This window comes from Bacillus rossius, chromosome 10, assembly GCF_032445375.1.
Source record: "Bacillus rossius redtenbacheri isolate Brsri chromosome 10, Brsri_v3, whole genome shotgun sequence".
NCBI classification, from domain to species: domain Eukaryota; kingdom Metazoa; phylum Arthropoda; class Insecta; order Phasmatodea; family Bacillidae; genus Bacillus; species Bacillus rossius.
This window is the reverse complement of record NC_086337.1, coordinates 27,992,723-28,114,618: the sequence shown is the minus strand read 5'-3', so window position 1 is coordinate 28,114,618 and position 121,896 is coordinate 27,992,723. Positions and strand designations below refer to the sequence as shown.

General features: G+C 39.3%; 1 protein-coding gene across 3 annotated transcripts; it reads right to left on the bottom strand.

Moving 5' to 3' along the window:
- Window positions 1–9,470: 9,470 nt before the first annotated feature.
- Window positions 9,471–86,841, bottom strand: LOC134535894 (INO80 complex subunit D-like). Of its 3 annotated transcripts, XM_063375247.1 has the most exons (12): window positions 86,625–86,841; window positions 79,773–79,913; window positions 76,054–76,206; window positions 75,347–75,954; window positions 69,631–69,928; window positions 63,741–63,978; window positions 63,224–63,398; window positions 54,511–54,612; window positions 52,693–52,851; window positions 46,859–46,996; window positions 30,609–30,846; window positions 9,471–21,779 (listed from the first exon to the last, which is right to left on the bottom strand). In XM_063375247.1, exons 3-12 carry the CDS (start codon window positions 76,104–76,106, stop codon window positions 21,698–21,700), a joined length of 2,091 nt encoding a protein of 696 aa, XP_063231317.1. In that variant the 5' UTR covers window positions 76,107–76,206; window positions 79,773–79,913; window positions 86,625–86,841; the 3' UTR covers window positions 9,471–21,697. The 3 variants fall into 3 exon arrangements, with proteins under 3 accessions (XP_063231317.1, XP_063231314.1, XP_063231316.1); XM_063375244.1 differs by lacking the exon at window positions 9,471–21,779 and having other exon boundaries at window positions 22,363–30,846; XM_063375246.1 differs by lacking the exon at window positions 9,471–21,779 and having other exon boundaries at window positions 22,363–30,846; window positions 52,702–52,851.
- Between the last annotated feature and the right edge of the window lie 35,055 nt (window positions 86,842–121,896).

The following is a 121,896-nucleotide window of genomic DNA, read 5'->3' as shown; positions in this document are numbered from 1 at the left end:
ATGATGTTTTTAGCTCCTCTGTTGGATTAGAGTGCTTTTTGTAGATACAGTGAAACCCTGATTATCTGTTTTCCAATGGACCATGAGTAAAAAAACGGATAATCCAGGAAATCCTACAATGTGGGAACACACTCTAAAATTACCAAATGCACAATATATGTACTATTGCAAAAACTTTCAGTGAATCAGTTAGGTACAGTAAGTTCTCTATTTACGTCGTACCAATTTACGTCGTTTCAGATTAACGTCGCTAATGTTCGAGTACTCATGTTTCAATTTAAGTTGTCGCCGATTCACAATAACGTCGTTTACAATGACCGTAAATCTTTATTTTAACCAAAAAACCGTATATAATTCGTTTATAATTCTTTGTTTCCTTCGGTAGTTAATTTATGCTACATAGCGTAAGCTACACGTTCACCGCCTTATCATACATCATGAGGGACGCTTCCTGCTCTCCGCGCGGTGATGCAGTACTACCAGCCCGCTCGCTCGGCCACCCACGTATCTCGCACGTAGAAGTGTTATCTACTTCCCGCAACGACACAGCATTTTCTCCTACCCCTTTTCGTTCAACTCCTTGGCACTTCAGTTGAGGTGTAAAAGTAACTAAAAAAAGTGTACCTGTATGTATTCGTTACTATAACAATTAGTACTCGTTACTTTCGTATCGTTACTCGTGATACCGCATAACATGCTATGTTATGTAACAGCAACGAATCGAGTCGTATTTTGTACGCGTACAGTATGACGTCGCGTAAATAATAATAAATAGAATATAAACAATTAAAAGTAATTGATAATTAACAGCTTTTGTTAACCAAGAAACAATAAAATCTCATTAGAGCAGCTTTATTATAATATCTCTTTTAAGATAAGAACAAAAAACGTGAAAATACGCGATAATAAAAAAACAAAAACATACATATTTATAATTTGTAAAAAATACTTTCTTACATTGTTTCTGTTCCAATCTCAAACTTTGTCTACACACACAATACCTTTAATAAACAGTAAAAAACTTGGACGACGAATTTCCAAATTACACTTTTCTTAATAAACAAACATCGTTCTTTGTAACGAATAAGCTCGCGCATGCGTAAAACATACGAAAAATGCGAGTAACGAAATGCATTCGTGTGTAACGTTTCGTTACTCGTTACTAGATGCCGCACCCGTTACTCAGTAACGAATACATACGGTTTGCTACAGCTCTACACTTCAGTCGCTATGATATCATTGAGTTGGCCGGAGTTTTAAACGTGCCGTTGTTAACTTTATCGTGATTAAATGCGTTTATAGTAGGCCTACAGTATCAGCTCACTGCAATTTATGATTTTTTCTTCAAAAGATGTCTTCCAAACGACTATATATCTGTTTTTATATTTCAATCAATAACGGTAATAAAGCAGCTGGTTAAATAACCATTCTATAAAGCTGAGAAGTACTAGTTGGACTTGTTTCCCACGCTGTCAGTTGTAATTTGCTGATAAAATTGCCCGTTGTCACGTCTGTATGCCAGCGCTTCCGGCCGACCTTGGGCCGTGGCCAGCCGGTGGCATGAAACATGGCTCATTTTGCGTCGTTTCTATTTACGTCGCGGTTTTCAGGAACGTAACCCCGACGTAAACCAAGGACTTACTGTATTTCCATAAACTGACACCAGCAGCACACTGTATATACACTATCAATATTGGAAAATTATACGCAAAACCCCTTATTTGCACTTTTCATGGGGACAAAGTAAAAAAGTGTAAAAAGCGGGAAAGTGTAAATAAAGGGAAAAGTAAGAAATACGTTAAAGTTAATTAAAATACAGTCACATCCTGCAGCGTTCATAACAAATGCGGGCTACATTACACATACACATTGCACCACAGTAAAAAAATTTTTAAATAAAAGGGCCGCAAATTGGACATTTACCGTCAATAGCGCGCCGTGCGCGGAGAAAGGTCATCGTACTCAATCAGCTGTTATGGCGCTACGTACCCGCCGGCTGGCTCTCTCTGTTGTCTGAGCTGCGCATGCGCAGTATAACTCACTCAACGCTCCGCCCAGACTCGTGACGTTCCATCAGCAGCCAGCCAATAGATGCGAGCTTAGCGGAAAAAAATATAAGCTCCACCTTCCGTGTACCAGTTTTGTCCAGTTATAATACCAGTTTATTGGTATACGCACCAGTTTTCTCGCTGCCGTGACGTGTTCAAGTTTACGTTCACCTTGATTTCTTGATACCAATAATTAATTATTTACGATCCCCAGATATAAATGGTTAGTTTAAAAAATATGCGTTAACTGTACAATACTTCCGAAATTATAAAAATACGTTTAAAACAGTTACCAAGACTCTGCTCATTTTATCTAGTGAGGTTTATGTCTCGTACCAGTATTTCGGCTAAGTTGTGACATAAATATAGTAACAGAACGTGTATACATTCGTGAGTTTACGTTTTTCCCGAGTACATTTTAGATTGCCTCCTGCTATAATTACTCGGACTTTTACACGCCTAGGCTTAAATTATTATATGTTTAGAAATAAAAGCAACTTTTCATGTTATAAAATATGTTTATTTTGCGATTTAAAATGTTCACTGCCGACTATAAAAGTTACGTTTTTTACAATGTTTTTAGGCCTACTATCGTTGTTACGTGATGTAAATAGCGGGATGGATTAGATTTTTGAGACGTAATTCACGTGAAAGTATTGTATTGGATTAAATGGGAACCAAACGGGACCTGAAGAATATAGTGCAAATAACGGGAAAATGTAAATAACGGTAACGTAAATAACGGTAACGTAAATAAGGGGTTTCACTACTTCCTTAATTTTTTTAAATGAACAAAATGTGCCATCCACTGGGATGTTTGATGCCCGAACTTGCTGGAACCAAGAAAACAAAACTTTCTCAAGCTCACTGTATTTCGACTGTCTTGCCATTTTCCGTTTTTTTGAAGACTGGCCGAACTGACTTGCTTGTTTCCGAATCTCATTTCTTCTAGCGAAGATAGAATTAAGAGTCGATGGAGGAATACCATAGCGCTTTGCCAAATCAACCCGTTTTTCGCCTGGATTTTTTTCAACAGCATTTATAATTTCTAAACGCTCTTTAATGGTTTTAACCTCTTTTGTAGGCCGATACATATCAATGAACCTTTACAAATTTCACACGTGCATTAGAGTTAAATGCGTAAAGCTAATTTACCGTAAACAAAGAAAATCTCGCGCATATACGGCCGGCCACGGAAACGCTAGGATGAACAATTTCGTCTATGTTTCTCGCAGGATTTCACTGCCGCTAAATAGAAACGTGTTTACGTTGGGCTAGTATGTACAGTATATCGACCACGGTTATATTGTTGTGTCGATTATCACACAAAGCAAGAACTATCGTGCGAGCGTTAGCTTTCGTCTGTTGTTTTATCGAAGTTGGTGAACCTGTTAGCAGCAGCGTCATGCTCACTTTATTCGTTTTCTTTTAGTAATGGCCGCCATATGTAAATATTGGTATTGCGTGTCGTGTAGACACGCGTAAACTGGAATATTTCTCGGGAATTTGAATGTGAAATCGGTAAAAAGCCTGTAAAGTTCAACCCGTTAAACCAGGTTAAAAAATATTTGTAAACGATGGAAACGGGATTTTTTTAACATTGTTCTTGCGGGATTTTTTCGGGACCACGGACATTGAACAATAAAACCGGGAAATTCTACAATGCGGGAATGAATAAACGAGGTTTCACTGTAGTAAACATGATCTTGACAAGTACCATGCTAAAGCAATTTGTTTTCAAGTTTTCAGGCAGTGTGGTAGTTACAGTGAAACCTGATTCATTAACACATACCTGAGGGGACAGATATTTACCCCCTTTGTAATAACCATAATTCCCCACATTGCACATACATAATATGTACATAATGTCAAAACAAAATAAAAATATGTGCATTCTTATAGTACTATGTACTACAAACTTTCATAAGAGCATTTTCTTATGTAAAAAACATGGTTGCCTACATACCGTATTTACTCGCGTAAAGGCCCCCCTTTTTTTCCCAAATTTTGACTCCAAAAAAGGGGAGGGGGCCTATACGCGAATTTGGAGGAAAAAATATATTTTTCTTTTCAAGTTGTGCGTCTTTGTTCGAATTAGGTAGGCGGGGGAGGCAGCGACGCGGCAGGAGGGAGAGAGAGAGGCAACGACTCCGCAGGGGGGAGTGGCAGCGCTAAGACAGGGGGGAGAGAGGCAGAGGCGTGGCTTAACCTCCCTCCTGCCAGCTAGCCACCCAACCAGACAAAGGAGTGTTAGAATCCTTGACCCACTTCCCTTCCTCCTTCACTTCCCCTCTTCTTCTACGACAACACTCCACATCAACACAGCGGCAGCGCGCGAGTCCAGCTTTCTTTATCTTTATGTCGTTTGAGATAGGACTAACTGCTTACGTCTGGCATGCCTCACGACGGTCCTACTGAGAACGGACACTTACAAAATCACCTCCCGCCGCTCACAATACATGGCTTGTTGTTTGATGCATACCAAGCTGCCCTGCCCTCAGATAAACCCAGAAAAATACGTTTTTAAATTTTTTCTCAAAAATGTTTACAAAACAAGGAGGGGGGCTTATACGCGGGCGGGGCCTTTACGCGAGTAAATACGGTAAGTACCTCATTTCCTGTATGTATTTTTTCTGCAGAAGGGTTTCCCCTGCGTATGGTTCGCACTAGTGATGCACCGATATGACTTTACCGATTACCGATTATGAGAGCAATAATCGGCAGATACCGATTCAGTTACCGATTATAATGAACAAATTTTTTTAAGTTTAATAATGCACACAAATTTTTTTTTCCCCATGTGAATTTAATAACAAGATTAGGTAATATTGAGAATACAGTTATAATAACAGTATAAAAATATATAAAATACGCTCTAAAGTCATTCCAAAGTGTAAATTAAATTAACTTCTATTTATGTTTGTTATTGTAAACAACTTGAACTACAGTCTAATAATTGTAATTTACAATGGGTAAGTTTTTGTTGCGGAAAACTGGCATTATTACGTATTGACTATCGCATAAGGTTACATCGAGAAATTACCGTTTAACAATGTAAACATGTTGCTATATTTTGTTCACTTGAGTTTATAGAAAAATGTTTCCACAATTCACTTTTTTTTCTCCCTACTCGCCATCTCACTATAATTATATAAAAATGACTCAAAACCAATTCTAGCACATGTGATTTTATTTATGTTGACTGAATATATAAAATTATAAATACTTTTTCACTTTTCACGTCACATACAAATAACACAACAACGGATAATGTTACCAAAGACACCCATAACGAGTTTGTAAAACCCAGTGATAAACTCTAGAAGGTGTCGGGACCACGATTTTGAACCGCAACTACAATTCGAAAAGATCGATTGTCATAGAGTCCACTGCAACTGCTTGTAGTGTTTTGATTGTGTGCCATCTATTTTACGTCTCTGGCTATAGGTAATGTACAAGGCCACTAAACAAAAGATGAAACCTAAATAAACGTGTAGGAAAAATGTATTTGTTATTTTTCGAGGCAATGAGATTTATTAAACTTAACGAAATATCTGTAATCATGATATTACTGAGTTTGATGGAATTTGTAATATATACAAATATTACCGTATTTCGTCCTAAAATGTGTAACAAAATATTACACCACAAAAACCTACAAAATTACGCCGGGACTTAGATAATCGGCAAAGTAATCGTTAAGATAATAGCCTATTACGATTAATCGGAAAGTAACCATAATCGCCGATTACGATTCATCGGTATCCGCATCGGTGGACCACTAGTTCGCACCCTTCATTTTGGGCCAAAAAATCTGATAACTTTTCCACAGTAAGAATCGCTCTCAAATAAAGATTGCACCATGTATCTGTCTTCACTAGATTTACAAGTGAAGAAAGGCTGTGTTACTCTTCTGTTCTTCATAACATAATTGTTGCACCCGCATAATCATTGCACCGTTATTTTAAGGCGTCAAATTTTGAGAAAAAGAATTCTTGCATAAACGTTGCATGATGTTTTTGGCCCTGCCGTTAGAATCCAAGTGCTTTGTGTAGGTAATTTTCCAATATTAAACTATGTATTTTATAGTTGAAATCTAATACTCATTCGTACAACAATGTATTTTAAAGTTGAAATCTAATATTCATTCGTATACCAATTTATTTTACAGTTTAAATCTAATATTCATTTGTATATTACCACCTACTTATTTAATTACTGTATCAGAAATACAAAGTTGTCTGATGTGTAAGAACTTGGCTGCGTAGATGCAAAACACCAGCATAAAATCTAAGGGTGAGAGGGCGTTTAATATCATATCTTAAAAATCTTTAGTTCTTGTGGTAACATTTGCTTTATATTATCAGGTTTTAAGAAATAAAATAAAGTTACGATTTTTATTTGTACTGGCCCAACATTTAAATATTCAAGACATTTTTAAAAAAGTTATAATTACAACAAAAATATAGAATAAATTAATTTCAATTTAATTTACGCATTTTGTATAGTTTATTCATGATATTCAAGTCTGATCTAAGCTTTCATTGCTCACTATGATGGAACATGTTGTAGACAGCATGGCAGCTTATTTGGGGCCTCGATAGAAGTTAATGAAGGTAGAACACCATCCAGAAAGGTACATTGGAAATTACAGATGATATTCCGAACTGATTTATGCACCGTTACTCACGAGCTCACTGCATTACAAGAGTAATACAATGGTTAGACACAACACACAAATAATCCAAAATGTTTGTGAACTTAAGGGGATAGAATGTAAATAAAAAATTTATGGATCCCACTTACTAATTATGTGGGTTTGGATTACATATTTACTAAAGACATAAATTGTACATGAGAGACAGAACACAACGTTGCCATGTTGATTGTGTAGCAAACACACATTAGGCGAAGAAAATAAAACTGGCCGACCAGTATAAAACTGTTGATGAAGAAAGGTGTCTGATGGGAATAGAAACCCTCTTGAATCGATTATATTTAATTTGAACAAATTTTACTCTGGATCGTCTGCTGGCTGTTCCTCTTGGCGTGAGCTAGAGGATGCGGACCAGACGAGTCCTTCCACTGGAAGGCAAAAATAGCCCAGGAAGAAGTGCAGTTCAAAATCTGCAGTTTTGGATGAGAGGGAGGGTGGGGGACGATTTTTGGTAGAAAGAAAAAAATTGAAAAAATCGGGTGGAGCAATACTTGTCTCAGCAATTGGATGCTGCAAAATTGGAGACACTTGGGGGGGAAATAGGTAACTGGAGCAGAGTACAAACTGTGTTGACGATACCTACTAGTTTGGGAAGCTGATGTGATGCCGGCCGGGAGAACAGCAGGAAGTGTGAATTTACAGACAAAGAAGAAACAAAGCTACCGATGCCTAGCGAGGGTTACAGCACCACAAAAATACCTAAAGTGGACCAGAACTCGAATTAAGTGCGTTCAGAAATATTTTCCGAAAGGGTTTAAAAAAAAATTAAATTTGTGTATTTTAAAAAACCTGAATTCATTTAGGGGTTTGGACAGTTATTTAACACTAAACACGCATCACTTCATGTGTGGTTTGTATTTCCAGTTGCTGAAACAGATCACCTCGCATCACCCAAACTAACATATTGTCTTTGAGAACTTGGAATATTTTTACAGCCCCCCTCCTCTTCATCCTTGTATTCATCACTGGGCACTGGCCGGCACGAGCAGTCTACGTGATGTTTTGCCATTGGGATTTAGCGCAATGCACGACAAGTGCGACTGCATTTCTGGATGTGTAAATTAATGTGCTCCAATGCTTCTTCTGGTGTGTGTGTCGTGTTTACCATAAAAGTATAAAGACTAGCATCCGCAAAAAACACTAAATCAGTGTATGATCTCCCTTGAGAGTGTGGTTTTAACTACAACCTCAAACTATTTAAATATTACTTGTTTCACTATAAAGCAATGTGTCAATTTTCCTTTAAAATTATTTTTAAAATTTGCCCTCATTTAGAACCATTATCAGACCAAGTCACTATTTTTTTTTTTGTTCATATACATGTAGTTAGTCATAATACTAATTCAGAACATGTTAACCAATACAATAAAATAGTATTTCTTTAACTGAATGCCTTATTCCATTATATTCGAGAATTTTGAAAATTACTTTCTTGGAAATGTATAGATAAAAATGAGCACGCAATAGTTTATTTTGGAGGCCACATGCTTGGAAAAAAAAAAGTGTGTGTGTACTTTTATGTACGTGCGTGAGAAGTTATACTTCTTTGGCATCATTAAAAAATAGTTTTTAATTGCATGCAAATAATTAATTACAATAAAAGGGCTGGAAAAAGATAGTCAACACAGTCAATAAAGTTCAGTTTAAACTTGAAAAATTAAATAAATAAAATTTAGAGAATAATAAATATGACAATTTGTACTAAATATTATAAGATTCTTAATTTTAAATATTTATTATTGATTATTTAATATTTTAAAAGAAAATAAATAAATTTAATAAATTCAAAAGTGTAATTTAAGTTTATTCATTTTTTAAATATTTATTATTTTCTTTATTTAATATTCACTTTTCAATTTTATCAAAAAGTTTTCATTAAATTTGTTCACTTATTTCTATAAATATTTATTATTTATTTAATTTAATTATAAATATTAATATTTTAATTTCTATCAATAAATAATACATACATATGGATAGTTAACCTCAATTATATTGGTGCACTTGAAAAAGTATACATATAAGCACAATTTTTTTTTTACTAATATTTACGAATAGTAAATAATATTAATCAAATAAATAATATTAATCAAAATATTCAATTTAAATCACTACTGAATATAATTTGTTAGCACATATATAATTCGCACTTGTATGAAACTAAAACACGTGTTGTGTATGTAGATACTAGAAACACGTGGATAAATATTATAAATATAAAAACCGTGATCAGAGGCGACGAGCGTGCCAACATGCGCGACTAATAGAGGTTCTATTTCTATTTTTTTCGAGACTTAAGCGGTTTAGCGGGCAGCTTCAACCTGTTAATTCTGTGTTACAGTGATGCGCAAGATCTTAAAATTTCACTCTCATCATTTTTTCATAATGCACCTAAAGAAGTATAACTTCAAAAACATTTCTTTCATAAGTGCGTGGCTTACAGTTTGAAACCATTAATAATATCAGGGCCTTTCGCAAGCAACATTGTGAGAGCAACTTCCAGTATTTCAGAATGTTCACACACACATCACATCAGTGACCATACTGGACATTCATACATTTCTTTTCAGTCGCTACTTTCACGGATTTGTTCTTGATAATACGTGTTCATCTATGGAATTCTATGTATAAATGAGATATAAACATGATACACCTCAATCGACATTTGAAGTCATTTCAAACATGCTACTACACACATTAAAACATTTTGACAGACTAAAATTTATTAGAGTTATTTATGTGCACACATATTCAAAATAATAATAATAATACACCTTCAGGAGAAAATGTGTCAAGTATAAAATTATTTACAAATACAAATTGGACATTTTAAGAATCAAGTTCTTTACGTGCTAATAAGGATTTCCCCTTTCAATATTTTTGTTAACTATATAATACATCCACACAAATCCAAAACATTAAATTGTAATAGTGCAATAAGAAACTATTTCTTGTAAGTACCACTAGAGGTCATGCATGGTTCAGTCACAAAATACACCCACATGTAACCAGAGCCTGAAGTAAAGCTTAACTCTCTGTGATTTGTCCATCACATGACCTCTGGCCAATCAGAAGGCCCGGAAAGTTCTGTCCGTCTGCTCGTCCATCCATTGAAAGCTTCCCAAGCTGCAACTTTTGACAGACAAACAAATTAAATATAACCTCCTACAAGTTTGCATATTGCCAGCAACTTCTATTATCTTTTAAAGGTTTTTGAACTTAATTTGATGGATGCTTCCATTACATGTTTTTAGCTTGCGTTTTAATCAGGGATAGGCCAAACAAATCCTCAATTTCAATAAAATCCTTGGCCTTCAAAGGATTTCATATCCGAGGAAAAAGTTTTGAAGGAAAATATTAAAAATAACATATATTAAAAAATTCCTTTCGTCACAGCCTACAGACGTAGGTAGATTTCAAAGTACCCATTTCTTCTGGAAATGTTTTGGAAACTGATAAAAACTAATGGAACATTTTAAGAACTTAATGTAAATAACATCCTATATGTTTGCTATTATTAAAAAAAATATTGATTAAACATTTTCTTATATTCCATGCAGCGAAAATATTTTGAATTTTTTTAACTCGATGCATCAAGCATATATAATTTAATTAGCTACATGTTAATTCATGGTACTTATCTTTCTTACAAATTTACTTGTGAAAATGAATATTCATTTCCCCACAAAGGGAACATTAAAACAAATTTTAGAACCTGTTGGCATATTTCTGCACAAAAAAAAATTTGGAAGTAACCATTATGCTGTTAAAATTCTGAATGATCAAAAGAGCATCTTAAAATTTTCAGCAATAATTAAGTAATAAACAAACAAATCATCAAAGTTCAAAAGGCTACAAGTTTTACTTAAAGTTTAAACTGATGGGTCTCTTCGATCTAAGGATGTCTTGGGTGCCACCATATCTATTTATGTACTTGCACCGCGGTTTGGGAAGCAAACTAATAATTGGTAGAGACAACGTACAGGGTTCTTATAAACTCTGTGTGTTCTGAAGCTGTTGAAAAAAAAAAAAGTATACTTCTAGACAATGAGCTTCCTTGATGATAGATCAACCGTAAGTATTGTATGGATTTGGCACTGCACAAACGGTCGCTAAGTTCCCGATATCACTGAGTGTATGTCATATTTTCTTTAAGTGTTTATGTAACACCTCCCCTTACAAAAAAAACTCTCAACTCCAATTGCAGAAGACCCTGGTTCGAACCCCGGTCTAGCCATTTTGATTTCAGTTTGTGATTTGTTGAAATCACGCCACACAAAAGGTGAGATGGCTCCTTAGTACAAACCAAGGCAGATTCTTTCCTCAATACCCCTGAATTATGTTGTTAAGTTAATGACCTCGCTGTACAAGACAAAGCCAGAGTAGAACTAAAACGGCAGCGACCACACCAACACCAGACATGCTGACTTAAGGAAGGAGTTGTCTATTGTGCAGATGTCAGCTGTGCCAAAGGACGGCGTATGGAACACCAGTGGAAACTGTAAGCAAAACTTAATATTCCTATGTGCATGGTAAACCTCTAAACCGTTCTGGAAAATTTTCCTTTTTTCGATTACCAACATTTAAGATATGTTGATAAACGTTATACAATAATTTATCTTCTGCAAATTGGTAGGTACTGTTAAACAATGTTCTTTTGATCCTATCAGTTGGTAGGGTGTAGCATGGATAATAACCAATTCTCAAATATTAAGTGGTCCATTACGTTGTAAAGAAAAACCAAATGTATCTTTAATTAAGTTGTTTGATTTTAAACAAATGTTGATAACATTTAATTGTTGGTTCTTGTGAAGTATAACTTGTCGGAAAATTTTCCCAGAATATTTTCCTTGAAAACTTAACATTTATAGTTAGTCTTTTGAAATTAGATGATTCTTTTTCATAGATCCTGTTTTAAGAGACACTGGAACAAGAAATATTTTTCTTGAACCTGAAATTTTCCAATACTAATGAATATTTTTAAAACTAACCTGTTTTTCTGTGTTGTACATGTCTTCAAGTAAGGTGATATCTTGAATATTAACATTAAAATAATTTTCTGGGCCTTACAGCAAGAAGACTTTTCAACATACTGGTATTTAAAAAGTAAGCAGTACCAAATATTACTTCTTCATTTTCATGAAAGCTCTAAGTTTTGTGTACACCATCACATTTTTTGCATTCAAATTTATACTAAATTAGTTTAGTCCAGAATTTATTGAAGAATCACTATTTTAGTCTAATATGAAGTAAAAATTTAACCAGTCCCATTAAAAATTTAACCAGTCCCATTACTGTAAGATGTACTGAAACTTTGAAATAACCAGAAAAAAAAACATTATGGTGCTTGACAATGCAAATTGCAAAATTAGTAAACAAGTTATAGTGAAAACAAATTTTTATTATTTACTGCAAGAACATCAGGCAAGACTGAAAATAAACCTTTGTGGTTGTAAAAAGACACACTAGACTGACACACAGCTAAGATGAAAAATCATAGTTTTAAGACTGAATTAGCATACATGACACATGACTTGACAATTTCAATAGCTAGAAGCTATCCTATCCACATCCAATTACCCTTACAGCTATTTCTGACATTCACTACCAAGTTTGAACTTCTTCTATTTGACAGACAACTATCTTGTTTCTTTACGTAAATAAGACAAACATATGCACAAAATATAACAGCTCATATTCACCTATATCACATAAGGAAAATATTACATTATAACAACACACACTGTAAAGCTATTGAACGATGATAAAGCTTCTTGTGAACTGGCGACAGTCGCAAAGTTTGTAGATCGCAAGGCTGTGTTGCCTTGGTTCAAGTTACCCAAATAACCTGCTTCGCATAATGCAACTAACCACCGACTTTGTACTGTCCACTCGTACAGGAATGGTGCATTCATGCATCTTGCACAGGATTTTCCATGTTCTCCGTACATACTTATAATAAACAGTCTTAAAAAAAAATGGAAAAAAAAAAAACAGAATAGAGCTCAAATATCACAGGTGACAGTTCAGAACACTAATCAAAGCTATGCATATCCTAAATACAATACCAGTCTTTTACTGCGACAACCCAAACAAAGCACAGATACAAAGCTGGGATGTAATTACAGGAAGGGGGGATATATCCTCCTCCCCCAAAATCCTTAATATCTATAAAAATCTAACATTCCTACCAAAAAAAAAAGGAAAGAAATTGAAAGCCAAACAAGTGGGCAAAGTGGTTTTATCCCCCCCCCCCCCCCCAGGCAAATGAAATTCTACACACTACTGGTTACTGGAAAGAAAGCTGTTTATTCCAGGGTTAAATGTTGCAATTCACTCCCATTCTATTAATGAATTTCAATTTTTTTTTACTTCAAAAGAATTAATAATTTAACAGGATTAAAATTTTCAAATTCATGGCACCAACCAAAAATATTTTACCTTGTGAGCTAGTCACTGCCAAAAGCCAATGAAGTTACTAAAAAATAACAATAAAAATAGCACTTAATTACTTATTATAATTAGCTAAAACCACATCAAACTGACACTGCAAGTAATGGCTCAAACATAAACAGATGCATGAGAGCGACAACTCCACGGAATAGCGATGCCAAACTGAGAACGTGCGCAAGTGTGTGAGCGTGTATGTAGTGCAGTAACGCTGTACATACAGACACACAAGATGACAAATCTTCGAATGAACACACATTTGATTAGTTTAATTCAAACTTGTGTGCATGAAAAATTTACTACGTAGTTCATTATTGATTATTATAGGGGACGTGAGGAAATTGTAACAAAATGCAAGAAACTGCAAAATTATAGACTGTACAAAAAAGGGTATTACTGATTAACATCTTCAGTCGATGTATGCATCAAATCCACTAACTATAATCATAACCATTATGTAGTACTGGATTTTTATTGATTAAAAAAAATGTATCACCTATAGATAATTATACATGAAAACTTTAAGGGCAGTATTCCAAGATGTTCAGGTAAGGCAGCGAATAAGCACTGCCTTGTTGGGAAACAACCGTAACCTAATTCATGGGCCGTATTCCAAAACATGTTTAATTCATAGTAAAAATCGCAGGCTTTTGCACCCTTTGTATGGAGTTGCCTGGCTTCTGGGTTGTAGCCGCACTAAGGGCAAAGATATCGATGTTTTGGTCGACATTGCAGTTGCCATCATCAGGGAGCAGTTACCTAACGGTATATTAACACGCACAAGTTCTTTCACAATGAAACTTGTAGACAGAAACACATGCACGCACGCATGCTTAAAATCTCCACAATGTTCAATCGAGGATTATAACTTGGGCCTTTCAAGTATCTGACCTGAAGTTTACAAGTGTTCCATGCTGTGCTGTGGTACTCCGAGTGAGGGTATGCGATTCTTCTTCTCCCCTTGCCATCACTTCCTCCTCTTCATCTTCTCTTGCTACTTGAATGAGGTCTTCTGGCCTGGCATTCTTGATGGTGGAATTAGATACACGAATACCAAATTTCAGATGTTTAAGATAACACTTCAAATTAAAATGACTTGGCAACAGAACAAACCTACAAACTCTAGGTGCTATACTAGGTGAAGTGCTAGTAAAAAAAGGAAGGGGAAAAAATAATTAAAGACTGACAAAAATAATTGGGTACAAATATGAACCTAGTGACATCAACTAAAAAGTTAAGAAAAATTTGTCAAATATAGAAAGCAATGTATTTATTGCAGGGTGTTAACCAATTTAAAAACTTTTACAAAATTTAAACCTAATACAAAATAGTTCCACGATTTACAGATACGTGCCAATTTTTGTGTTAGAAAACATGAACATTTGCAGAGATAATTTCCACATGATTTATGAGGACAGTCTCCAACTATTTATTTTTAATCTACAACTATAAACAGAAGTTAGGCATTAAAACTAAATGCCAGTTAGCCAAATGTTAATGGAAATTAAAGTTTTGTGAATTCCAGCAACATTACTGTTTTTTATCCCAGGATTTTTTCTTGACTCTTGTTACCAGCCCTTCAGTTTCTTTACTCTTTCGTGACCTGTGACCGTAGACACCCTGGTATTGTAAACTATGTTGAATACATTCAATTTTACTAATAATTAAATGTCTCATGAAAATTTGAGAGCAAATTGATCACACATGAATGATCATACATGGTATATTTCACAGTTCTCAAATTATAATTTCACACAGCTACCACATAGACATGGACTGCAACGATTTCTTACAATTTGAAGCCACAAATATAAGTTGTGGGTTGATTTCCAACTTTTATAGACACTGATGCAGATTTTTAAACGTATTTATTTTTTTCTCAATTCTTCAAACACGAAACCATAGTGTTGTCACTATTCTGCCCGTCATAAGTGTGATGGATGGGAATTTCACAGATTTTATATTGCTTTGACCTAAAAATTCAATAGAATGTTGGAGAACCTTATTTTCAAAGAAAAAATAAAATATTTTTCTACCTAAATATGCAAGATACCATAAATATGAATGTATTAAAAAAAATAATTAAAAGATAAAATAATGGAAAATAATAGTTCAAAACATGACAATGTCCACTACAGGACATATTCTACATTAAACTGTAAACTAAAACAGTTTGCAATTTTAAGCATTAACCTTTAAGTATGGCATGGGAAACTGTAATTGTGAATGTAGCCTGCACTTGCCTGATTATATTAGGGAAATTCCTACAGATGTTTGTTTATTAATTTATTCATTCCCTGCCAAATTCAGCCTTTGGACTGTTTGACAATTACAGAGATAGAAATGACCTAGGTCCAAAACAAAATAGATCCCTGAGCGAATAATTTAATTGTCTCACATTTAAGTTTATCACATGTTTAAGGTAAGCATATTTTATAGTATTTTTGAGGTTTGTTACATTAGAGGTAGCTTTACCTATATTTGAGGTACTCTTACTGTACACGTGCGGCCTAGTTAAGGGAGTCAAGTGGACTTGGCAGTTATGTATGTACTTATATCACAATCGGAATAGGGAAAATTCCTTTCTTCTCTCTAAATCCATTGAAATTTCTGGTAATTTTTAAGAATCAGGCCGCAATATTTTCTGGTGTTTGCAGAAAACAGAATCTGAGAAAAATGCATCTCAAGAGAGAGTAATGCTAAGAGCAGTAATAACCAGACACCCTACACAATTTGTAGCAGTAATGTCAGAGTACCTCTATGTTTGAGGCCTGCTGTAGTGGCAAGTTGTTTGCCTGCTGAAGTTGTTCGGTTCTGTGATTTCGTAGGCCCACTGGCCTAGACGTGTGTGCACACATGGTATGAATGTTGTAACATTCTGTAAAATTGTTAAAACAATTTCGTTTAAAAAGATATGCACTGTTATAAAACTTAGTAGGTATTTAACATCAATGAATGCTAAAAGATGGCTTGCAACGGATTGAAATTAGTGATGGAAATAACAGACAAAAATGGTAGCATAACGTGCATAGTATCATCATATAAGACATTTAAATATTAGGTAAAGTTCTGTATTAAGATGGAAAGATGCCAAAAATTATCGGACACAGTGTGAATAAATCCCAACTTTCCATAAAGACAAGTACCGTATTTACTCGCATATAGGTCGCGGCAATTTTACCACATTTGATGGGGAAAAAATGAAGTGCGACCTATATGTGAAGAAAATTTTTTTTTTTTAATTTTTGAGGTTTTTTTTTTTTGCAATATTTTGCTTTAAAATTCGAAAAAGAAGTTTATATAGATATAGGCAAATTTATTTACAACGTACACATACAGCGAAACCCCTTATTTACTTTACCGTTATTTACGTTTTCCCGTTATTTGCACTATATTCTTCAGGTCCCGTTTAGTTCCCACTTAGTCCAATACAATACTTTCACGCAAATTACGACTCAAAAATCGAATCCATCCCGCTATTTACGTCACGTAACAACCATAAACAACCAGAAAATACCGTGGGTACTTTAAGAGTAGATAAGATTAGCTAGTAGGCCTAAAAACATCTTGAAAAACGTAACGTTATTAGTCGGCAATGAACATTTTAAATCGCAAAATATACATATTTTATAACATGAACAGTTGCTTTTATTTCTAAACATGTAATAATTTCAGCCTAGGCGTGTAAAAGTCCGAGTAATAATAGCAGGAGACAATCTAAAATGCACGAGGTAAAAACGTAAACTCACGAATGTATAAATGTGACTGCTTATAAGTTCTGATACTGTATTTATGTCACAACTTAGCCGAAATACTGGTACGAGATATAAACTTCACAAGATAAAATGAGCGGAGTCTTGGTATATGTTTTATACGTATTTTATAATTTCGGAAGTATTGTACAGTTGACAAATATTTTTTAAAATAATTTATTTCTGGGGATCTTAATTAATTAATTATTGGTATCAAGACATCAAGATGGACGTAAACTTGAACATGTCACGGCAGCGAGAAAACTGGTGCGTATACCAATAAACTGGTATTAGAACTGGACAAAATTGGTACACGGGAGGTGGAGCTTATATTTTTTTCCGCTAAGCTCGCATCTATTGGCTGGTTGCTGATGCAAGGTCACGAGTCTGGGCAGAGCGTTGAGTGAGTTATACTGCGCATGCGCAGCTTAGTGAACAAAGAGAGCCAGCAGGCGCGTCGTAACAGCAGCTGGCCAGCTGATCGAGTACAATGACCTTTCTCAGCGCACAGCGCACGGCGCGGTAATGAATTACCGGTGCGACCTATATGGGGGGAATCTTAAATACCAAATTCAAGACCTCAAATTATGGGTGCGACCTATCTGCGATGGCGACTTATATGCGAGTAAATACGGTATTCAAATAAGCTGTATAATGCAGTTTTTAAAACTCCAAGGTATTAAATTATACAAGCAAAATACTAAAACTGAATTTCAAAATAAAATTTACACATACCTATATACCTATATATAATTGCTGACAGTTTATATTAGTGACCATCTTATATTCTTTACAGAAGAATATAATTGACACGTAACTAGTACAGTAGTTTCATATAAACTAAATGAACATTAGTTAGGCTCAAAAATAATAATTTGTATTACTTGACAAATTTCATTTCACTCATTACAATAACTAATTAAAATTGCCAATGCATTTTTTTAACATTTGCAAAACTCTACACAAACGTTTTTAACACATAACACATAAGCAATAACACCAAGTACCTTTTTCGTACTGTTTGTAATGTAGAAATGTTTTTCTATTTGCAATGCCCAATGCAATTTTTGTTTAAAGTGATATTGTGAAAGGTGGCAAAGTCATGTGAAAGTAAAACAGCAGAAGGCTGAATCTATTAGGTCTGTGCAAATTAAATATCAGTTTTTATTTAGTTAAAATTGAATTACAAGACAAATATCAAAATATTCTTGAATACAAATATCAAATTTAAAAACTTTATTCGTTATCCCCACACTTATTAAAATTTTAAAAAAATTAAACACAAAATTATTTCCTCCATATAAGTATGTAACATACTTGTGATACTTCTGTGAAGTATTTTTTGTTTCTTCAGTACCTATAACAATTTTTAATTTTGTCAAGTTAAATGGGTTAAAATAATATGGATTCAAAAACAATTCTACTAACTAAAGCAACCATTCTGAAACTAATCTACAGCAAAAATTAAAATACCTTATAGTATAGATAGTAGATACATGTGATGTAGCTATTATTATTTTCATACAAAAAATTACACAGGTAAATAAGTATGTTCATTTGGCTCTTGGCAGTAAGTTCATCGCAGACATCTGTAGACAGACTCCTAGACTCAAAAACTTCATGAAAGTTTATTGCACATGTAAAAAAATCACATTTATTGTCCCATTCTTACAGTGAAAGATAACATAAAGACAAAAGGCTCACAATAGCAATATCCTAACAGTGTAAAATTACTGCATTTTAGTTAGATCTGGCTGGGAAATATAATTTGTTATTATAAGACAATCACTAAAGAATTTTCACAATTACGTATATTCATTTCTGACCATTTCCTCAAGTGACAATGATTGGAGTAGTAGACCCAGAGGTATCTGTGACGGTTACAGGTTATTTGAAACAGTTTAATGCAAAGAAAACTATGTTGGAGTACTACACATCTTAAGCCCAAACTACAGCACACTGCCATTATCATTTTATTGAACTCACGCCACTGACTGGGAGAATGGGTGAAAAGTGACTTATAAGTTTTGCTAGATGAGCTAACGGTGTGTCTGTTCAAAAAGATTTACATCGCAGTATCTAATCTTCAGCCGAATGCTCATTTTTTACCTTACAGATTAAAGTGTTGTCAGTCATAAAATATGAATGATCGCCTGCATTCATAGTTCAATGGTGGTGAAAAAACTATTGGACAAAGAAAATAAAAGTATACGAGACATGAAAATTAGCAACAGTTGAAGGTGGGCAGTAAATAGTTTTTAAAACTACATATTGAAATATTATTACAACTAAACTGTTGGTAAGACAAAAATTTGGGGTAAAAACAATTCAGCGGTAAGAAAAACAAAATTTCTGAAGCCTTAATCAGAACACTCTACTCAAGGACAAAAACAATAAAAAATACCTGTATTTGAAAATTAATAAGTATCAAGTGCAAAATATAATAAAACACGTAGACAAAAAAATTACAAATTAACAGTTTTTTGACATGACATAATGCCTTTCGTCCAATTTAAAAAAACAAAACTCTCCCTCTTAAACGGATACACTTGCAGAAAATTTTTCACAAATATTATGGTGACTAATGCATTCACTACACTTAATACCTATCCACACAAAGCACTAGTACCGATGTATAGTGTCAATGTGGCTAAAAGTAACATTAAAGCTAGTTAACACAGTGAAGACTACAAATAATTAGCTAAACTAAAACAAAAAAATTATAATAATAAACATACAAACTTGTGTAAACCAACTTTCCCCCGAAAAAATAAAAAAAAAGTTTACGATACTAAAGGAATAGGAAATTTTCACTCTTTCCTCTCAGTTGCATTCTTCATGCATGCACATCAGAATTAACCAATTTATGGGGAAAAAAAATTAAGACAGTTTCCTGACTAGAAAGGGTCGATGCCGATTCAGATTACGGATTATTATGAGTCAGCACATGACTTTTGTCTACGGCCAATATCAGCAACATTCTGCCTACCATTAGATCTGATAACTTTCATTGGTTTGCTCTGCTGAATGTCACTTTAAAAAAAATTAAAATTAAAAAAAAAAAAAAAACCTAGGTTGTTACAATATTTATTAGTATCAGTGACAGTAGAACAGTGAGTATCATATTAATCTGCCTTACAATATGAATCAGCACCTTATTTTCCATAATGCCCTATAATATGTACTGCTATTGATGTTTTTGATGCAAGATGAACAGAGAGGGTTGTCTGCTGTGCAGTTGATGCTGTAGATGTTACCTTAAAGAGACTATTTTCTACTGTGACAAGTGGATTCTCAGGGTATGTATTAGGTTCTTCACTTATCTCCTCCTTCCCCCCACCATCCTTAACTGTTTTTTTAAGGATGAGCCAATTAAATCCTCAAATGACATAAAATCTTTAGTATCTGTAAGATTTGAGATTCGAGGAAAAATATTTGAAGTAAAACAATGAAGGAAATGTATAAATTCAAAAAATTCAACACTGATAACTCTGAAGTTTACTTGTTTATTGGTTTTTTTAGTACCCATCTTATAACTGTTCTCCAAGATATTATACTACAGTATTAATATGCACTTATATAAATAAAATTATGATATCTAATGATTCAGGAGACTTAAGATTCTAAAACAAAAATTTAAAGGCATCAATGTTCCAAGACACTAGTTAAAATTTTAATTTCTTGTTTATTTGTTACCCTTTAGTCATAGATTCTGATCTGAACGATAGAGTCATTACTCTTCGTAAGTCAAATTCAAGATTTGGATTCAATTAAATTGGGGCATCCACCCATCACGATTATTGGTAATTTGTATTGTGTCCGCAATACATCAAAATGCTACCAAAAGTTCAGATAAATGAACATTCAAACTTCCGGATAAGGAAAAGCACTAATCGGCTTAGAAAAATTGACCAACAGCAAGCAACAATATGCATCTGCACATTTGTCAAAATAGATGAGATTGGTACAGCCCTAATTCTGACTATGAGGCTACACAGTTTCTTCATCTAATGAATGCAAGCAGCACAAAACTTGTCATGATTGTTCTTAGGTAAGACAAACATGATCAAAAGATTTCACTCTCCATGAATCAGTGTTAATATAATATGAATATGTTTTCAGAGGGTTAAGCTCCTAAAATTATCTTACCTGGTTTTTGTTTTCTTAAGCTTATCTATGACAAACAAATCCAAACCATATCTTGGTTACAGTTAATAAGAACCCCAAACAGAGAATTAGCTGATACACAATCTCAGTTCGTATTTCAGTGACAAACATTTATTCATTTCAGATACTAACTCATCTTAGAACAAACAGGACACATTACATCGAGTTCTAACCAATGTATTCAGCTCCCCACTAACTACAATGTGCTTAGATGCATAAAAAATCAACATCAAACTTCACTAATAATTCTGGTGTACAGTTTCCTCTGCTAGACATAGTTGGTGTGAAAACCTAATTTCAAAAACAAGCACAAAAAAAAACAGAGTAAATATGAATAACATTAATTGAAAAAAAGAAATTGGAAAACAATTAAACGTATCTTTGTTGCTGTTGACGATAAACCAAATTATTTTAAATTCTTTGAAAAACTGTGTACGTATTTTCAGAAAAACCTTGGCATTCAATTCACTAACATTTGAGTATGTAAATCAGCAAGAACCACACAGCGGTTAAACGTTGAACTCACTTTCCAGATGATCTGGGTTTGAATCCTGGCCTCACCATCACGATTCTGTTTCGCCACGGTTCCTCCAAAACACTCCCTTTTCCCTGGCTGGCACGGTGTGTCCGTCTCCAACCACCTCGCTGTCCACAAGGCACGGAATAAAAAAAAACGGTAAATCATTATTTAACTTAACATACCAGTACTGAAGTTGAATGTTTTAGAACACTTCCCTTCCCTTCCCTTCCCTTCCCGTAAAGTAAATAGCAAATTGCATGATTATATTCTTGGCCTGCGAGAGAAAAATTCTTTAGACATTATTTGTATGAAGTTCATGAAATGTAAAGCAAATTAGTGCAAAAAATAAACACACCTCAGGGCTGGAAAAAAAATTAACTGGCAGTTAAGAACTTAAAGAGCAGAAGCCTGTTAAAGGTTTTAAGTGTATGCAAGATGTCACTGAAAACACAGCTAAAACATTTTTTTTTTTTTACTAATTCAAAATAAATAATTAGATCATAATTTCAAAACCCACTGCTATGCTAATAATGTACCAGTATTAACAATTTGAATTAAAAATATAATGAATAAGAGTTTTGGACAGTAAAAAATATTCAAGATTTCTGTAATAATGTATTCTGAATCAAACTTAAAAAAAAAAAAAAAAAAATTAACTGCATACTTTCTGAGAAGGGAAACTTGCATTATTCAAAAACAGTTGAGATATGCCAAATATAAAAAACATCATGTATTTTATTTATTCTCCTACAAATTCATCTTCACTATACCATTTACTTTCTTCCAATGCAAAACACTACTCATAATTGAAGCTGCTTAGAGAGTATCTATAAAAAAAATTAACCTTTTTTTGAATACATCAGAATAATGCTTAAATACACTGCACAACTTATAAATAAGACAAAAACAATGTTACAGAACACAGACACATGGTCAGTTAAAGCACTCAAGTCTGCCGTAAAGCCCGTCCCACGAACAAATATACGCATCTGACAGTCTGACAGTAGTTCCGCTTGCATAGATTCCACCGCAACAAAAGTGTAGACATCAAGTCGTAAATGTTTGCATTTCTACCTGCACACCAACATTTGCTCTAAATGTAAACAGAAGTTAGTGGCTCTACTGGTTTTGGAACTGATTAAATAAAAAATAAAAAATTGCTAATTGACTTGACAAAAAATAAAATACAGGAAAAATATTACAGTTCTATTAACAATCTTCACAACAAATGTAGGCACGAAAAATGAATTTGTTAAGAATTGAAAAAAAATGTTTTGATATACAAAATAGTGTTGTTATCACAATTTCTTTTTACACTGAGCTAGGCATCATCTCATAGCGAGTGAGTTGTTTATTGTGTAATTTTTAGGTAAGGTTTTATTAATTGGATTCAGTTTATTTTAATTTCGAGAGCACAGTCAGTTATATATGTACTTGTATGTCCTTCGCAAGACAATATTTACAACTGTCAAACATTCATAACAGATACAACATCAAACCACTATCACAAATTAAATTTGAATTTTTTTAACTTTTGATCCTAAAGAAGTGACATTCAATTATCCAAGTAAAATTTTTTCCCCGTAAATAATAACTATCGAAAATCCAAGAATCTTACTTTTTTTGCCTAATTCGCACCTCCACAAAAAATTAGAAGAATTATTTTTCAATACAAAAAACATTTTTTTTTAAGTAGTTTACTATTTTAATTTTTAATTCATGGAATCTATGTAGCTAGATGAAGCTGAAGTTATTTTTTAACTCTTATGTACTGATATTAGAATTTTATTCAAACTGATAACAATGGCTATGATGTTAAGTGAAGTTTGAAAATTTTAGAAATATTTTCATGAATATCAGTTGCACTATAGGTATTTTATTCTGTTAGTACTTAGAAGGTGTAACATTGTGTTGAAACAGAGCATTTGTAAAACTGTATGGTATTATTTTATTTACTATTTTTATTTTAAAGCTATATTTACAGTAAATTAATTTCTCTCAGTTGTCACAAGAGACACACAATTTTGTGCAACTCATCTTAAACTAACAAATCTTGCAAAACTATGATCCAGAATCGAAATCAAGATGGAAATGTACTTAAGAATCGAGATCAACCTCCGAATAAATTAAATGTCTATTTTCTGAAATCTCTAATTAGATGATCTTGCATTTAGGATGTCCTACAGTATAAGATGATCTCGAATATAGAACAACCTCTAATACAAATCTTAAGATGGGAATGAATTTAAGACCTCATAATGAATTAAATACAACCATAGATATAAGATAAATTTAATTGTAAATGTAGCTTGGATCTAAATTTCAATGCGATCTCAATAATTATGACCTTGAAAAATGACAATCAAATATGAGGTCACCTTGATTGTAACATAACCTTAGATAGATTCATTCATACATTACATTAATTTTTTGTATCATGAAATTTTATAATTCAAGATATTTTACCAAAAATTTTAAATATTAAATCTTCAACATTGTGTAAATTATTCTTGCAAGTGTTTGATGAGTTTACCGATTAGCAAATACTGTGCAATTAAGTTGATTATATAATAATAATTATTATTATTTGTCATATTCTAAAAGAAAAAGAAAATTTTTTAATGTATGGAAAAAAATTTTCCCAAAGAGGTGAACCATAACCAAAACTTTTCAATTTTCATTTTGTTAAATAACAGGAGTACAATCTATTTATCCATACTATCAACCCAGGTCTGAAGTTATTAAACCATATGTCCTTACCATGTTCCCCGCCAAAATTGCTTCTAGTTTTTACTATATGATAATTTACCTTGTCATAAGAATATCTTTTAATCAGTTGGCTATCCCAAGAACTTCTCCATAAATATCTTTTATCTATCAGCTTATTATTATTTTCACTTTATGGTATTTTCATTTAATAAATATAACACATCCTGTGCTTATAAGAGTTTGCACTGAGCCAACAAAGGCATGGTCGCATTTGATTAGTGATTAAGTCAGTAAGGTTCGTTGAATCCCCCGACTATCTGTGGTTGCCAGCTCTGATAACAACCTTCTGCGATCGGAACACATCTGGTTTCCTTTGCGGAACGTTGCTACTGACCGACTGTCAAAGTTGTCTGCTCATCCGTGAGCTAGCCTATGCAGAATTTGTTACATTATCATCATTCTAAGCACTTTACATGCTAATTAAAATGAGATATGATTCCAAAGAGCTATCGGATGCACGTAATGTGTCAAAGTAAATCCAAGACAGAACAGAGAAGGTACCTAGAAACTTTGGAGGTAAAGGTCAACAATCAAGATTGAATGAATCTTAACTTTCAAAATTACTGGTAAGAAAGAAAAGTAAGCATTTATTTGAATACCAATATTTTTCAAGTGAGAAATTTGATACAGTTTACACTCGGTTATAAATTTTATCACCTATGCCAGTGCATTTTGTGATGCAAGGCACCACAGAGTACATTGCTTATCTTAAGGGGTATAGGCCAGTCATCTTGGGTTCTTCAAATATCAAACCACAGCCAGCAGCTTTCATGTTATATATTACGACTTGACATGGCGTACAAACTACCTCTGGAGACTCGGCAGTGTCGGCAATGATTGTGACAGTTTTAGTTTGTCTCGTGAAAGAAACAGTTACTTCCTGCCAGCAGTGACAGAATTTGCACTGTTAGCGAACAACAGGTTGAATGAGATGTAAAAGCTTGGTCCTGTGTTATTTAAACAGTGTCACACTGGGAATTTGGATGAATAGAAGGAAAAAAAAATCAAATTAGAGCAAAAGATTGAAGAACGTAAGATGACTGTGCCTAATTCCAATAATAGTTCCTTCATGAATGTATTTTTAACACCAATTTCACATCACTCCCAACAGCCAGAGAAAACAAATTGCACAATGAGACAAGATTATATGGTTTTATTTTTAGGGCTATTTTGTTTTTAAAGCAGGAATTTTTTGTGTTTTATTTAAAAAATTTTATGATTTCAGTTTATTCATAATGATAGCATATTATTGAATACATATGACACATAAATGTTTTATGATACTTATTTCACCAAAAAAAGTGACATTTTAACTGAAAGATGATGCACACGTAACATAAAAATTAATCTGCCAGTACTTGTTTGAAAAATGAACCAATGTCATTATGTTATATTGAGTTACTAATAACAGTTGTAAGATAAAAAAAAAAGTAAAATAAAATTTTCCAATCAACTAGTATGTACATTTTTGTAATAAACTTAATGCTGAATAAATTACATTCATTGAATTTAATGTATTAAATACTGCTTTTTTTATGATTTGAGTTAAGTTTTGATTAAAATTGCTGATTAATTTTATGATAGTACAGTAGAACCCCGATTTAACGAAGTGCTATGGTTACCGAAAATGTTTACTCTAAATCGATGTTTCGTTAAATCCGATTTTCCGATTTTCAACGACCCCCGCACTCATAATCGCGTCCCTACCGTTTCCATATCGTAGACAGGGTCGACGCTGATATCTTGTGCTGCCGTGCTATCTCAGACTTCGTCAACTTTACATCTTCAACGTCTTTTAATCTCGCTCGTACGGCCCCCGGTTCGTACGTACACCTCGGTCGTACATACAGATTTTCAGAAACCATGAAAAATGAGGCATAAAATAAAAGTTTAAAAATATGTAAAGTGTAAGAAATACGTTAAAGTGTATTAAAATACAGTCGCCACCTGCAGCGTTTATAACAAATACGAGCTACATACACATTGCGTCACAGTAAAAAATAAAAAAATTGGCCGCAAATTGATGCAAAATTTCCGTCAATAGCGCGCCGTACGCGGAGAAAGGTCATTGTACTTGGTCAGCTGCTGTTACGGCGCGGCGTAGCCGCCGGCTGGCTCTCTTTGTTCGCTGAGCTGCGCAGCACTTATAAAAAACGTATTCCAAAAACTAAACACCGCGCACAACGCTCTTACTGAGAATAATAAAGCTGTAGCAAACCGTATGTATTCGGTACCGAGTAACAGGTGCACCATCTAGTAACGAGTAACGAAACGTTACACACGGCTGCATCTCGCTACTCGCATTTTTCGTATGTTTTACGCATGCGCGCGCATATTCGATGAATTTGCGTTACAAAGAACGATGTTTGTTTATTAAGTAAAGTATAATTTGGAAATTCGTCGTCAAAGTTTTTTACTGTTTATTAAAGGTATTGTGTGTGTAGACAAAGTTTGAGATTGTAACAGAAACAACGTAAGAAAGTATTGTTTACAAATTAGAAATATGTTTTTATTATCGCGTATTTTCACGGTTTTTTTGTTCTTATCTTAAAAGAGATAGTATAAAAATGCCGCTCTAATGAGATTTCATTGTTTCTTGGTTAACAAAAACTGTTAATTATCAAATATTGTTAATTGTTTATATTCTATTTATTATTATTTACGCGACGTCATACTGTACGCGTACGCAATACGACTCGATTCGTTGCTGCAACATAACATAGCATGTTATGCGGTATCAGAAGTAACGAGTAATGTAACGTGATACAATAGTAACGAGTACTAATTGTTATAGTAACGAATACATACGGGGACGCTTTTTTTCGTTACTTTTACACCTCCAGAGAATAATGATAATGGCGTATTGGTGTGACGTGGTCACAAGTTGAAAAAACCTGGAGGATGGGAAAGGGAATATTTGGAAACGTGTGATTATTGCCTAGCACTGTTACTATGCGGGCGTGAGTGGAAGATAACGTGGTGAGTCAAGCCAGGCATAGAAGAGGGGGAGGGGGATGCCGACAAAGAAACCCTTCATGACGTCATGTGTCGCGGACAGTCTATCTATCCAGGCGCGCGCAATGGCACGCACCTACGCAATTCAGTTACAGCGCCCGCAGTTTTTAAGCAATTTGAACAACTTTTTTAATTTTTTCGTATTTGGACAGATGATGCAAAGGCACATATTAAAATATAGTACCTCCATTCAATTACTGACACCACAAAGTGTAATTTTTAATAAGATTCCATTACTATTTACTTTCATTTTCTGGAAATCTATATTATTATTTTAATAAATTGGTGTTTTTTTGATGGTTCCTGAAAACCTTTACGTTAAATCGCTGTTTTCGTTAAATCCGTGTTCGCAAAATCGGGGTTCTACTGTAGTTGCATTTTCGATGCTTTTCGGTGTTATTTCGGTTTTATTGCAATTTACTGTATAATCTTTTCCCCATGTATAATACAAACACACACACTACAAAACCGTCTACGAGTAATGTTTCAAGCTGACTCAAATGCTTCAAAAACAAGTGCTCTTTGGTGAAGGAATGGAAAAAACCGTCTGTCAGGTGTCATGTACAACAGATCAGTGGAAAAATGACACTATACAATCATAGATTAAAAATACATCCATTAAGAAACTAAACAATAAACTATAAATTAAACAAACTTGAATCATCTTCTAAGTGCATTGAATTAAAAAAAAAATATTATAAAATTAATTAAATTTACAACACAGATGGTTAATATTAGAAATATATATGTATATGTAGTATGTACCACTCACTTTTATCAAACACTGCTTGGTACTTCAGTCTTTATGAAATAGAATTTGCTACTGTACCATAACATTTTGTTATTTAAGAGATATTACGAGGAGGACACTTTTACAAAAACTTCTTTGTTTAGAATAATCTATTGTATGACCTAGACTACGACTATTAACCTTTGCTTCAGACAAACTCAATATAACATATGAAAGATGCAGGTAGTTAAACCAGCAAGAGTTTAAAGATGTTCAATGTTACAAAAATGCAGATAGTAAATTATGCATGAGAGGTATCAGGTGACTGGTAATATCATGTAAGTATATATTAAGCCAACACTTGGGGGAGAAATAAGTAACAAACTAAAAGTAAATCATCATTTACTTGCCAGAACAAAAACCTGCTTGCAGCAGTAAAAAATCTTAAATTAATTTAATGTCACCTATTGAACTATAAATAATATGCAGTGCCAACAATTAAATTAATAGTTCAGAAATTCAGATTATGAAATAAATTATTATGAAAACTGTTTTCGTGGTACTTCTAGTGACGTGTTAAAAGTACAAACAATAAATATAACAATGACAAACAAAACATATGTAGAGTCATGCAAAATTTTTGAAACAGCTTAAATGCCACAAACCACTAATAATGAAAAAAAAACCTAGTTGGAGCAGCATACGTACTACATTATCAAAATAATTCATGCAATTGTTCAATGTTAAACAAGGAGATTCATTGTATAGGTAGTAACACAATTACAAATATCAAGCCCCAATTACTTATCACTGATTACCACCTGATATAGTGTATTGCCTGCCATTAATCTTATTAAGATAAATAAAAACTGTTGAAATGCAAAGATATACTGGGATAACTGTAATGAAAATGATAATTTGAAAGGATGTTTGAATGACATTTACCCAAAAAAAATTATGAAATTTAAAAGGAATAGGTAATATTCCTGCCATTTAAACCTCATTCTGCTACAATGTCTATATCACCACCAAAGAGACATGTTTCATTTTATAGCAATGTGGTTTCTGGGTGCTCCTTCGTGTCACGAATGCTGAATGTTTGAACCCAGACAGACTTGTTCAGTACTGCTGTAAAATTACATGTCTCACAAATAATATTCATGACTTAATACACACTTTAACTCCTTAACACCAAGGCTTTCTTAAAGCTGTTTAAGTTTAAACAAACAGGATGGTATACGAATAAAAAAATAAATTTAAAAAAAGACTGCAATACTTAGTAACTAATGACAGTTGAATGCAAATGTTTGAAACAGAATGAATACAGAAGTATCAAAAATAGCACAGGCCTACATCAAATCTGAAAAACCTAATTAATCACAAAAATCACGAACAAAAATAACAGTAAAAGTAATTAATTACCTGACTAAATATTTGATTGTTATTTAATAATGAAAGTTTTAAACAAATTTTTGCAGTCAACCCTAACATCCTAAGTCACAAACCTTTACAATGAATCAGAACTAACATCATTTTGGAACTGTGCAGTGCTGCCAACATTTGCAAAGTTCTACACTAAACTGAATAACTGCATTAGAATTAATTTAAAAATAAACAGTAATGCAGCAACAGTAAAATAATACTGGCTAAAAATTATAAAAAATAATTAAAAACAATATTTTTTTAACAGATTTACTACTATAGGGAAAAAAGTGGAAAAAAAAAAGGGAGGGGGGGGAACTCGGAACACAGAAATATAATTGCACTGAGATGCTTTTCTGCGACAGTTCCAGGTAACTAATTTAATTTTGTGCACATCAAGCTTTCCAGTTTGAAAATACTCACTCTGTTTTCTTTAGTACGCAGTTTTACAATAAGATTTTAATATTTATGAATCAAATTACCAATTCTACACATGCTGGTTTTTTTTTTTTTTACAACCATATTCAGATTACCACTCACAGAATCAAACTGTACCAACACATGATAATGGAATGGCCAAGCCCGAATGTCGTGCATTACGTTCGACGACTTTCACATTCAAACTACAACGAGGGAGAAATGAGTGCACTACAATGGTACAGTCGATGCTGAAATAAATGCACTTGCGAACCAACAAAGGTCCTCCCAGCTACAGCATGGCCATAGAAAAAAAATTACGACTAAAAAAAAAAATTGTACACAATGTACATGATTCGATCGACATAAATAACTTAAGGGTTAAAACACGGCGGTACACTTATTGCTCCAGGTACAAACTAAGAGACGGGACAGGCGAAACAGGGCAACTCGAACCGTTCGACACGCGGGCGACGGAGGCTACGACGGCATGTCCGTTTGCGTCATCATCGACAAGGTGGGGGAGACGTCCACCGAGCGCTGGACAAAGTTTTTCAACTGCGCGGGGGGGGACGCGGCGTCCTGGGGGCCGAGCACGAACCCGTTGTGGTAGGCGGCGAAGACGGGGACCACGCCGCCCGACACCGAGAGGGGGGGCACCCCCTCCGGCAGCTGGGCGAGCGTCTGGACCAGCGCCTGCTCGTCTATCAGCGTGTCCAGCAGCCCCTGCGACTGCGACAGCTTCTCCAGGGACTTGACGTCCTTGTCGACTGCTTCCAGCGCCCGCTCCAGCTCCTCCGTCTCCTCCCGCGTCGGCTCGTACTCCCCGTTCTTATCCTCTGCAACCACAACGTTCTTCTACCGTTGTACCTTTAGTTCCCCGGCCGGAAGCTCGACACCACGAGTAGAGACCCGGAAACTTCGCGGATTCGTCTAGTCGCAAGCTAGAATGCAAACCTTCGCGCTCTCGCACTGTGTCCATGATTGGCACGCAGTTGTTTGGACACGCCCGTCTACGACCGTGAGCCCATGATGCCCAGCTAGGAGAGAAGTAAGCGAATCAGGTAGTGCCAAATAACAAGGATAAAAATGTTCTCGCTAAGAAATCAACCAATGGGAAAGTAAACATGGGTCGAGCACACCTATAACTTTGAATTCTATCCTGAGGCCAGAAGAATCCGCGAAATTTCCGGGTCTCTAGCTATGAGTTAAAAGGTCAATAATAATTACATTAAATAATGACATTAGCGAGTGTTTGCAAAATTATATCAATAAATAACATATTATATAATAAGTTCGACAACATGACAATTGTAATATTACAATTTTGACTAGTATAAAAGCCATTGTTAAATAAACTTATTTTTAAATGTCATTTTTCTCTATATGATATTTATCTGCCATTGAATAAACATATAAGTCACAACTAAACAACCTGTGTTTAGGACCGTTCTAGAAAACCAGTACACGCAATGTTAAGTAATTAACATAAAAATGGTTTAAGTGTGATGCATATTTGTTGTTTCTTTCCCTGTTACTTTAAGTTCGCAGAATTTGTTAGATTTTTTTATTTCCGAAGTTTGTGTATGTGAAAAAGAAATTCTAAACAACTTAACAGTTGACATTTTCATGTATTTTCTTTGCTTTGATCAGGTATCATTTGCTCTTGTGAATATACGCACGCTGTGATTACTGCTTCCTCTGACTTCCAACGCAAAAAAAAAAAATTTATGAACAAACCGGATTGGCCGTGAGGCTGGTTCTCTTCTCTCATTTTCTCTGTGTTTTATGTTCTTCTGACTCATGTTCAGCTTTGAAGGAATCGACTCTCAAAAAACAGATTCGTAACATCGCATTAATTATAGTTTTTTATCGCATAATCATCCCACATTTTATACTAAAATCAAGTTTGAAAAGTAGGGGTGCGACGTTTATGCAAGAAAAAAATTTTTTTTGTTGGATACAGTTATTCATAAAGACAAAACAAAAAAGTATGTACATTTAAAAAGTGAAGTATAAAATAGCATGCCAAACAATTTAAATTATAAAGTCATGCAACAAAAACCTTTCAACATAAATAGAAAAACCAAATCTGTGATCCGAATGCGAGCCTGAATGAACGCATAACTATCGTCGTAGTACACACTTACTGTGAAAGAGTGCGGGCCATAAATGTAGTTAACTCGGCACTCAACACAGAGAGCGTGTTGCATGCAATCAGCGAGATATCGATATTTGACTACGTGTGCGTGCTCTATATGGGAAGCAACATTACCAAACATGAATGATGCCAACTAGCGCTGGCTGCATTCTTGTTAAGTGGTACACCGTGGCGATGCAAACGAACAGATAAAATTTATAACATTTAAAAATGACTTTAAAAGAAAATTTACACATCAGACAACTTCGAATTTCCGTTAATTAAATAAGTGGTAATGTCTAAGTAAAAATTAGATTTCTACTTTAAAATACATTCCTTTAAACGGAAAAAATACCCATACAAAGTGCTCCGAATCTAATAGCAGGACGAAAAACATCATGCAACGATTACGTGAGAGTATTTTTTATCCTAATTTTGATGCCCTAAAATATTGGTGTCACGATTATGCGCATGAGACCATTTTGTGATAAAAGAGGGTATGCAATAAACACTGTTATTCGTTTTCAAAATGTTTAAGTGTGATTGCTGACCACCATTTTAAATAAGACACTACTCCCGTTAAAATTAATTTACAGTACTAATACGTATCTAAATACATTTAAAGTACATTTAAATATATGTAAAATAACATTTCGAGATTAAACAAACTAAAATTAAATTTAATTAACATACATCATTGTTTACATAATAGAACTTGGGCACAACATTTTTTTTTTTCATATGCAGGCACTACCAACATATCTGAGTTACAAAATAATGTCATACATAGGAGATATATATCAGTTCTGATGAGAATTTTAAAAGCATTAACTTAACATTTTTTTCTATTATTTTCAACCTGTTCACGTGATTCTCGAGACTGTTTTCTACTAAATGAACGTCTGCCATGATTTGCAACTAGTGTATCCTAGAGGCGTAAATTAAACTATCCCTGAAAGCTTCAGGCTTTTCTCTATAGTCTCCAGAGCTCCTGTTGATATGCAGTATGGCGGAATATAAACGTTTTCTGAACACTTGGGCATAATCGGAAATAATTATGCAATGAAGGAAACTAATAGCTACTGAGGAAAAGCAAAATATAGTTTGTTAATCCATTATATTATTAATTTGTAGCATTACTAATTCGTTGCATTACCAATTCATTGCATTGTATTTAATGCTACACAAGTGTCGCCTTTGTATGCCAACAGAAATAGTCAAAAAATTATTTTTGTTTTTATTGTTTATGGAAGTGAAATATAGCGTAGTTAATCCGCAAACTGGCTAATTCGCACCCGGATAATCGGGAGTCTACTATATCATCTTTTGATAGGTACTATAAGTAGCATTGTTTTTATGTGTGGGGGTCGAAACAAATCTTTATTAGTGATGGGATTTTCGATACTTCGATACTTCGATACCTCGATACCTTCAATACTTGATGGTATCGCAAAGTATCGAGTATCGAAACTGTAAGTTCGATACATTTTTTCGATACCGGAATGCTTGTTCATTTGTATTGAATTAAGTTTTGAGTTGCCATCGTAGAAAAATACAACTACAGTACCACGATTATATGTTCCTGTTTCATACATTTTCCCGTGTCATAGGCCGATTAATTTTGGTCCCGCCGAAAGTACTATATTTACAATGGTTTACTTTCCCGGAACATACACTTATAAAATAATTAATTTCCCGTTTCATACGTTTTTACGAAGCGGAAAAGTCCTAAAATTCACAAAATCTTTTGTTATGTTCCTCCTGATACACTACGTTTTAATGCTTTTATTTTGAAAAAGTTCATTGTTTACCTTTGCAAACTTAGAAAAATAACTTTATCGCACCATTGATATGGATAGTATCAGGAAGACTGTGCACTTCGCTAGTAGCATCTATGGCCAGCACCAAGCGAGACTAGTGGCGCAAACTAGCAATGTTTATGAAAATGGTGCACGCGCTTTACCAAGGCACAGACCTCATATTTTGTGCATTCATTAATCTTTGAACTGAATATACCCGTTTGTTATTGTTTTCTTACGATCTGATTGTTTTGTATTTTACGTTTCTCACTTTAAAATTTTATTTAAAATTGTTTTGTGGCATAAAGTTGTTTGTAAAATGAAACAAACAAGAAAAAATTTCTGATTTTCTTTTTATTTACATTTGTTCGCGGTAAAAAAAAGTGTACTGGAAAATAAAGGGCTAACTCTCTTGAAGATAGTTTGTATTTCGCTTCTATTTTTTATACTCAAGTATTTAAAGTTGTTTGCAGTTTAATTATTGTAATAAAGAGGGAATTTATATAGTTTAAAATAGGGATGGGAAATTTTCAAAATTTTCGATTCGATACCGATTATCGAGTCTTGTTGCGATCATCGATTCTTATCGATTATCGATTCCAATCAATTAGGTTAAGTTATAGATTCTCATTTTCGGGATTGAAGTATAAGTTACAATGGAATCAGTAAACATACTTATTGAATACACTAAAAAAGCATTTTTCAAAATAATAAATAAATACTATTAAATTTAACACATAAAACAAAACTTTACATTACTTGAAATAAAGAAATTGAAATTACTATTCTGTAATGTGTAATGTGTAGGGCAAGCATTATTTTTTATGTGGATTATGTTTAATCCAGTTGAATATGTAATTTTGAAAAGAGAATACGTAATTTAGTAATAGGTCAGTAGTACTAATAAAAAGTGAATTGTCGTAAAGTCATCAAAATACTAACAATTTCATTGGAATACAATTTAATAAATAGTATATTAATTACTAAATGTACAATCATTAACATTTATCAATCAAACTTTAAATAGCCACAAAAAGTTGTGATTATTAAAAATATTGTAAAAAACCAGAAACTACCAAATTCAATCTTTATACCTTTGAAATAAATGACAACATAGTGAAATATCATAAAAACAACACTTTTGACAAAATAAAATTGAAAGTTCTTAAAATAATAAATGAAAACTGGCAAAGCATCTTATTAGATCACAAAGTCTTATTAGATCCTAAATTCTTATTAGATCACAAATTCTTATTTAAAAAAACCAACATTTTGACTCGTTCAGGATCTAAACGGTTCCGTTTCTGATCAACAATCAGTCCTGCAGTGCTGAATAATCGCTCGGAATGTACAGTTGAAGGTGGAATGCAAAGAAATTTCTTTGACAGTTTTTTTAAACATGGGTACTTGGTATTTTCTTTCCAATACTGGAAAACGTTGGTACTTGAATTTTGAATAGGTTCTTCCAAGTAAACATTAATCTCATCTTCAACTGATGCGATGTGGCTTACACTTGGGGCAGTCTTCATTATGTTTGAGTAAAATGTCCACATACCATGGCTTTCCATTGCTTGGCTGGATGTTTGCGGCACAGACTGAGAGAAAAGCAACAAAATTTTCAAAATTAAAAATTAAAAATGAACAAACAAATGTGTCAACATAAAACAGCAGAAGTAGACAAATAAGAATACACTTAATGAATTACAAGGAAATTAGCACCTAACTTACCTCAGTTTCAGGTTGTTTCAAACAGATAGTTTTTCTTGCTTCTTCAATCAAAAAAACTTTCGCTTTTGTGACATTACCGTCCTGCACAAAAACATGGTGTTTAAATCGTGGGTCCAGTAATGTTGCAACTGCGTACAACATATTCTCTTCAACATCAGAATACTTCAAAGTTATGGCAGCAAGCATATCATTTTTGATGCCCTGTACACCTGATCCAGTAGGTGCTGGTTTCCTTAGCTCTTCAGTAGAACTGTTGATTATAGGTATGACTTCTGAGGCTGTCACACACTGAGTACTTACAGCCAATGTTGCATGGTTGAAAATACTTAAAAGGTTTACTACATTTGTCATCAGGTTCCATTCTGCTGATGAAAAAGTCACAGGTAACTGCAGAGTTGCTGATGCTAAAGAAACAGACTGTTTTTGCTCAAGTAAGCGCTGTAGCATATGGAGAGATGAATTCCAACGCGTTGGTTCATCCTGGATAAGTTTATGTTTTTTTCATTTTCAGCGTGGCTTGAGCCTTCTTTAACTCTTTTGTCGCCTTACAAGAATGTTTGAAATGGCCAACTATGCGACGACCGTTGGCAATCAGATTATTTACATTCTTGTTGTTCAGTAGCCCTTCCTTTACAACAAGCTGCAGGGTATGTGCTAGGCATGGCAGATGTTCATATTCGGATGATTCTAGGCCAGCAGTTATGTTCCTGGCATTGTCTCTTACAATGGCAACAACTTTAGATTGCAGCTTCCATTCTTCAAGTGTTTCTGTGATAAAATTGCACAAATTGTTCCCTGTGTGAGATAATTCAGGAAAGGGAATAACCCCAATGTTGAGGTGTTGCAAGACAAAATTGGAATCAACAAAATGCACAGTTAGACCAAGATAATCGTCATTGGCTGTTGAAGTCCACATATCTGTTGTAAGACTCACATGTTCAGCTTCGTCCAACTTTTTGTTCACATTTTCCCTACATTCTTGGTACATGTGTGGTACAACAGTATTTGAAAAATGTTTTCTGCTGGGCAAAACATACCTAGGCTCAAGGAATTTGACAAATTCTGTGAATCCTCTGTCTTCAACCATGCTAAAAGGACGATTGTCTAAGCACATCATTCTACCTATGTGCTGAGTTATTGATTTTGCACGAGGATCAGTGGACTTGAATTGTGCAGTTTTATCAATAAATGATTGTAATGTAGGCTGGTATTGACTTTTAGGAGTTAGCCTATACTGGTTTGGTGTTCTTGATGAAATATTCGTTTGGCCAACTTTCTCAGCATGCCTCGGGGACACTGAACCGCTGCCTCTCGATGAATCAGTAGCAGTAGGCCTAACATCTGAATTTGATGACAATGGCAAGGTTGTCTCTGAAGAACAATTTTGTGCTGAACTATCATCTATTTCATTTTCTTCAATCTCGCTCAATTCCGATGAATGTAGCCTTTGTTTCTTCGTCTCATGAACGTAACTCCCATGCTTGTTTTCGAGATGTTTTTTCATGTTTGTTGTAGTTTTAGATTTACCGCCACGTGAGATTGTACATTTACAGATTTGACATATTGCGTAGCCAGAATTTTGTCGGTCGATGACAAAGTATTTCCACACTTCACTAGACATCACGTAAATAAAAATGTTATTTTACTATTCGTATTGCGCTAACATTACCCAACATTCAAACAAAGAAGCATCACTGGAAACAAAAGCATGTAAGAAAATTTCTACAGTTGCCGTACTGGTAACTTACTGGAATGAAAACGTGTTTCAAAAACGTCCATTGAAATTTTATGTTTAAGTTGCGTAATTAACTGGTGATTTAATGTTTACTGTTATTAAATAAATTACGGAAAATACGTAACTCGTAAAATGTTACGGGCTATGGCCACATTATTCTTGCATTTTATCGTTAAGTAATTGAGAATAAGATCTGTACCGGAAGTTGGCAAACCTGTGAAAGTTCATGTATAGACAAATGCTGGTTAACAAAAAAAATCATTGACGAAAATAAATATGCAACAACGCAAGTGAATAAATATACTAGAAACGTAGAAAACGTGGCACACTTCTCAGTAGAATCTTGAAATTTTGTGCACATGGCTACCAATGTGGGTGTATTCAGCAAGTAAAAGTTGGGCTACAATTTCTTTATACGATAACACTGCGTTAATAAATAAATAACCCTAAATGCACAGTACGAAATCGCCAACCTCCGTTCCCGCTTACGGGATTGTGGCAACTGAGCTGTGGTAAGCTATGTTATATTTCATTTATTATTTATTATATCGTTTATGGTTATTTATTTAGTTGTAAAACTGACTAAAATTACTGCAACGACAGCGATGAACCGCTGCTAGGCAGCACTTTACGTCTACATCCTGCAGAATTTTAATAATCGGTGATTTTCGCCGATCCTCGATTATCGATTATGTATCAAAAAATCGGGGTATCGAAGAATCGACGGATCGACTTTCCCATCCCTAGTTTAAAACTAATTTATGTTATTTGTAATAATTGTTACTTAATGGGAAAATATTTTTCCCTGGAGTATCGAAAGTATCGAACTGAAAGAAAAAATACAGAATCGAGTATCGAAAGTGTGGTATCGTCCCACCTCTAATCTTTATGTTAATACTTAATATAATTACTGATTTCTCAATGCATAATGCAAACGTGATTTCTTTTGAAATTCTAAAATCGTGTCAAGTTGGCCAACTTTCATGAAATTATAAACTTAAGATTGCCGGTGCTGATCTCACCGTAAATGTTTATATTTAAATTATATTAGATTTGGGGGGGGGGGGGGGGGAGGAGGAACCCTAAGTTTCTGAACTCTATTTTACTGTAATAAATAAAGTGATGAAAATTCACGTCAATCATCATTACACAAGTGTCCAACGAAGCCAGAAGACTATAACATGTTATTGATGATTCCTTCAAAGAAAATTTTTGGTGTTAACTTAAACTCGAAGTCAAAACACTTCGATTCGACATCCACCTTTTCAAAGCTTTAGTTGGTAACAAATTTAAATATCAATAAGCGTAAAATTTTGTCTTTTACTGTGAGTAATTAACGGAACATATTGTTACGAACGTGACATTGGCCGGGACATGTGCAGGTGCAGAGCTGGCTGGCGACTGCCGCAATATGATATGTGCCGCGCGCGCCTGGAAGATAACAAGGATTGTCGCTTTCCGCCCTCCTTCCCTCCACTCCCCGCGCGGCGCCCTGCCTTTGACACGTAACTGACACCGGACAGCTGGGAGTTGCGCGAGCCGCCGACACGTGTTTTCGAGAGATTTCTGCCGTCTGGACGGCTCGGAGTGACGCGACAGGCCCCAGCCACTCTAGTGAGTTCCAGAAATTTCGGCTGATAGATAAAACGAGGACGGCGGCCTCGAGAGAGTCAGAGTCTGAGTGGGGAGTTCTCCCGCGGTGGAGTTTCCGGGCGATAGAGTCGCGGGCGCGGCGGAGTCCCGAACGAAGTGGCGAGCGAGGAGTCGAGCGAAACCTCGGCGAAGGGGAAGTGCGTCGCCGGCGGCGGAGTGTGGCGACGGTGTCCTGCGGCGGAGACCCACGAGGGGTGCTGTGGCGAGAGTTGCGCCAGAGTTGCGGCCCAGCGAGGTGTGTGGAACGAGTGACTGGGGGAATAGACATTTCTTTAAGTGTAATAAGTAGTGGAAATAAATAAAACTGTGTGTGTGATAAAAATCTTTAATTGGGCTATCCTTTACGAACCCGCGGTAAATCGTAACAATATTGTAAATATAAATTTTTAATGTTAATTATTCTAATTAGATATGTTTCCAACACTCTTAATTAATAAATATGTGTATATCAGACTATGGTACTGTTCTCTAAGCAAAAAAGAATTTTTCATGCATTTCCCTTAATTACACTTTATTTTTCCTTGGAGAGATTCAAATTAAAATAGTATTGTATCATTCTCTTTACAACGTTAAATTACCGTATTTAATCGCACAATGTCCGCCATCGCATAATGTCCGCACATTTCTTCAAAAATACTTGGAATTGAATTTTTAAAAATCCGCATAAAGTCCGCACCAGACAAAGCAAACTTGGCCACCCCTGAAAGGCACAGTAACGGGATGGAAATTTACCGACGCTGTCAACAATGCTTTGACCTTGAGTTGTTCATTTCTCCAGAGCATAAGATATGATAGGCAACGTAAACGTCAGCTGTAACAGAATGGACATACATAAATTCTTACATGTCACAAAGAGAAGGCTCTGCTTTGTTTTTGTTAAAAATTCCTGCTCAGCCTTTTCCATGCTCTGCACTCCTTCCCCTGCTTCAGTCAAGCAGGGCAGGAGGGGACTCGCATGCAGAGACGTCTGCCGGTAACTTTTTTTATACACACAGTGGGCAAGGGACAGGGAGGGAGGCCACTAATCGCCGGCACCCAATTATCTCGACACCTGTCACATTTCTCACGTCCCCTGCGGAGGGTCGCCAGTCACCAGCGCTCTGCGAAGTAGTGTGCCACCGTTAATATTTTTCAACTAGGCCGAGGGAAGGGTGCCAATTTTACGAAGCAGCTATTTTACTAATGCAATCCGCGGAACCGTGAGCATATGTAAAATCAAGGCACTAGTAAACTAATTATGAGAGAACAATTTTTTTACTCTACACAAAACATGTAAAATTTTGAGGAAAAAATTTTTTTTCGGACTTCACCTCATAATGTCCGCACCCATTTTTTTTGGTCAAAAATGTAGCCAAATTACTGAGGACATTATGCGAGTAAACACGGTAGATTGATAGTGACAAAATAGATCAGGTAAAATTAAATTAATAAAAATATAAACCCAAATAAATGACAGTATAGATTTATACTCCTTCTTAGGTTCTTTATTAATAATAAGATAAATCTTAGACATAAATTTGGAACGATGTTGTTTTAGTAATTTACAGTAGAACCCATTTATAGTGAACCAGCCTATAAAGAATTCCAAGGGCCAATGAAAAATGGTAAATAAAAAAGGCCCATTTCGGTGAATAAAGAGAGTTATTTCGGTGCAAAATTTCGGTGATAAAATAATTGTTTAGTTAGATAAATAACTATTTCATCATTATAATTTTATACACATGTCTGTGTTTCATGGAATAATTGTTTCATTTGGTCAAAATTTATCAAAAACAATGTTTTGAAGTACATGCACATCTAAAATTTAGCACGCTGCATTTGTAATTAAAATTCTCAAGATTACATACAAAAAAATCGGAAACTGATCAGAAACGTTAGTGGCTCAAGTCCATTTTGACTATCTCTGAAAATCAGCTATTATATATTTCCTGAAAACTAGTCCCCACCAAAACACTGTACTTATTCAACAGTACAGAGTATTGTTTTTTTTTTATTTGTTTACGTTTTTCACCGCCTCAACTGTGTGTGCGGTATTTGTTCATGTATATGTTGGCACTCTTGGCCGGCATTTATTTTCGTGCATTGCCGTGACAACTACGAAAATAAATATGTAGTCGCCTCGGCTAAGACGCCCAGATACAACAATTAGCATTTTGAAAGTTATGATTTGATTGGCTAATATGGAAGTGACGCTATTTTTCTGGACTGCGTTTGGCCGATTCAGAGAAAGGAACAAAGATTGAGTTAAGGCCTATCGACAATTGCGTCACCAGACGCATTTGCGGTCGGCAAAATAATGTCATTTTTGCCGTTTTATGGCCTTTTACGTCTCGTAGGAACGTGTGCGACAACGGAGACTGAGTAGGCGTACGTCTGGATGTAATTATTTTCATTCGTGAAATATATGGTTCTAGAGTAACTTTGTTCACCTTGTGCGATGCTCGAAATTTACAGTGTTTTTCACACGTGTATTTTATTTACCAGTCGACTTGCACATTACAGAACTTGCACATCATGATGCATTTTTCTTTACTGAACACGTAAAATCCTTCGTCGTCATATTCTTTAGCTCTTTCGAAAACACAACTTTTGGCATTTTATACGTTTATCCAGTGACCACGGTAATATGACCAAAATGACACAAAAACTTTAACGGAAAACGATCATAGATGCGGAAGAGAGACATATTGCATCCACTCGGAAATAAAGAACTTACACGCACTCGTGAAAACAAAATCATAGAACATTTCGACACTAGAAACTACCAACGCCATCTGTGATTTGTCCACCAGTAGCTAAAGTAATAATGTTTAATTCCACACTCTACTCTATGGGTGGTAGAGAAAAACAAAAAAAGCAAAGATGGCGTCTCACATGTAACCTCTTGGAATAATAAACGTTTTGTGCAGGTTCCAGAATGATTCAACGTGATTTTTCACAATAAAAAAGGTTAATTTCGCGCGAATATCGCGATTTCGTCATATTTCGTGAAAAACTACGGTTTTCGCTAGGGTTGTGCGAATGTTCGGTATACCGATACCGAAATCGAAATTTTGCTACTTTCATTTTCGATATCGGTAAGAATTTCATCTGTCGAAGTTCGTTTTTAGCGAAATATTTCGAGCCAAACAAAAGTTCAATAGCTTACCGAAGTTCGTTTGTTCTAGTTGAAAAAGAAATCGTAATTTAATAAAAATGTACAGTATAATACCGGTACAATAACGTTCCTTATTATAAAGTATATTTCACTTAACGAATTTTTTTTAAGTCCCCGCCAAAAATCGTATCTTCGCCATGCAAAACGGTTTCAGTTTAAAGTATCATTTTCACTATAACGTATAAATTCTACTAGTAGCGTGGCATTACTACACCAAAATTTACTTAAACTGGTAAATAAATTTTCAGCTAAATGATTAATGTAGTAGAACAAAGATACACAAATACCAACGCAACGTATTTTCTAACCTCTAGATTTTCAAAACAAAGTTAACAAACAGGCACAACCATAGATTATACCGTACGTAGTATGCGACGTGAGCAACACAACACCATTCGATACATCGAAAGACGGAGGTTTGAGAGAAGTATTAATTATTTAGACAAAAGTGTTACGCTACGCTAAAAATACTGTTTGATGTCTGTGCCGGGATTGTTTATTGTTATTGTTGAGTTTATTTTCAGGTTACGTTATTTAAACACCGCATTGTATTTGTGCTACAATATGAATGATCCTGGAGATAAAAAGAAACGAAAGCAATTCACGCTTAAGGAAAAAGTGGATATACTCAGAGAACTAGACACGGGGAAAAAAGCAAGTCGCAGTTGCGAATACATATGGCATTGCGGCTCTCCTGTAGCTATTTTTTTATATATTTTTTTCTCTTTGTAAAGATATGTATGCATGTTTCAGTACTAAGTACAAAAACTTGAGGTACCTGTAAGTACTTAGCACTGAGATTCTACTGTAATGTCTTTATATGATTTGCTTGTTATTACTAATAATGTAATAACATATGCAAATCATATAAAGACATTAATTAGAAAAAAGATTTCCATTAAGATTAATTTACGTGGTGATGAAAAAAACTCACGTTAATGAAAATACGGTAAAATCATAATTTGAACAAACATGGCAGATAAAGTAAACAAAATTCAACCGTGATTACAGTAGGCCTAGGTATCAAAACAAAATCAAGCAATATTTGAAAAATTACCTGATTCATTTGCTTTCAAACAGTAGTGTAGGTACTATATTCGTAAAACATACATTCCAGAACTGTTAGTACACTATTTAGTATTTACCGTATACACATAAACAAAGAACGTACCTACTTTTATTCGCGCACAGCCAAACAAAAACATTGTCATCTGCTTTATTTAAATTTTACATACTCTGACTGGCATATAAAATCCTCATAATATACAGCCAATTAGACAAAAAGGTCAACAAGTCATTGCATGTAATGACCACTTGGCAGCAACCATTTGTTATGTTTTGTTTTGACCATGTCCATTGCCTAGTTTACAGCTTCCTGAGCTAGCCATGTGTGACAGTGGTGCAAGATGGCGGCCATTCCGCAGTATTCACGTATTTTTTCATCAGTACCATGCACGTGATAAATATATTATCATAGACTGCGACATTACGACTGTAAAGGAAATAGTCTGTGCGCTGAAAGATCTGGATTGATTCTTGAAATTTACGAGTGACATGGGGCTGTGTTGTGTGGTCTAGGGCGGATGTTGATTTTATTAAATAGTAATATTTATATATACATCAAAAGGTACCAAAATGATTTATGTAATAGAATTTATTACTGAAGAGCAAATTTTGGGGCACTTTTTTTCTTTATTAATTAAAAAATTTCGCTTAACTTTCGTTAAGAATATATTTATCTCATAGAAAAATTCATTTTCGTTTCACTTTCGCGAAACTTGATAAATTTTCTTTCACTTTCATTTCGTGTGGATAAAGTCACTTTCGCACATCCCTAGTTTTCGCGCATCACAGCAAGTTTCGTTAAAACGAAATGCAGTATATTAACGTCTTATCACTACCAAGTATGGTTATTTGTATTACACATCATATGTAAGTGATTTTTTTAAAAATTCGCGATTTGGCCATTAACGAAATTTGACTACCCCTAAGAATTCCCGTTTATTGTGAAATTCCGTCTCAGTCCCGGCAAAATGATGTGAGGTTATGTATTAATTTATTTGATATAGCGCACAACTTTTGTCAATGTTTATACGTTTTCCCGTGTACCACGAACAAATTTTGCCGACATAATGCACATTTATCTAAAATATTTTTAATATACAGTAGAACCCGTTTATAGTGAACCCGCCTATAATGAATTCCCGTTTATTGTGAATTTCCATCTCAGTCCCGGCAAAATGGTGTGAGGTTATGTATTAATTTATTGGATATAGCGCACAACGTTTGTCAATGTTGATACGTTTTCCCGCGTACCACGAACAAATTTTGCCGACATAATGCACATTTATCTCTATATTTTCATATAATTACAAGTTTTTTCACAAAACGTCTATTCTGGATCACATTGAAGTTTTTCTCCGTAATACGCTACTCGATTGTCCACTGTTCATATTATAAACAAGTCGTATTCCAGTGGCCTCGGTATGCTACGTGCAGCCAGAAATGGTGATCAGTTTGGTGAAAACAAAAAATAGTTTTCCCTGCAAAGTTAAAGAATGGGTGAACGCGTGTACATTTAATATGTTATCAAAATTAAAAATAAATTACCGCCACACAAATACGTATGTACATTATAGCAGCAAATTGAATATTTTTACGTCTCATTTTTATCGTTTACGTTTCGGACATTTTGATCGAGTAAGGTTCGTAACTCTGTCTACTAAATTTTTCCATAGAAAGTGAGAAAATTTCGTTCCAGCTTTAGCAACTGCGATACTAAATGATATGTAGTGATCTTTGATGCGCCAGACTCGTTATTTATCGTTTATTTACTTTTGACGGTTAAAAGAATTTTGTGTTATTAAGCTGAAAATGTGCTTCAATAAGAAATACGTACATAAAAAAGGGTAAAAAACGTAAGGCATATTTGTGTGAGATAAACTGGACATTATTGAAAAGGTAGACTTTAACCCCACTGTCCCGCACGTGTTAATAGCAAAGGAACTGGGAATTACAACATCCACATTAAGTACAATATTAAACAAGCTGAACAATCTTCTTTCTCAAGCTGCGAATACGTCACAGAGTACCTATTAAACGCCTGAAAAAAGGAAAATACGCAGATGTTGAAAAACCATTAATAGAAAGTTTGTACATGCATGTATAGTGCATTAAAATAATATCTGCATTTGCTCGTAAAACTCTTGCTTTAAGTATTTTCATTCGTTCTTTTCTTGTCTTAGGCCTATGTGTAGTTAAGATTTTGCTTTTGAGTATGTATTGCCAATATAAAAGTTTTCCTAGATATAAAGTTTCCCCTCTATAGTGAACATATAAACTACTCCCTTCAGATTCATTATAACAGGGTTCTACTGTAATTACAAGTTTTTTTCACAAAACGTCTATTCTGGATCACATTGAATTTTTTGTCCGCAATACGCTACTCGATTGTCCACTGTTCATGTTATAAACAAGTCGTATTCGAGTGGCCTCGGTAGGCTACGTGTAGCCAAAAATGGTGATCAGTTTGGTGAAAATAAAAACGTTAGTTAAAGAATGGGCGAACGCGTGTACATTTATTATGTTATCAAAATTATAAATAAATTACCGCCACACAAATACGTATGTACATTATAGCAGCAAATTCAATATTTTTACGTCTCATTTTTATTGTTCACGTTTCGTACATTTTGATCGAGTAAGGTTCGTAAGACTACCACTAGATAGAACTCTGTGGACTAAATTTTTCCATAGAAAGTGAGAAAATTTCGTTCCAGCTTTAGCAACTGCGATACTAAATGATACGTAGTGATCTTTGATGCGCCAGACTCGTTATTTTTTGTTTATTTACTTTGGACGGTAAAAATAATTTTGTGTTATTAAGCTGCAAATGTGCTTCAATAAGAAATACGTACATAAAAAATGGTGAAAAATGCGGTAAAAAACGTAAGGCATTATCTATGCGAGATAAACTGGACATTATTGAAAAGGTAGACTCCAACCCCACTGTCCCGCACGTGTTAATAGCAAAGGAACTGGGAATTGCAACATCCACATTAAGTACAATATTAAACAAGCTGAACAATCTTCTTTCTCAAGCTGCGAAAACGTCACAGAGTATTAAATGCCTGAAAAAAGGATAATAGCCGATGTCCAAGAACCATTAGGTAATAGAAAGTTTGTACATGTGTAGTTCATTAAAAATAATATCTGCATTTGCTCATAAAACTGTTGCTTTGAGTATTTTCATTCGTTCTTTTCTTGGCTTTGGCCTATGTGTAGTTAAGATTTTGCTTTTGAGTATGTATTGCCAATATAAACGTTTTCCCAGATATAAAGTTACCCCTCTATAGTGAAAATATAAACTACTCCCTCCAGATTCGTTATAACAGGGTTCTACTGTATGTCTAAATTTCATTATTTCTATTTATACCTATATATGTATGTAGTATGTTTTTTGTATGGTACCTACCACCTATGACTTTCCAGCTATAAGTAAACATGTAAAAATTCAAATAAATTAATAAATAGTAAATAAATAACATCTTGGCTCAACTGATTCCAGTCATTTTAAATTTTAGGAGAATTTGTATGAATAAATACACACACTTAAACACGCAAACAAGGATAGACGTACCTGTGAACAGATCGTTGAAGGCATCTGCTGGAATCTGATTAAGGACGTTGGTGAGGTCGTGTTCCTCCAACAGGTTGGTCGCCTGGTGTCCTAGATCCGGGTCCAGAGGATAGACGATTCCCTCCACTTCGCTCACATCTGCGGACACCGCACATACTGCCTCATGCAGTCCTTTCACGAAACTTCCAAAATACACTCAACTAGGGATGTGCGAATCCTTGATTTTCAGTTCGGTTCGAATCCCATTCGAATCCCTGGCAATATTTGAGATATGAATCCGATTCCGAATATTAAGCACAGAATAAATAAAAATAACTGATTAATTTAAAAATGTGTGTTCTCTTTTTTCTAACTGTAACTACTGGCAATTATTTATTAAACTGAGATTGAAATGTTTATAATTATGTAAACATAATTAATAATAAACACTTTAAAATATGAAAACCAAAACATATTAGATTCTCCAACTCAATCGTAATAAACTGCACGCCACAGGGAAATCTCAGTTCTATAAACGTTTCAGCACACGAAACCATTTTTTCTCCAATAAATAGCCACGACTTTTTTCTTGTAGGTATGTAATTGTTTATAGTTTATAGTTTGCTATACGACGAAATTCGTAATTATAGTTTAAGCTCTCGAAATCTCAAAATTCTTTTAATGTCACTGTGTTAATTATTTAATTTACATATCTTTCTTTGATACATCATATTATAATTTATAAATATTTACGTAATAGTAACCTAATTTTATTATTCAGTGCTAGTATTTTTGAGCTGTATTAAATTAATTTATAACTTTTGTGAATATTCGTAATACTGTTCGAATCCATGTATGTACAACGATTCCGGGTCCAGGTAATTGTGGATTTGAACCGTACCCGAAAATATTGGGTACTCACACATCCCTACACTCAACTATAAATGTCTACTACAGAGAGTTATTGCCATCTGACATTTTTTTTTACAACATCTCGAGAGATGGATTGCAGTGGTGAAGTGTCCAGGAAGATACAATAAGTAGTGATGGATCAAATCCCAATTTTCTTGAATCTATATATCGAATTCAAATCCCACAGTGTACTTCGAATATACCCCTCGAATCCGAATCTAGGTTTCAAGGGTCCAAAGTAAAATAATGTAAAAGAAATGAAAAATATTAATTATGGTGTTTGAACATTTAACTCTTTAAAAGTTTTATTAGTGAACTAAGTTTTTATAATCAATACACATTGTAATTTATTTATATAACTACATATTAAAAGTTAAATATCTTGGGGAATGGTAACAGGATATGTAAGAAGAAAAAAATTGAAACTTCAAAGGTTATCTATCAGCGTGAATTTTTTAATTTACTTTATGTCATCTAATATTTTTCTTGTTATATTTTTCCTTGAACATTGAATCCTTCCAATACTAAGGATTTGATGGTATTTGAGGATTTGATTGGCCCATAGTAATAATTGAATATAAGCTTTTATGGTTTTAATGTCAATTTTAATTGAAAACACAAGATTTCAGTGTAATTGTTTTTATTTTTAAAAAACTATTAATTTATTTATAAATGTTATGTATTACTCAACAAATTGTACACTAAAAGTATTCTTCATAGTTATTTTGGAAAAAAAAAAAACTGTGCTTAACGATGCATATTTACAATGATGTTTAATACACATATTGTGGACAGAATTACTTAAGACAATGTAAATAATCTGGTTAGGAGTCTGCGCCTTTTTTTAAATATGTATATGTATGTATATATATACACATATAATACCTATGTCAGTAATGGATAATTGAGTTAACAATACAAGATCAATACAATTAATTTTTTCCTGTCCTGTCATACATTTAAAGAGGGTGTCATCTATTGACAAACTGTTTAACTAACATGCACTACAGCAGTTTGATTTGTTTTTAGATTCTTTACGCAAGCGTAGTCTGGCACACAAATAAACCAAAGCAACATTTCTTATCATCACAAGTACCATATACTTTCATAACTTAATTTGTAACTTAAATGTATTTCCTTTTTTTTTCCATTACTTACAATTGTTTACAACTTTACGTCATACTTCTCCTAACCTCAATAAAATTGATGTGCTGATTAATATTTTTCTCAAAATCTGAGTCACGATGTTCCTTTTAAATAAATGCTATTAATATGATAATTTATAAATCTTAATGCTAAACAGGGATTAATTAATGATGCAAGATTAGGGGTAACTTACTTAGGCAAGTGCATCATCACTGCTAAATTCATTCACTCCAATAAAACTGTGATCATACCCCACATTAAACTTACACATTCTGAGGCAACCAAGCCTTCCAAAAGAAGAGAAAACAATTCCCAATAAAAGTAGCCTCCACTACGACCATGAAGAAAGCACAAGATCAGACGCTTCAACGAGCAGGATTATATTTACCAGAACGTGTTTTTTTTTTCTTTAGATGGACATGGCTGGCTTTTTTACAAGTTCGTAGATTCAGTGATATTTATGTTTGTATTAAAGACACATCTGCCAAAAAGTAAAAGATGATCACATTATAACGTCTATTTTTGTTTTCAAAAAAGTTTTGTAAAATAAAGAATTTTAAAAATAAATAACAGATAAAGCCAATATCAGCTTTTTTATTAATTTACAATATAATTTAATTAATAACTACTTGCATTTACTTATTTCACCATCAATATATTACCATTCAGTGACTGATCAAGATAAAATGTGCATTATTCGCACTGGTCAACTACAGTAGAATCTCGTTATAGCGAGCACGGTAATAGCGAGAACACGGCTATAACGAGGTATTTTTGAGGAATTTACGGCGTGATCGCTTGAAGCGCGCTTTTGTTATTTGTCTGCTTTATCTCCACCCCTCTCGCTTGCCACTAGACATCTTGCCGTTGACGCCTGTCACATACTTCAGCTGTGCAGTCGCCACCTAAGTGCGTGGCTTTAAAAATAGAATCCCATCCTTTCTTTCTTTTATCAAACTTCCGTTAGTTATCTGTGCCGTGTGTATACAAAGTTTGGGATTGGAACAGAAACAACGTAATAAAGTATTTTTTACAAATTAGAAATATGTTTTTGTTTTTATAATCACGTATTTTCACTTTATTTTTGTTATCATCTTAAAAGAGATAATATGAAAAAGCCGCTCTAATGAGATTTACCGTATTTACTCGCATATAGGTCGCCATCGCAGATAGGTCGCACCCATAATTTGAGGTCTTGAATTTGGTATTTAAGATTCCCCCCATATAGGTCGCACCGGTAATTCATTACACATACGCATTGAACCACAGTAAAAAAAATTTAAAAAAGGGCCGCAAATTGATGGTAATTTACCGTCAATAGCGCGCCGTGCGTGGAGAAAGGTCATTGTACTCAATCAGCTGCTGTTACGGCGCGCCGGCTGGCTCTCTTTGTTCACTGAGCTGCGCATGCGCAGTATAACACACTCAACACTCCGCCCAGACTCGTGACCTTCCATCAGCAGCCAGCCAATAGATGCGAGCTTAGGGAAAAAAAATATAAGCTCCACCTCCCGTGTACCAGTTTTGTCCAGTTCTAATACCAGTTTATTGGTATACCCACCAGTTTTCTCGCTGCCGTGACATGTTCAAGTTTACGTTCATCTTGATGTCTTGATACCAATTAATTAATTAATTAATTACGATCCCCAGAAATAAATTGTTAGTTTAAAAAATATGTGTCAACTGTACAATACTTCCGAAATTATAAAATACGTATAAAACAGTTACCAAGACTCCGCTCATTTTATCTTGTGAAGTTTGTCTCGTACCAGTATTTCGGCTAAGTTGTGACATAAATACAGTATCAGAAATTAACAATCAGCCACGTTCATACATTCGTGAGTTTACGTTTTTCCCTCGTGCATTTTAGATTGTCTCCTGCTATAATTACTCAAACTTTTACACGCCTAGGCTTAAATTATTACATGTTTAGAAATAAAAGCAACTGTTCATGTTATAAAATATGTATATTTTGCGATTTAAAATGTTCATTGCCGACTATAAACGTTACGTTTTTCACAATGTTTTTAGGCCTACTAGCTAATCTTATCTACTCTTAAAGTACCCACGGTATTTTCTGGTTGTTTATGGTTGTTAGGTGACGTAAATAGCGGGATGGATTCGATTTTTGAGATGTAATTTGCGTGAAAGTATTGTATTGGACTAAATGGGAACTAAACGGGACCTGAAGAATACAGTGCAAATAACGGGAAAACGTAAATAACGGTAACGTAAATAATGGGTTTCACTGTATGTGTACATTGTAAATAAATTTGCCTATACCTATATAAACTTATTTTTCACATTTTAAAGCAAAATATTGCCAAAAAAATTCGTCAAAAATTTTAAAAGAATTTTCTTCACATATAGGTTGCACTTCATTTTTTACCCATCAAATCTGGTAATATTGCAGCGACCTATATGCGAGTAAATACGGGTAATTGTTTCTTGGTTAACAAAAACTATTAATTATCAAATATTGTTAATTGTTTATATTCTATTTATTATTATTTACGCGACGTCATACTGTACGCGTACGCAATACTTTTCCGCAACATAACATAGCATGTTATGCGTTATCAGAAGTAACGAGTAACGTAACGATAGTAACGAGTACTAATTGTTATAGTAACGAATACATACGGGTACACATTTTTTCGTTACTTTTACACCTGTAGTAGGCACTACCGTATTTATTTCCGAATCGCTTGGGCAGTTTTCTTGTAACTTTTGTTTCGGTCAGTTGTTGGGGTATGTCCGGGAAAGGGGTGGTGATGGTTTGAGTTTAATCCCAAATTTATTTTCTAAAAAAGTTGACAGGTTTCTTTAAATGAAAAAAGTATAGTTTTCCAGCGACTATTACGTTTGAGGCGTACGTGCGTTGCCATACTCCTGCTTTTTTGTAAGGAATTAAATCGTCGCGCTACACTAGCACCACCTGTTAGCAACATCCCGAACCAACATGGCCGCCAGCAGACAGCCCGCATCAGCAATAGATAGCAGGACAATGCTGCGTCGGCCGCGGGCTGAGATGCTATACTTACGTGGTGTGGTAGGGTATTCTGGTTATTTTGACGCAATCGGTGATCGCATCCGTACTTATGGGGTATCGTTTTAAAGAGAATTCACACATTTGCTCACAGAAATTAAGATTTCGTTAATATAATCAGTTATTTTCCAATTATACAGATTTAAACACAATTTGTATGCTATGTTCGGTTAATTTTTATTTTTTGGGGGCCAAAATTTGTCCAATTCGGTTATGGTTATAGCGAGGATCAAACCCGGAACCGTGACACCTCGCTATAACGGGACTCTAGTGTAGTTATTATCATGGTTGTGCCTATTCTATACTCATTTCCTGTTATTTTGTTGTTGTTTATTTGACTGTGTCTGCTTCTTGTTACTGTTCGTTTCCTGTTGGTCATTGCACCTTGCATGAGATGGATGTGTCTAACTGTTGTGGAAACGGTCCAGTAGTGCTTACCTGCTCTTGGTACCAACGAGAGAGGTTTTCCATGTATTTGCTGTGACCTTCTTGTCACTTTGTCATTGGTCATTTTGTCATTTTGTCCTTGTTGTCCTTGTCTGTATCATGCCAATTGTAAAAGCCCAAGGCTGTTGATGGGCATGTAACAAAACATAAATTTGTAATAAATAAATAACGTCATATGAACTTGAACTTCCGTGTTCTAAGGTGAATTGACATGCTTTTGGTGATGTTATGGTTTCAATGCAATTCACCATAAAATCTTGTAATAGGTTAATATGATGTTTCACAGAATCAAGGAATATACCTGTCTTACCAATGTGTTCCTCCTTGATGCTGATTTGAGAGTACGGCTCCTCTTTGATGTTAATTTCGGAGTATAACGTGGCATTGCTGCAGTGATTCACTTTCTCGATCAAATGCTCTGGAGTTGCCACAGGACACGACAACGAGGTGGGGCCAGTTTCTACACAAACCAAGTACATAACATCCATCCGAATCCTCCCACATAGTTTTCAAACTTTACAACATAGGGCAACAAGTTTTACCTGCAGTTTCAATTTGCTATCGACAAAATTCTGAAAACTTCATACTTGATCTATTTTTATTTATTTTACAAAGGTGCTAAGTATTTTTCAAGTGCTTCAACAAACATGAGACACAAATGACTAAATCTAGCTTTATTTGTTAAGACACAACTCATTCTGACTACCAGCTGTTTCATATTTGGGCAACAACCATTTCTGCATGGTTGAGTGCAGTACTTCGCGACAGAGGCAACTTTCGTGACATTATTGTGTTTTATCAACATTTTATCTGCAAGATTTTACTCACAAAATTTTATTTGCAGAATGTTCAAATGAAAAAGGGTGAATAATCTTAATATTGTTACGAAAGCAGACAGAACCGCGACACAGGCCAGGTTTGGATCTGACTGGTGGCCCTGCCAAGCCACTAGCATCATGCACTGTGTCACGTGGTGTTCACTCAGGCATGCCACACATGCCTGGCCTGATTACAAGGAACGCCCGCGCCGCAAGCAAAGGGCACCAACATCAGTTCTTCCACAGCAACACCCTAAGCATGCACAGGGCCTTGGCTGTACTTGGAGGCTGGTAACCATCTGCTTGCCGCCCATCTTTTGCCTTGAAATGAACCGACAGCCACTAAAATCCATAATCCCTCGTTCGCCGCTGCTCGCACTACTCTCCCCTCAGACCAGAACCACACGATCTCCGGTGTCCCCGGAGCAGCATGCCCCACCAGCACCCCTTGTGCTCTCGCTGCCCACTCCAGCCGCCTGCTCCACCCGCCACCCTGGTCGTGAGTTAGGGTCAGATGGCAAAACAGGGCAAACCTCTAAGGCTAACTAACAAGTAGGGGGTGGGGAGGGCAGGTGTGTAATTGCTTATTACAATAAACCCTCACCGCAAACTTAACACGTTTCTGTTTCGGGAGCAACCGTTCTCTAGTTATCTTTAGCTGTCTAACACCCACCCAGCTGACCCCTAAGGAAAGGTACAGGCATAACTCTGGCACTCCAGCTCAGTGGCTTGGGTTTGATCTTCACACCCTGCCGCGCTGTGAGGTGGGTTCTACAGTGACCGTTAGTGCCGAGCTATAACAGTTGTGGCCAAGTCTGGGTGAAATGGTCACGGAGCCCACAGCACAGCACAGCACAGCACAGCACACCACCGGGAGACTGGTCGGCCAGTCGGTCACGCCACTTCTCCCCTCGCTTCAGGAAAATTTTAATACACAAATTTTGAAGATGTGTTAGCGCTTTTTTTCGATCGTGCTTGTTAAATTTGTATACACCACCATTAATAGTTGCTTTTAACAACTAAAACAGTGCATTTTCAATCAGGTGCAAGAATTGATTTAGGTTTAAGCGTAGTGTTAGTTTAACAACATTGGCACATGGACACATTTAGTAAGAGCGGGATACATGAAAAAGCAACATCCCACCTGACTTTTCAGAATACATAGAGACATTCTCATTTCCCCCCACAAATTTGGGATCCCACCCAGTTCTACTAATTTATAACCATCAAAGTGTTGTACAGTTCACAAAATAACAAAGATCACTCCTAATTAGTGTGGGCAATTCACAGTCACGACTTACCATCCCTAGGCACGACAACCGAAGGTGCAACTGATACAACAGGCGCAATGGAAGAAAAGTGACCACTCTCTTCTGCATCAGATGTGAAACCGGAGGTAGCAGCTAGAAGCAGACAAGTGTTTACTTTAGAACATTGCTTTAATATAGCTTTAAAGTCAAGATTTTGTTGCACTGGTACTTTACATGTGTGCAGATCAGCCACAAGGTGGCTGTATATTAAGTTACAGAAATAATAATAGCGACATTTATTTCACTTTCCATGTGTATTTGTAACTACATATAAACTCAATTTTAAAAAAAATTAATCATCTAACATTGGTTTATATTTGCCACCTTGAAAACAAAATGGTTTTACTAATTATTAATATTGAAGTTAATAATTTAATTCAGAATACATTTTACTGACTTAAAAATTTAAATGGTTGACTTTTTAATGGCTTTCAAGACCCATAGACACCTTAAAATATCATACTGATATTAGTGGTGGACAAATTACGAATTCACTTTACAAGCGAGTTCAGTTCAGTTTGAAATGTAATGTTAATAAGTTTGAAAAACTAATGTTTCTTGGAAAATTTGTGTCAGCCTCAAACTCTAATTAGTAGACATGTTCAATTTCCCGATTTATTGCTTCCTTTAACTTACCCGACCAAGAACCAACATTTAATTTCTTAATTTTTGGTTATTTTTGTATGTTTATCTTACCATGCGATCTTTTACATTAACATAAAGCTTATCCTGCAGAAAAGGTAAACAGTCTCATTTGTTCAATGTCACTAGGGGTGTGCGAATATTCGTAAACACGAATAGTTGCGAATAGTAACTGACAAACTATTCGCATTCGTAAGTCGAATAGCAAAATTTAAAATTGCGAATACCGTATGCCCGAATATAAGGCGACCTGCAGTTTCAGGAGGCCAAACAAATGTAAAAATAATTTTGGTAGAAATCAATGTGAAAATTCATTAGACATACATTTTGTGTTGATAAATCCTTTTTGCATTTATGTATACCGCATTTAACTTTCCGTTTCACAGCTACGTATTACTATTTAGTAGTGTGTTAAACGTAACAAAGCAAACAAAGAATGCAGCTTGCCGGAACAAAACAAGTGGCTAGCTGCCATGGTGAAGCATACGGCCATGAATAACTTCGGTGACGTGACCGCGAATATTTTTCCATATTACTCTCTGACAGAGAGTCTCTGTCCTATGAATTATAAATAATAATCTAAGATAATTATGTTGTTTGAGAGGTTTTTACATAAATAAAGAGTGGATTATTGTGAAATTATTAAAATAGCTTTTGAAGCAACGTACCAAATTCCTGTAAATATGGCGTCTTCCTGCGTGTTCGGCAATGTTCGTTTTACAACATAGAACTATTGTGGAAAGACAGTTGGCAGCCATGAATTTCCAAACATTACATCCGAAATGTTCTTAACTTAACATTTTCTGTTTGTAAACGTAAACAATCGTTCTGAAAATAGCTGTGATATTTTAGTGCAAATATTTCCGTTAAAAATCTGAAATTAAATTAACGTAAATGTTAACACGCAATTGTACACTAAGTACAAATATGATATGTGTAATAAAATGTTGCCATTTGAGATGCTTCAACATTCAAATTTTTACTCAAGAACAAATATTTTAATTTTCAACGTTAAACAATTGTGAATTACTGCAATATTGGGTGGATTTATCGTTTTCCCCGTGTGAGGTAACGAAGTTTTTGTTAGTATAAAAATTGTGAACATTTTGTTTAAAAATGTTTCTACTGTAGCTTTCAGCTTGGAACTAATGTTTGCGGTGCTGACGTCTTGGGTGCGAAAATAAGGCGACTTCCAATTTTCTCATTTCTTGTTCATGTAAAAATGGTCGCCTTATGTTCGGACCAATATTTGCATCAAATATAAAATAGATAATTATTAAATATTATATATGAAATAAAAATTCATGTCTTCAATAACTCTTAAAAATACTAAGTGAACTTTTTTTTTTGTGGTTTCATTCACAGAAAATAGCTTGTATAAACTAAATATATGAAAACCCGCCATTGTTCAGTGTGGTAACATAAAAAAAAATATATATATTACAACTATTCGACTTCGAAACTATTCACATTCTATTCGAAAATTTTACTATTCGATTCGAAAATATTCGACCATCAAAATCCACTATTCGCACACCCCTAAATGTCACCAACATCTTGAAACACAAATGCCTTATACACACACACACATGCATGTGCACACGTGCGCCCATATGCCCACATGCACATGCGCACGCTCCCACACACGCATGCAAGTATGCACCCAAGCACACGTGTGTGTGTGTGTGTGTGTGTGTGTGGGGGGGGGGGGGGGGTGCGCACCTCGCCACACTTCACTTGTATCCACAGAACTATTGAAAACAGATACAGTGAAACCCTGATTATCCGTTTTCCAATAGACCATGAGTAAAAAATGGATAATCCAGGAAATCCTACAATGTGGGAACACACTCTAAAGTTACCAAATGCACAATGTATGTACTATTGCAAAAACTTTCAGTGAATCAGTTAGGTATTTCCATAAACTGACACCAACAGCACACTGTATATACATTATCAATATTGGAAAATTATACTTCCTTAATTTTTTTAAATGAACAAAACAAAATAAACTTCAAATTTGTATGTTTTAAGCAAGTAATTACGTATGTATTATTCAAAATTTAAAAGGTACATACTCACCACATGTTATAAGATGCACACTTCTTTCTTATTTATAATGCAGAGAAATTATAAGATGAGTTTTTATGCAGCAAAATATTTTTGGTGTTGGTAATCACAAGTTTTTTAAGAGTCGATGGAGGAATACCATAGCGCTTTGCCAAATCAACCCGTTTTTCGCCTGGATTTTTTTCAACAGCATTTATAATTTCTAAACGCTCTTTAATGGTTTTAACCTCTTTTGTAGGCCGATACATATCAATGAACCTTTACAAATTTCACACGTGCATTAGAGTTAAATGCGTAAAGCTAATTTACCGTAAACAAAGAAAATCTCGCGCATATACGGCCGGCCACGGAAACGCTAGGATGAACAATTTCGTCTGTTTCTCGCAGGATTTCACTGTCGCTAAATAGAAACGTGTTTACGTTGGGCTAGTATGTACAGTATATTGATCACGGTTATATTGTTGTGTCGATTATCGCACAAAGCAAGAACTATCGTGCGAGCGTTAGCTTTCGTCTGTTGTTTTATCGAAGTTGGTGAACCTGTTAGCACCACATCATGCTCACTTTATTCGTTTTCTTTTAGTAATGGCCGCCATATGTAAATATTGGTATTGCGTGTCGTGTAGACACGCGTAAACTGGAATATTTCTCGGGAATTTGAATGTGAAATCGGTAAAAAGCCTGTAAAGTTCAACCCGTTAAACCGGGTTAAAAAATATTCGTAAACGATGGAAACTGGATTTTTTTAACATTGTTCTTGCAGGATTTTTTCGGGACCACGGACATTGAACAATAAAACCGGGAAATTCTACAATGCGGGAACGAATAAACGAGGTTTCACTGTATATGGTGCTGCGACCAATACGGCGGAAATGTTGGTCCATCCAGCTCTAGCAGATATCCATGGCTAACGAAGTAACCATCCACAATTAATAGCAATATTTTGCGTAAAATACATATCTGCTCTCTGATGTTGAATTTTAAACAGAGGTATGTAAATTTACTTATTGTGTAAAAATGTAGAAATTACGATTTAGTATCTACACGCATACAAAAGTTAGAAAATGAGCATAGCAGATACATCAAGCACTCATAAAACAGAAAAAAAAAAAAAAAAAAAAAGAATAAAGTTACAACTTTTCCACAAACTAAAATTGATAAAAATGTTAAGTTTCATATGTTTCCTGAAAGTAGTCATGTTTACTGTCTATGCAGACCCACAAAGGAACTAATGATACATACAGTAAAACCTCGCACAACGAACTCCTTTATAACGAAATCCTCGGTATAACGAAGCAACTGTTAAGTCCCGCCAAATCGCTATGTAATCCTATGTATTTATATCTCTAAATAACGAAGCATATTTGGATGCAATGCCAAAAACACCCGCTACAGCGAAGGTAAAATGGAAAAATCTTCAAAATATTTTTGTAGGATTGTCATAAATTTTCAATTTTGCTTTGTAAATAAATTATGCTTCGGCAAGTAAACAATACTGCCGCCATCTTACAACTGATTGGCCATAGAAGTAAAAGTTACGGACGTACTGAAAAGCACTTTGACTACCAACATAAGCTATCGTACTTTGATTAATCGATCTTCCGAAACTGCCTAGAAAATTTCATCACGTGAACAATTTACATCATTGTTCTGTGAAAATGTGTGAAGGTTTATCCGTGTTGTAATGAATGCCGATAACCGATACAGATTCTGTGGAAGTGTTTCTTAATTAAAATCTGTAGGTTTAGAAAGTTGTTTTTGTAATAGTGTTGTAGGGGGAAATAAATTATTTAATTTAACCAGTTATGAATCTTGTTTAGAGGTTAAGTTTTTCTGAGTTAAATTTGTTTGCTTGTAAATAGTTTTATGGTTGGACAAATCTCGAGCTGTAATAAATGTGACTTAACTTTCAGTAATTTATTGTTAGTGTTCGTAAAATGAATAAAAAACAACGAAACTGGAAATTCTATACGCAGTAGATCAGGGAAGTAAAAAAGCAGAAATAGCTAAAAGTAAATAGTAATAGGTATTAGGTACTGAAGTAAAGATTTCTTAAATTTTAATTTATTGTGATCTTTAGTTTACAGCGTCTATTCTTTTCCATTATTACGTAATATACAATATACCGTATTTACTCGCATATAGGTCGCGGAAATTTTACCAGATTTGATGGGAAAAAAATAAAGTGCGACCTATATGTGAAGAAAAATTTTTTAAAATTTTTGAGGAATTTTTTTTGCAATACAGTAGAATCCCGCCGATGCGACCCCCCTCTGATGCGTCAATTCCGTTTATACGACAGTTTCTTGAGAAACTGTGAAAAATTTGAGCAGAGAAAGTCGAAAATTTGAGTAAAATCGGCTGAAAAACGAGTCTGTTACACTTTGTTGGGCACTATGTGTTCACTTTTATCTTGGCGAGAGCTGTACTGTAAGCAGGCAGGAATACAAGAGACGGCTAAAAATAGATACCACCCCTCTAGACTGTCCAGGAGGCAGTGTCTAGCCGAGCTCAGCGCGTCCACTATCGCACGAAAAGCCGTCTCAGCTGTCATGTTATCTTACCCGCCCACACGAAAAAAGCCGCTGTGGTAGCTTCTACCGCTGTGGTAGCTTCTACCGTCCGGCCAGCATCCTCCTCCCCTCCCACACCGCGTGTGACAAAAGACAGGTTGTTTAGTCCATTCTCGGTAAAATAAATATTTTTATGGGCTTATACGACTGTCCTTCACCGTTAATAAATACTTTATAAGTTTAAGTTATTATGATACAATTTTTTTATTAGTCACACAGCAGTTTCTGCTGAAAAATCACTAATACCTCAAATCTTATTGAATAGAAAAATTTAGCAGGGCCGTAAATATATTTATTTTACTGCATAGTTACTTTTCCATCTGCATTTGAACGTGTTTTTTTCTCTTTTTTTTTTACGCTGTGAAGGGTCGTGGAAAAGATAATTGCTTGAGCTGTCAAAATAAACATCGCTGATGGCAAGGGCGCGAGCGCATCCTGTCGGTCTGTCGCTGTGATTATCTACTCCAAAAACATATCACAGCATTTCAGGATAGCATTGTTCTTATATCTTCCGTTTATAGCCGAATGTTTTCTACCTGATCCACACAAGTTCCTTCGCCACGTTTTGAACGAAAATAACAACCAGCCGGCTAGCATAAGCCGAACTCGCGTGACGTGAATTCACTTAGCGTGAGTATTTATCGGAACCCATAACGAAAACCGCTGTAAATATAAAAAATCATAACAGGCCTTTTTTATTTGTAATTAAATTTACTACAACTTTTATTCTGTGCCTTTTTTCAATACAAAGCACTGTTTTCGAGATTATAGTCTACAATTAAGACACTTAAAGAAGTCAGGAATCAACTTGACTTCAATTTTCTATATTCGGTTATTATGAGTACTTTAGGGATGTGCGAAAGTGACTTCATCCACACGAAATGAAAGTGAAAGAAAATTTATCAAGTTTCACGAAAGTGAAACAAAAATGAATTTTTCTATGAGATAAATATATTCTTAACGAAAGTTAAGCGAAATTTTTTAATTAACAAAGAAAAAAAGTGCCCCAAAATTTGCTCTTCAGTAATAAATTCTATTACATAAATCATTTTTGTACCTTTTGATGTATATATAAATATTACTATTTAATATAGTCAACATCCGCCCTAGACCACACAACACAGCCCCATGTCACTCGTAAATTTCAAGAATCAATCCAGATCTTTCAGCGCACAGACTATTTCCTTTACAGTCGTAATGTCGCAGTCTATGATAATATATTTATCACGTGCATGGTACTGATGAAAAAATACGTGACTACTGCGGAACGGCCGCCATCTTGCACCACTGTCACACATGGCTAGCTCAGGAAGCTGTAGACCAGGCAAGGGACATGATCAAAACAAAACATAACAAATGGTTGCTGCCAAGTGGTCATTACATGCAGTGACTTGTTGACCTTTTTGTCTAATTGGCTGTATATTATGAGGATTATATATGCCAGTCAGAGTATGTAAAATTTAAATAAAGCAGACGACAATGTTTTGTTTGGCTGTGCGCGAATAAAAGTAGGTACGTTCTTTGTTTATGTGTATACTGTAAATACTAAATAGTGTACTAACAGTTCTGGAATGTATGTTTTACGAATATAGTACCTACACTACTGTTTGAAAGCAAATGAATCAGGTAATTTTTCAAATATTGCATGATTTTGTTTTTATACCTAGGCCTACTGTAATCACGGTTGAATTTTGTTTACTTTATCTGCCATGTTTGTTCAAATTATGATTTTACCGTATTTTCATTAACGTGAGTTTTTTTTATCACCACGTAAATTAATCTTAATGGAAATCTTTTTTCTAATTAATGTCTTTATATGATTTGCATATGTTATTACATTATTAGTAATAACAAGCAAATCATATAAAGACATTACAGTAGAATCTCAGTGCTAAGTACTTACAGGTACCTCAAGTTTTTGTACTTAGTACTGAAACATGCATACATATCTTTACAAAGAGAAAAAAATATATAAAAAAAATAGCTACAGGAGAGCCGCAATGCCATATGTATTCGCAACTGCGACTTGCTTTTTTCCCCTTGTCTAGTTCTCTGAGTATATCCACTTTTTCCTTAAGCGTGAATTGCTTTTGTTTCTTTTTATCTCCAGGATCATTCATATTGTAGCACAAATACAATGCGGTGTCTAAATAACGTAACCTGAAAATAAACTCAACAATAACAATAAACAATCCCGGCACAGACATCAAACAGTATTTTTAGCGTAGCGTAACACTTTTGTCTAAATAATTAATACTTTTCTCAAAAATCCGTCTTTCGATGTATCGAATGGTGTTGTGTTGCTCACGTTGCATACTACGTACGGTATAATCTATGGTTGTGCGCGCAACTGTTTGTTAACTTTGTTTTGAGAATTTAGAGGTTAGAAAATACGTTGCGGTGGTATTTGTGTATCTTTGTTCTACTACATTAATCATTTAGCTGGAAATTTATTTACCAGTTTAAGTAAATTTTGGTGTAGTAATGCCACGCTAATAGTAGAATTTATACGTTATAGTGAAAATATGATACTTTAAACTGAAACCGTTTTGCATGGCGAAGATACGATTTTTGGCGGGGACTTAAAAAAAATTCGTTAAGTGAAATATACTTTATAATAAGGTACGTTATTGTACCGGTATTCTACTGTACATTTTTATTAAATTACGAGTTCTTTTTCAACTAGAACAAACAAACTTCGGTAAGCTATTGAACTTTTGTTTGGCTCGAAATATTTCGCTAAAAACGAACTTCGACAGATGAAATTCTTACCGAAATCGAAAATGAAAGTAGCAAAATTTCGATTTCGGTATCAGCATACCGAACATTCGCACAACCCTAGAGTACTTGTTACAACAATTATCACGCCGTTATCAGCTCTCGTAGTAGCGGAGTTTTACAGTACCCGTTAACTCTTTCGTGCACGGCGCGCCGGCCGTTCCGTCATTAAATTACCGGTGCGACCTATATGGGGGGAATCCTAAATACCAAATTCAAGACCTCAAATTATGGGTGCGACCTATATGCGATGGCGACCTATATGCGAGTAAATACGGTACTTATGTACTTTAATCAAATTGGATTGGTTTGCTTAATCTTCATTTGCTCTGCTCGAGGACTCTGTAGAATGTATTAAAAAGTAGGTAAGTACTTTGTGTATACTGTAGTTATATACTGAGTACCTACTATTACCTCTGTGTTTTTTGAAATAATGATGGCTACAGAAAAAACCCTTTGTATCACAAATCATTTGTTCGTTGGTTTTGAATTCACCTCATTATAAAGAAACCTCGCTGTAACAAACACACATAATATCAGTCCCTTCAAGTTTGTTATACCGAGGTTTTACTACATTCTTTCCCATAATTGTTTTTACAAAATGACAACACTGCAAGCACCAACTTGGCCTAGCTGCTCACCTCGGGACACCTCTTCTTGCAGCGCCATGCTCAGCGAAGGTGGCGGAGGTTCCGATGGTCTCTGAGCCTTTCTCTTCTTCTTGCCACGCTTGCTGGGCCGAGTCATCGCGGACGGCTTGGCCTTCTTGCGAACTCTCTTTGGCTTCGTTTCGGCACACATCTTGTCGTAGTTGTCCTGCACCAGCAAAACACACACACAGTAAATGAAGGAACAAAGAAATTACTTACATCTGTACTTTAATATTGGGGGACGTAAAAATGAAGAGGAGGGGCGAAGAGATTAAGTTTGAACAGTTAATGGAATGCATGGAGTTGGAGAAACCAGAGTAGTTGAAAGAAAACTCACTAACTGATGGCAACGTCAGCCATATTTCCAACTGAAAAAAAAAAAAAATCCAAGTTCTAACCCACTGAGAATCTAACCCAAATCACCGTGGCCCTTTACGTAGAGCACAGCAACGCGACCTCGAGGCGATGCGAGGGGCTCGACACGGATGGCAGTGGGGGGGCCGCTCACCCGCTTCCTGGCGTGCTCCAAGCACAGCGGCAGCTCGTGGCAGATGTCGAACACCGGGATGCAGCACTGGGTGTTGTCCGAGAACTTGGCCGTGCAGTGCTCGTACAGAAGCTGGTCCACGTTGTACATGATGTGCCGCATGCAGTGCTGTGTGCACGGCAGCGCCGGGTTGGTGCACGCGTCCTTCTCGCCCTGCCGGTAGCAGCACTGCCGCTTCCGCAGCATGGCCAGTTTTGAACTGGGAAAAAATGAACCACAGTTCCAATGGCCGGTCACACGTACCATGCCTACGTGCAAGACTACAAATACCTTCTCAGAACCTTTTTAAAACTAAAATTTTCTTACAAGATTATTACAAGGAATTTTTTTTTAATCAACTCGTTAACCACGTTAATTGGGACCCAGCCACTCCCCGTTGGTTGAATTCCCTTAAACAGCTTCGTGGTTAGGGCCAACTTCGAATTTGGGCACCGCCATAATTTTTGTAACTCGGTAGAATTCTACGAGCAAAATTTTAAGTCTTTTGTGTACCGTGTCTCAGCTTGGTGGAACGTAAACAATCTTCATTGCATTTAATTTTCATACCCTTCAGCGGCAAGTTTTTTTTTTTTTTTTTTTTTTTTTTTTTTTTTTAAAGTTCAGTTCCTTGTACTTTGGTAAAATAAGCGCACACATTATGGTCAGCAAGAAACTTTTGCTAGACCGGAGAAATATATATACGTTGCACTCAATCACACTGATTCTTCGAGGCTTGCTTTTCACAGACCTCACACAGGAATGTTCCCATAAATCAAAGATGGATGCTGCAATACGTGCGCATCTTGCGGAGCGGTGGCCACAGTGATTATTATTAAATGTTGCAGCTAAAAGCATGGGAAATAAAAAGCAATCGAAAACGTGACTGCGGTGATGCCTCCACATACATTGCAATTTCACAGGCATTTACAATGGCCAAAGAGGGCAAGTTAACTCACCAATGCTCAAGATAAGATTGTGCTTGCAAACAAAAACATGCACACACAAATTCTGGCTGATTTATTTTTAGATTTTCCCGGGCTACCAGTCAGTCACGTCACTCAGCAGCTGCCAGAAAGACAGACAGACAAACAGACAGACAGCAGACAGGAGGGCGGGAGATTTAGTATAACAGCGCGTGAAACAAAAAAAAGAGATTTGCAACCAACAAGCAGGTATCCCTCTCAGGTTTGAAGTGTGACAAATGTGGCAGATTAGGGGGTGGGAGATATGAAAGGTCGGATCAAAAAGCTTTCTGACACAATAGAACACGGCCCAGCGAAGAAATGTGCGGGAGTACTTCAGAATCAAACCAACTAATAGTTAAAACTACATTTAAGCACATAAAACCCGGAAACTAGATAATCCGGGCCTGGTTAATGAAGAGTTTACTGTGTATAATCAAGAAATTAAAAATATAACAAAATGGATCTACTATTCACAGGAAAGTGCAGATTTTTATATTAGGAAGCTAATTCCTTTAGAGAGATAAGTTCCATTAAATTGAAGTACATAGTCATCAACTATTTAAATCTAATGTGCGACTGTAAAATGAATTGGGTAAAAAATAAATCAAGTAGGCAAAAGGTAGCTGGAAATTAAAGTTTTTTGACTTCCAGCACCGGTACTGTTTATTTCGGGACTTTGTTGTACCTTTCGTGACCAGGTGATTAGATTCTAAACAAAGATTTATGATTACTCTCAGAAATTGTATTGCACAGTAATTTTCAAGTTAATCTTTTTACAAGTCAATGATACAATTAATTTTTGTTTTACGTCTTGTCAACAATTTATGATGTGGGTGCAGAAAAATTTGGGCAATAAATGAACTGTGTATTTGGCTTAGTTTCTGGCTTAACCCTGCAACTTTTATCTGGCATACTGCAGCCACAGAGTTGGTTTTGAAAGGTGCCCGGAACAGCTCCCTAAAGTTAAAACAAACTTTAAATCCTAGAGGAATGATAAAAGTAGTTGTTTATCAATGCGTCAGGTAGTGGTGCACAATTGTAACAGGAGACAAGAGGCAAGTAATCTTCATGTCTTCAAGGACGGGGCATTACAATAAGAGGGTATCCAAGGTTTATTACCACAGCCACAGAGACAGCCTCTGATCTTTTTATTTATACAGCAAACAAAGGAATCAGAGTTTTTTGTTGGTCCGTTTGTCTGCATCTACTTACAAATGCTTGTATCATCACTCAAAGTGATAAAGTTATGTATATGTATAAAAGCTGCAAACCACTATATGCAGTTATAACAATCATCTTTTAAACAACAGAACTTTCCGACATTTGGTTTTACCTTTTATTGGATTGGATTATGACATAAAAGATTTTGCCACAAGGTGGTAGTTACAAAATGCCACAAATAGCAATAATACGTGCCTATATGAGTTTACACTCAACCCCAGGTACCTAAATATGTCTCAGATGATAGTATTAATGCAGATTTACATTAGCATTTCTCTACAAAGGTGCAGAAACATGGATGCATGGATGGAAGATGGAAACAAAAAAGCATTTAAAACATGAATAACTCAATACTTGGGACTGTTATTACCAATTAATTAAAGGAGGTTCATTTTTTGAAATCAAAATTTAAATCCATGCCTAGTTTCTCAGTCAACATGGGGTGAGATGAAACTTATGGTCATTGGAGGTGGTGGCTGCCATACTTTTACTTAGGAATGCCAGAGACAGAATGACGTCAGTAACGTTTCCTACTTGGAAAACAAACAGAATATACCACAACCCGAATCTTAAATCACCCTTGATGGAAAGTCCATGATCTCACCATCCCTACTCCATAATCCTACTGCTGAAATTCTGGAACTAAGAGGCAACAGATATGTTTCCTATATATCTGAAAAATAATTAACCCAACAGCATAATGTAGTATTACCATCTAGTCTGAGAAAATGAATATTATTACATTAAAAGTGAAGGATGAAGAAGAAAAACTGAATATGTTGATTTCGTTCATTCACTTCCCCAATACATACTTAAAAAGCCTACAGTAATTTAAAAAAAAATTAATTAATCACTAAGTAGTTTCAAAATGTAATCACACATACCACTGTCTTGACATTATGTACCAAACTAAAGTAAAAACACTTTAATCCAGCACAATCAAGGCCACAGCTATACTGGATTAGCATTTTGCCAGTTTATTGAATGTCAATATAAACAGTATTAATGACAAAACCACAAGCGAAAAAATGGAATGTAACCCAATATTAAATATTAGCTATGAAAAGTGCAGGCATAATGTAACAGGGTGTCCACAAAAACCTATTGACACAATTGCAGAACTTTTTTAGGAACGTTTTATAAAAATTTATGATAAATTTAAATTTTTATAGCAGAGTATATAATATATATAAGAAAAAATAAACATAAGCAAATGTAAAACTAAAATATGTACAACTCATAAAAACATACCAATATATAGTTAGATTGCTCAAATATTTTTAGGATAACATGGTTTATGTGGACAGTTGTAAACTTACTACTTCTGATTATCCAGGGTAATGACTAGAGACCCCGAAAAATGGTGCAGCGCGAAATTCACGAAATAACGCGAAAATTTGATACATTAAACGAAATTTGTGACTTTCCTATGATTTCGACAGTCGCGAAATTCACGAATTTTCGCACAAAATTCACACATTTTCGCGTGAAATTCACGCTTTTTCGCACAAAATAATGTCCTTATGTCGCAAGTTCTATTTATTTACGCCATCATAAACATAGGCGTGAAATAAACATAGACTGAAAGACTAGTGCCGTGATATTATCTTCGTTTTGACACGTTACTGAAATCCACATATTTTTATTACTCTGTTTACAAGCAGTAAATATTGCCATCGCAAATGAAAACAAAATGTAACAAATGTCAACAATCGATATGTGCGCACTACCAACATAACAAAATTGACTGTCCACAGTTTTCGTGTTTTGAATAATGGTCGTTTCTGCCGCAAGGCGCACTGGTGTTGATTTTTCTAACCTAATTTAATCGCATAGAGCTAAGATGACAGTAATTTTTGCATGCACATATCTATGAGTGTTTACAAATACCGTCCACATTTTGTAACTTTTGTGATACAATTGAATTTATGGCTAAGATGCCGAAAACTTCGACAATGTTTGATGGCAAAAGAGAGATGAAATTGGATGGATTTTATATTTTTGATCAGCGGGACAAAATTATGATGTGCAAGTTCTGCAACGTGCGGGTTGATTGGACACACAAAGACACGTGCAAAAAGCATGTGGCAAATGACACACAAAACAAAACAGAAAAGACAATTATTTTGTCAAGAAAATTCTACAGTGTCGAAACAAATCTCGATAGGTGACAGCGTGAATAAAGCAAACAAGCTTGAAAGTGCAGAAAACAAGAATTTGTTTCTGATTTTGTTAATATGATGCTGTAGGTTAACATTCCTTTGGAAAAAGCTGATCATCCAGCTATGAGGGAATGGTTTAACACCCATGTTGAAGAAGGTTAGCCTTATTTATTTAGAAATGTTTTTCCCCCTCTAATAAAAGTTCATAAGCATATGTAGGCCTACAATATTATCAATTAACTTTCCTTTACTTCAAATAAATATGCAAGTACCTCAGATTAACAAACACTTAAATAGGATTGCATTGTGAAATGGTGAGCACACCACAAGATATTTTTGACTGATTGATTGATGGTTTGACTCTGTAATCCAGCAGTAATCTTGAAAAGGTTAGGTTAGGTTTGGCTTGGCTTAGAATTGTTTTGAGTAAATTAGCCTATTCATATTTTCAGCGATAACCTTATAAATGCTACCTATTTATAAGTATATTTAAGTTATGTATACATTTAAGATGCAGGGGATTTGCCATCAGCCAACACTCTTGGAGAAACTTATGTCCCAAAAATTGGCCAGGCAAATAAGGAAGCAGTAAGGCACGCTGTAGAAGACAAACAGATTGTATTCTTGTGTGATGAAACGACAGACAAAGTGGGCTGATGTAAGGCAGAGTCTGTTACTTTGTAGTGCCTATCTGCTATGAGGTTTTTTTTACACCGCCAATGGCATAATTGTTTCACCATTTTTTGGGGTCTCTACCGATTGCTTATTTTTACACTGATTTTTTGCACCGCTTTTGTCATTTTTTTACAACGAAATGAGCCAGTTTTATTTACCATTTTCTGGGGTCCCTAGTAATAACTGGCAAGAGGTCCATGGATAACCGAAAAAAACTGTTTAAGCAATGTAAAAAAAAAATCTGGTAAAAATATTTCTTATCCCAACTATTTAAACGAACACAGTAACAGACACCCCTTGAAGTCATGCCCTCTGAGTTACATAATGTTTTTGATACAGGAGATATATTTCAGTTACAACAAGATTTAAAAGGGCATATAAACTTAACATTTTCTATTATTAAAAAAAGATTATTTAACCTGCTAACATAATTCCCGACTCAGTTGTTTAATAAACACATTTTTCTGCCACGATCTGCCACTAGCGCATCGTACCACGCACAAGGTAAACTAGCCCTGAAGTCTTCGGGCTTTTTCTCTCCAGCAGAGCTGTTACCGACACGCCCGACGTATGGCATGGCGGAATGTAAATGTTGGCTGAACACTCGGACAGCGTTGGAAATAAATAAGCAATGACGGAAGCAAAAAGCTTTATTAATTAGTTGCATTACTAATTCATTGCATTGTATTTAATGCTACAGAAGTTCCGTTTCCGTTTTGCACGCATTGAAATAAGTCAAAAATTATTTTTCCGTTTACAGCTAATGGAAATACGGCTCGGTTAACCAACGAACTGGATAAACTGCAGGACACTGTATTTAATCTAAACTAGAGACAGGAGTTGGGGTACCGGTTGTAGGTGGCGCCAGGCAGGCGGCACCTGCCGCCCCGGGACTCCCGGAGCAGGCGGGCGACGGCGGCGGGGCGGGCCCTCGCAGCGTCCACCAGCGCTCGGGCCAGCTGGTCCTCGGGCCGGTGCGCCATGGCGGCCGACAGCTGGCACAGCCGGCGTCGCAGCTCCCCCCTCACCGAGCCCAGCTTGGCCCCCCGCTGGCCCTCCGCCCCCGCGTCCCAGACCGAGAACCAGTGCCGCTGGAGCACGGGGCAGTCCTCGTCGTCGCTGCCCTCGCTCTCCGACGCCTCCAGGCCTGCCGGCAACCGCTCCATTACACAGCCGTCAACCACCCTAGCCGGGCCCCGTCAGAGTCCCGACTCCCACTGCACGCATCTCAACCCTTGGTACCTCCCACAAGGTAAACACTTGCCCAGATGGGGCCTAACCTGCATATTTAAAAAAAAAAATTAACGTCTCGTGACCATGCACGGTCACATCTTCTTGAAAGTGTCTCATCACGAACATCATTTAAGAGCGACTGCACTTGCCTACTCAAATTTTGTTTCATTGTTTCCTATTTACATTTCTTTCCTTTTTTTATTGGACAGTGAAAAAGGCTAAAATGGGTGTTTTCACGGACGTTTAAAGGTATCTAAATCCCAAACACAGTTTTGCAAGTGGTATAAGGAAATAATAATTCCAGCATAACGTTATAGGGTGACTGCTTGGAGTCCCCCAGAGAGACGTTAACGGACCAGAAGCCTGCACTACAGTTGAGAGCGTGGTGGGCAGAGTCTGTGAGGCGTGCGATGAACCAGTCAGTGACGCCCATCGCGCTCCCGCACTTATAGAGCTCGGGCACCCAGCCAGGCGGGCCCCTTTAAGGCTCAGTCTCACACAGAGTTGGATATTTCATTTCTTCATCACTACTATTCATCAAGGGATTATTCCTGTAAATTTACAACTATGTCTCTTCTGCTTTTTGAAAATATGTAGTGTAAATATATTACTGAATCTTGAAAGATGTTTCAATACTGGTCGAACAGTAATAAATTATTGCAAAAATGTAAGTCTGTACAAATGTTCGTGGCCTAAAAAAAATCAATCCATCAAAAATTACCATAAATGGTTTTTAATTAAATCATTGATGTTTCTACCAAACGTAAACACAAAAAATACAGTGTACGATTGATTCAAGTCAAAATGGTTGTAGGATTTATTTTCTATTTTAAAACTAATTTATATCATTTAAAACTAAATCATTTCAAAATCAAAATTAATTTTTGACCCCCATGAGTATTGTTAATATGTGGAACATAAGACTAAAATAAAATTATTAGCTAACATTATTTCCATGGTGGCCACTCACAGTCACCAAAAATATTCCCTGATTTTTCCCTGATTTCCCTGATTAAAAATTCAAAATTTCCCTGATATTTACAATTACAAAAAAAACATACTTTTGAAGAAAAAAGATAATATTATAGAAAGAGATTACTCATATTTTAGCAGCCTGCTGTATTTTCTTCATTATATACATACGGAAGTTCGTTAAATAACATAATACATTTTAAATATGTCACTTTACATTAGAGCGTCCCGTTCAATGACCTGCAGTCTGTGTTTTGTTTTATGTAATGGGGTATTTCAGTGGCAAGCGCTCAAACATTTTTTCACACAACTTTTTATAACTGTTCTTTAATTCATTTTTGAAGTGTAACATTTCTAGTTGTAAAATATTCTTAGTCTTAGTACTCTCAACAAGGGATAACAGTACAGTGCAAATTTTACCTTGTGTTTGATTTAAAAATGAAACAACTACATAATGGATAAATCTTCACTGTATTACAATCAGTACTCCCATCTGTAGCTAAAGCAAATGGTCCACTTACAGGCCTCAAAGTGCTTTATTCACTGGAAAAAAGTGAGAAAAGTGACCTTTGTGATAGAAAAAGTGAGAAAAAAGTGATCTCCAGGAAAATAAGTGACTAAAAAGGTGACCTGAAATATAACTGAAATAAATGTTACAAAAAATGCTGATTGTAGTAAAATAAAATGTTAGGTTATACGTATATGGATCTAATAAAATACTGACAGTTATTCGATTAACTATTTAAACACACACAAGTTACAAATTATGCACCAGTAGCACGAAATTAAAAGAAACAAATTATTCACATACCTAAGATGGTGAAAGAGAAGTCAACTGTGTAAACTGTGACTTAAAAGTGGTTTCCATGAAAATTCTGTCAAGATTAACATTTTTATATTGTGTTATAAAATGAACTAAGAATTATATTAATTAAGACACCATAGACCTACTACAAAACTGTATCTAGTCCAATTTAAGAACATTTCAACATCAACAAACTTATGTCAGAACACTCCATCAACACAAAACATCTAATTGTTTGAGTATTTTGAAAAATAGTCAGAAATAATTTTAGATTTCCTTTTCTCCACTGAGTGTTGTACAGTATCAACCTCAAGCTTCTTCTCTGCAGCTTCTTTTCTGACTCTGTTAACACCTTCCAACATGGCCTGGGCCAATCCAATTTCCTGCATATCTTTCTATTCTACAGCCCTCTTTAATCTCTTATTTGCCTCCTCAAAAAGTACATCTGCAGTCTTTCTTTTTTGCTGCTCTTCACTTTGCAAACTCTTCAATTGTTCGATCAATCGTGATGCAGCTCCTTCTAAGGTAAGCCACCTTGACGGAACATGCTTGATGAAACTATGTTTTGGAACAGATAGGTCATCTTGTATTTGTAAGTAGTCCTCACATCTTGAAGGCCAACCATCAAAAAAATCATGGACAGCCATTACCAAATCAGCTACATCTTCTCCAAGTTTATCAAGACCACTGAGAAATGCATTAAGTGTGTGGATGCTGCATGTGCCAATATTAACAAGGGGTGCCTTGCGAATAGAATCCAACCCTTCACATATAATACGAAAAACTTTCTTGTTGACATTAGGGCCATCACTCCCTAACATTAATATCTTCTGACGAGGTAACTCAGCAATGTCTAGTGCAGAATTAATTTTCTCAACTATTATTTTGCCTGTAGCTGATCCAATAAAAAAGGTTTCAAGATGGTGAGTGATAATCTGTAGCTTCGTTTTAGACCAGTACCTGATAGCAATTTGCAGTTCCTTTCTACCTGTGTGGTTTGTTGTTTCGTCGTAGCATACTGAATAGTATGCACCATCCATGTCTTTCAAAATAACATTGCGAAAATATTGGCTTAATGCATATGTTAGTAGATACCTAAATTTAGTGCTGCTCAGGCTGAAGTCCTCAGGCACACCCTCACCAAACATACTTTTAAAAAGTCTGCTATTCCTCCACAAGATGATGCTGATAATTTGAAATAATACATTTCATTACCCATTTCAGTTCTGCTCTTGTTGCACGATCTCGTACACTGTAAAGACATTTAACATGGTTTTCTGAGGACACTTCACTTGATGTGGAAGCTGAACATGAAGGTCGAACGACCGTGAATTTTAGCTGACTAGGAGCCAACTTATTCCGACATTCACTCTTATGTCGCTCGTAAGTAGCATGCTGAGATAGTGCTTGATACCCTTTGGTTGATATTTTGATTGTGACACAGCAAACTGCACAAAAAACATCAGTATCATTAAGTTTTTTTTCCCACTCGTTAATGATATATCCATTATCATCGCGCCTCTCTAGCCACTCGCTACGAAAACGACATTTCCCCATCTTCACCACACAAGAAAACATCAAAACACTACGATATTATTTCCCGGTTACTTGTTTATCTCAAATAATAGTATAGCATGACACAAGTCATATCGCTAGCCAAGGCCCCTAAGGACAAAACTAACTTAAGACCATAATCAGACTAACTACAGAACACACTGGCGCGAACATAGGTTATCTGCCATCACGTCAGCCGATCGATACTGTAGGGCGAATCGATGAATGGATAGTTCGACTTCAGTTGTTGTTTACGCTTTTACGCATGTAAAAAACGATCTCGACACAATCCGTGTTATGGCAAACGGCAAATACCTTGAGTACGGTCAAAAAAACAAATGCAAGCATTTAATTAATGTCACTTTCATAAACGGAAATGCAAATTTTAGGCACCAATATCGAAAAAAAAGTAAATTAAGTGACTGTTTAAAAAAAAAGTGACAAAAAAGTGATTGATGCAAAATAAGTGACTGTAAGTAAGTTAAGTAACCATTTTCGACCCCTGCACTTACTAAAGATTCAACAGTTTCAATTTAGTTTCACCAGCCATATACTCCACTAAGGCAGATGTTTTTGCTCTCACACAGCTGTATTTCTGTGCAATTTTTGAGTCCGGAAACATAGCTCTATACAAATTACCCGAATGATCGGCTACTGCTATCGGTAAATTGTGTTCTACCAAAAAACTTGTGAACAATAACTCTGCGTTTGTTACTTTCGTTTCTTCAGATGTAGCGAAAAACGACAATATAGATTTATTGCTCGTCACGGCTTTAAAATGTTCTGCATGTTTCTTTGATTCAATATGCCGTCTTCAGTCATCCCTACCATCATGCGCACTCGAAAAGTCACACGTGCATACATTACAAAACGCGTGGCGTTCCAAAACATTTGAAGATGACAAGCATGGCCATTCTTTTATATAGTTTGGTCGAAAGTTCTGAAGAATAACGTACTTTTTTTTTTTTTTGCACCAGATACACATTGTTCTATCACACGCTTCATTTCTACAACCGGCACTGAAGAACACAACACTATCGAACAACATAATAAGGTTTCACGTCTGTACACACGACAAAAACCCTTTGATGAAAAAAATGGCTTTCAAGAAAGTAAATAACACAAGACAGGTTAGCCAAAGTACCGTACAATAATTATCGTGATGTAAGTAGCGACAAACGAAAAGTCCGAGAATATGTACTAGTTGTATCGTACAACGGACGTAATACCGTACCATTTCTATTACAAAACACAACAATTAATCAACTTATTTTGACAGTACATGCGCACATTTATTAGTTCCGTTATCTGTGCAACCACGTGATGTATTTTAACTGCGTTCACGAAACACGCACACCAGAAACGGAATTTTTTTCCGTTACCCAGCAGCACAAAGCCTCGTTTCCGTAATAAACCAGCGATGTTCCGTAATTCTGTGTTAAATCCGTTATAATTACGGAAAATCCGTAATGGTTGGCAGCTCTGCGGGAAATATACATGACAAAAAAATTCCCCGTTATTAAAAAAATTCCCTGACATTTCCCTGATAATTCCCGATCAACGTGATTTCCCTGATAAATCCTGGTTTTCCCGGTTTTCCCGGTGAGTGGCCACCCTGATTTCATACTAACATTTACAACATAGCAGTTATTTTACCTGGACCTTTCAAAGTTTTTCTTCGGTTTTTTTAATACTTTTCCTAAATACCCTGACTAATATCAAAGTTTTCCCAAAGTACTTTCAAAGTTATCACTAACTTTTTTTCCAATTATTCCTCACCACTATGAAAGTTTTTCCAGACTACTTTCAAAATTATTGATAACTTTTTTTTTTAAATTTCCCCTCACAACTATCAAAGTGTTCCCAGACTATTTTCAAAGTTATAGCTAACTTTTTTCCAATTATAAAAGTTTTTCCAGACTACTTTCAAAGTTATCGCTAACTTTTTTCCAATTATAAAAGTTTTTCCAGACTACCTTCAAAGTGATGCCCGACACTCACCGAGGGGGAACAGATCTCGCTGGCAGTCCTGCAGCTGCCGTATCCTCTGCAGGGCCTCGTGCCGGGTGGCCGCGGTCTGGCTGCAGGCGGCCCCGCCCCTCCTGCGGGGAGGAACGCTCACCAGCGCCGCGGGGGGACTCCCCGGCTCCTGCTTCACGCCCAGCAGCTGCTCCTCCAGCAGGCTCCTCCCGTGCTTGCCCATCACCTTCTTGCGCGCTATCTTCGCCTGCAGCCGGTTCATGGTCTTGGAGCTACTCTCGTCGTCGTCCGACGCCCTGCCGTCCGGGACCGCCGCGTCGGGCCCCGCCTTCCTCGCGACGCATCTCCTGGAGTACGTGTTGACGGGCGTCGCCGTCTGGTGCAGTCGCAGCACCTGGGGCTCCGGCTCGCTGAACGTGTAGGGGTCGTCCGCGTCCACCCCGTTCTCGCTCGCCGCTGCCGCGCCCGTCCTCAGCAGGGCCTTCAGCTTGTCTGCGAACCGGTGCTTCCCGTCCGCCGCGGATGGCTTGCGCCCGTCCTCCCGCCTCGACGCCACTTTCCTCTTCCTGACCTTGCTCTCCTTCTTTGATGACACAGCAGACGCCACTTCCAAGTGGCCGTTGTAATATCTGCAAACATTGCGACAACCCAACGCAGCTTGTAAATACATGTACGACAATTTAAAACGGCAGCAAAAGAATTTACGGGAAGATGATGATGCTTCGTACCTTGTTCCGCCTGCATATTCCAAATCGAACATCTCGCCATCATTTTGGAACATTATTTAGCTCACAAACACATAGAAGGACAAACTGATCCACACTCCAATCTCATCCGCAGTGTCTACATGTCTTACACACTGCAGTCTGTTGTCCATTTTCCTGCAAAACGAAACAACACAAACTTCAACTAAACCAACTACAGAATGATCAATATGAAGATACAGTTTCTCGTAGAGAGGAATTTGATAAATATAGTTGACTATTTCAAACCTAGGATTTTATGTAACTAATATGTGGTTCTATATTATCTTAATACAGAAATAAATTACCCGCTCATAATTTTGTTTTAAATTTTTTTTTTTATGTTGCATGAAATTCTCATGGTCTCTTCACATGTTTAAAAACAGCCATTTAATATTAATCCAAAAATTAAAACACAAGTTTTGAATTTTTTGATAGTTACCATCTTTAATTTATACTGCTACACAGTTTCAAAAAATTGGTCATCATAATACATTACGCAACACTTGAATCACAGTTTAGTTTGAAATTTCCAAAACTTGCATATCTTCAATTATTCATCATCACACTTAAAATAATTTTAGAAACCTATGTTGCAGTTTATCAAGAGACCAAAAATTTGATGTAAAATAATACATGCTACACCTATTTAAAACATTGTACTACCAACTGGAAAATGTACACAGGTTCACCAGCAAATCAAAAGACTAGTATTTAGGAATCAAAATTAATTTATGTAAGAAGCAAGGGTTTTGATTAAATATGAAAATCCACAAATTTATCAGCATAAATAAAAGAGTTTCAGAGTGGTACACTGTAACAACTGTAATGTGCATGATCCTTAGTGATAGGGGTAAGAAAAATTAGCATCTTTCCTAATTTACACTTTAGTTTCTATATTTTGCTGCTTTCCAACATAAATGCTATTTTTACTAATTATCTAAATAAATGCTTTTTTTTTTAACTAAATTAGTTTACTTTTATTTGTAATCCTTTTAATTATAAAATACCAAATAACTGCTACATATTTTTGGATAGTTTTCAAAATTGTTCAAAATGTATCTCTCACCAGTGTTGCAGACTGACTCACGTTATATTTCTACTTTGCAATTTGTCTTGGACATATGCATATTTGTAATTAAATTAATTTATGTATGTGAACATTAATTTGTGTCTGTGATGTAAGTTAATACACAAACAGTTAATACACAAACACAACACGTCCACAATCTTTGTCGCAGATTTTCCCATCTTGCCGACGATAATTTTATGGTTGGTTAATAAGATGAAAACAAAACAGGCTGCTTAGGCTTTAGCGAGAGTGTAAAGTAAACGAAAGCAGTAAATACAGCAGTACTACTGGTACTTGGCATTCTTCCTAATGTTACACTTAACCCATGTGGTTATTTTCTAGTAATTTAGAATATAAACACTACCCAATTAATCCAGTTGTATGTATTATTCTACAAATTGAATATGTGACAGTCTTTAGCATATTGCACTACAAATTTATTACAGTAAAAAAAAATCACAGTTATTTTTTGTGGTTTTAATCTAGATAGGCTCAAATATGCTTTATTTTTGTACAAAACTGACTAGAGGGTTATTTGTGGGTATTTTTATGTGTGAATATTTAGTTTACAAACATTAAGAATGTAAATACTGTTTTAAATAAGTAGCATTAAAAATGCTAATTTCACAATAATATATGTTAATTTACAAAATAATAAACGCTAATTTTGGGGGGAAAATCATGCTAATTTTTACAGCCCCTAATTACAACAGATGAGTCCCATTCGTTTTCCATATAAATTGAAGATTAAGAATGAATGAATTAATACAGATTTAAGTCGTTAGAGTTGAAGAGGGGCGAAACAACATACATAGAGCTTGAGTACATTGGAGACGGAAACTGGAAAACCCTGAGAACCCGCTGATTGTAATGTCCTGCTAGTGAGCATCCCAGGGTTCTACCACACCGGGAATCAAACCCTGATCTCCTTTGGTCCAGAAGGAGTGTGATCGCGGGTGCTATTTGCCTTGTCATGACTCCCACTCAGGACTACCTGCCTTCCGCCAAGAATATTTACTTAAAATAAAATTAGTCTAATAAAAGGAATTACCGACCATATTTCATAAGCACAGTTTACACAATATTATTTGTATTTAAATAAATTTTGTGACATCGACCAGTAAAGACACATTAGGTTGCATTAAGCCCACCTTACAAAATGTTTATTTTCTGCCATATCTTCTGTCATGCCCATGGATTAAAAGTGGGCATGACAGTTTGTATAGCATTATGATAAGAATGAATTCAGTTATAACACACACACGATACATTATGTGCCAACAAAAAAACAGCCACCAAAGCGGCTGCACATATGAATAGAAATAAACATGTCAAACATTTCAGCAGTTGAATCTAAAATTATGTAACCTTGGGAATGGATTTTGTTATTTTATCCTTTATATTCACAAGCAAAAAATGCAACCAAGTTGGCTTAATATGTATAAAAATTATTCTGTGTAATTTTTGACGTGTAGCTAATATATTTTATTTGTTACGAAAAATGTGGTTGTATTTTCTTAATTTAAAGTTAATCACACCTTACGTATAAACTTTATTCAATGGCAAATTTAAACATTTTTCTAATCCCGTGTTGCTGTACTCTTAAGCTATTCCCCAGGCGTATTTGTGATTTAACAGATTTAACAATTTTAACAGTAAGTAAGTTCTATAGAAAAAAAAATTCAAAAACATTTTTGAAAACTAACCAAACAACTTTTGCAAACCTTTACAACTAACATTTATAGAAATATTTTTTTCCTTAGATGAATAGTTATGATCTATTTTGTCAATGCATAGAAATTATTATTTTTTTTATTTCCATGCTGCACATATCTGTTAAAACGTAAGAGGTGGAAAAGGAGAAAGGAAGGGGGTGAGGATCCAACCCAGATTTTCACATGTTAGAATCACAGCTTTTGCTGCTATTGGCCAGCCGATTTTCTCACTGCATTACGGTTTCTCCAATCATGCATTCCATTTAAGAGGTCTCACTGCATATTCACCTCATCAGGCACAGTGTCTGCAACTCCTATGGTCCACTATTATTAACTGTAGCTGTTTTCATTTCTATATTATGAAAATGTTTACCACTTATTTTTCCAACATGAATTAGAAAAAAAATTTATCCATTAACATATATAAAAATAATTGTATTTACCTGTGTAAGTTTTTCATTAAGTCAGAAATGTAAAAATATTCATTAGATTAGAAATTCCTTAAAAAAAAAAAAGAATTTAATGTCAAAACTGACTGAATAAAAAATACTAAAATTTGTTATACATAATAAGAAGTACACAAAATGATACTTTACTAGTTCCCATAAAATAAATCACACAATTTTAAGAGTGAATTAGGCTACCTGCCACATCTCAAAAACGTACGTTAATGATGACAAAGGAAAAAAAAGTTACTTGGTACCTCCAATGGAATTCAGACCCTCACAAGCAATAGCAGAGGGCAAACTGACTGAATAAAAAAATACAAAATTTTGTTATCCATAATAAGAAGACAAGATGATACTTTACTAGTTCCAGTTAAAAAAAAATCACACAGTTTTAGAGTGAATTCGGCTACCTACCAAATCTCATAAATATACGTTGAGGACAAAGGGAAAAAAAAAGTTACTTGTTACCTTCAATGTAATTCAGACCCTCACAAGCAATAGCAGAGGAGGGCGAAAGTGCATCTCGACCTTCGCAATCCAAAGCTTATCTTGCACCATGGTCGAAGGACAAGCCCCTACACAAAGCCAGGCTCCTGTTTGGCAAATACCCTGGAATAAATATTTACAGCAAATAAATAACACGTACGCAGTGGACTGAGCTGAACAGATAAAAACACCAAGTATATATTCAGGGTGTCCACATAACTCTATATATAAATTTCCCTGACTTTTCCCTAACCACAATTACAAATTTTCCAGAATTTTTTTTTTTAATAATTTACTTATTTCACAATTTTCTGAAAGAAACACACACAATACAGCCGACACCATCCCTATAACTAGTTCAGACAGAACCTTACATACATCTTTTTTTTTTTAGTGTGTATGACTGTGCACTAAAAAAACCACGTGGAAAAAAAAAGTGTTTTAAGTCTGGGTGATGAGCATAACATTTCCCTTTCAAATTACTATCAATGAGGAATTTCCATTACTTTTCCAAGTTTTAAAGTAAATTCCTTGACTTTCCCTGACCAATTTCAACTTCCCTGACTTTCCAGAACGAGGACGGCCTGCCATTTTGAATTTTTGGTTTCTCACTCATTGCAGGTTTTTTTTATAAAGAAATATTTTAAAAAATTAGATAATTCAAGCAATTTTGTAAGTGTTACACTTCTGTGGAACAACACAAAATGAATTTTACTGAATGACCACAACCAATTAGCCAGGCAAATATTTTAATTCTAAATATATACTTAGTTGATAAGGAGTAAAGTAACATGTAGGTATACACGATCGGAAATTGCTGGGCATAAATTTAATGAGTGGCAATACAAAAGGAAAAGTTAAGGGATGTGTGCACAGAAACAGAAACCTTTCAAAGGACAGGTGCGAACAGTAGTGCCCACATTATAATTCTACGCGTGCAGGAACTACTCTATTGGCCGAGAGGACACGCGACAGCAACGCTGTGACATTCAAACACTCTGCGGGAAGCAGACAACAAGCTAGGCAAAACGTCAGAGATAACCATAACAATATATCTAGCAACAAAATTTACTAAGAACACAAAATGCCTTTCTTACATATTGGAACATGCAGAAAAATACACCTAAATGAAAAATATCATCATAAATGTGCAGTAACGAACACTGCAGAAGGTGAGCTTTAATCATTCAATCATACTCATTATTCTAGAATGAAAATTTCACTCGTAATTCAAACTCGTACCACGGAAATGGGAGAAAAGTGGGGGGAGGGGGCAAAGCCTCCCCTCATTCTAAAGTGTCATTGGGCTGGATTGTATTCGTACTTTAAGGAAGCCTCCCTACAATTAGGGAGGGGAGAGGGGCAAAACAACCCGCAAAGATGAAAACTGAACAGAATAGTTTTCGAAACTGTTGTAGATTATGGATTTTACTTAGTTGTGGTGTGTGCCTTCTATGGCATAGCAGGAATTCAAGATTCTCCTGCATGCAGTGTAACCTCCGACCCGTCGCCAGGTAGCAAATAAATGAGTAACCTCAAAATTATGCTCAGCTATCCAGACCTTCAAGGGCTGCTAGAAACAGGTTTTCAAATACAAACCTTTGTATAAAAATTTAAACTACTTTGTGTTTAAATTATTGCAATAAGTAATTTTTTTTTCCCAGTCTGTACAAGTTTGCACAAAGATATTATAAATACATAAATCAATAAAAAAATGACAACAAAATCATACAATAAGATATTTATCTTCTAATTCATCAAGTTTTATCTCATAGAATCTGCTATGTTGACCTACCAGTACAAAAAAGGAATAAATTACTTTTAAAATTACAAATTTGGTTATTAAGTGAATATGACACACTCATTGGTAGGCAAAACTAAAAATAGGAATTAATTTTTAAAAGCTTTGTATTTGAGATGCAGGTACATTCCTCGTAAAGTCAACATAAGTTTGTAAAAAGCCCTTTGTTGTTGTAATATCAAGCTTACAAATGGCACGTAAAAATGTTATTTTTTCCTTGTTTTGTGATTGGGACAGAATTGAATTTTCTGATATTAATTACATTTTTATAGAAACATTTTTAAATAAACTGCAAAAAATCCAAATACATGTTTTCTTATGTATATCATATTTTGGAAGTGACTGTTTATTAATATTATATATTTTTAAAATATGTACAATCTTTGACCTACTCCTACATTGACTTTAAGGGATCTATTCAAGTCAAAAAGTACATAAATCAAATAATTTTTATAAAATAAAATTAAAGAGGAATTTTGTTTTCCAAAACTGCAACATTCTGTATTATTTGCCTTTCAAAATATGTATAAACATAACAATTTTCATCCAATTTCGTGTTAAACATTTAATTCCAGAGTATTTTGCAGTTTTTCAAAATAGATTTAAAATATTTACTTTTAAATATATAAAACAAAGATAGCCGTGCTGCAAAGGTCTAACCTTACTCGCCTACCACAGAGACGATTCCTATTTGATGCAAGGCAGAGTCAACCCTGGCATACAGGAGACGATGCAGACATAGCGGTAGGCTCGTGGGTTTTCTTGGGGTACTTCTGTTTGGCCCACCCTGTTTCTATCAACCCTTTATTCGAATAACCTCAGTAGGTATCATTCATTTATTCATCCTTCATTCATCATTACTTTATTTATTCAATCATTTATTTACCACCTTGGAGGTCTACTCTGTCTTACGCTTAGATTGCAGTAATGAGTATATGGAGAACATGGTCAGATTGATAATACCATTGTCGTTAACATTAAAAGTCCTCTTTTGTATATCATCGTAAATCATAAACGTTAATATTTCAAGTTTTCTATTTCTTGATTTTTATAAGACAAGAAAATAGTGTCTACTGACTATATTATTACAGTTATAGACATTCTGACAGAAAATAATTAAATGCTAAACAATAATTATCATCTCACAGGAGATACTATACATAACAGTCAAGTCACTATTAATAATAGGGATTTCCATGAAAGTATGTGCTATGCTGAAAAAAGCCAAAGCTTTTAAAATTAAATGATATTTAAATGCACACTGCAATCTAAGGATCAGGTGCACTTTAGGCAAACAGATTTTTCAGTGTGGTTTAAATTCATTCTGTGAAACATCTTTTACTTTAAGTTTGTTATTAACAAATAATGAGTGCTCCAAAACATTATTCATTATAAGCTACACATATTGCCTATCTTCATGGCATTGAATGGTAATGCTACTGTGAGGGTGGTTTATTAAAAATGCAGCAAGTTTGAGAATTATAACAATGAAACTTTAAAAAAAAATTGACTAATGATAAGTTCATCACTCCAAAAAAGTTTGTAAAACACACCGGTTAAAAACTTTTGCCAATTAAACTAAGGTTTGGAAACTTTTTTTAATAATAAGAGCCCAACATTTTCAATTCTTTTGGCTCTTATCAGAGACAGCTGCTGATATTTTTTATTAAAACCATCCTCATTTTCTCAAAGTGATGCATTTTTCTTTCTTAAAGATTGGTCCAAGATAAAACTGCCTCCAAAGACACGTAGTCACATATATATGACAACAGGTCACACATGACTGAAGAATTAAAAAAAATTAGACATGAAAATCCTGCTATTGACAGCAATACTGGTTTCTGAGAAATTACTGTTTGCAGGTCACATTAGATAGCCTATGCAGTAAAGCAGCAGTCACCATGTTGCACTTTAATTGCATTGCCAGTCCGGGGTTTTTCCAATTGTAGGAACGTGTATGTTTTGCATTTGGCTGTTGTGATGCAATGGAATGTAAATAATAATTTTAAAAAAATGTGATTCCCTACTGTGCATTTAAAACCCAAGCATCAACCCTTGAAGGAATGTTTTTAGCACTATGAAGTGCCGACTTATTACATGTGATAGTACATAACCTAATGTATAAAAAGAATGGCCATTACATGTATCAAACATAATATTTGTTTTAGTATATCAGGTTACATGCTATTGCACTAAAAAAGGTGACATACAAAAAAACTTCAGTCAAATAAAAAATTGGTTGTCTGTAAAGTCGGTTTACGGACGATAGTTTAACGTGACGTCATAACAAAACATTGATGAAATGATTACATACTTTTATGAATAAATTTGAATCATTTTTATTGAATTATCACTAGGTATTTTGTATGGATACAAAAAAAAAGTGAAATGAAATCCACAATTTAATTGATAAATTTACTTTTATTTGCACTCATTAAATCAAATATGTTTATTACTTTAACGAAGAGATTATTTTAACTATAACTTTTATACATGTTTGCTATTTAACTTCTTTCAATCTGTGTTATTCTGTTAAGGATAGGACGATGATAGGAAAAGTAGGAAACGAATGGGAGTGTTTCAAGTTTAATGTGCCTCAAAAAAGTCAAATCTATGTTTGTACCAATCGAGTGGAAGAGAGAGAGATGCGGAGCAATCGTACAATGAGCGTAACGGGACACAGCATAACGGGACAATGTACGCAACGAGAAAATTTTTCGTGCGTGCAGCCGGCGCTCATCAATTTATTAGACGTCACGTCAAAAAGTTCGTGCTTCGTGCCTCCATACTGCTAGAAAAAATCCATGTAAAGAGTTGATGCTTGGGTTTGGATGCATATTAGGGAATTCACGTAATTTTTTTTATAATTAATATTTTCATTAAACCACAATACCCACATACTAAATATACACATTCTTAAATATGGAAAATCACAGGGTGGGCAATGCATTTAAAGCACAACATGGTTATGGCCACTTCACTGTGACCTATAAAAGGTAATTTCTTAGAAACCATTAGGAATTTAGAAACACAGGGTAAATAGACGAATGCCTTTGGTATTTAAAAAGAGAATTTTCCAAATGTTATTTTATCACAGAAAAGCCACAACGTAAAATATTACCATACTTTCCTGAACACAAAACACTGCATAGATTCCATTGCTTTATATGTTCAAAGTTACGACTTCTTTTTTATTTTATTTTTTGGCGTGACGTCTAATAAATCAATGAACGCCGGCTACACGCACGAAAGTGTCCCATAACGCACATTGTCCCACTACGCTGTGTCCCGTTACGCTCATTGTAAGCTTGCGCCGCATCTATCTCTCTTCCACTCGATTGGAACAACCATCAATTTGACTTTTTCGAGGCACATTAAACTTGAAACACTCCCATTCGTTTCCTACTTTTCCTATCATCATCCTATCCTTAACAAAATAACACAGATTGGAAGAAGTTAAATAGCAAACATGTATAAAAGTTATAGTTAAAATAATCTCTTCGTTAAAGTAATAAACATATTTGAATTAAATTGTAGATTTCATTTCACTCTTTCTTTGTATACATACAAAATAGTGATAATTCAATAAAAATGATTCAATTTTATTCATAAAAGTATGCAGTCATTTCATCAATGTTTTGTTATGACGTCACGTTAAACTATCGTCCGTAAACAAACTTTACAGACAACCAATTTTTTTTCTTTAATTTGGAACTGGTGTTTTTAAGCAAAATTGATGCTGTTTGATTATCTCAAAAAAGGTTGCTTTCAAATTAAATCTGTAAATAAAAAGAGTTGATGGAAGGGAAAGCAATAAAAGTTCAGGAAAAATTATGAAATAAAAATCTTTAAAAACCAGACAGTTTGAGTGTGAAAGATATTATCATACTAAATTAAATATTAACTGCAATTTTAAAAATTTTCCAACACTTAATTTTTTTTCTAATTTCGGGAAGCACAAACTTCAAAAACACTCATAATTATAAAACTTATCAGAATCCATTCAGAATACAAAAAGAAATCCATTTTGCAAGAATTCGTACATTTTCAAAAATTATAGCCTACAGTACTTTAAATATTGCTAACCGAACCAATCCTTCACTTTTGTGTAAACGTTTCGTATCACATATCCAAGTAAATCCCTTGATCCTGTGGTACATGATGCTTGATATTTAAATTAAGTATATCGACAGATTATGGACTTAAGAAAAACTTGTAATACAAAAATGAATTATGGCTGCAAGTAGAATACATAAATAAAATTCCTCAAGACCACATAATTTGTTTGTATTGAGATATTTATGTTCTGTTCGGAATCTGTTGACAAACTAAATTAAAACAGCAAGCATCATGTACCACAGGATCATACCATCAGGATCAAGGGAATAAGTGGGATACGTGATATGAAACAATTACCCACTATCACCTTGAACTGCAAATGCCTAGCCACTAATAATATTTAAAAGCCCCTTTGGCAACAAACATAGTATTTATTCCAGATGTGGATGAAATTTATTTCGGTTTATTGTCCCACTTACTTCCAATAAGCCGCTACTTTCAAATTTACCTCCCTGGCTCAATTGTCTCACAAAGCAGTCACTTATTTATATGATTTTTGCCCTGAAACACACAAAGCTTAAGCAAATAAGATAAAATAGCGAGTGATCCAGACTATTCCAGGTATGTACAATTGTACGATTAACGCAAAACTGAACGAAAAAGTAGTGGCCAGATAATAATAGCTTTGTAATTGTGGATATCATTCATACCATGAAAAATATTAAATTTCAAAGTTTAACGTGACAAATAAGGCTAAGTTAGACTGATCACTAAATTGAAAGACCGCATAAAACACACGAAAAAAATTAATCAGCGTGATGATAAAGTACTATCATTAAGGTCACTGTAAATGCAATTTAAAAAATATTGCTTGATATATACAGCTAAAAAATGAAAATAGATTCTAAATTTTCCACACATCTTGTATTATCCAAAAACAGGTAATAAATGTATTGATATTTTCTTGTACTTACAAGCAGCCTCACATAACCTCATACACTAACTTTAATGTTATATTTCGCACATTATTTGGCCTAGCTTCAGCCTACGACAAAAAAGTAAAAATCAGCACGGAAAAACAAAACAAAATTTTATAAATACACAAAATTTACACAACTTAAATTTATTAATTTCAAAAACAAGCTTCGTCTTTCGGACAAATGTCAGACATTGCAAAATGGCCGCTGCGCACGGATATACAACACAAATAAATTAGAAAGTTTACGCTGTAAACAAAGACTTTTTATATATCTAGCCAGAAATAATTATATCAAAGTATGAAAATATTTCGCATTATACCCAAAATATATTTTTTAAACCGTTTATGTAACTCCACAAAAATAATTAAATGTGAAATACAAAAAATCTAAATTTTATAAAACTATTCTTAAGTCTTTAAATTCAGTCAATAATCCATTAAATCACAAATACTTTTTACGGAGCTCTACAGATACATAAGAAGAGTGAAGGGTGAGGAGGGAATAGGGGTTCTCAGAGGAGGAGGGGGGCAGGAATATACAGAGGACAGGGAAAAGGCAGACTTACTGCAGGAGCAATATCTGGCAGTATTTACAAAGGGGGAGGCATGGGAGGGTAAAGAGGACGACAGTTTAATGGGCAGGAAGGCCTTTGAGCTGCGAATGACAGATGTAATTAAGGTGATCAGGAGGTTGAAAGGGAGAAAGGCAGCTGGGCCAGATGGTATAGGGAATAGTCATTTGAAGTTGGGTGATAGGGAGATTGGGAAGTACCTGTTGGAGGTTTTCAAGCAGTCTCTGGAGGAGGGGAAACTACCAATGGAATGGAAGGAGGCAGTGGTAGTTCCCATCTACAAGGGGGGAAATGATAAGGCGGAGCCAGGAAGTTACAGGCCGGTCAGTTTGACGTCCTGTGTAGGAAAAGTGATGGAGAGGTTGGTAGGAAGGTACGTAAAGGGGGAAATGGAAGATCTGGGGTGGGTGGATAACAGGCAGCATGGATTCAGGATGGGGTTCTCATGCGAGACCCAGATGGCTGGGCTGTTGGAAGACCTGGTGGAAGCGGTGGACGGGGGGAAGCAGATAGATGCAATCTTTATAGATTTTGAAAAGGCGTTTGATAAGGTCCCCCATAGGAGGTTAATGGAAAAGGTTGAGTTGCTGGTGAGGGATGGAAGGGTGGTAAACTGGGTGGGTGATTTCCTGAGGAATAGAAGACAAAGAGTGAGAGTGGGTGAGGAAAGCTCCGAGGAGGGGGAAGTGACGTCGGGGGTGCCACAGGGGAGTGTGCTGGGGCCTCTGTTGTTCACAATTATGATAAACGATCTGGGGGAGGGCATGAAAGCCAGATGGAGGCTATTTGCAGATGACTGTGTAGTGTATGAGGTTGTGGGGGAAGGGGGATGTTTAACAGAGGACTTGATAAGGTTGGAGCAATGGACGGAGAAAAATGGAATGTCCTTGAATGTTGGTAAGACAAAAGTTGTCAGATTTACAAAGAGGAGGAAAGTCACACGAAATGTATATTACTGGAAGGGGCAGGAGATAAGAGAGGCAGCAGGATATAAGTACCTGGGGGTGACACTGAAAAATGACCTAGGATGGGCGGAGCACATAGAGGGGGTGGTCAGGAGGGGAAGGCAGGCGCTGGGGTTGCTTGGTAGGACCCTGCAGGGAGCTGGGAGGAGGACAAAGGAGAAGGCATACTCCACATTGGTCAGGCCAATGTTGGAGTATGCGGCGGCGGTCTGGGACCCCTACCTGGTGACTGAGGTGAAGGAGCTGGAAGGGGTGCAGCGCAGAGCGGCTAGGTGGGTGATGGGAATGTGGAGAAGGAGGGAGGGGCAGGATGGGAAACTGCATAGCCCAACGGAAATGATTAAGGAGTTGGGGTGGGAAACGTTACAGAGGAGAAGAAGAGTGGAAAGGTTGGTCAGGATGTTCAAGGTGCTGAAGGGGGAAGGGGGATGGGGGCAATTGGGAAGCAAAGTACATAGAGGGGAGTACAGAGGACGAAGAGACCACAGATGTAAGCTCCAGAGGGTGTGGAGGCGGACAGAGAGAGGGCGGAACACCTTCCTGGTGAGGACGGGGAGGGAGTGGAATGGGCTGGGGGAGGAAATGGTGGAGGTCAGGGATGGGAGGGAGCTGAGGAGAAAGCTGATGGAGGGGGGGGGAGAGGGGAGTGAGTGGGAGTTCTTGCCACCGGGTGAAAGCCCAATTGCAGGTTAAGTAATAATAAATACTAATAATCGTATTAGGGTTAAAAATACATATAATTGAATCGAATACACAATTTACACACAATGATGACGGGACACTAAATTTGCACATTATAACATGACGAGAAGCATGATAATTTCTATGTGAATTTGGCTTTATATAAAACGCACCTGTTCAACAATGTAGATCACTGTCTGAAAGCATTGAACATTAGAATGATGTAATCTAATTTCGTATATCAACAGCATTGCAGAATAATTTATTGCCATCACCCGGGGTCTTGAACTCGATACCCGGGGTAAGCCTAGTAGTTGCTGGTGTTTCTGTTGAGGTGTTTGTTCTCCGGGAGGGTGCCAGGCTAGTCTTAAAGCATATAGCCGTTGTTGTGGTGGGTCGTCGGCCCCAGTGTGCACTACTAAGCTCCTAGGCTATATGGTGGCTGAACACAATGAACAAACGCACGTAATTACTTGACGGTTTTTGAACGAATGGGAAACGCGGGGAACGGCACGTCCGTCCTAGTTGATGACCCGTTGACGACTGCCGTTGACCGCGGCTGGCCTAAGAGGGGGGAGGGCAGCGTCAGCCTGCATAGGCTAGGCTAGGGGTGCGGTCTCGCAGCGGGGTAAGGTACTGGCGGGGTGGAGACCGGGCTTCACTGTCACAGGCGGTACGACGTCAAAAGGCCCCCCCCCCCCTGGAGAAGCCTGGTCTTTCCCAGCGATCGGTACCCCGCAGCATGGTTGCACCCCTAGCATTGGCAGCAGGTCCAAGCTGGAGGCGCTTGGAGTGGCAGCAGCTGGTAGGGCCTGCGCTCTGCTCACATGTCATCCCGCTGTGTGCACCCAGGGGCTGCATTAGCAGACCGGACACCCCGGATTGTTCCCAGGTGGTAGTCTGCAAGGTATCCCGGTGGCCGTCTAACCCGTTGGGGCCGTCCGGTCAGGTTGTCATGTTGGCGGAGGTCAGTTTGGGTGGCCGACGTGGTCTCTTCACTTTCTGGAATCCCGGGTGATGCCAAACCACTCAAGTTCTGGTTGGTTTGGTCCTCCTCTGGTTCCATTGCAGGTGGTGTCAGCACGTGGTCGCTGCTCCTATCAGGTGCGGTGTCTGCACCTGTGAACAGCCTTGTTCGCATTTGTCGCTGAATTTGTCACTGTGGGGTCATTGGCTCATCGAGGTCATTATCATCCAGGTGACACGGGTGTTGGGTTGGCCGGCGGGGCTATTCGTTAGCCTCGTCATTCGGCTCGATCACATGGACAGTGAAGTGGGCATCCTCCAGGGATGCCAGGTGGCCCCAGCCTCCCCGGGTCAGTGACACAGGTGCATCGGGGTCAGTCTCGTACGGTTCGGTCACGACCGGTGGTGTACTTGGTGCCTCGTCTGTATCGAATGTCATTTCATCCGTCGAGACATCAGTGATAATAAATTACTCGTGGTAATCGTTTGCGTCTGAACCGTCGGCATGAGGCTTGCCCACCGTTCTGGTCCTCATCCCCCTTACCCTCAGGGGTGGTCGGATCGTCCAGTTCTCTCCTGGGTGCTGGGTGTTCTGGTGGAGTCAGTGTTACAGGCGATTCTGGGAGCCTGTGTCCCGGGAGTGTGGAAAGGCGCAGGTCATCACGATGAATCTTCTTCACCCGCCGTCCAACTAGGCGCACGAGGTATGTGGTCTGGCCCAGGTGTCTCTGTACCATGTAGGGGCCTCCCCAGCGGGGGGCCAATCCTGCGCAGTAATTACGTGGTGTGGCCGACAGGGGATGGACACGCACAAACACTTGGTCTCCTGCTTGTACTGTGGGTGGCATGTGGTTCGTCGTTGGTGTTATTTCCATCGCGTAGACTTTTTGCCGTTGGCGTGCTTCTTCGTGTGTGGCTGTGTGGCGGCGGTCTCGCTCTTCCGGTCCTTCTGTCGGGTGTGGTACTCCATGCGTGGCCCATTCACCGGGCAGGGGTAGATTGTGTCCCTGAACCATCTCGGCTGGTGTTAAACCAGTTGCCGCATTCACCCGACGGCGCATGCAGAACAGGGCATCTGAAATGTGCCTGTCCCACTGCTCATGGTCTGAGCTGAGGCGTATGCACATCTGCGACTTCAGTTCCTGGTTGCGGCGTTCGGTAGGGTTTGCCCACTGGTGGTATGCGGGTGTGGTGTGGTGCTGTATTTGGTGGTCGTCGCACCAAGTCCTCCACTGTCGGCCCAAGAACTGGCTGTCATTGTCGGAGAGGGCTGACTGCGGGTAGCCCCAGCGCGGCAAGAACTCTTGTGCCAGGATCTTGGTGATGGTGGCGGCTCGCACTTTTCGACAGGGATAGGCCTCCGTCCACCGGGTGAACAGGTCAGTTACTACAAGCAAGAACCTGTTCCCCCTCGGTGTTCGTGGATATGGGCCCATCACATCCAGCACTATTGTCTGGAATGCTGTGGTGGGTTCCCGTGGCCGCTGCTGCTCCTCCCCATCTCGCCGTCGTGCCTTCCGTGATTGACAGACTTGACATTCGCGTATGTACTCGCATACATCTCTGGTGACTCCGGGCCAGTGGTAATATTGGCAAACAGCCCGCTTCGTCTGGTCGGTGACAGGATGGCCGGCTAGGTCGTGGTCATGGTAGAACCGTAGTACAGCTTCACGGGCTTCAGGTGGTACATACGTCTTCCAGTCCACTTGGTGTCCAGGTGTATGGCACCACACTGTCCCGTCTCGTACACACCAGGTGTCATGATCCCCCATCGTCACCTGTTGGCGCCGTCGATCGGCCTCTGGTGACGTCCCTTGGGCTTCCAAAACTCAGTGGTGGACGTCGGCTGCTGTACTCGGTGGTACATTGTCTTCCTGGGCATCGGCTGTACTACACGTGCATGTTGCATCTGGTTGGGCTTGCCTGTTTTGGTGGCTGGGTGGCAGCATATCCTCCCAGTATTCATGGTCAGATAGCTCGCTGTTATCATCTGGCTCGCGAGACAAAAGGTCGGGCAGCTGGTTGTCTGTTCCAGGGATGTGTTCGACTTCAAAGTCAAAAGATTGCAGGAACAATGCCCACCGGATCAGCTTGCTCTTCCTCCCCTGCATGGTGTGCAGCCAGGTCAGGCACCTGTTGTCAGTGCGGAGCGTGAATGGTTTTCCTTCCAGGTGCAAGCGGTACTTCTTCACGGCCCACACGACAGCCAGGCACTCCTGCTCGTTACTGTGGTAACGACACTCTGCCGAGCCGAATTTTGCACTCGCATAGTCGATGACTTGTCGGTCTCCATTCTGGTCCAGAGGAACAGCACAGCTCCCACCCCTAGTGCACTGGCATCGGTTTGCAGGTACAGGCGGCGCTCTGGGTCCACCCGTGCCAATGTGTGGCAGCTCGTGAATGCGGCCTTGATGTGGTCAAAGGCATTTTGTGTGATTGCATCCCACCTGTAGCGCAACTCTGGTGACAAAAGGTCTGTGAGTGGAACAATGATATTTGAAAAGTTCGGTATATAGCTCCTTAACCAGTGAACGAGTCCCACGAAATGTTGTAGCTGTTTTCGGGTCCTCGGCACCTCAGCCTCCGCGATTTTCTGCAGGTGGACTGGTTGTGGGCTGTTGCCTGCCGCATCCACCAAGTGCCCTAAGAACTCGACTTCGAGCGCCCCGATATGACACTTGGCTGGGGCTGCTGTTAGGTGATGTGTCGCGAGCCGCTCTAGGACGAGGGTAAGGTGGCGGGTGTGATCCTCCCTTGTCTCGGAAAAAACGATGACATCATCGAGGAAGGCTATGGCAATCTGTCCCACATACCCCTCTAGCACCCGTGTCATCATCTCCTGGAAGGTGGCTGGCGTGCACTTTAAGCCGAATGGCATGGCCCTGAATTGGAAGCGCCGCCCATCTGGTGTTGTAAAAGCAGTTTTACCTCGGTCTCCAGGCCGTATGGGCACCTGCCAATAGCCAGCCTTGAGGTCGTGCTGAACACTTTGGCTCGTCCTAAGCCTGCGATGGCGGCCTCGACACTGATATGGGGCGGAGGTGAGCTGATGGTGATGGCGTTCAGGGGCCGGAAGTCCACACAAAAACGCAGCGAGCCGTCCTTTTTCGGGGCCAACACCACACATGAATTATAATGGCTATTGGAGGGCTCGATGATGCCATCCCGTAACATTTCTGATACCTGCTCTCTGATGGCGCTCTGCTCTCGGAAGCCATATCCCCTGGGTGGTTCATGAATAGGTTGATCATGCATGGTTGGGATACGATGCTCTGCCACTGTGGTGCGTTGCAGGGGGTTGGCGAGTGCAAACACATCCTGCCTCTCTTGCAGCACCTTTTCCACAGCTGCCTGATGCTGCGGGGGTACATCGTAATGCAGTTGCGCCAGTGTAAGCGGTTCGCGAGGTGGTTTAGGTGCGAACCCCGAGGCATACACTGTGTATCGCTCCCGGGTTCCCACGTGGACTCGTGCAGCCTTCAGCTCCACCACAGCATCATGCTCTGCTAGCCAGGGCTGTCCTAATACGAGGTCCTCATGCAGGTCCTCCACAACAAGGGCAAGAACTGTGGTTGACATTTCCCGAAGGCTTACCTGGAGTTCGGCTTGGCCCACTGTCATCCCTGGCCGTGTAGTGGTCGCTAGGCGCAGCTCGGCGCGGTGGGGTTGGAGTGCTCCCGGGGGTACCAGGCTTGGGGCGACAAACACATGGCTCGCACCTGTGTCGACCAGTGCCGCCGTCGGCTGGCCATTCACCTCCACCGGGATGCGCAGCAGGTGGTCGTGTGGCCGGAACAGTTGGCCCAGCGTTTGTGTGGTACCTGGCATTATCCTGATAGGTGGTGGTGCAGGGGGCTTTGAGGGCATTGGTCCTGTGGCCGGTGATGCCGTTGGTAAGGATGGTGCAAGAAGCACTGCTGGTAGTGTGGCTGGTGGTGCCAAGAGTGAGGTTGCAGCAGGTGGTGCCCTGGCTGAGGTCATGACAGGTGGTGCCTTAAAGGAAGTTGCGGCAGGTGGTGCCGAGAAGGGAGTTGCTGCAGGTGGTGCCGAGAAGGGAGTTGCGGCAGGTGGTGCCGAGAAGGGAGTTGCGGCAGGTGGTGCCGAGAAGGGAGTTGTGGCAGATGGTGCCGAGAAGGGAGTTGCGGCAGGTGGTGCCGAGAAGGGAGTTGCGGCAGGTGGTGCCGGGAAGGGAGTTGTGGCAGGTGGTGCCGAGAAGGGAGTTGCGGCAGGTGGTGCCGAGAAATGATTTGCGGCCGGTGGTGCCGAGAAAGGAGTTGCGGCAGGTGGTGCCGAGAAGGGAGTTGCGGCAGGTGGTGCCGAGAAGGGAGTTGCGGCAGGTGGTGCCGAGAAGGGAATTGTGGCAGGTGGTGCCGAGAAGGTTGTGGCAGATGGCGCCATTCTCGCGGGGGGTGGGCCCCTCAGTCCCGCACCCCCGGTGGTCCATTTTCCGACTGCGGCACTGTCTGCTGCTGGCGTGGTGGTGGGGTAAGTGGGCATTCACTGTGCCAGTGATATGCTCCAGTGGCACAACCCCGTTGGCACTCAGGTGGCCGCTCATGGTTGTGTTGCGACTGGTTTTCCCGGTGGCCTGGCTGCGTGGTGCTCTGGCGTGACGCCTGTGCATCCTTGATGGCCCGCTGCCGCCTGGGTGATGGTTGAGGCTCACTCGGCCTGGCTTGGTGGTTGGTCACTGGTGCGCCATTTAATGCTAGGCTGTGGTACCCCCGTTCTGTCATTGATGGGTTTCGGTGCCACACTATCTGGAGGTTTCTTTCAGTGGCCACTGCCTGTTGCACATAGTCTTCTACCGAGGTGTGTCGGTAGCAGCGGAGGAAGGGCTGAAGCTCATCTTGCAGCAGGGTGGTGACAGTCAGCAGCGCTGCCGTTGGTTCTGTATTCGGTATGATCCGCCGAAACAGCTGCAGTTTGTGGGCGACAAACTGCTCCAATGGTTCCTCGTCTTGCTGCTGTCTGCCGTAGAATTGGGAGGTACACTGTACCAACGCCTCTCCTGTGTCAAAACGCTGCATGAACTTGGTGGTGAACTTCGGCCACAACTTCCGAACTGGCCCCAGAGGCTCCACCAGTGACGTGCCACGCCCCGCAGCTGCTCACTCGCACGTTCTGCCCATTCATCAGGTGGTATTCCCGCCCTCGTTAGGCGCATCTCGCATTGCCGTAGAAACTCACCCGGGTTCTCCTGTGGCAGTCCACTGAACTCCGGTAGTGTTTCTCTACCCGTGTTCGTCAACCATTCGCGGTGCCCCCCATGTGGCGCTCAGGTCGGTCAGCGATGTGTGTTCCCATGCCTGCCTTGGCTTCTGCTCGCGCTGTGCGCAGTTCGCACACTCTGTTGTTTCTATTTTATCTGATGGGTTTCCCATGGTGGTGTGCGTGATTGGTGCTGTGGTCACTAGGGCAGGCGGTGCAGTTGGTGGTAGCCCCGCTTCATCCTTCCCTGGCCACACAGGATACGATTGCATTTCCCATGTGGACTTTACTGTTTCCCGCTTGATAGGGAATTTTAAGGTGTCGGGTGCGCATCGGCATCTGTTATGCCACGGTAGTGTCCCCGTTAATAGGTCCATGCCCTTAGGTAGGTACAGTTTGCACAGACTGTGGTTTAAATGTGTGGTAACATTTTACCGGTGAGCAATTGTGTTGTTGATGTCACTGGTAGGTGTCAGTTGATTTGGCGTAACTAATATAATTTAGAAGGATTAGATCGCGTAACAATTTTTACCAATATAAAATAAATTCACACATAATGTCCGGTGATGTTTGGTGTAGTCGGGATGAGGACTCGTGCGCGCGTACAGGAGGGAGGGGTGATGCGGTAAGCCGCTGCCCGGACGACCGCACAAAAAGTAGAGCGATAACTTCGGCTGGTGGGAGAAGCAAGGTGGGCCATAAAGGAGTGCTCGGGGTTGAAACGGGGGGAGGGGTGTGGGCAGCTGCCCGGACGGTCGCTCAAAGAGAAGAGCGTTAGCTCTGGCTGGTGGAAGGGGGAGGTCGGTCTCGCTCTTTTGGAATGTCCAGAAGTGAAAGCACTGGTTTTCTTGGTGTAGGCGGATCGCAGAAAAACACTGGAATTATTAATTTTTGTCACACGCATGGGCGCCAAATGCCATCACCCGGGGTCTTGAACTCGATACCCGGGGTGAGCCTAGTAGTTGCTGGTGTTTCTGTTGAGGTGTTTGTTCTCCGGGAGGGCGCCAGGCTAGTCTTAAAGCATATAGCTGTTGTTGTGGTGGGTTAGCGTGCACTACTAAGCTCCTAGGCTATATGGTGGCTGAACACAATGAACACACGCACGTAATTACTTGACGGTTTTTGAACGAATGGGAAACGCGGGGAACGGAACGTCCGTCCTAGTTGATGACCCGTTGTCGACTTCCATTGACCGCGGCTGGCCTATGAGGGTGGTGGGGGGGGAGGGCAGCGTCAGCCTGCATAGGCTAGGCTAGGGGTGCAGTCTCGCAGCGGGGTAAGGTACTGGCGGGGTGGAGACCGGGCTTCACTGTCACAGACGGTACGACGTCATTATGTTAGACCAATTGGTGTGTAACAAGTACCCCCTTTACTGGGATCCTGATGGTGATGGGCTTATAATGCGAAAACAAGATTTAGTCATTGGGTTACACTTAACCCCCTGGAATCGAATGGCGAGACTATCGTACTCATGGTTGTTAATGAATTCTATTATAGTAATCATGGAGTTAGGTATTGTCACGAGATGGCATGCTATGATGTATTTGAAGTCACTTTTTAACCTCACCATTGCCATACTGTTCTGCCCAAAACATTGTAAAAATTGTGATTGATAACATCTAATGATGGTTAGTAAGTATGAATTAGAATATATAATGTTAAAAATAGTCACTTTCATACAAAAAGTTTTTTTTAAAGTTTTCCACAATGCAAACACTACACTTCGGCCAATGTTTAAGGTGTATAACCAACATGGTGCAATGGCTAGCAAGAGAAAAAAACTGTTTCACACACTACCATGTAATAATGCAGATATTGCCACTCCCTGGTAGTAATAGTGTTTCAGTGTGCAGTGTACATGGCATATATACTAAAGTGGGAGCTCATTAATATGACTAACCAGGTACCCATTACATTCGCACCTAAATTTTAATAAAAATGATAAATTGGGATTTTATTCAAATGTGGAAATTCTGTTAATGAATAATACACTAATAGTTACTCGACATAACATAATTTTGATGATGAATCAGTTAGGCGAATAGTCCATCAGTCCCATCACACCTAAAGCAAGTAAGGATCATTGGACTGGACATAGGATTGCGAGACTGGGGTATCTGAGTGTATATTTATTTTTTAACTGCATTAATAATTAGACTAATGGTTTAGCTTTCTTACTTCATTTTGACGTCGTACCGACCATGGCCTTTAAGCCCGTGCTCCGCACCGCCAGTACCGTATCCCGTTTTCGGAGCGCGCCCCTTGCCCAGCCGGATTGAGTCAGGCGAGCGCCTCGGGCGTGACCCCAATAGACAACAAACCTAATTAACAGTCACCGCGGCCACTGGCCTTAATTAAAATGCCCGTGACTATGATCAAGTCGGAATAGGAGAAGTCCCTCTAAAACAATTCACAGTGGGACAACATGGTAGTAAATTTATAGTCGCCAACTTGATGTCACAATTTAAATAATTAAATACATTAAAACTATTGTTAAGACTTAAGCACCCAATTACCAGGTGCTACATTTTAATTGGGCACCTGCAACATGTTTTAACTGGTAATATAGTAAATTAAATTAATACAAGTTTTTTGACGCCGACTCACAAAGAAGAGAAAGTTTCTCTTCCTTGCGAGGCGGCCATGTCCGGCAGTCTCGAACCACTCCGCGCCGGGAACAGACGTGTGTCCGTGGGCAGCATCCAAGTTTTCTTCTGTGATTATTTTATTCTGTACTAAATATTTAAATTTAAACCTCTTATTAATTCATAGCTGCCCACGTCGACTCGGCGCGTATTTTACGGAACTGGGCCTATCCCAACCGTCTTCATCGTGATACCGCGCTGCAGATCGTATCACTCACGTAAGTGTTTCGCCGAATTTAGGAGCCCGCTCATAGAGCCCCCCCTGCACCCGTTAATGTTCGGCGCTGGCCGTCTCCAGCGAGCATCGACCCGCGTCCCGCGAGACTGCAGCGGTAACCATTAGTGTCGCGTAGTGTTCTGTTTTTTCTGTGTCAATTGTGTAACGGCTAGACGTCGCCAAGTGTTGGTGAGAGTGTTTTGTAGCGGGACTAGATTAAAGGTAATTCTCACCAACTCGTGTACACTAATTTTCCGGAGTCTCCCGTCCTCCACACGGCCGAGCGGCCTTCACAGTCAAGGGAGAGCCATTCAGGGTAGATTCAAGCTGTGTACCTGGCGGGGCATGCGGGGGCAGAGTACCCACGACCCAACATCAACGGCCTAGCAGCCCGCTAGCCTGGCGCCCCTCCGGACAACAAGAGAACCGCGACGCCCGTAGCGCCCGTCAGGAACCCCCCGGGCCTTTCACATAGGTTGGGTGACGGCAAATGGCGCCCTTGCGTTGGGCATAACTACAGACAAAAATCACGAAAAACACAGCTAAATCAGACAAAGGGACAGAAGACGGCCATTTTGGACGCGCGCGGTGGAATTTGGCGCACAGAGGAGCAGCGACAAAGGGACCACCCGGAAGCGCGCGTCACCGCCCGCGCCGACCTTCGCCAACTTTCACTTTCACCCCCACCCCTCCCCTTTGGGCCTTCAGCGAACATCCTCGCCCGCACACCCCCCCCCCCCCCCAATCCATCTTCACATCCTCGCGCTTTCCGCTTTGTGTGGCTGTCCGGGCGCTCTTGGCCGCCGCTACACACGGCTATCCGCATCCCCCCTTCGCAGTGGCCAGTCTCGGCTCTCCCTTTTGTGCGGCTGTCCGGGCGCCTCTCGGCCAGCGGCCCGAATCAGCGCGCGCGCCAACCCCCCTCACCCCTCTTCATTTGCTGGGAGTATGTTTGTAAACAGAGCCATGTGAGCGCACGAAGCGACTGTCAACATCAAAGCCCCACGCAACGCGATGGCGGACAGGATCAAGACCGAAGAGCTTCTGGAACTGTGGCATAACAGCACGGAGATGCAGTCACAGGCGAGAACACCACCAGTGAACAACACCCCCTTGCTGGTCCACCACACACCGGCGACCCCCACACCTCCGACCACCCGCGCCAGCGACTGGAGCTCGCACACCGACCACGCGACGCACGCCCCGGGGACGACCGAGGCCAAATGCGCGTGGCTCGCCCTGGAGGACCTGGCACGAGCCCTGCTACCCAGCAGAGTGATTCTGCCAGAGTTCGCTGGAGCCCCGCATGAGGATCCGAGGGATTTCCTGAGGCTGTGCGAAGCGCGCCTAATCGGGTGCCGGATGCACCAGTCCGAATAGACAGAGCAGGTGAGCGAGCAGCTGCGAGGGACCGCCCGGAGCTGGTGGAGCATGTGGGGCAGATTCGCAATGCCGTGGAGCGAATTCGCGAACGAGTTCAGCCACCGATTCGACACCGGATCGCCCCGTGTCGAGTGTTCCGCCCACTTCTATGGGACACGGCAGAGGGACGACGAAGCAGTCGAGGCGTTCATAGCCACGAAAATACGACTGTTCCGCCGCATCTCACCCGGCACCGACCTGTCAGGGGCCCTGCCCGTCATCACGAGCTTGGTGAGAGACGAGCTGCAACCCTTCCTGCGCCGCTACCACGCCGGTGGCGTAGCAGATTACGTGCAGGAAGCACGCGAGACAGAGCACAACTTTCAGCGGGCCTGTAAGCACGGCCCCGCTACGAATGCTCGAGGAAATGACAGCCCACCGGAAGCCCGGCAGAACACTGCACCACGGGACACGCCCCCATACCAGCCCAGAGGACCACGAGCCTTTGAGGCGCCGCCATCTTGGCGGGCGGAATGACCACCGCAGGACGCCACGGCACGGGAACACGTCCCGCTGTGTCGCTTGGGGTGCCCGCGCGGCGAACGTCACTGGCACAGTGAGTGCCCGCGGGGATTCCGGGCGGAGCGACCCGCCACGCCGCCGCGCCAGGAGGCGCACGTGAGACCACCCCCACCGCAACGCGCCAGCACGCCGGCCCCAGGTATAGGGCGCCCTCCCCCCGCACCCGCCCACATCCAGGTGCTCAGAGAGGGACACGCCCTCCCGACCTTGGGACAGCTGGACCGCCCGCGGGACAACCTGTTCCGCATCCCCGTGGAGGTCAACGGCCGGCCAGCTGCCGCGCTCGTCGACATGGGAGCGAGCGACGTGTTCGTACGCCCCGCGTTCGTGACCGCAGGCGCGTTGCGTCCGGGCAGCAGCGAGCTGCGCCTGGCTACCACCACACACACCGGGCGGATGCTGGGGCATGCTGAGATCGTGGTGAGTACGCAGGAAATAAATAGTAGTGTGTCCGCAGTAGTCGTGCAAGACTTGTGTGAGGAGGTGGTGCTAGGACTCCCCTGGTTGGTCCAGCAAGATGCGGTCTTGGTGCTAGGACCCCCCCGCCTCAACCTGGGAAGAGCCGAGAGGTACGTGGTGTACGCACTAGGACAGACGCCCCCCCGACAGAACGCGGTGCTGACCCTGGCGGACGTGCGCCACGACGTCCCCCCCTCCTACCAGGCTGAGGTAAACAAGGTCCTCGCCGCCCGACCCGAAGTGTTTGCCGTGGACGGAACCTTGAGGCGGACCACCGTCACCGAACACTGCATCCCCACCCTGACTGATGACCCAGTGTTTGACCCGCCCCGCGGCTACGGGTTTCGCGAGCAGCGAATCATCCTGGAGCAGGTGGACGAGATGCTGCACGACGGAGTCATCAAGCCGTCCCACAGCCGGTACAATGCGTGCATTGTGCTGGCCAACAAGAAAGACGGGACAAGCCGATTCTGTGTGGACTTCCGGCCGTTAATTGCCGTGACCGTCAGCGCCCCGCCCCCCCCCCCCCCAGATTAGCGTCGAGGCCGCCGTAGCCGGCTTGGGAAGGGCCCAGGTCTTCAGCACCTTGGACCTGAAGTTCGGGTACTGGTAAGTGCCCATACGACGCGAGGACCGGGAGAAGACGGCGTTCACGGTGCCAGACGGACGGAGGTTCCAGTTCAGAGCCATGCCATTCGGCCTAAAGTGCACCCCGTCCACCTTCCAGTGCATGATGACCCGTGTGCTGGAGGGCTACATCGGTCAGTTCGCCCTAGCATACCTGGACGACGTCATAGTGTACTCAGACACCTGGGAGGACCACTGCCGCCATCTGGCCTTGGTGATGGAGCGGTTGGCCACAAACCACCTGACGGCCAACCCAGTCAAATGCCATCTCGGAGCCGCAGAGGTCGACTTCCTGGGCCACGTGGTCAACGTGGAGGGGAACCGCCCCCAACTAGGTCACCTCCAGCAGATCGCGATGGCAGAAGTCCCACGCACCCGGAAGCAACTGCAGCGCTTCATCGGGCTGCTGAAATGTCTCCGGAACTATATTCCGAATTTTTCACAGGTCATCGCGCCTCTGACGGACCTGTTGTTGCCCCAAGTCTGCTACCACTGGGGCTCGCCCGCCCAGATGGCATTCGAGGCCGTCAAGAGCGCGTTCACCCGGTGCCACACACTGGCCCGCATCGACCCCGAGTGCCCACTCGTCCTCCACACAGACGCAAGCGCCCTGGGACCGGAGCCGTGCTGTACCAGGAGAACGACCACGGAGAACGGCAGGTGGTGGACTACGCCAGCGCGATGTTCGGCGCGGCGGAGAGGCGGTACCACAGCAACGAACAGGAGTGCTTGGCGGTGGTATGGGCCGTGAAGAAAGACCGTCCACACCTGGAGGGCAGGCATTTCACCCTCCGCACAACAACCGCTACCTCACCTGGCTCCACACCATGCAGGGGAGGAAGGGGAAGCTGATCCGCTGGGCGCTGCTCCTACAGTCGTTCGACACTACGGTAGAGCACGTGCCAGGCGCGGAAAATCAGCTCCCCAACCTGCTCTCGCGCGAGCCAGACGGCAGACGGGAGGTGCTGGACGAGGAGGAGTGGGACGAAATCCTGCCTCCATCCCACACCAGCACGACTGCCGACGGACACCCTACCTGCACCCGCCTCACGCTCGGCGTAGAGGGGACTGAAGACCCCCCCAGTACCGAGGCCGATCTAGAGCGGCGCGTCCTCACGGCCCAGCGCCGCTCGCCGGACGCCGACCGGCGCCGCGAGACAGCGCGCGGAGGAGACCACCCCGCCTGGCAGCTCCGGGACGACCAGGTCATGACCAGACCGCCGGGGGAAGAGGACGAGTGGAAGACCTACGTCCCACCCGAAGCACGCGAGGCAACACTGCGATTCTACCACGATCATGACCTCGCCGGACACCCAGGCTCGGACCAGACCCAGAGAGCCGTCTGCCGGTACTACCACTGGCCGGGGGTGAACCGGGATGTCCGGGTCTACGTCCGGGAGTGCGAGATCTGCCAGCGCCGCAAGGCCCGCAGAGGCGACGGCATGCAGCAACAGCAGCCTCGCCAGCCGTCAACACCGTTCCAGACGCTCGCACTGGACGTGATGGGGCCGTACCCCCGCTCGCCACGGGTAAGCGCTTCCTAGTGGTCGTGACCGACATGTTCACCCGCTGGACAGAAGCCTACCCCTGCGGCAACGCACGGGCGGCCACCATCATCGAAGTCCTGACGCGCGAGTTCCTCACTCGGTTCGGCTACCCGGAGTCCGTCTTGACGGACAACGGCAGCCAGTTTCTGGGGGCCTGGTGGAGAGGGTGGTGCCAAGAGGCACACATCATCCACCACACCACACCCTCATACCACCCCAGGGCCAATCCGACCGAGCGCAGGAATCAGGATCTGAAAACTCAACTGCGGCTGCGCCTAGGGGAGGACCACACCCAGTGGGACCGCCACGACGCCGACGCACTGTTCTGCATTCGGCGGCGCGTGAACGCGGCCACTGGGATGACCCCCGCCGAGATGATCCAGGGGCGTAACCTGCCGCTGCCCGGCGAGCTGGCAACACACAGCGTACCGCACCCAGGAGATCAACCGGAGGAGCGCGACGAGCAACGAACCCAGGAGCACGACGCAGCACGCGCAAGACAAGCCCGCTACAGTCAGGGAATCACGCCCCAGACAGCGCGACCCCCGGCACAACTGCGGGCCGGCGATCGGGTGTACGCCCGAGCGTACCCCCTGTCGGCAGCGCCGCACAATTACTGTGCCGGACTCGCTCCCCGCTGGGAGGGGTCCTACACCGTGACGCGGCGCCTGGGGGCGACGTCCTACATGGTGGAATTGGGCGGCCGCCGCGTGCAGAAGATCCACTGGGACCACCTGCGAGTGGCGGCGACCCCCGGGGAACAACTCCCGGCCGAACCCGAACATTGGGACACGGCAGACGGACCAGACATCCCCCTTGATACACTCCCTCCTGGCGGACTGGAGCAACAGCGAGAGGAAGCCGAGGACACCGCTCCAGACGAGCCCGAGCACCTCACCGACGGGGAACTGGACGCAGACGCACCCCACGACCCCGGCGAGGCACCATGTCCCGCAGAAACCGCGCCACTAGGGGAGGCCCCTGAGAGCGAGCCGCCCCCTTGCGGCATGAGGAACCTACGGAGACTCACACCACGCCGCGCCGGTGGAGAAGGGGCCGGCCCCGCCACGCCATGTGCCGGGTGACAGAAGTCGCGGGGGACGACTCCGACGACCCCGCCAGAGCGGCCCCTGACCCCGAACCCATCATATTCGACCCAGATGAGGACAAAGAGGAATCGCCCCCGAACCCGACCAGAGGTGGTTGGGGGCACGCGGCCTCCCTTGCCGACACAACTTTCCGCGTCACCGTCACACAACCGCGCAAGGACGGGGCTGGACGTCCCCGTCGTACACGACGCAAACCAGCGAGGCTGCAGGAGTTCGTCCTGAACACCACCCCGGGGCGGAGCTCACCCAGCCCGGCACTGATACCCGAGCGGGAACGCCAGCCCTACGGACGGCAAGGCCCGACGAGCCCCGAGAGGAGTAGCCCGCGAGAGCGCCCCCGACGGGAGCAAAGACCCCCGACGCACCTGGCCGAGTACGTCCTGGGCAGTCTCGTCACGCCGCCCCACACATCACACGCCGTGGCGCCGCCTCCTGGCCCAGCTGCCCACGCAGCGACCGAGGCGGCGTCCGCCTGCGCCGACCCCTCACGCGCCGTGGCGCCGCCTCCCGGCCCAGCTGCCCACGCAGCGACCGAGGCGGAGTCCGCCTGCGCCGACACTCCATGCGCCGCTGCGCCGCCTCCCGGCCCAGCTGCCCACGCAGCGACCGAGGCGACGTTCGCCTGTGCCGACCCCTCACGCGCTGCGGCGCCGCCTCCCGGCCCAGCTGCCCACGCAGCGACCGAGGCGGCGTCCGCCTGCGCCAGCACCTCACGCACCGCGGCGCTGCCTCCCGACCCAGCTGCCCACGCAGCGACCGAGGCGGCGTCCGCCTGCGCCGACACTCCATGCGCCGCGGCGCCGCCTTCCGGCCCAGCTGCCCACGCAGCGACCGAGGCAGCGTCCGCCTGCGCCGACACTCCATGCGCCGCGGCGCCGCATCCAGGCCCAGCTGCCCACGCAGCGACCGAGGCGGCGTCCGCCTGCGCCAGCACCTCACGAACCGCCGGCGCTAAGGCGCCACGTGCTATGGGATCTCATGTCGAAGGGTGCCGGCTGAGCTAGGGGGTCGTCGTACCGCGGGAGCGGGAACACGGGGTGGAGACGGGCTTCCACTGGGGGGGGGGGGGGCATTTGACGTCGTACCGACCATGGCCTTTAAGCCCGTGCTCCGCACCGCCAGTACCGTATCCCGTTTTCGGAGCGCGCCCCTTGCCCAGCCGGATTGAGTCAGGCGAGCGCCTCGGGCGTGACCCCAATAGACAACAAACCTAATTAACAGTCACCGCGGCCACTGGCCTTAATTAAAATGCCCGTTACTATGATCAAGTCGGAATAGGAGAAGTCCCTCTAAAACATTTTACAGTGGGACAACATGGTAGTAAATTTATAGTCGCCAACTTGATGTCACAATTAAAATAATTAAATACATTAAAACTATTGTTAAGCCTTAAGCACTCAATTACCAGGTGCTACATTTTAATTGGGCACCTGGAACATGTTTTAACTAATAAAATAGTAAATTAAATTAATATAAGTTTTTTGATGCCGACTCACAAAGAAGAGAAAGTTTCTCTTCCTTGCGAGGCGGCCATGTCCGGCAGTCTCGAACCACTCCGCGCCGGGAACAGACGTGTGTCCATGGGCAGCATCCAAGTTTTCTTCTGTGATTATTTTATTCTGTACTAAATATTTAAATTTAAACCTCTTATTAATTCATAGCTGCCCACGTCGACTCGGCGCGTATTTTACGGAACCGGGCCTATCCCGACCGTCTTCATCGTGATACCGCGCTGCAGATCGTATCACTCACGTAAGTGTTTCGCCGAATTTAGGAGCCCGCTCATAGAGCCCCCCCTGCACCCGTTAATGTTCGGCGCTGGCCATCTCCAGCGAGCATCGACCCGCGTCCCGCGAGACTGCCGCGGCAACCATTAGTGTCGCGTAGTGTTATGTTTTTTCTGTGTCAATTGTGTAACGGCTAGACATCGCCAAGTGTTGGTGAGAGTGTTTTGTAGCGGGACTAGATTAAAGGTAATTCTCACCAACTCGTGTACACTAATTTTCCGGAGTCTCCTGTCCTCCACACGGCCGAGCGGCCTTCACAGTCAAGGGAGAGCCATTCAGGGTAGATTCAAGCCGTGTACCTGGCGGGGCACGCGGGGGCAGAGTACTCACGACCCAACATCAACGGCCTAGCAGCCCGCTAGCCTGGCGCCCCTCCGGACAACAAGAGCACCGCGACGCCCGTAGCGCCCGTCAGGAACCCCTCGGGCCTTTCATATAGGTCGGGTGACGGCAATATAGGCATACCAAATGTGTGCTCGTGATCAGTTATATAGGTAGTTGGAGAGGGCAGAGTGGCATTGTATAAACTTCAAGATGCAGTGCAGTGACTAGGCGATTGTAATTTAATTGCAGCATCTTTGTGTATGATAGGTGTATCTCTGCCAGCAAGTTCTTTCTTTCTTATCTTATGTGGTAGAGTTTAGGATGCTGTGTGAGTGTACAAGTAGAGAAGTAAAACAGAATCTTAATGTGTAGATAATTTTCGTAATATCCTGCTAGCTGTGCTTTTCTCGACTCCTTGCCATGGCTGCGAAGCAAGGTGACCAGAGCCAACTTTTTCTCTTAGTACAAGAGCTGATTAAAATTCTCAACTGTGCTTCTCCTGTTGGCCTGTGTTTGTGTATGCCTTTCGGTACTATGATATGTGAAGTAGTGTTGTTGTGAGCAGGGCAGAGTATTCGACTATAATCTAGCAGTATACACACTTCCGCCACATAAAGAACCGATATTGCAATGGCAATAATAAACAATTGCCTATCGATTGTAACAAAACCTTTAGAGTGAGAAAGGAATATTAAGCTACAACAAACCAACTAGTGATTGTTTAAATAAATATTTATATGGCTTCAGAATATTCATATTCAGAAATAAACAATTTACAAGAGCTACCAGGGTAGCTTTCAAAATTATGAAACTGAAGGAAAAAAACAATTAATGATTGACAGCTTGACGCCGCTGTCAGTGCTCCCTCTGAGAGCACAGGCCGTTATGTGTCCTCAACACCTGATAAGTGCCGCGCCCCGAACGCGCCCGCGCGCGCAACGTAGTGCAGTGCTCCGAACGGCGTGACGTCAATCACGGCCTCCTACGTGTGCAAAGCGCCCGGCCGGGTGTGGCACTGCGCAAGGGTAGTGGTTATTCATGCATTTGATAATATAAACAGAAACTAATAAATCTAAAACCATCAATAATCAATGTTAATTTAATAATCATGTTATAAAGGGTTATAATTCACAAAACTGGCCGAAGTCATCTTCCCGCGCTCCGCAGTTTTCCCGCGGAATTTCCCCCCTCCCTGGCCCCGGCGGCCAGGGAGGTTAGTCAGTCGCCATCCAGCACTCGCCCGGGCCGTCAGCCCACGCACGGGGAGCCTTCAACTTTCGCGCCAACATCTTGTAACTGCAATAGGTAATTATAGCCAAACCGTTTTTATATCAGCTCCCCGGTCGGCCCACATCGGCCGTTAGCAACCTCGTGCGGTCTATTAATAAAATGTGTATCCCATCAGGGATTTTTATATCCTACGTAATCAATTAGGTGATCCTTCGTGGCACCTGCGCCTCACGCTATAACGCCCCACCTCGGGACATTGTTCTTTGCCCACGCAGGGCGGCACTGCGCCAAACGCGACCACAAACATTCGAACGAGTCAGCAACTGGGACGTGCCACGGCCACGTGTGTGATATCGTACCAGGTTCCACCGTGTCCGTACTCAGCTTAACGTGGCCTTCGCCACCCCGCGGACTAGCCGCTTGTGCATATCCTCCTGTGCGGGACTAATCACAGTAATTTAGTGTAATGTGTTTTCATAAGTAAATTCGCGGTACCTGCCGTCCTTTTAGTGTAATGTGTTTTCATAAGTCAATTCGCGGGACCTGCCGTCCTTTTAGTGTAATGTGTTTTCATAAGTAATTTGCGGGACCGATCGTCCACACACCTCACGTCGCGTCCGAGTACTCTCGCAGAAGCCATAGCAGGTTCATCGTGCGCGGAGCTTAGGTCGACGATGAAGCGGCCAGTTACGTGAACGTGTGGCGTGTAGACTGTGCTACGCAATAAAACGGCTACAAGTACGTGTGTGTTTCATTAATAAGGCGTCCTGGGAGGCCATAACAGCCCGGGGAGTCCTTTGTCGCCGCATCCCTGCCTGCAGCCACGAGGCCAGGAACCCCACCCTTGAGATTCAAAATTAACCCACCAGTTTCAATTTACGTAAATTCAGATCAGGCAACGGGGACGGCGTCAAGCTATTAGTGTAAATAGGCTCGCTCAGTCACTATGTAAGCAAACATTAGTGTTCAGTCTTTCAATGGAACAAACTAATTAATCTGTGCCAGACAAATGCAATGGAATTTATGTCTGACACTCTCACAACAGTAATTATTATTTTCACAAACTATAGTCTCCATATTAAAATAAACTCTCTGGGTTCTTAATTTTTGGATTGCAATTTTACCAGCTAGCAGTAACCCAGTGGAAGGTGCAAAATCTAGTCCAAAGACCACCGGGTCTTACTAAAATAATGTTTACAATACTGTCACAGATGGCTTGTTTTTTTAATTGTCATTTCAACACAAATCGTTGTTAGTGTAGTTTAGATTATGAAATTTAAATTATACTTTACCTCCAATGGTGTAACAATGAATGGTTACCTGTGATGTGTCATAGTAGAAATAGCAGCCAGTATAGGGGACACAAGTAGGGCGGCAGTGAAGCGACTTACATTCAGCGATTCTTGCATAGAACTCATGCACACACTGGTTCCTATATCGCAGCACAGCCTATCCTAAAATGAAACTCGGCTATATGATGAGTCGCATCACTATGCCTTTAATTAAGGCAGGTGCCATTTGCACACAGACCACTTGGTCCACTGTTTGGTGCCACACAGTTGCAAGAATAAGCCACCGAGTGGCGCCACTGAGTGTCACTCGGTGGTTCGTGTGAATGAATAAGCTGCAGAGAAGTGCCAAATAGGAAAGTAGTTTAGTCTTGGACTCCGATGCTGAGGAAGCTCTTCTCCTTGTTCTCAATCTACATCGTCGGCATCGTCGTAGGCAACAGCAATCATTATGTATGCACACAATACATCAGAACGGTTGCCTAGCAGACAGTTCCACCCACATGGATACATAATATGGTGGAAAAAATTTCACACAAAAATAAAATATTCAATTACCTACCAACTTTTGTTGGCAAGATTCTACATAGAATAATATTTTGGGCATTCTTACAAATAAATGGTGTATTTTTCACAAATCGCTGAATGTAATTATATATGAATGCTGAAACCATCATAAAGGTGTGTTGCATATTACACAACTTTGTAAGATAAAGGGATGGCATATACCTCGACAGCTTTCTGAATGTTGTGGAACTAATCAAAGGTGCAAAAAGGTGTTCCACGATCAGCTTTAACGATCAAAGAATAATTTGCAGAAAAAAAAGAAAATATTTATATATATATATATATATATATATATATATATATATGTATATTAGGATAGATGGATCTTTACCGAAGCAGACTCGAATTAATTGTTTGGAATTTCTTTTACTAACACAATCTGAGTTTCATCGTTGTGTTCTAGATCTTGTATTACCGAAACTGCACCAGTTTTCTGTATGCTAAGTGCTAACTTTAGTAATATTTATGCCTGCATGGTGTACTTTTATTATGACTAATCAGTTAACATGCGTGGCAAAACACAATGGTGCGAATTCTTGTTTAAATGTCTTTGTTTGATGGTTGAACAAAATTTGTAGAAATTATTTTATCATCTAACAACAATTTCTATTTGTACAAAAAATTAAGATTTACTTCATTAATATAATATTTTTTAATGTTTTAGTTAAAATTACATGGTTTCCATAAAAGAATATCCCAGTTTAAATTATATATTATAACATTTTAATTTAGATTATTTACAACTAAAAATACAAGTTGAAGGTTATTTAACCATTTTTTTTAATACTTACTGATGTTCAGTATGTGCATCTTTAATGATACAGCACACATCCAACCTAAAGTCCAATTCTTCCCACACTTTAGTCAAATCGTCCGGAGTAATGGAAGCAATATAGTCTCTACAATTCTATGTCTCAAATCTGGCAAATCATTTCGTATTACAGCGGAATGTAGACACAATCTTTTATAAAGCCCAAAAGGAATCGATTGAATTGATTTATGTCAGGTGAACATCGAGACCAGCGAAAAAGAGCTCTGTCGTCTCAATCATTACGACCAATCCAACAGTCAGGGACTTCGATGTCCAATCGCTCTTGTACAAAGAGATTCCAATGGGGAGGGACACCATCCTGTTTCGAAATAAAAGTCAGATGTTCACTCTCTACTAATTGGAGAAAGAGACATTCTTTCGCGCTGCAAGCGAGGAAAAGAAAAAGAAGTACCGTATTCGTACATGCGATGATCTAAAACTGTTTAAGTAACTCTTTTATTATGACCTTGAACCAACACTCTACAATGCTTACAGTTGATACTATTAAATTTTCTAATTGGGACATTCTTTTACGGAAATACTGTACAATGCAGAATGGGTATCTTCTAAGCACCACCCGATGGTGCCACGCAATGACGCCACCGAGTGGTCCAAGTGCAAGGGCCCTTGATGATCTCGGAGCCGTGATATAGACACATGGTGGGCGAGGCAGTAAGACATCAGAGTGTGACCATTGTTCCTTAAATGAGGTTTAGCACTAGTCTGGTAAGATTGTTGTTTATTCGGATAGAATACATGGGACTGGGCATGCCTGGTCTATCTCAAAACGGAGTCGAGATTCTTCAGGGTGCATTTACTGTCGGGTTGTCACTTACTCTCGACGGGCGCCGGACCCGATGCATTGATGGCTGGGAATTGCTGTGCATATATTCCATGCAATGTCCACGAGGCCAGGTTCCCAGTTGAGCCTACTGGCTGAAATTATTTGGGGCCTTACTGGCGCAGCAGGAGGTAGAGTCAGTGGTGTGAATCGAATCAACCAAAAGTGAACATAAAAATACAAAACTCCAAAACTTACATGGCATTACACATACTCCCGCGCGGAAACCTAAAGTAGTTACAAGGTGTGCTATGTGGTCGAACTGTAAGTTCTTTATCATGCAAATGTTTCTGACTGCAAATACATTATAAGCTCTATACACATACACTGAAGCCTACACTGCAATACAAAACACTGAAATGCGGAACACTAAGGTGGTTCCAAAGGAAGTACCATGTGGTCACACCAAAAGTTCTTAAATTACGAAATGTTCTGCAAATGTTCGCGTTACTGTGACAACCAGATGATGGGTAAAGTGGTAGACAAGCTGGCTTACAGTGAGTTCTAGCACCTGAACCAAAGCCCTTACGGGCACGAACAATTAAGTAAAGTGGTGACTATATGAAAGTACACCGGAGGACTGGTCTCGGGGCCTGGTTTAGGTGATTGACTTACTATTGCGATGAACGCGGATGAAAACAAAAGTGTTGGCCCACCATTGTGAAATGCATCTGGTTCTTATGAAGGATGAGATGGAACTGCCTTTGCTTGGTCGGCACGGCTTACACCAGATGCGGCTTTCGTTTGCAAACATAACTCGAACTGGAGTTTTAGCTAGGCCACTGTGGGAAAGATATAAGGCATTATGAGTTGATACATTGGTATTAGAGATAATCACGTGAAGTGACCATTATGTTAACTATTGATAAATAATGCCATAAAATACATGAAAACTTCAGGTCGACCATCACATGAGCAATGGCGATCGATATATCGTCGAAGCCATTCGGCGCGCTGCACTGCACTGGCGGCGTGGGTGTCGCACATTCGTGGCACACACACTTGTGAGTCACCGACTGAGTATAACAGCCTGTGTTACCAGAGGTAGCAAAACGGACGACGTCAAAGTGAGATGTTAGAGTGTTAATTTACCAGCTCCTGGAAATATAACGATTTGTTGTGCAAAGAAAAGGAAAAGTTAGTCAATTTAATTTTTTTTTATTTGATGGAGGACGGGTGACAGTTGAAGTTAGTGGCTAGAGATAAGCACCAGAGAATTGAGTCCGGTGAGTGTAATATTTTAGTTAAAAAATGCCAGGCTGCAGTATGCCATTAGCTTCACTTCACCAAACCTGAAACATGTTTTTTTATTTAGGTTTAGTGATGGAAAAGACTCCTGCTGCATGACCATACTTCATGACTAATTTGCCATCTTGTTAACTAAAACCAACACATTTCTCTTTACTACAACGTGGTAGGCTCACATAGAGTTTCCTCAGTATGTACCTATGGTGAGTAGCATCGGAAAACGGGCTCACCTCATATTATTAATTTGTAATAAAATTTGCTAAACAAATACAGTACCTTAATGTGTATTTTATATTTATCGTTTGTCTTCACATCGTCTTTACAGACTTCTAGTAAGAACAATATACATGTCATGCTGCTTGACTACCGGATCTATGTGCCTTAGATTGTTAAAACATTTATAATTTGGTGATGCTGTTGCTTAAAATAAATTACAGTCGCTAATTTATTAAATAATACCAATAAACACATATATTATAGTATTTTCATATGTATACATATTACAAGTCGTGAGTTTCCTTACAAATTGTTTCCTGGAGTGGAGTGCATCCCCCCCCCCCCCTCCTTTTTTTATACTGAGATTAGTTTGCTAAAATGATGATTAGGTTCTGAAATCTCTTAATTTTCCACGAGTAAATTTCCTTTCATAATAAGATGTAATTAATTAATTAATTAATCCAGTGACTTCACTTGAAGAGAAAACGACAAATATTTTCATCTTGAGTTTTGACACAGAAAATACATTTGGGATGAGCCCCTTAAAATGAAAGCAAAAAAAAAAAAAAAAGATCTGCTGTCACAGTGTGTTCTGCAAATGCTAAATTTAAATTAAATTTAATAACTAGACGAGAAAAATTTGTCAAATCTTGGATTGCGAGGGAACACTGCAATAACTGCAAAATGTTTTGCTGAGTAGGTAACAGTTTGATGATCTCAAACATGATGCAGTTTCCATCTCACTTAGTATTCAGAAAAATGATTTCCTGATCGCTGTATGACACTTGTCTTCATCTAATTGAAAGAAAGAGTTGGTAATTTACGACACAGGCCAGGGATGATGGGGAAAGAACCCTACCAGCATTTGCTTAGAGTGCTTTAAAACCATGTAAAACCGAAATCAGGTTGGCAGAACTGGGATTGAAACCCAGGTTCTCTGAAAAGTGAGTCCAGTGTCCTGCCACTGCGACATGGGTTCATTAGCAGCCGTAGTCAAAACTTTCTAGGTCTGTGGCCTGAAGCCATGTCAGTGACGAAGAATGATTATCTGATATTTCAGTCAACATTGCAGAGTTGCAACTGCTATTTTGAAGATGGTGACTACAAAAACAACAAAAATACGGAGGAACTATTCCTCTTTTTTAATGCAGCTACACAGGCTTAGTTAATTTAGCATCAGATGTGTGACAGGTGGAATATAAATTTTATTTTTATTTTGGTTTTACATCTCGTTGATAATAGGATCATTGAAGATGGAAACACAAAACACATTTAAGGTAAACTGAGAAGTCTTAAGCCATAAAGTGGGATGCAGTAATAATGAAATGCCAAATTCCAGTTTTATCATAAATGTATTTCCAAAGCGAGTTATAATTTAATATGGCACCTGTTGGAAGAGTCCGGTGCATACATCATGAAGCAGCATGGCGTATTCGTGGCATCAGGTCTTCATTAAGCATACTGGAAGTGTCTAGTGTGGAAATGGTGCCATGATGTCACAAAGCAGCATAGCAAATTTGTGGCATTAGGCCTTCACAGAGTATCCTGGAAGTGCTTGGTGCTGTAGTGGTGCTATGAAATCACTAAGCTGCGTGGTGTATTCTGGGCATCAGACATTCACTCGGTGCATTCTGTAGAGTCTGGTGTAGAACAGTGTTGTGAGATCGCGAAGCAGCATGGCACGATCGCGGCACCAGACGTTCAAATGGAGTGTGCTGTGAATGTGCCTGGTCCTGGTACAGTGCCATCACGAAGCAGTATGGTGAGGTCGCGGCGACAGGCGTTCAATGACTGTGCTAGATGTGTCTGGTGTGGGAACTGTGCAGTGACATCAAAAGCAGCTTGGCCTATTCATGGCGTCCGGTTTACATGGAGTGTGCTGGACGTGCCCAGTGTGGGAATGGTACAGTGAAACCACGAATGATCATGGTGTATTCATGGTATCAGGCGTTCACAGGGTGTGCTGGACATGCCAGATGTGGTAACAGTGCAGCGACATCACGAAGCAGCATGGTGCATTCATGGGGTCAGGTATACATGGAGTGTGCTGGATGTGCCCGGTGTGGGAACGGTGCGGTGACGTCACGAAGCAGCATGGTGTATTCATGGTGTCAGGTATACATGGAGTGTGCTGGATGTGCACAGTGTGGGAACAGTGCAGCGACATCACGAAGCAGCATGGTGTATTCATGGTGTCAGGCGTTCATGTAGTGTAATTGATGTGCCTAGTGTGGGAACAGTGCAGCGACATCACGAAGCAGCATGGTGTATTCATGGTGTCAGGCATTCATGTAGTGTAATTGATGTGCCTAGTGTGGGAACGGTGCAGTGATTTCACGAAGCAGCATGGTGTATTCATGGTGTCAGGTATACATGGAGTGTGCTGGATGTGCACATTGTGGGAAAATTGTAGTGATGTCACGAAGCAGCACGGCGTCAGGTAGGTATACATGGAGTGTGCTGTACGTGCCCGGTGTGGGAACAGTGCGGTGACATCACGAAGCAGCATGGCGTATTCACGGTGTCAGGCGTTCACGGAGTGTAATGGATGTGCACAGTGAGGGAACGGTGCGGTGACGTCACGAAGCAGCATGGCGTATTCACGGTGTCAGGCGTTCACGGAGTGTAATGGATGTGCACAGTGAGGGAACGGTGCGGTGACGTCACGAAGCAGAATGGCGTATTCACGGTGTCAGGCGTTCACGGAGTGTAATGGATGTGCACAGTGAGGGAACGGTGCGGTGACGTCACGAAGCAGCATGATGTATTCATGGTGTCAGGTATACATGGAGTGTGCTGGATGTGCACATCGTGGGAAAATTGTAGTGATGTCACGAAGCAGCACGGCGTCAGGTAGGTATACATGGAGTGTGCTGTACGTGCCCGGTGTGGGAACGGTGCGGTGACGTCACGAAGCAGCATGGCGTATTCACGGTGTCAGGCGTTCACGGAGTGTAATGGATGTGCACAGTGAGGGAACGGTGCGGTGACGTCACGAAGCAGCATGGCGTATTCACGGTGTCAGGCGTTCACGGAGTGTAATGGATGTGCACAGTGAGGGAACGGTGCGGTGACGTCACGAAGCAGCATGGCGTATTCACGGTGTCAGGCGTTCACGGAGTGTAATGGATGTGCACAGTGAGGGAACGGTGCGGTGACGTCACGAAGCAGCATGGCGTATTCACGGTGTCAGGCGTTCACGGAGTGTAATGGATGTGCACAGTGAGGGAACGGTGCGGTGACGTCACGAAGCAGCATGGCGTATTCACGGTGTCAGGCGTTCACGGAGTGTAATGGATGTGCACAGTGAGGGAACGGTGCGGTGACGTCACGAAGCAGCATGGCGTATTCACGGTGTCAGGCGTTCACGGAGTGTAATGGATGTGCACAGTGAGGGAACGGTGCGGTGACGTCACGAAGCAGCATGATGTATTCACGGTGTCAGGCCTTCACGGAGTGTGCTGGACGTGCCCGGTGGTGGTAACGGCGCAGCGACGCCAGCCAGCTGCACGGCACCGCCGGGGCGTCAGGCGTTGTAGACGAGCTGCATGCGGCTGGAAGAAGGGAGCCGATGCTCCTCCTCCTCCTGTTCCTCCGCGGCGCTCCTGGCGGCCACCAGGCGAGTCAGCTGCTCGGGCGCCACCAGCAGCTCGAGCCTCAGGCCCGGCCCGCCGTCGGCGCCACCGTCGCCGCTGCGCTTGCGCAGGTAGTTGAAGCAGCAGGTGCGGAAGCTGCGCGTGCCGCACGCCGAGGCGCACTCGCGCCCGCACGAGTCGCAGCTCAGCGCCAGGGTCCACGTGCTGACGCACCACAGCATCAGGCCTGCAGGCACACCGCCCGTCTTAGCAGTTGGCAGTCGCACTACCGTGGCCCCCCGTATTCCATCACAGGCCCTGGACCCAGGATCCGAGACGGGCTCCCCCTCCCCCCCTCACGTGCTGCATTATAATTGCACGGTTATTTATTACCTACAATATATTTCAGTGGCGTAGCCAGGATTTGTGTATGGGGGGTGTTAAGAAGCATGGTCCCCCATTCTATTAAAATGGGGGGTCCGGGGGTCCTCCCCCGGGGAAATTTGGATTTTAAGGTGTAAAATAGTGCTATTTTAGCAGTTTTCGGTACTTAAATTTAAATATTGTAATGGTAAATTTTTTATTAATTTTAATATGAAATTTGGTGCTAAGGGGGGGGGGGGTTGAACCCCTAACCCCCCCCCTGGGTACGCCTATGATCTATTTAGAATGTTATTTAACCTGAAAATACAGGATATAATTATGGTTACTATTTTTATAAGTTCAAACTAAGCTTTATTTAATAAAATTATTTGTCATTTAAATAACCACAGCGGGTATGTATATTTATTTCACACACTGAGATTAAAATGGAAATAGTTAAAGAAAAATAAAATTAGGATCTATGTAAATCATAGACACTGCCTACAAAATCAGACTACTTTGCTTAATAACAGTTATTTTCGAGCTTTCTTCTGACTAAAATCGCCAATATATCGGAAAAGTCAATATTCTTGGCCAATTCATTCTCAAACTATATACGCTCTTCATGTGTAGAATTTCTTCAACTAAAATGTCTGTATCTGCCAAGTCTGAAGGATATTTTGAGACCAGATTGGTAACACCAATTTTATTAAAAACGTTTATCATTAATATCTATTTTAAATTTTAACATAGAATTGAATCTTCTAAAATTTCATTGGATAAAAAAATATGCAATAGTTTTTTCTATTTTGTAAAAAATTATAATAGTTAAACATTTAAAAATAAACAGGGCTTGAAACGGATAAAGATCTAACGGAACGCCTTTCCGGAACAAGTACGGATTAGTTCGGCAATGCTAAGCTCTTTTGTTTACGTTAATTTGTGCGACCAATATTAGCCCACTATTTGGACCCGGTGGTAGCCATGTTTGTTTACAACTTTAGTACGTGAAAAATTGTTTCAAGTACAAGAATACCTCGTGTTCTGTCATAACTATGTGGTTTATTCTTACTAGATATACAAATCCTGGCCGTGGTTTGTTCTCGCCTCTCAATTTTTTTTTAAAAATTAAATTAATTTTTCATAACTGAAGTTCAATCTCATTGGTTGCCGTGCGTTATAGACTCGACCGCAGGATAGTGATCGACTCCATGGTTGGGTCGAGGGGACTCGTCTCCTCCGCCGGCCTATAGCCCTTCCCTCCCGTTAATAAAGGGACGGGGTCAGTGGCCCACGGGTTTTGGGAATCTCGCCCTAACGCTCACATCTGGCTTCACACATCACACACACTGACACGTCCAGCCACGCACCAACAAAACTAAAACCAATCAAAACTAAATCTATATATTAAATCTAAATTCATATCAAATTAAATATCTAAGATGACCTCACTCTCTATAAATAAAACCCACATGACACCTGAACAGTTAAGGCCCCGCTGTTCACCTAAACTCAACCCTACCCCTCCCCTCCCCTACTCAAAACATAACTAACAAGGCTGGATTCCACACACTAAATTTAAGTCAATTTACAATACCTTATATTTTATTATCTTTGAAAGATTTGTGCAATGGGAGTGCATGACTTGATGTAAGCTTTTGGACATACGCCATTGCTAAGTGCTAAGCACATGTATGTCTGTAGAAGAAAACTACAAAAAACCCAAAAGACAAAAACACTAATTAAGCAAAAAATTGCTGTTGTCAACAGGATATAAACACCACATAATATTCCATAACAGGAATACCTTCCCCACAAAATTAAACATTACAACTTAAAACTGGGCCACCCAATCATCACAGTACAGCTTCGCAGCTATTAAACCCCTCTTTTTTTTTCTTTCCAATATCCCGTCAAACCTAAACTATTCTAGAATCAAAACTGGAGGTTATGGGCCGCATTCCGCGGCCTGGTACTCCTTGCGGGCCTCGGGGTCCAGGCATTCGGCCCTTAGGCCCGCCATGGCGATGATGAGATCCCTGTCAGCCAGGCAGCTATCACTGCTTGGGATTGCTTCATGAAGCAAGTATTCTGAGCCCTAGTGATCGATTTTAGTTTTTATGATTCCGTATCATTGTACAACGTGTTTTCAAGCGTTATTTTTATCAACTGTTTTGTATTCATAATTTTCTTATTCTTATGGTAATTTAAATCTAATAAAAAAAATTATATACTATATTGATAGATTATGAATGGTTTTTATTAAATCAATAAGTGTTATTTTTAGGGTTTTAAGATCCTCAAAGGACAACTTAAACTTCAAGAATAGCATGAACTGAGAGCATTAAATATTGGGTTATACAATTTTGAATTAACTGTTTTTATGTAGCCTTTGTCCCAATTTTTTTATATTTTTTAATACATCGTTCATGAATAACGACTCTGTTTTCCTGACCCCTTTAAAATCTAATGTTTCTATAGTTTTTTTTGTAAAACCATATTTTTAAATATTTACACATGATATCATTAAAATAAAGATTTTTGTGACAATCACCACAGTACAAACGTCTAATTCAAAATTGTCTACCACACGATTACCTGCTCCTTGATCATGTTAGCATCGAAATATATATCGGCACTTGAGACCATTATATAAAAACTGAAATAATTTATGAAAATATTAACACACAATTAGTTATCCATAGTTACATGTATTATGAATTTATTTTTAATCAAGAGCAAAAAAAAAAAAAAGAATTTATACTGTTATAATAATTTAGAGTACTACGAAGAGAATTAAACCGAAATAACTATTTAAATTTCAACAGTTTTTGGGCCATAATTTTTTTTCTGCGTTTTTATTTTTAAAACTTGGCTTTATTTAAAAGAAGCGTATATAATTAAGTGAAATGACGGATGTCAGTATTGAACGGCTGCTGCAATATTTAGTTTCCCCTGTGGTATGATTAAAGGTTTAAATGTCTAACTAACTAAAAAAAACATATGTAAATTTACAAAACATCCCTTGGAAACCCGTCGGCACGAAAGAGTTATTCATACAAGAAAGATATTGTAACTTTGTACAACACATGGCTATGGTTATTTTTGCATATATGAAACAGAGATAATACTGTGTATTTCTTACGAAAATTGGCGAATGATTTAATAATTTGATTGATGTTTCATTCAAGCATAATATTTATAAACCATGGAAAAGATAATCGAATATTAAATCCTTTTACTTTATTTTGTTTTATTGTGCTAATTAACTTGTGCAATTAATACTGGAAAGCTTTTCAGGGAACGGTTTGGTAGTACTGGGACAACACAGAGTATAAATGTCTGGGTAAGAATCCGAACCAGGTATTACTGCGAACACTATTTTGTAGTGATGAAGTTTTCTTCATGTAAATGTACAAATCTACATACATCTATAATTTAAATGAATATTTCTGTTTAATTTACAAAAAAAAATTGGTTTTCTGTAAAGTCAGTTTACGGACGATAGTTTAACGTGACGTCATAACAAAACATTGATGAAATGATTACATACTTTTATTAATAAAATTGAATAATTTTTATTGAATTATCACTATTTTGTATGGATACAAAGAAGGAGTGAAATGAAATCTACAATTTAATTGATAAATTTACTTTTATTTGCACTCATTAATTCAAATATGTTTATTACTTTAACGAAGAGATTATTTTAACTATAACTTTTATACATGTTTGCTATTTAACTTCTTCCAATCTGTGTTATTCTGTTAATGATAGGACGATGATAGGAAAAGTAGGAAACGAATGGGAGTGTTTCAAGTTTAATGTGCCTCGAAAAAGTCAAATCGATGGTTGTTCCAATCGAGTGGAAGAGAGATAGATGCAGCGCAAGCGTACAATGAGCGTAACGGGACAATGTGCGTAACGGTACACTTTTTCGTTTGTGCAGCCGGCGTTAATCGATTTATTAGACGTTGTCACGTCAAAACTTATTACTGTGTTTACGCAACGAGATATCGGAGATGTGCTTGTGCAAGTAAATTACCGAAGAAAACACTTTGTGATCTCGTTGTAGTATAGCCACACCGATTCGATGGTCCCCCCCCCCCCCCCCCCCTTGAGCCCACGGCACGAATTCACGCTCGGAGGGAGAAACTCTGGCGCACCCGGTGAAGTCCATCAAAGTTGCGAAGATCAAAGACCTGCGTGACGAGCATCGCCCTTGGAATCGAACTCAATTAAATAAAAACTCGTGAAACATAATGAATGCATCGGCTGCTACACGATGATCGGAAGCGAGGAAAAGAGGGAAAGAGAGAGAGAAGAGAACATAGTCATGGGCCAGTGGAGGGTAAGTCACGACGTCGCGTGCGTCGCATTGGTTTTTCTGCAAAAAGAAAAAAAAAATTAACGCCTTTGTCGGAAGTTTGTTAAGTAGAGACACGAGAATTCGCAATTTTTATTCGGTGGATGTCTAGATTGAAAAAAATAATAATTCTACATGCTTCAATTACTGGTTTCGGAAAAAGAGACCCCGTAAAATTCGCGCCTTTTTTTTTTTTTTGAGAGGCTGGAATGCATACCATTACGCTGGAATCTCAATAGTGGGGACGGCGTGATGCGAACATATGAAGATGCGATGGCAAAATATCGCGTTATTGTGGACATACGGTTTTCACCCGCGCGTTAACGATTGTAAAAAAAAAATCTTGCTCTAAAGCTAGGTTTACGATTGATTTCCTTAAGAATTATAACTTAACATCGAGCACACGATTAAGTCAAAACTACATTTTCCAGTTTATGATTGACATAGAAGTCGTTAATTCTAACCAATCACACCACAAAACACATGGTCGGCCATTGTTCGAAACGGAGAAGAAGGTTTCAAATATGTTATTGACAAATGGGATATCTATTTTTCGAAATGGATGATGATTACAAATGACAAATATACGAATTCTAACCCAAAATACTGCCTCGCTCGGTCCAATAATAAGACATAAACTTCCGGTTGAAAGGTTCCGGTTTGTTGTGATTGGTCGCTTCCCTTAAATCTTAACGAAAAATATAAAATATAACCATTTCTGTTAAATCTTAAGTCATCATATGGTTCGCACACGACCCGTCAAAATTCACACACGACAATCATAAACCATTCCACTAGTTTACATAGAGTCTTATGGTAAGTACACGACTAACTCTTAAGTCTTAATTCTTAACTTTAAATCGTAAACCCACCTTTACACACAAACCAAACATGCGACAACCATCAGTGCTTGCTGATTGTTTAATATATATGTTTGAGAGAGTAATTTTTTTAAATTAAAATTTAACATTTACATCTACAAAAAAAAAACACTGCGCATAAACGTATTTAAGGGATTTCACAGAAAAAAAAAAGTAAACGAAACCTCACAAAATACAAGAATAGTAATAGAATTACCAATGCACCAGTTTAACCATCTTTCGAAAACAAAATTTCTCACACGCATTTCAGTGACGCAACGCCTGCGTTGCGATGGGAATAGAAAATATTTCTAAATAGGGAAGTCTGTCACGTCCGACAATTTTGTCGCGCTGACGTCATAAACCTGTCGAACGTGATTGGTTGGAAATATTCGCGTTGCGCGATTGTGTTTTCAGCATTATACGTCTGAACTGCTTTCTCGTTGGACCTCAGGTAGTTTTGACACGCCCCAAAGGACGAGAAACCAATAAAAACATTACACAATTCAAACGATCCAATTACATGCAGTTCAGCCGGAAGGTAAAATGTGACACCAGACAATGGACAATATACACCGAATCATCTATACAAATATTATAAAGCTGAAGAGTTTGTTTGTTTGAACGCGCTAATCTCAGGAACCACTGGTCCGATTTGAAAAATTCTTTCAGTGTTGGATAGAACATTTATCGAGGAAGGCTATAGGCTATATTATATTATCAATAACATTACTAAAAGTCCAATTTAGAATCAAATGCGTTGGAGGGGGTTAGATACAACATGCAGTACACGTACAAGTGTGTGTTGACGATGCCGCAGGCGCTAGAAATTAACAACTATTTCATT

Coding starts and splice junctions, on each gene's coding strand:
- LOC134535894 (XM_063375244.1), bottom strand. CDS start 76,106: ATGTTCCAAAATGATGGCGAGATGTTCGATTTGGAATATGCAGGCGGA. Junction 63,979..69,630: donor CCTGGCGCCACCTACAACCG/GTACCCCAACTC, acceptor ATTTTTTCCCAG/TTCAAAACTGGCCATGCTGC. Junction 46,997..52,692: donor GGAACACATTGGTAAGACAG/GTATATTCCTTG, acceptor CGGTGTCCGCAG/ATGTGAGCGAAGTGGAGGGA.